The 138,374-nt window shown below is 40.5% G+C and overlaps 1 protein-coding gene across 3 annotated transcripts; it reads left to right on the top strand.

The window, feature by feature from the left end:
- Window positions 1-41,458: 41,458 nt before the first annotated feature.
- Window positions 41,459-82,698, top strand: MFSD1 (major facilitator superfamily domain containing 1). Of its 3 annotated transcripts, XM_038416644.2 has the most exons (17): window positions 41,513-41,817; window positions 48,159-48,211; window positions 51,513-51,625; window positions 55,228-55,270; window positions 56,584-56,651; window positions 57,683-57,791; window positions 59,039-59,141; window positions 60,168-60,266; window positions 61,272-61,383; window positions 62,329-62,385; window positions 63,285-63,441; window positions 66,224-66,321; window positions 67,116-67,228; window positions 67,996-68,043; window positions 69,321-69,381; window positions 73,786-73,895; window positions 74,162-75,326. In XM_038416644.2, exons 1-16 carry the CDS (start codon window positions 41,667-41,669, stop codon window positions 73,823-73,825), a joined length of 1,425 nt encoding a protein of 474 aa, XP_038272572.1. In that variant the 5' UTR covers window positions 41,513-41,666; the 3' UTR covers window positions 73,826-73,895; window positions 74,162-75,326. The 3 variants fall into 3 exon arrangements, with proteins under 3 accessions (XP_038272573.1, XP_038272572.1, XP_043347992.1); XM_038416645.2 differs by lacking the exons at window positions 73,786-73,895; window positions 74,162-75,326 and adding an exon at window positions 72,710-73,600 and having other exon boundaries at window positions 41,459-41,817; XM_043492057.1 differs by lacking the exons at window positions 67,116-67,228; window positions 67,996-68,043; window positions 69,321-69,381; window positions 73,786-73,895; window positions 74,162-75,326 and adding exons at window positions 66,635-66,980; window positions 78,491-78,495; window positions 82,682-82,698 and having other exon boundaries at window positions 41,572-41,817; window positions 66,224-66,392.
- Window positions 82,699-138,374: the final 55,676 nt, after the last annotated feature.

The raw sequence follows: 138,374 nt of genomic DNA, 5'->3' as shown, positions 1-138,374 counted from the left end.
TTTCGTGAGCTACAGCTCACTTCATCGGATGCATGAAGTGAGCTGTAGCTCACGAAAGCTTATGCTCTAATAAATTGTTAGTCTCTAAGGTGCCACAAGTACTCCTTTTCTTTTTGCGAATACAGACTAACACGGCTGCTACTCTGAAACCTGACATTAACAAGGAAAGCCTGTGTCTTAATGTGGGCTCAAAACATTTCTGATCGGAGGGTTTTCTGATCAATCTTTATCTGTGGTCCATGGAATGACACTATGTCTGAACATGTTTTACAAACTCTCCCAAAAGCAAAATAGCCATATAAATAAGAAGAAAACTAAGAAAGAAGAAGTGGGGCCGTTAAACACTGAGGATGGAGTGGAGGCTAAAGATAATCTAGGCATGGCCCAATATCTAAACAAATACTTTGCCTCAGTCTTTAATAAGGCTAAAGAGGATCTTAGGGATAATGGTAGCATGACAAATGGGAATGAGGATATGGAGGTAGATATTACCATATCTGAGGTAGAAGCGAAACTCAAACAGCTTAATGGGACTAAATCGGGGGGGCCCAGATAATCTTCATCCAAGAATATTAAAGGAATTGGCACCTGAAATTGCAAGCCCATTAGCAAGAATTTTTAATGAATCTGTAAACTCAGGAGTTGTACCGAATGATTGGAGAATTGCTAATATAGTTCCTTTTTTTAAGAAAGGAAAAAAAAGTGATCGGGGTAACTACAGGCCAGTTAGTTTGACATCTGTAGTATGCAAGGTCCTGGAAAAAATTTTGAAGGAGAAATTAGTTAAGGACATTGAAGTCAATGGTAAATGGGACAAAATACAACATGGTTTTACAAAAGGTAGATCGTGCCAAACCAACCTGATCTCCTTCTTTGAGAAAGTAACAGATTTTTTAGACAAAGGAAACGCAGTGGATCTAATTTACCTAGATTTCAGTAAGGCGTTTGATACCGTGCCACATGGGGAATTATTAGTTAAATTGGAAAAGATGGGGATCAATATGAACATCAAAAGGTGGATAAGGAATTGGTTAAAGGGGAGACTACAACGGGTCCTACTGAAAGACGAACTGTCAGGCTGGAGGGAGGTTACCAGTGGAGTTCCTCAGGGATCGGTTTTGGGACCAATCTTATTTAATCTTTTTATTACTGACCTTGGCACAAAAAGTGGGAGTGTGCAAATAAAGTTTGCAGATGATACAAAGCTGGGAGGTATTGCCAATTCAGAGAAGAATCGGAATATTATACAGGAGGATCTGGATGACCTTGTAAACTGGAGTAATAGTAATAGGATGAAATTTAATAGTAAGAAGTGTAAGGTTATGCATTTAGGGATTAATAACAAGAATTTTAGTTAGAAGCTGGGGACGCATCAATTAGAAGTAACGGAAGAGGAGAAGGACGTTGGAGTATTGGTTGATCATAGGATGGCTATGAGCTGCCAATGTGATATGGCTGTGAAAAAAGCTAATGCGGTTTTGGGATGCATCAGGAGAGGTATTTCCAGTAGGGATAAGGAGGTTTTAGTACCGTTATACAAGGCACTGGTGAGACCTCACCTGGAATACTGTGTGCAGTTTTGGTCTCCCATGTTTTAAAAAGAAGAATTCAAACTGGAGCAGGTACAGAGAAGGGCTACTAGGATGATCCGAGGAATGGAAAACTTGTCTTATGAAAGGTTTCAGAGTAGCAGCCGTGTTAGTCTGTATTCGCAAAAAGAAAAGGAGTACTTGTGGCACCTTAGAGACTAACAAATTTATTAGAGCATAAGCTTTTGTGTAGCTCACGAAAGCTTATGCTCAAATAAATTTGTTAGTCTCTAAGGTGCCACAAGTACTCCTTTTCTTTTTGTCTTATGAAAGGAGACTTAAGGAGCGTGGCTTGTTTAGCCTAACTAAAAGAAGGATGAGGGGAGATATGATTGCTCTCTATAAATATATCAGAGGGATAAATACAGAAGAGGGAGAGGAATTATTTAAGCTGAGCACCAATGTGGACACAAGAACAAATGGGTATAAACTGGCCACCAGGAAGTTTAGACTTGAAATTAGACGAAGGTTTCTAACCATCAGCGGAATGAAGTTTTGGAATAGCCTTCCAAGGGAAGCAGTGGGGGCAAAAGATCTATCTGGCTTTAAGATTAAACTCGATAAGTTTATGGAGGAGATGGTATGATGGGATAATGTAATTTTGGTAATTAATTGATCTTTAAATATTCATGGTAAATAGGCCTAATCCCCTGAGATGGGATATTAGATGAGTGGGATCTGAGTTACCCAGGAAAGAATTTTCTGTAGTATCTGGCTGGTGAATCTTGCCCATATGCTCAGGGTTTAGCTGATCGCCATATTTGGGGTCGGGGAGGAATTTTCCTCCAGGGCAGATTGGAAGAGGCCCTGGAGGTTTTTCACCTTCCTCCGTAGCATGGGGCACGGGTCACTTGAGGGAGGATTCTCTGCTTCTTGAGGTCTTTAAACCATGATTTGAGGACTTCAATAGCTCAGACATAGGTGAGGTTTTTCATAGGAGTGGGTGGGTGAGATTCTGTGGCCTGCATTGTGCAGGAGGTCGGACTAGATGATCAGAATGGTCCCTTCTGACCTTAGTATCTATGAATCTAATAAAAAAGCCATTTTCCATTTCTTTTTTGGCTCTTCTGCTCTCATGTTTACATCACTCAATGGCAACGAGCTTCAGCTGTATATTAACTTCTCTTTTGCTTTTAAAAGTTCAACAGAATCAGAATGTCTACAATGAACTGAAGTTTTGCAGGAAATGTTTCTTCTTTCTACCCCTCCGCCCCCCAATCACATCAGTGTCACCCCTTCTCATGTTGACAGGTTTCAGAGGGGTAGCCGTGTTAGTCTGTATCAGGAAAAACAACGAGGAGTCCTTGTGGAACCCTAGAGACTAACAAATTTACTTGGGCATAAGCTTTTGTGGGCTAGAACCCACTTCATCGGATTCAGGGTGGCAGAGTTTTCATGGTGTTTATTACTACAATGAAATCTACCTTGTGGAAAAATCTTGGCATATAAGTATTCACATTCCAAATAGGCTTGGGCTTAATCAGTACTTGGATGAGAGACCACCAGAGAAGTTGTTGCAAGAAGTGTTACTTGGCATTTTCCTGAGTATGGAGGCAACCTCCCTGCATGTGCCAGGGCTCATTATGCTTACTGAGAGGTAGTTTTTGAGGTAAAATGTATATTTGAGGTCTGGATTGTTTGCAGTTGTTATTTTTTAGTAAGCAAGATCTACAAGATGGTAATTAGGCCTGTATTTCGTATGGCTCTGAATGCTGGGCACATGAGGAAAAGAAGGGTGCAGATCTTGAATACAGTGAAAACGAAAATGTTAAGATAGATGCTTGGAGTTACAGGGATGGACCACATTCAGAATGAACAAATTAGAGGAAGTATGAAAATAGTACCAATTACAGAAAAGATGTGAAAAGAAGATTGAAAGAATATGTAGGAAACAGTGTGTTACTCTCTACTTCTAAGGTTAAGAGAAGAGTTAGAAGACCCAAAGGTAGCTGGATGGATGTCATACAAAAAAATCTGATTAACTTCTGACTTTCCAAGGAACTGCTTCAAGACAGACTGAAATGGAGAAGAGGGACTCAAAAGAGCCAAGCCCATACAGATAGGACTAAGACTAGAAGAAGACAGCTCTTGGTAGTGGCATTATCCCTACATCCTGCCCAAATTTCAGTATGGGGAATTCCAGTTTTCCATTACCTTCTTGGTATATTGTGCTTATTATATAGTGTTGCTATATATGGAGGTTAACTGCTTCACCATAGTGAATGAAATGATCAATGGGTATATCAAGAGCCTGGTCCTACTCCAACTAAAGTTAATGGCAAGACTCGCAATGCCTTAAGTGAGTTTAGGATCTGGCCTCAATATGTAATATCTTTAGGGATGAAAGGTGCTATGTCAATATGATTTATATTGACAACAGTCTAATATATGTTGATGTATTAACTGCAGTGAATGCTGTACTTAAAATTTATAACTCCATGATTTCACCCACTCAAAACTTTCTGGAGGGCTTTTCTTTGTGTCTGAAATTTTCCATGCTTGATTGTGGCCCAAAGGTGAAAAAAATCTCCATGAAGATTTAAGAAAAATCCATTTAGCCATTTTAAATTTATGTGAGACTGAAAAAAATAGCTCTCTTTCCAGTATAAGAAGTTATTGCCATACAGTTTTTGATGCAGTTAGCTCAAACTAAAGCTGAATTCTGAAACTTAGCATGTAAATAGTCTTCAATGAGATGTACTTCCAAGGCCAAATGTGAAGAACAGCAGTTAGAGAATGAGTTCCCAATAATGGAAAGCCCTAAGAGCCTTCAATTTCCTCTTGAATCCTCCTGCTCCCACCCACACACATGTCCCTTGCAAAACCTGTATCCCCCTCCCAATATCTCTAATCATCCCCACTCTCTAATCTACCAGCTCCATACTCTGTGAGTCTATGCAGTAAGATGATAAGATTTTCAAAATAAAAAAAACTACAATATTTTCTGGCAACATTTTTAGGGCCGTGAAGTGTTCTGACAAAAGATTAAAGTACATTTTTTTTATTATGTGCACGCTGATGTCACTACTCCCAGCTTCTGCCTTGACAGAGACATTTCCTACAGCAGAGGATTTTTCCCAGTAATTTAGTGTTCTGACTGAGTTTATCATGGAACACTGATTAGGTGTAGTTAATACTCATTTTGTGAATAGCAGTATCACTGATGGTATCTACACTCATTTGATTTTTCTCTTCATGTTTTTGGACAGTGAGACTAAATATTAGTCTTTTTCCTCTTAAAAATAATAAATCAGTTGAAACTGTAACTGTTCTAATTGTTGTGCTATTCTAGCAAGAGCAAATTAGTGTGGAATTGTTTTCAAAAGTACTTTGGCAAGAGCTTAGGCACAATTTTAAGTGAGAAACAGAAATTCAACACAATCTCATGTTCACTTGCGTTCTGCATTGCCATATTTTTGAAGAATTTAATTAAAAAGTTAAACATGGGTCCTAACTTTTTTAAGCTTTACCAAATGAGGCAATCAGCATTGTCTGAATACTAAAATGGCTGAATACTAGTTGTGCCCTTTTCCCACATAAAGCTTGAGCCTGTGTAAGTTGCAGGTGTAGTATTGCACATATCATACAAATGCAAGATAAAAAGTGATGATGGGCAAGAAAGAGAGAGCAATGGAGCGAATCCTGCATTTATGGGAGCAAACTACTTTTTTGTCTTGGAGTAGAGTAAGGCCAAAGAAGAAAATATCTAGCACTGAAGGAGGAGGTGGATTATTTTTAAACCAATGTCTCCTCATTCAGCTATTTGCCACCCATAGCTAACCATTCTGCACCCTGAGTACATACCAGGAACGGAACAGGCAGGCAGGAGGTTTGAGAACTACTATTGCCTACTGCAGAAGACAACAGTTTTAACCTTACATCACTTACACATAGCTTTCAATCCCCCTTGAGGTGGACTCAACAACTTTATTGTGCCGTTGCAACCTTCAGCTGAAGTGCATCCTTGGTTTTTTGTCTTTTGTTTAAAAACAAAACAAAACAAAAAAAACCCCTAATTCTGCAACTGTGTTGTTGTATGCACAAGGGTCTGCCCATGCAAAGCCAGTTGTAGATTGGGGACAAATTCATAGATTCCAGGCCAGAATGGATCATTGTGATCATCTAGTCTGACCGCCTGTGTAACACAGCTCATAGAACTTCCCCAACATACTCTTAGAGTAGATCTTTTAGAAAAACATCCAATCTTGATTTAAAAATTGTCAGTGATGGAGAATGCACCACGAACCTTGGTAAATTGTTCCAGTTGTTCATTGCTTTCATCGTTAAGAATTTATGCCTCAACTTCCAGTCATTGGATTGTGTTATTCCTTTCTCTGTTAGACTGAAGAGCCCATTATTAAATCAAGTCAATCCTTAACCTTCTCTTTGTAGAACTAAGTAGACTGATCTTCTTAAATCGCACCAGTGCCAATATAGAGGTAAAATAACCTCTTTACTCCTCCTCAAGATTCCCCTGCTTATGCATGCCAGGATTGCACTAGATCTTTTGGCCACAGTGTCACATTGGGATCTCATGTTCAGCTGATTCTCCACCACACACGCCCAAATCTTTCAGTCACTGCTCCCCAGGATTGAGTCTCCCATCCTGTCAATATGACCTATCTCCTTTGCTCCCAGATGTATACATTTATCAGGACCGGCTCCAGGCACCAGCTTTCTAAGTAGGTGCTTGGGGCGGCATTCAGAATGGGGCAGCAGTCCATGTCCGACGGTGGCAATTTGGCGGCAGCTCAGCTGCTCTTCCCACCGTGGCGGCTTTTGGGCTCTTCCGGGCACGGCGGCAATTCAGCAGCTAGTACTTGGGGCGGCAAAGCTGGAAGAGCTGCCCCTGACGTTTACATTTAGCTGTATTAAAATTCATACTGCTTGCTTGTCCCCAATTTATCAAGTCATACTGATCATGCTGAATCATGAATCAATTTATTATTTACCACTTGCCCAATTTTTGTGTCATCTGAAGACTGTCAGTCGTGAGTTTCTGTTTTCTTTCAGGTCATTTGATAAAAATGTTAAATAGTGTAGGACCAAGAACTAATCCCTGAAGGACCCCACTGGAACCATGCCCACTTGATGATGATTCCTCATTTATGATTACATTTTGAGACCTATCAGTTAGCTAATTTTTAATCCATCTAATGTATACTATGTTAATTTTATACATTCTAGCTTTTTAATCAAAATGTCATGAGATACCTAGTCAAAGTATGTTATGTCATCACTATTACCTTTATCAACCATATTTGTAGTCTTAACAAAAAGGATATCAAATTAATTTGATAGGCTCTATTGCCATAAACCCATGTTGATTTGCATTGATTTACATTACCCTCCTTAAATTCTTTATTAATCGAGTCACATATCAGCAGCTCCATTATCTTGCCCAGGATCAAAGTCAGACTGATGGGCCTATAATTACTTGGGTCATCCCATTTACCCCTTTTAAAAATAGGCAAAACATTAGTTTTCTTTCAGTCTTCTGAAACTTCCGCAGTGCTTTAAGACTTATTGAAAATCAACATTCATTGGCCAGTGCATTCCTAAGCAAGCTCTTTTAAAATTCTTGGATGCAAGTTATCTGGACCTGCTGATTTAAAAATGTTTAACTTTAGTAGCTGTTCTTTGACATCCTCATGAAATACTAGTGGAATGGAAAGAGTGGTATTACCACCATATGATGAAACTATATAATCTGTCCGCCCACCCCATTACAGAACAGAATTTTTTATTGAACACTTCCGCCTTTTCTGCATTATTATTGATAATTCTACCTTTTCTATCTAGTAATGAACCAGTACCATAGTCAGGATTCTTTTACTTGCTAATATATTTTTAAAACTCCTTTTTTTTGTTGTTAACTTCGCTGGCCATAGATTTCTCTTAGTGTTCCTTTGCTTCCCTTATCATTTTTCTATAACTCTGAAATTCTGATTTATATTCATTTATGTCAACTTCCCCTTTATTCCATTTATTATATGTATATTTTTGTTTGTTTTTTATAGCTGCCTTCACTTCCCTGCTAATCCAGATAGTTTATCACGAAAGCTTATGCTCTAATAAATTTGTTAGTCTCTAAGGTGCCACAAGTACTCCTTTTCTTTTTGCGAATACAGACTAACACGGCTGCTACTCTGAAACCTGTGATTATGCAAGGCACTGAATTTAGCCGTATAGAGTGGAAATCTGTCAACTTCATGAAAAAACTCGCACAGATACAGACAGACATCATCTTCCTCTCCAAATGCAAACAGATGGAAGGCATCCGATGAAGTGAGCTGTAGCTCACGAAAGCTTATGCTCTAATAAATTTGTTAGTCTCTAAGGTGCCACAAGTACTCCTTTTCTTTTTACTGTAAGGAGAGTGATCACTTAAGATAAGCCATCACCAACAGCAGGGGGGGGAAAGGAGGAAAACCTTCCATGGTGACAAGCAGGTAGGCTAATTCCAGCAGTTAACAAGAATATCAGAGGAACAGTGGGGGGAGGGGTGGGGGGGAGAAATAACATGGGGAAATAGTTTTACTTTGTGTAATGACTCGTCCATTCCCAGTCTCTATTCAAGCCTAAATTAATTGTATCCAGTTTGCAAATTAATTCCAATTCAGCAGTCTCTCGTTGGAGTCTGTTTTTGAAGCTTTTTTGTTGAAGGATAGCCACTCTTAGGTCTGTGATCGAGTGACCAGAGAGATTGAAGTGTTCTCCAACTGGTTTTTGAATGTAAGAATTCTTGACGTCTGATTTGTGTCCATTCATTCTTTTACGTAGAGACTGTCCAGTTTGGCCAATGTACATGGCAGAGGGGCATTGCTGGCACATGATGGCATATATCACATTGGTAGATGCGCAGGTGAACGAGCCTCTGATAGTGTGGCTGATGTGATTAGGCCCTATGATGGTATCCCCTGAATAGATATGTGGACAGAGTTGGCAACGGGCTTTGTTGCAAGGATAGGTTCCTGGGTTAGTGGTTCTGTTGTGTGGTGTGTGGTTGCTGGTGAGTATTTGCTTCAGATTGGGGGGCTGTCTGTAAGCAAGGACTGGTCTGTCTCCCAAGATCTGAGAGAGCGATGGCTCGTCCTTCAGGATAGGTTGTAGATCCTTGATGATGCGTTGGAGAGGTTTTAATTGGGGGCTGAAGGTGATGGCTAGTGGCGTTCTGTTGTTTTCTTTGTTGGTCCTGTCCTGTAGTAGGTGACTTCTGGGTACTCTTCTGGCTCTGTCAATCTGTTTCTTCACTTCAGCAGGTGGGTATTGTAGTTGTAGGAATGCATGATAGAGATCTTGTAGGTGTTTGTCTCTGTCTGAGGGTTTGGAGCAAATGCGGTTATATCGTAGCGCTTGGCTGTAGACAATGGATCGAGTGGTATGATCTGGATGAAAGCTAGAGGCATGTAGGTAGGAATAGCGGTCAGTAGGTTTCCGATATAGGGTGGTGTTTATGTGACCATCGCTTATTAGCACCGTAGTGTCCAGGAAGTGGATCTCTTGTGTGGACTGGTCCAGGCTGAGGTTGATGGTGGGATGGAAATTGTTGAAATCATGGTGGAATTCCTCAAGAGCTTCTTTTCCATGGGTCCAGATGATGAAGATGTCATCAATGTAGCGCAAGTAGAGTAGGGGCATTAGGGGACGAGAGCTGAGGAAGCGTTGTTCTAAGTCAGCCATAAAAATGTTGGCATACTGTGGGCCATGCGGGTACCCATCGCAGTGCCGCTGATGTGAAGGTATACATTGTCACCAAATGTGAAATAGTTATGGGTCAGGACAAAGTCACAAAGTTCTGCCACCAGGTTAGCCGTGACAGTATCGGGGATACTGTTCCTGACGGCTTGTAGTCCATCTTTGTGTGGAATGTTGGTGTAGAGGGCTTCTACATCCATAGTGGCTAGGATGGTGTTTTTAGGAAGATCACCAATGGACTGTAGTTTCCTCAGGAAATCGGTGGTGTCTCGAAGATAGCTGGGAGTGCTGGTAACGAAGGGCCTGAGGAGGGAGTCTACATAGCCAGACAATCCTGCTGTCAGGGTGCCAATGCCTGAGATGATGGGGCGTCCAGGATTTCCAGGTTTATGGATCTTGGGTAGCAGATAGAATACCCCAGGTCGGGGCTCCAGGTGTGTGTCTGTGCGGATTTGTTCTTGTGCTTTTTCAGGGAGTTTCTTGAGCAAATGCTGTAGTTTCTTTTGGTAACTCTCAGTGGGATCAGAGGGTAATGGCTTGTAGAAAGTGGTGTTGGAGAGCTGCCTAGTAGCCTCTTGTTCATACTCCGACCTATTCATGATGACGACAGCACCTCCTTTGTCAGCCTTTTTGATTATGATGTCAGAGTTGTTTCTGAGGCTGTGGATGGCACTGTGTTCTGCATGGCTGAGGTTATGGGGTAAGCGATGCTGCTTTTCCACAATTTCAGCAGAAGCTTCAAAAACAGACTCCAACAAGAGACTGCTGAATTGGAATTAATTTGCAAACTAGATACAATTAACTTAGGCTTGAATAGAGACTGGGAATGGATGAGTCATTACACAAAGTAAAACTATTTCCCCATGGTATTTCTCCCCCCCCCCACCCCACCCCCCACTGTTCCTCTGATATTCTTGTTAACTGCTGGAATTAGCCTACCTTGCTTGTCACCATGAAAGGTTTTCCTCCTTTCCACCCCCCCCCCCCCGCTGCTGGTGATGGCTTATCTTAAGTGATCACTCTCCTTACAGTGTGTATGATAAACCCATTGTTTCATGTTCTCTGTGTGTGTATATAAATCTCTCCTCTGTTTTTTCCACCAAATGCATCCGATGAAGTGAGCTGTAGCTCACGAAAGCTTATGCTCTAATAAATTTGTTAGTCTCTAAGGTGCCACAAGTACTCCTTTTCTATTTTCCAAGGTGGATTCAAAGAAGAGGAGAAATACTACTAACAAATTTAAAAAGTTAGCCTGTTGCTTACAGTATATGTTACTACTCCCTAATGCCAAACTACATTCTTTCCCCTGTTCCCCAATATAGGCCCCTCATCAACCCACTGGATCTTGGCAATCTCCTAAAGAATACTCAAAACCTTAGCAACATCTCCAAGAACACTCAGGGGTGGATTAAATATTACACAGGTCCGAAGTCCAAGGCTTGCTCCAATACTTTATGTTAAATCTTGGATTAGTGCCAAAATTGCACTGCTTGTCTGAGGGGTAGCAAAATAATAATAATATTTAGCACTTTTATGGTACTTTGCAACCATCTATCTCAAAGTGCTTTTCCAAGAAGGATATTAAATCTATTTTACATGTGGGGAAATGAAGGCACAATTAACTTGCCTAAGGTCACATGCCAGTCAGTAGCACAAAGGTAATGGAACCCAGATCTCCAGACTTCAGAGGCCATTTTAATTTCCACTATCTTGAAACACCAGGGTCAGAAATCACAACTTTGCAAGGATATAGCATTCAGATTTAGACTTACTGATTCATGGGATACTGGGCCTTAAGTAAGATCATTCTGATTACCATCTTGCCTTTGTCCCTCCACATCCTCTTCTTCAGTTCTAACCTGATTTGCACAGCCTGGAATCCCCAGCTTTAAGGTGGTGAAAGTCATTAATCTCTAGCTCCCAACATTCAGGAGACTATCACTGTTAAAACCATTCAATTCAGGGATTCGGGGGTGGGGCAGAAATTGAGAAGTTCATTCTTGTACTTCCATTGTGGTTCCTTCTCTCAGCAATGCCTATGAAATTGCTTAAGACTCAACTAGCTGCTGACTTCATAATCAGCTCTTGTTTCCAAACTCAAGAGAAGCTACAATCCAATTAAGTGAAACAGAGGAAGTAACAATTTTTAAAATCCAGTATTTTTTTCATCTAATTAGACCCATAAAGGTGCATTAAGCATGGAAACTGGAACTGCTTAAGAAGTCAGCAGTAGCATCATGGACTCAACCTTCCCCTTAACTTTGCTAGGAGAGCAAACCACAGCAGAAGTACAATTTTTTTCCTAATGCTTTGCAAAACTATTGACAAGTTTTATATAGTTGGCTTTCAATACACAATACAATATGTTAATAAATGAAGGTCCAATCCAGCAATAGAATCAGGAGGAAAATCAGAAAAAATGTTACTGTTATAACTCAGAATTATGTTAGCCAAGTGCAGATATCTGGCTGTCAGTTCCTTTCCAGTATGATGCGACTGTACAATTGGCTATGAGATTAATTTCCCCCATTTACACTGTATTAGAGTCTTAACAGGAAGGTTGAGGAAGAAGCTGGATGAATTCCATTGAAGGCCTGCAGAAGTTATTAGATCTATAGGAAAAGAAAAGAATCCAGAAGGCCTGAATTTTGGGACATCCCATTCAAAAGCCCAGTCCTGCAAGGTTCTGAGCATCCTAAACTATCGCTGAATCCCATGGGAGTTAAGGTTGTTTGGCATCTTGCAGGACTGGGCCCCGAATAAGAAGACATGACTTCAAGTATTTCATAGCGGGTTCCATGTGTCTTTGTACAATTCAAGGATGCTGGATTGGGGATTTTGGCTTGACTCTATAAAGACAGGATGTATTTAAGATCTAGATCCTGATTCAGACTTCAGTTGAAAGGCTCTGAGAGGGTGTGGAGTAATCACACTGATGTGAAATCCTTGCTATACTGAAGTTAATAGGAGTTTTGCCATTTACTTCAGTGGAGCCAGGATTGCATTCTAGGAGTCTGGGTTTCAAAGCACTTTTAATATTTTCTTGATGTTCCTCCTCCATAGTTTTTCTATTTACTAAACTTTTCTATATCTATATAGTCTTTTCAAACTACTGTTGTGATGGGGCAAGGCCAGATGGCTATAGAAAAGTAGTGGGAGATAGATATATTAGCTCCAGGCTAAATAAATCCCTGGTACGTGAGGTAAGTGAAATGGCAGCTGCTCCAGGTCAATTAAGACACCTGGGGCCAATTAAGAACTTTCCAGAAGGCAGGGAGAAGGCTAGGTTGATTGGGACACCTGAAGCCAACCAGGGGCTGGCTGAAACTAGTTAAAAGCCTCCCAGTCAGTCAGGTGGGTGTGCATGTCAGGAGCTGTGGGAGGAAGTTGTGCTGTTGGAGAGGCTGAATAGTACACACCATATCAGGCACAAGGAAGGAGGCCCTGAGGTAAAGGTGAAGTGGAGCTTGAGGAAGTGAGGGCTGCTGTGAGGGAAGTAGCCCAGGCAATTGTACAGGTCATGTTTCTAAAAGGTCAGTGACCATAACAGATACTTTTAGGGTCCCTGGGCTGGAGCCCGGAGTAGAGGGTGGGCCCGGGCTCCCCCCCCCACACCTTTGCCCCCTGATTAATCACTGAGACTAGGAGACAACAGAGACTGTGCAAGGAAGGATAACTTCTCCTCACCTCCTTTGCTGGCTTATGATGAAAATGGCTCAGTAGACTGACCCTTGTCCCTAGAGAAAGAAGGGTTATGTGGAGGGTCACAGTGAGCCTCTGAGACTAGTGAAATCCGCCAGGAAACGCGGGACCCATGGAGGCAAGGACAGAGCTTTGTCACGCTATATATAGCTAGAAAGCTTTCAAATAATAATAAACTTATTGATCAAGGTTTGTTTCTTTTCTTAGTAGAAGAGTGTACAAGTTGATTGCATAGTTATAGCAAGGGTGTTTTGACATAAATATAACAAAGTATTCTATTACATTTGCAGACAATACAAGGCACAGATACCTTAGCAAAATAATATTTCTATAGTGCAAGCAATAGTTCAATGCAATTCTGTTTTTCTCTATGCCCTAAACACAGAAATAATACTTTGTCCTAACAAAATTTCAGCAGCATTCACTTGAGGCTGAGGGAGGTGAGAAGAAAAAGGGAACAGCAGGAGAAAGCTAAAAGTAAACTTATGACCCCAGATACAGTGATATTCCAGAGCCTCATTACAACATCCAGTCAGGTGCAATGGAAATGCAGCTGCACAGATTCAGTGAAAGCTGCTTGTTTATAAATAAAAAATATGTCACATCAGGATCTTAAACCTTATTAAAACATGTGATCCAATTTTTGTTTTCAAAGACAAAAAATAAATCTAAATGTCACAATACCTTGTGATCATCCATTTTCATACTTTTCTAAGCACACGTAGCTCATGGTCTACCAATTTTAGATTTTTCAATAGAATGAAACAGCTAACTCATTTTAAGTTTGTTGATTTTGTGGGGGGGAGGGATTGAATCCAAAACTCAACTACTGAAAGAAATAGAATTTGTCCTCCAGGACATTTCAAGGTTGAACGGCTCTTGTCTTATATATAAATTTGAAGGAGAGTTTGGGAGATCTGTTGTTTGTAATCTTGCAGCCTTGCAAGTATCTGAACTTCAGCAAACCATTAACACTATGGCACATAATCAAACCTCTGAGTTGGAGAACAGGCTACCAGTTTTCAGCACTTGGTTTAACGTTTTTTTCCAAAACTGCCATGTCTAAAGTATTATTCACCATATGAATCCTCCTCTTCCTGTTTTTCCTAGGTCTACTAATGGGCCTGATTCCAACTGGTTTCTTTTTTTTTTTGGTGTTTGGTTGTGCTAACTTTAGACCCAACCCAAAGTCCACTCTAAAGTCAAAAGAAAGACTCCCATTGACTTCAGTGGGCTTTGGATGAGGCCCTTTTTCTGCTTTTGAATTGTTAATAGCTACTTAACACATTTTCATGGAATATAAATGATCCTGAAACTGATAGCATGCAGGAGCACAGATGTGTCCAGTAAGGACCCCACTGGGGGGCACAGATCTGGATTCATAGCACACTCCCCACCGGTACCTGGCCTGGGCTGGAGAAGCTAATGATCCAACCAGTGGTGGACAAAATTCAGTGATGAATTCTGGTCATGTGCCATCTGAGGTACATTGTGTATACACTCAGAAGAAGGACCCCACTGAAGTTAATGGGGCTCTGGGTGGTGGTGGCAGTTCACCTGTGTGCCATCAATAGCAGGATTAGGGACTAAACCATTTGTTATTAACTAAAATTATGTTTTATATAACTTTTGCCAAGACAAAGCCATGACTTTTCCCATGACAAACAATCAGTCTCGACCATAATCAATTAATGTGTTAATCTGCTTCCACATCATGTTTTACTAACTAAATGGCAGATTTCTGTCCCCTTCTCACTCGCTTCGTTTTAATGTTCTTTAATTTATTTCATTTCCATATATCTCATTTCATGAGGTCTTATTTTATTTTCTCTTTTCTACATTGTTTGTATTAAGAAAATGATTTTTCCACCAGTGCCTGTCATGAACTGTTAGATAATTCCTGTGAAGAAATGCTTAGTGAGGAGAAAGTCCTCAGGGCTCTTTGACGAGCATCCAGCCATCTCTTTCTTGGATCAATAATAGTCTGCCTCCATAGTCCTAAACTATTGATTAGTGTCAAAACTGTTTCAAGTCTCTCATTTTGATTTATGGCATTTGCCTCATTCCTAACACACACTATTTCAGGCATGAGCAAAATCAGCTTTGCTTTTCCTACCGTAAATTGCAGCCCTGTACTCACAAAAATGTGAAGTTTCTTCTTAGAATCCAAATGGTTAGCACAAACAAATGCAGTTTATTAAAACATATATAAATAAAATATGTAACCATGTAATCTCAGGCAAAAGCTATCTAGTCCAGTGAGATTTGGTGTAGTTTATATAAGCAAGGGTGTACATGGAAAATAGCTCACTTAAAAATATTTGTATTTGTCAATACAGCTTTTGAAAGTTAGTAAATGATATCTGGCTAGGAAGAGCAGTCATACAAATAAAATAGTGGCATTTCCATTTCTTTTTGTGTGAAACTTGCCTCTCTATTTTATTTTATTCCCAAAACCCCAAAGCAGATTAATTTAAACAAACAGTCACAGATCAGAGAATTGCTAGTCAAATTTCAGAAGCAGCTGACAGAAGGGAGTCACTGCAGATTCTGTGCTTGGAGGTAGCAGGACTTGATGAGGGATGTGTTTGATCCCTCTATGGGTTAGTTATTGATTGGTTGGTTGCGTGTTCTCTGTGTATGGGCTGAGTAACTGAGCCATGGGCCCCTAAATAAGCACGGTACCCTGCTAAAGGCCACAAGGCTCTAACCTTGGGAGCTTCGGTTAGTGCCTTGCTAAAGCCTGTGAGGCTCTAACCCTTGAACTTGTGATGCTATTTGAAGCCTCTGAGTGGTGAGGAGACAGAGTTGAGTAGAGCAAAGAAGGCAAGACTTAGTTTAAAAAGTCACTTGCTAGGCAAACTTGAGAGCCACAAACAAGAGGCAGCCAATAGGAGAGTTTCAGAGGGAGTTCAGACAGGGAGTGCGAGTGATTTTCCTTCCATGTTCAGCACTACATGTGATATCAAGATGCCAGCAATAGAACACTGGTGGTGACTTGCAATGGTTGTACCATGTTCTCCTTCCTGCCTAATGTCAGAAGGGATTCCCTGTGCACTGAGTGCAAATTGGTGACTGTACTGGAGGAAAAGATTCTTGCACTGGAGGGGCAAGTGGAGATGCTACTGAGAATCGGAGAAGCTGAGGAAGAAAGCTTTCCTAGAAAGCCAGATTCAGGAAACACCAGTACCTGAGGAAAAATGGAGCTGGCTGCCAAGGAACTGGAGAGGGAGGAGGCCTGGCAGTTCATAAGCAGCAGATACAAGAGGGTCACGGTGGCATTCTACACAGCTGGAGACAGATGAGGACAGGCAGGCTGTGGCCACTAGCAAGAAGAGAAGCAAGAAGAATTCCACATAGCTAGAAGTTTCAAAGCAAAACCAGATCCTCAGCATGGAAACTATGAAAGATACCTCTCAAGATCCAGTAGGTCCAAAGAAATGGAGAGATGCATGTGAATGGCAGCTTGGTCCAACTGTAAGTAAATCAAGCTTGCCCTCAAAAAGTTCTCTCACCATCCAAGAAAGACAGATGATCTGTGTTGGAGATTCAATACTCAGAAGAATCAAAAGAACATTCTTCAAGGGACAAGCGGACAACAGGACAGTGTGCTGCCTTCCCAGAGCAAAGACACATGACATCACTCTAAGACTGGACAGGCTTCTGAAGTTAATGGGCAAGGATCCATTGGTGATGATTCACAAGATATCTCACAGATAACAGATGACTTCAGGGAACTCAGAAGTATGCTGAAGTAGAAAGTTCAAGAGATCTTCTCTGAAATACTTCCTGTCCCATGAGCAAAGGAAGACAGAAGGCAGAAGATTCTGGAAGTGACAAGGTAAACTAAAGGGCAAAGGGTTTCATTTTTGTGAAACATTGGTCCACCTTCTGTGGGGAGAGAGGGCTGTATAGTTTGGATGGCCTCCACCTCAGCAGAAGGGAAGCCAATCTCCATGGGGACACACTGGCTAGAGTAGTCAGGAGGGCATTAAACTAATAGAAAAAAGGGAGGGGGAAAAAAGCAGAACGATATGAGCACTCAGCATAAAATCGAGACGTTGAGAATAAAATTAATCAAGGAACCAAAGGACATGAAAAGAAGAGATTCTTGAATTGTCTATCCACCATGTGTCTGTCTATGAATGGGCACAAATCAGATGTCAAGAATTATAACATTCAAAAACCAGTTGGAGAACACTTCAATCTCTCTGGTCACTCGATCACAGACCTAAGAGTGGCTATCCTTCAACAAAAAAGCTTCAAAAACAGACTCCAACGAGAGACTGCTGAATTGGAATTAATTTGCAAACTGGATACAATTAACTTAGGCTTGAATAGAGACTGGGAATGGATGAGTCATTACACAAAGTAAAACTATTTCCCCATGAAGAAAAGGAGTACTTGTGGCACCTTAGAGACTAACAAATTTATTAGAGCATAAGCTTTCGTGAGCTACAGCTCACTTCATCGGATGCATTTGGTGGAAAAAACAGAGGAGAGATTTATATACACACACACACACACACACACACACACACAGAGAACATGAAACAATGGGAACAAATTTCCCCATTTTATTTATAATTTATTTATAATTTATTTATAATTTATAATTTATTCCCCAAATTATTTCCCCATGGTATTTCTCCCCCCCCACCCCACCCCCCACTGTTCCTCTGATATTCTTGTTAACTGCTGGAATTAGCCTACCTTGCTTGTCACCATGAAAGGTTTTCCTCCTTTCCCCCCCCCTCCCCGCTGCTGGTGATGGCTTATCTTAAGTGATCACTCTCCTTACAGTGTGTATGATAAACCCATTGTTTCATGTTCTCTGTGTGTGTATATAAATCTCTCCTCTGTTTTTTCCACCAAATGCATCCGATGAAGTGAGCTGTAGCTCACGAAAGCTTATGCTCTAATAAATTTGTTAGTCTCTAAGGTGCCACAAGTACTCCTTTTCTTTTTGCGAATACAGACTAACACAGCTGCTACTCTGAAACCTTGGAAAATCTCAGTGTTCTTTTCACTTTTGATTTGGTTTAGCAAGGCCATTGCACTTTCAATGTCCCAGAAGCTGCACTTTATTTGGCCCATATTTGATCCTTAGTTTGGCAGCATAAGGTAAAGAAGCTTATGAATGAAAAGCAGCTCCCACTGTTTTGTTTGTATGCTTGGGACTACATCTGGGAAGATGAGAATTGTATGACTCTCTTATTATAATTTCTTTTGTTTGTGATCCAGGGAAAAAAGATCTTCGTTTGCCCCTTATATCCACAATGTAGATGATTGCTCTGCCAGGCTGTGTGCCAGTAACAGATTTTCCCTGCCTGTATTTGGGAATGTGCTATGCATAGAAGGTCCATTTTTGAATACCATCTCCCTCCTCTGGAGATTTAGTAGCCATGATTTGAAGACTGGAGTCTTCCTGTTTAGCCATCTTTGCTATCCATAAGTTCTCAAATTATTAATCCTGACTTGGTTTTTTAAGTGTTTCAATTTTGCATGAGCTCTGGATTTGGTTTTGCTGTCAAATTTTTCACAGCTGTAGTCAAGACCTGTTTGCAAGGTCAGTTGCAGTCTTTAGGATAGTAGTGCCAACTAACATCATGCTCAGGCATTCACTCATTGCTGATCTAGAGAAAATCACATACCTAATTTGATTTTATAGAAGGTATCCCCTTCCTGTGAAGGTATATCAAGGCAAATATAGATGAGTGGTACAGAATATAAAACTTGTTCAGGAAGAACATTTCATGCTATACCAATATCTTGACAGCTTGCTTGAAAAACCTGTGCTCAGGTGAAGCATAGACAGTGGGAGAGAAATTGTGACAAGTATATACGGTATGGGAAAGTTCCCTCTGTTCCATCTTCTGAATCACTGACAGTTTTTCCAACCTGGGTGTTCCTTGGAGAGTCCCCAATCCAAACTCTGATCACATGTGTCACTACTTATTTCCCAGCCCCAGGAGGTATGGCTGCAGGCCAAAACCCTGTGCAATTTTGGGGTTTTTTTTAGTGTCATTATTTGTTTCTTTTTATTTCCTTGAAGGACAATTACTGTACACATCCTTACGTCATGCACATTCTTATGGAGTTGTGAAAGGACTGTATAAACTGCAGTATTTCCTCCCCCTCCCTGACCTTGAAGGAACCATGTACGGCAGGTTATTGGGCTACACTTTAGAATCAGTGGGTGAAATTCTGTGGCCTGTCTTATGTCGGTCAGAATAGATTGTCATAGTAGATTGATAGATATTAAAGCCAGAAGAAACCATCATTCTAAAAATCATAACACTTCATTTTTTTTGTCAGTGAATTTAGCAGTTAAGGATCAACTTTCCCACTTATGGTATAGATGCAGTAACAATAGGAATTACATGTAGAATGGTGCAGAAAATGTCACTCACCAATTTTTTTCTGGTTTCAGAGTAGCAGCCGTGTTAGTCTGTATTCGCAAAAAGAAAAGGAGTACTTGTGGCACCTTAGAGACTAACAAATTTATTAGAGCATAAGCTTTCGTGAGCTACAGCTCACTTCATCGGATGCATTTGGTGGAAAAAACAGAGGAGAGATTTATATACACACACACAGAGAACATGAAACAATGGGTTTATCATACACACTGTAAGGAGAGGTTTCAGAGTAGCAGCCGTGTTAGTCTGTATTCGCAAAAAGAAAAGGAGTACCGGTGGCACCTTAGAGACTAACAAATTTATTAGAGCATAAGCTTTCGTGAGCTACAGCTCACTTCATCGGATGCATTTGGTGGAAAAAACCTTTTTTTACTTTGTTTTACTTTGTGTAATGACTCATCCATTCCCAGTCTCTATTCAAGCCTAAGTTAATTGTATCCAGTTTGCGCATTCAAAAACCAGTTGGAGAACACTTCAATCTCTCTGGTCACTCGATCACAGACCTAAGAGTGGCTATCCTTCAACAAAAAAGCTTCAAAAACAGACTCCAACGAGAGACTGCTGAATTGGAATTAATTTGCAAACTGGATACAATTAACTTAGGCTTGAATAGAGACTGGGAATGGATGAGTCATTACACAAAGTAAAACTATTTCCCCATGGTATTTCTCCCTCCCACCCCACCCCCCACTGTTCCTCTGATATTCTTGTTAACTGCTGGAATTAGCCTACCTGCTTGTCACCATGAAAGGTTTTCCTCCTTCCCCCCCCTGCTGTTGGTGATGGCTTATCTTAAGTGATCACTCTCCTTACAGTGTGTATGATAAACCCATTGTTTCATGTTCTCTGTGTGTGTGTGTATATAAATCTCTCCTCTTTTTTTCCACCAAATGCATCCGATGAAGTGAGCTGTAGCTCACGAAAGCTTATGCTCTAATAAATTTGTTAGTCTCTAAGGTGCCACAAGTACTCCTTTTCTTTTTGCAATTTTTTTCTGTACCAAAACAGCTCAAATCCTCGCTTCTATCTTCTTCATGGAGTTATTTTATCCTTTTCACTTATGGTCATTAAATGCTTCTGCCAGTACAAAAAAACCCCAAACCTTTTTAAACAAACTTGGGCTTAGTCAGAATCTTAATTTTTGGTTTTGTATTTAGACTGTAAGGTCCCTAGAGGAGCACCCTTCATTTTACACACTTTCAGTAAGGTACCAGTCATATGTTTCGACATAGTATAAGTAGTAGTAATGAGCAGTGCACTGGGAAAACTTTGGGCATCTGGGTGTTTGTGGAAAATATCCACAAGTATACAAAGTTGTACGTTTGCTGAAAAAGAGTGCTCTTGTGGTTAGTCTTAGTAGCATTTTTTTTATACAAGGTATTTACAGCACTGGAAGCATATAAAATAGTTTTTAGTTTTGCTTGTGGGACAGACTGGTCAGTAAAACAACAGTAGAACAGTGCTAGAAGAACTAAACATCATGGTGCCACATATCTATGTAACAGCATGTAAGGTCACAGGGCCCTGCAGTTGTTTCTGTTGATGCATCCAGTCAAACTGAATGCCATTACAGTAGCTCCAGCTCAGAAGCAGAAATGCAGCCAGGAGAGTTAGGGGCAAGACCGGAAGGGTCCTGCAAGGACAATTCCTACAAACAGACAAGTGCAGGAGACGGGTTAGGCTGAGGTGTATGTTTTATTTTGTTGTTATTTAAGGCAAACCCTAGGAAGTAGTTAAGTTTGGGATAGATCCAGTGTATGTGTACTGTGTTAGGAGTACCTTCTGCTTACAACCAAATTTGCAGAAGCATTCTCAAAGGGTCACCTCATTATCGAGTGGTTTTAGTATTCTGTTGTAGATTTCACAAAACCGAATGAGTGACATCCACTTCATCTGCATAAAGTTTGAGTAACTGGGCTCTAGAAAGTGAAATGTATGATAACCAAGTCTGGAACTAGTGCAGCCCCCTCCCTCAGGCCACTATTCCAGCCTTAGCCTATGGGATGCAGTAGAGGTAACAACCCCTCTTTCTCCCTTGCATTGTGTAGTTTGATCCCAAGGCCTTTCCCTGGGCTGGTCCATTCCCATTGCAGCCCTATCTCTAAAAGTGACCATATATTTGGTTTTACTGGGACAGGCCAGGTTTTTCATTCGGTGTCCATGTGCTCTAGGACCTTATTTCAAGACACCTGAGCTGTCCAAGTTTTTCATTTCATCAATCAAAATGTTTTTTTTCATAACTACAAAATGTTGGCACAAGGATACTACTGTACTTATGAGAATTTGCTGATTTCACTGTTTGCCAGGAACAGTGGAATGAGGATTCAATGTGATGGACCGTGTTTGAAATAAAGAGAAGTGTTGAATGAGTGTACGCCTAAGCCCCAGAGGGATCCTCAGACTGGGCGTTCCCCAGCCAATCTCACCTGTGGGCCCAATCCAGTAGGTGTTCTCACAGCATGCACAAAAGGATGATGGTGGTGCCCTCTTTATACCCATTAGCCCAGTAGTTAGGGCATGCTCCTGGGATATGGCTTTTGTGATTCTCTTTCTTAGGCATCTAACTCTCCCTGTGCGCTATATAGGGAGCCTACATTGGGGCTACAGATTCTGGTTGGTGACAGGGCACCTAAAAGTGAGGCACTGCAATGTAGAATCTAAATCCTCTTTGTGGATCTAGCCCTGTGAGGCTAAGCATACCTAAGTCACTTTTCAGAATGAGTCTTAGGGCTTGTCCACATGGAGACTTAGTGCACGACAAGCCAGGCTGTGAACGTACAGCGCAGTAAGTAGCCTGCTGCACACTAAGTCCATAGTTCACACTAAGTTCCATAGTGTATGGCAGGCTAGTGCACTGTACGTTCACACCCCAGTTTGCTGCATGCTAAGGCTACACTGGGGGTGTGATTCCCAGCTCGTGTACACGTGCTCATTCCAGCTCTCATCAAGCTAGTGCACTAAAAACAGTAGTGCTGCTGCAGTAGTATGGGCAGCAGCGAGCCACAGCATACACTAGCTGCCCCAGGTAGAAACCTGCCCAGAACCTGTGGGTAGGTACTTGGGGTGGCTAGCCTGTGATGCCATTTGCCTGCCCATATTACTGCCCATGTTACTGTAGCTACAGTGCTATTTTTAGCCTGCTATTTTTAGCCTGTATGTGTACTCAAGCAAGGAATCACACACCCCGCTCCAACTGTAGACATAACCTAAATCTACATGGGACAAATCTTTAAGCTCCCAGGTGAACTCAAGGAAAGGAAGCTGATGAACATCCTAGTTTTAAGAGTGATACCAAACAAGAACATCCTTTCTTGCTACCGTCCCCCAGCCCCCGCCCCCACTGCAAGCTCTATAGAATTTGCTTTTCTTCTGAAAAATCAGAGCTCCTTCCAGCTTCGAATTACTCACATCTAACGGGATAGCACTATACCTACTATTTGATTGGTGCTCTCAGAGGTAGGTTTATGCCAAATCCAAGATAGATGGCCAAACAAGACAGAAAAATGCTCTGTGGTTATTTAGGTTGTGAGTAACTTTGAGCTGGAAGGAGCTCTGATTTTCTCACAATTTCTCAAGAAAAGCAAATTCTCTAGTGCGTGCAATGGGGGGTAGGGGCAAGAAAGGATGTTCTTATGTGGTATCATTCTCAAAACTAGGATGTTCATCAGCTTCCTTTCCTTGAGTTCACCCTTCTCTTTCACTAGGATGTGAACCTTAAAAGATGCTTGGGGTTCAAGTATCAAACCCTAAGTATAATCAAACGGGTTTGAAATCCACAGCACCATAAGCATCAAACAATACTGCCAAACAGGTGTTATAGTAGCCAGGCAAGGTACTAACAAACTTCAACAGGACTTTATTTTTTAAAGTGGAAACCTCGTTTCCAAGCTCCTGCTGCACCCTCAGTAGCTCTCCCTCAGCCTCTTCAACTCCTCCCCCTATCCTTCCTGTTTTCTGTCCTTTCAGACTCCCAACAGCCAGTGCTCCCAATTCTAATAATTACAAGCAACGTCTAAACACCACAACAGGGTGGCTGGAGAAGGCAAAAAGCCAGAAAATTAAATTCCAGAGTCAATTTATAAATCTCTTATACTTCTCTGCTTACTAGTGAGTATGCCTGGCACCCTCTGTTAGGTTATACATATCTGGCACTTAATTTTATTCCTGTCTTTTATTTCATTGGTAATTTCAAGCCTTCAAATGTCTTGAGGTTGTTGACCTCATTGTAGTTACGTCACCTGCTCAATTCAAAAATGTTTCCATGTAAAAATTTTGCACTGAGAGGTCATCTTTTCTCTTTCACTTCCTGTTAACAAAGGACTTGATATTGCAAATGGTTAATCACGGGCACTCTGCTCGCTACTATGAGCTGTTGTATTAAAGACAGTTGGACTTCTTTTGGTTTGCACAGACAAATCATTAGTCTGCTCTCATTCCAGTGGAACATCAGCACCGAAAGAACACTGCCACATTCTACGGCAGCGAAGTCTGTATTTGCAACAGCAAAGGTCATTTTATACATTTTAAATATAGCTGCTAGCAGATAAATAGAGTAGAGCTGTTACTTATTTAATTTCTTCTAAAATAGATGCAGAAATGCATCTTGACATCACTGCTTTCTAGATGCTGTAGCCATCATCGCAGCCTGTCAGATCCCAACCCTGCTTCCCCACTGCCTTGCCCCTCATGTGTTTATTTACACCTGTGCAACATGGGTTTGAAATGCCGCTGTTCTGACTGGGTAACATTTTACAGATACACTGCACTTACTTTGCACAGGTGTAAATGACTAGAGAAGCTGAAAGGCTGCTCATGGGCCACACTGGTATGTATACGCTGCAGAGAGAAAGGTTCACAAGTTCAAAGTTTAACTTTAATCTTTGTTTCCCTGATGTGATTCATATTTTAAATTTGTTTCACCCTTAACATGACTTTTGGAGAACCCGCAGGTGTAACTGTAGGGAGGTTGCAGGGGACAACAAAGTCTTGTCTCCATTTCTTTAGCTTACATAAATGCTCTTCTACCTCTTAATTGGTACAAGCCAACTCCCACTGAAGTCACTGGAAGTCTTCCCGTAGTTCAGTAGGAGTGTCATTGGGCATTGTGTGTTTTGAATATATTTTCACTTAGTCAAAAATATATGGGTCTATGTCTAGTGGTATGCTGCAATGTTTTGATCCATATGTATTTTGCAATAGTTGCTTTATACAGTCATGAACATGAGGGACTTTTCAAGACACAAACGTAAGGGCTCAATACCAGCCAATGCATACTCGTATACAAAACCAACACTTCTTTGAAGGTACTACTTTGTGTTCCAGAGACTTCGCTTCGTGAAAAACAGCAACTCTTTCTAGCTGTTATGGTTGTGAAGAAAGTATGAGAAATGTAAACCAAGTGTAGCCAAAGCGCAGACATGAATCTGCAGAGAGCCTGGACAATAACTCTGAGAGGTGTGAACTGTCCCATTCATCTCAGTGAGATGACAACCTCGATGCTCAGTTATGACTATTTAAATGTAAGCATTAACTATTTCATTCCTCATGTAAGAAAGGAAAGGGAGGGCCACAGATCTGCACATTTTATTGTGAGTGAGATCTTATTTTGGTGCCCCAAGTGGGTGGTGTTTGGGAGCTGCTACCACTTAGGGCTTGTCTGCATGGGGAAGTTTTACCGTACATTATTAATAGCCCTGTTCTACACTTAAAATGTATATCAATCTAACTGAGCACAGTAGTAATGCTGATCTAACCCATGATGCAAACGCTGCTAGGTTGATGAAAGGATTCTTCTGTTAACTAGCTCCTGCCACTTGGGAAGGTGGATTACCTACATCAGCAGAAAAACCCCTTCCATCAATGTAGGAAGCATCTCCACAACAGAGGGTGCACATGTCTTTAATTTTACTGACACAGTTACAGGACATTTATTCCAATATAAGGAATAAGTAAGATAATAGGACATAAGGTAAACCAAAAAAGGGTACTCTTATACCAGACTGAGAGTGTCCACATGAGGAGTTAGAGTGGTATAACTATGTCAGTTTAAATTTGCAATTTAAATAGCTTTACTGGCATAACTTGCCTCTGCAGCCAAGCCCTTGCTATTTTTTCCTCACTTAACGAGCTAAGCCCAAGAAGTGTAGAAGAGGCCACAGGCATATTCCCAGCTCATTGAGCCAGTGGAGCCAAGCAGTAGTGGATTTAGAGTTAGTGGGGCCCCATGCACAGCTTCATTTTTGCCCCCCACCAAGAAAAAGAACATTCTCTCTTATCTCCCCCGTTTTTCATTCTTTTTTCTTCATCCTTCTCCTATATTATAAGTAATGGGAAGTAAATGAAAATAAAGTGAGGTACCTTGATGGGGCAGGGGTTTGGGGTGCAGGACAGGGTGCGGCGGTGGGGGTCTGGGAGGGAGTTTAGGTGTGGGGTGCAGGCTCTGGGCTGGAGCAGGGGGTCGGGGTATGGGAGGGGGGCAGAGGGGCAGTGCTTACTTCGGGCGGCGCGGCTCCCAAAGCGACCAGCATGCACCACCCCTCTGGCAGTGGCTCCTAGGCAGGGGGAAACAGTAGGTCTCTGCACTTGGCTGCCTGCAGGCACTGCCCCTGCAACTCCCATTGGTTGCAGTTCCCACGGAGTTGGCACTTCCGGGAGCGGTGAGGAGGGAGGGAGGCAGAGCGGGCAGGGAGCTGCCTTAGCCCTGCTCCTGGCACATCTTTGCATACTCCTTAGCAGGAGGGGGGCACCGGGTCTCCGTGTGCTGCCTGGGGTGGGGGGAGAGTACAGAGCCACCTCCCCACCTCGCCAGGGGCATGCAGAGACTTGCCAGCAGCCGGCTACTTCTGGGAGCAGCATGGGACCATTGGCCACGGCATGCAGGCAACCTGCCTGCCTGAGCCCTGCTGCACCGCTGGCTGAGACTCAGGGGCAGGTTGTCAGATGAGATTTGTCCTGCATTTTGGGAGCCCCCCTGTCGTTGGGGGCTTCATGGCCACCGCATGGTTTGTTTCATAGTAAATCTGCTCCTGAAACCAAGTTACATACGATCATATGTTGAATATCTACATAGTCTTTGGTGAGTGGTGTCTGAATTTAGCAGATAACACCACTCCCCTTACCCCATCTGACCCCTGAATGTAAGTCTTTCATAGGCAATGTGAAGAATGTCACTGATTGATTGAACATACAGACTCATATTTTCAATATAGAAAAGTGTGAATGAAAAGCCACTGATGTGGTCAGGCATTAAATTATACAGGATCCACATCCATAAACTTCTCTAACTCAGGCCTTCTCCCCCTCCCCCCACCTCGCCCCAGGTTTACTACAAGAGGGCTGAAATCTCTAGGTCTCATACAAATAATAATAACATAATGTAGTCATTTTTATAGAAGGGTAACATGATGTACATCTAGTCTTAGCACAGTGTTAATGCTGGCTTTAATACACAGCTCTCATGAAAGCAGCACTTTATTACTCAATTACCTCCTTTGTGCACGTCAGTAGCGTTACTTTCATAATATCAGGAAATGCTAGTCTCTCATCACTGTTTGTTCACTTACCCATGTCATAAATATAAAGGGAAGGGTAAACACCTTTAAAATCCCGCCTGGCTGGAGGAAAAATCCTTTATTTATTAACTTTTCCTTTTCAGTAGAAAAACCTGGATATACATCTGGGTTTTTTTCTAATGCTGTAAGTAATATTTACGAATTTATTTGTACTCCTAAACCACAAGGTGATGAACATGAAGATGTAAAAATGCAAAGCACTATAATCTCTAAGGAATGAAATTTTGAAATCAGCTGCTGAGCAGGATGTTTTTAAGGGACATAATATATTTTGTGACTTATTCTACAAGTGATTTTGTTGCATGGTAAGAGAATTTTTCATTTATTCTTTCATGGAAAGCAAAAGTGAAAATTGTATACTGCAAAATTTTAATTCCTCCTCTAACCCTCCTTAATAATTTAGTCTCAATGCTTGTCCCTTATTTAAAGATTGAGCAATATTTTCTATTGTCAATTCTAACCCCTCCTCCAGGTGTATTCACTGCTAGTGTTCATTTCATTGCTCAATAAGGAAACAATTAAACTCTTTTGTCTGAATGTCCAGCCTGTTTCTTCTGTGATTTCCCTGGTGCTCTGATTTTCATGAGGTCACATATTTTAGCATATGAAACCTTTCAAAGGTGCTAGCAAATGTACTCTATTACAAGAAAAGCTTTGTGTTGTATAGTCAGATACGCAAATTGGATACAAGGAGATAACAGCATAGGAATAACTGAAACCAGGTGGCATTGATTTTTTACTCTGTGCTATATTCTGAAAAGTCACAGGCTAACCTGCTAGAATTGTTCAAAATAGTATAAAAATATACAGATGAGGGTAAAGCAGTACATGTAAATTAGTAAGCTCTAGGAATTGATACAAATCTATGTTCTGGGACAGAGGATTTGCTAATGATAAGGGAATAGTATATCTGTAAAATGGGAGCGATAATTCCCTGCCTCACAGGGTGTTGTAATGACAAATTCCATTAATGATTATGGAACACTCAGATATTATAGTGATCAGGGCCACATAAGTATCTTGACAGATAGGATCTCAAGAAGGTTCAGGAGAGCAAGTAAAATTAAGGTAAAGAACTGAAAGAAACTACTGAAGGATGGGTCCTAAGGGCACAGGCATAGTTTGACTTCTATATTTGGGGGGTGGGGAGCTCCAGTCAGGCTAACAGGGCTGCCCGTGGCTTGCAGTTTGTCCCCCCTCCCCGCAAACTATGCCCATGTCTAATGGCGGTGGTGAGCAATAGCACAAAGGTGCAAAGGTACAATGCATAGTAGCTGCAAGGAAAGCAAATAAAATGCTCAGATGTATAAACAAAGGAATTAGTTACAAAGCTCAGGAAATACTGGTGCCACTGAATAAGGCTCTTGTCAGGACTCACATGGAAAACTCTTTTCAGTCCTGCGCTCAATTCTAGGGAAAAAAACCGCATCAGTGTCTTGGAAATACTCCAGAAAAAAGTAACAATAACTTGTGAGTGGAAGGAATGTGTTATGTGAAACTGCTAAATGTGCATAAAATGCTCAGCCATGAGAAAAAAAGAAAAGAAGGTTGAAAGAGAGTTGCTTTTGGTATACAAATAATGAAGGGGGGTAAATACAGCTTTAGAGAGGGAAACCATGAGGACTTAGGTTCTTAGTTAAGGATGGGACAATTCCTTTTGAATTCTTAAAGTATGATAATCAACTCTTGCAGTTACTGAATGGTATTAATAGCCATTCTGTTCTTAAATTAATTTCTATCTGTATACATTATACCTTTACAGTGATGTCAAGGGTTCTGTTGTAAGGCAAGTGATGGTGTCACTGGGCACACAATTTCTTTCATCCATCCGTTTCTATGCTTCCATATGCTTTCATTTAAAAAGAATGAACCGTCTAGGCCTGGTTACAAAGACAGCCTTTAGACTGCTTTCATTTGGTCTTCAGCCAGACTGAGTAAAACAATGGCATTGACAGGGATGCGAATTTCCCTCATTCCCAAGGCATTTAGTCCAAAGAATAGCAGTGTGATGAGGAACTAACCTTTGAGCATGCTTATTCAAAATCAAAATTTCCTTCTTGAGTCAGTAGATTTCATTAGACAGTAAACCTTTCAAAACAATTTTAAATGTTACCAAAATGCTTCTTTTTACAAACTAATTGCCATATAAATGTTTAGATTCAGTGTACACAGTAACATAATGCTATTCAGGGATCCACAGTCCTTTCAATTATTTCCCTATTTACATTTTTGATTCACCAAGGGCTTGCAAAACATTTTTAAAAATTGATCGTTGTTGCCTTATTGTTCTGTGGTTGTACAGCACCTAGCACAACAAGATCTGTGCCTACGGCTCCAAGGCACTATGGGAATACAAATAATAATAAATATGCTATGTACTATTCTACAGAAACATGCATATTTTGGGGAAACATATGTAGATACTAAAGTAGGGTGACCAGATGTCCCAATTTTATAGGGACAGTCCCGATATTTGGGGCTTTTTCTTATATAGGCTCTTATTACCTACCACACCTGTCCTGATTTTTCACACTTGCTGTTTGGTCACCCTATACTAAAGGAAAGAGGTATGTTAAGCAATTGAAGTATGGCCAAGTGATCTGAGCACAGTACCTGGTGCCAGAAATTCTGGATTCTATCTCCAGCTCTGACATTGAGTTATTACAATGGCTCGAGACAGGTGACTTAACCTTTCTGTGCCTTGGTTAAGACACTCATAAAATGGGTATCATAATAACAGGGTTTAAATGGGACTTAAGTGGAGCATATACCTTGTGCTAGCCCTCTGCCTAGGGGAGCATTTAATCCAATGTGCATGAAATGGAGTAGAATGCAGCCACTTTAATCTTCAGTATGGAAATGCAGCCTATAGAGATCGAAGGGCCAGTGTGCAGTCTTTCACCATGACTTGGGCTGCTTTCTTTCTTGGATCATGTTAGGGTTCCGCATACAGCAATTTGAAGCCTTTGTGGATTTCACACTATAGTAAAGTTAAGACAGACTGTGCTGCATTCTAGTACCTCATGGGCTGTATTTCGGCCACCCCTGCTATATAAAAAAAAAAATTGACATATCCTCCAGATCTGGTATATAAAACCACTAATATTTCAGACAGAAGAAGGAAGACACACCACAATGACAGAGCTATATAATAAAGCATTCCTTATTCTAATAGGATGGCTAATAAAGTGTTTGTTTCATTGTATAAAAAGGGGTTTTCATAATGGGGTGTGAATGCAGATAGGATCCAAAGTACAAGAGCCTTTTACCAGAGAAAGTATAATAACAAAAAGCCTAATAAAGGTGATGTGTATTCAATAACATTAAATACAGCCCCTGCCTCAGTGCTATGTTGTCATATTTTGAAACATTTTCACTGGAGACAGTAGTAATTTTTTTTAAAAAACTAAAATGTGAAAGCTAATCATTGATTCACATGAGAATTTACTATCCAGAATGTTCAGTGGACTTGATTGATCAGGGTAAAGCAAAACAGTGAGGCCACAAGCACTAGAATTTTATAGCACCTATAAAGTTCTGTATATAGTTTTTGCTCAATTTTATGCTGTTAAACTAAACATTTGGTATCATATGGCATTTTAAGTGTTTTGATTTATGTTAACACAGCAATTCCATCTGTAATAAACATTCCAAAGTATGGGTTTAAGAGTAATCTACTGTATTTATTTGTGACATAAACACTTACCTGCAATGCATTTGAGAATCATCTTAGATTTAACTCATACTGTACATTAAAGATGATATGCTTCAGACATAACAAGGTCATCCCCAAGGTGAAGACTGTAGTGATAGTTGGGGTGGGAGGAGAGGGAAGCACAAGTAGTATGGCAACAATTTTGGATTTAAAGGTGGACAAATACCCTATATTTCTCCTAATAAATCTAGATAGTATAGTTTCTATATTAAATTATATTATAAAGTGTCTGTGTTCTGTTTAAAACAGTATCATTGCAATGCCACTGAATAATAATCTTAAAAACATGACCATGACAATAGCATAAAAAGTGACAGTTTTGAAATGGATTTAGTCAAATTACATTTATTTCAGGTTTACTCAGGCTCCCTCAAAGACACAAAGAAGAAACAGAAACTCTGTGGATAGATAGCTTTAGTCTCTGCAGTTGTCTACCTTAACCTACATTCACATTAAAATAAAATAAAAAATGTATTGGGAATTAATCTGCATTATATTTTTTGAGTGTCAGTAGGCTGCTTTCTCCCTCCTGCAGTAAAACCTACAGGAGAGGAGATAGGGGAGGAAAATTCCATGAGGATCCCCTCAAGGCGTTTGTCCCCATCATTCTGTCAGATGGACAGGGATCCATGCAGATGCTCTTTGCTCTGTGACAATTAATCATGTTACTAAATCCCTTATCCTAATCTGCCTGGCCACAAATTACCCTCTAGCTCCCCCAAGTGGACGCTCACGAAAGCTTATGCTCTAATAAATTTGTTAGTCTCTAAGGTGCCACAAGTACTCCTTTTCTTTTTGCGAATACAGACTAACACGGCTGCTACTCTGAAAGCTTTTTATGTTGCTTTTGCTATGAAATAGTGCACATAAAATGTGCTTTTAGGAAACAGGAAGTTCCAGTTTTGTCCTCCACATAAACTGTGCCAAATTAATGCCCTTATTCTTAGTTTTCTGAAGCAAAGAAGTTTTTCTGTCTATAAAGTAATAGATAATTTGTAAAGGTATTGTCAAAAGCTATTATTACCATATTATTTCCTCCTTCAGTAGGAAGGAACGAATTCTGGTTAAGGTACTGGATTGTGACTCAGGAGATCTCTATTCAGTCTCGTTTCTGCAAAGATTTCTTTGTGAATTCAAGTAAATCACTTAATCACTCTGGGCCTATCTTCTGTTGGTATGTCACATCCCTTTCTCTCACCTGTTATCGGTCTGATCTATTTAGTTTGTAAATTCTACCAGGCAGCAATTGTTCTCTTACTGTGCTGCTATACAGTACCTGGGACAATGAGACCCCAATCTTAACTGTGACCTTTAAGTATTATACTGCAATTAATTAATTAACAATATATGTGGCCAGAGAAAGCATTATTTATATTGATATATCCTGTTCAGGTGGGTCTTATTAGTGGCAGATGAGGTAAGTTTTCAAAATGCAAAAATGTAAAAAAAAACAAAACAAAAAAAACTATGCCAGTAGCTAACAAATTAACCAGACTTGTAGTAACAATATCTCTCTGTGGACAGAAGCATTTGTGACGGTCTAGTAGAAATATTTCAAACTGATCTTGCTGAAATCCAGCCTCCATTCACAGTTCTTGGTTTTGTCAGTCATCTGCAATAATCCTCAATGGGCAAGTTTTCACTCCTTTTAAATTTGGCAAAGGCACAACCATCAAGGTTATCCATCACAAACTGCTACTTAATTAAAAGACTGCTGAAACAATAGTCAAGAGGACTAGACAGGCATATCAATAATATTTCAACCTACAGAATTTCAGTGGATGAAATTTCAGCCTCTTTGTTGATTCCAGAATTATTTGAAAGCCTATCTCAATTTTCTTGAATGGCTGCTGACCTGGTTAATGAGAGAGACAAGGTAGGTGAGGGAGAGTAATCTGAAAGTGAACATCTTGGTTCACTGTGTACACGGGAAATTCAGCACCTTTAATTGCATCACGCTGAAAAGGTAAAGACTTTGGCATAAGCATTTCTGCCAATATAAAAACAAAATTTTAATTAAATGGCTCTAGCATAACATCTGCGTTTAGTGCCATATAGAGCCCAGTTTACTACTGGTGTAAGAAGAAAGTGAAACTTCAGCGAAGCCAAGAGAGGGGCACCCTCTTACACCAATGGAGAATGTGGCCAAAAGTTGGTCTGTTATAGGTAGTACATTTTGGGAAGCAATCAGCCTTAGTAAAATGGTTATAATACTGAAATGTAATACTTTATTATACACATTGGTACTTTTATTGCTTTTAAATGAGGGCTGTGGGCAAATGTTACATATTCTTTCACTCCGTCAAAGTTTGGTCTTTAATATTTCTCTTTTTCACTGTGTAATTACTGGCAAGAGGAGTAAAGAAAACATTCAAGAAAAAATATTTAAAATTAAAAATCAAATCTGACCTTATGGAGGGAAAGCTTGGCTAACTCCACAGTGAAGGAGAAGTGAATACATTGGGGCAAAGAATTGTTGGCTTCAGATCAAGACAGATAGTATGTAAGCAAGGCAAACCCGTTTGAGGGAGAAATTAAGTTTTGCCTGGGCCTTCTCGGTTGTTAAAAAAAAAAAAAAAAAAAAAAGGAAACAAAAAGAGCTAGTCTTCTGAAGGATTCATTGTTGCTCTGATCGTAATTGTTTTTTTGATAGAAGTCTTTTAAGTCAAAAATCAAGATTTGCTAAATAACAAAATAGTTTGTTTCCAGTTGCATGTATAGGACATAATCTTGTCTTTGTGGAAGCACTAGGAATGCTTAAGATGCTTACATTCATTGATGTACATGGTGCAGGTACGATTTCTGGTACCACAAAATGTGCAGCTATGTACAGAATCAGATATGCCATGCTAACGCTATGAGTGGTACAACAGGAGGAACAGCATTGTTGTTGAAGTGGAAAGAGGGCCAATGATCTTCGTCATGGACAAAGGAACATCAAACTCCTCACACATTCAGCAGATGCTGCCTTTTATTAACTATTATATAGCTTGCTATGCACTGCTGCACCTTTTGGCCATAAAGCTGCGATCTAGCCCACGTTATGTAAATAATAGCATGTACAGAACTGAACAAGTGACTGTATAGCACTTAGGGTCTAATTCTGAACTCACACCTCTGGAAACCAGGAGTAATACCTCCACTGAAGTCCATGATATTACACTGGTATGAAACTGATCGGAATGAGCCCTTCAGTCTTAGATGAAGTTAAGGAGATGGATATTGACTTTATGACAGGTATCTTTCACTATTTCCATCTCTTATTTACTCAAGAATATTAGATTATCAATACAACTCTGAAAAGTTTCAGGAAGTTTTCTTAATGGACACTTACTGTAGTTCTGATTGTCTCCTCAGCGTTGGAATTATTCCAGGACTAGGCTCTAGCATTTCAAGAAGGAATCTCTGGCACAATTCATGATGGAACAGAGAAGACAGAATGAAGGAACCTCAGACATAACCCCAATGGCAAAAGAACCACTAAGTAATGTAGGGCCCATTCCTTAGCTCTGAGAGATGATTCCCAACAGTAGACCTGATTCTGATCTCATTTGCACTAATGTAAATAGGAAGGAACTCTATTGATATCAATGCAGTTAAAACAGTGTAAAGTTGGTATAAGTTAGAGAATAATGAGGTTCAGCAAGCCTCTTCAGAGGAGAGGCTGTGGAATTACTCTTTATTTACCCTGGTGTAATTGAGATCAGGATCTGGCCCTCAGCTTTTAATATTTGCATAAGTCAAAGTGTTTTAAATTTTAGTTCATATTAATTTTAAATCCTGTTCTTAATTCATTGTAACTTAAACTAACTACTGTAAAATTCAGTATCTTCATTGTTACATGCGCTGTTGTTGTAGCTGTGTCGGTTCCAGGATATTAGAGAGACAAGGTGGGTGAGGTAATATTTTTTATGAGATCAACTTTTGGATCTTTTATTGGACCTAAAGAAGAGCACCATGTAAGCTTGAAAGCTTGTCTCTCTCACCTACAGACGGTGGTCCGATAAAAGACATTATCTCACTCTTGTCTCTACAGTAAAATTAACCAATAAGAAGCAAACAATATTATGCATTTATTATTCAACATACTGACTTGTTTTTCTTTATGCTACTCTAGTTCTGGTCTCTAGTCAAGCATATTTAACTGTCATTTTTCAAAAAAGGACAATATACATAAAGACATTTCTGCATGTTTTATCTACATCCTATGTTTTAATTGGCTTTAAATAAATTATTTTCTACTAATTTATGCATTTGCAAAAAATCTATAAAAATTGTAGATAAATATGAGGGAAAATTGAAAAAAATATGTTTGTTTAGTCTGGAGAAAAGAAGACTGAGGGGGGACATGATAATAGTTTTCAAGTACATAAAAGGTGGTTACAAGGAGTAGGGAGGTAAATTGTTCTCATTAACCTCTGAGGATAGGACAAGAAGCAAGGGGCTTAACTGCAGCAAGGACAGTTTAAGCTGGACATTAGGAAAACTTCCTAACTGTCAGGCTAATTAAGCACTGGAATAAATTGCCTACGGAAGTTGTAGAATCTCCGTCACTGGAGATTTTAAAGAGCAGGGCTGCTGATAATACTTAGTCCTGCCTTGAGGGCAGGGGACTGGGCTAGAAGACCTCTTGAGCACAGGCAGTGAGTTATATCTCCATGTGGTGCCTTGGCACCAGCAATATTCTAAGCCCAGGAGCCCAGCTCCCAATATTTGGGGCTGGTATCCCCCATGGCCCCACCTGCCGCCCCCTACCCCCGCGCCTTCTACGAGTGTTCCCCATCCTCCCCTTGCTGCCCCATGCACTGGAGCAGAGCTTCCCTGCCTCTTCCCTGCAGCTCCATGCTGCCTCCCTGCAGCAACTGCTGCCGCAGGTCCTAGTGCCCCCAATCTCGACTGCCAGGGCAGACTGACTCTGAGCCTGCCCTTCCACCTCAGACCCTTCCCTTTTCCGGCGGGACCCTCCACCAGCACAGGGGGCCCCCTGCCCGCACTCACCGCTCCTGCCCCATGCTGGGCAAGGCGGCAGCCCCACCCCTCACCCCCAGTAAGGCTACAGTCGGGGCAACAGCAGGGAAGGAGGCGCACACAGCACGCCCTGGCACCCACGGGAGGCGAGGGAGATTCCTAGACCTGAGAGAGGCCCTAGGAGCACATGCAGTGACAGTGGTGGGGGTGAGTGTGCTGCTGGGGGGGCATGAAAGGGGGGCTCCTCCCCCAGAGCTTGCTGCTGCCAGCAGGGAAAGGGCATGGGGAAATCCTCCTCTCTGGACCCTGTCCCAGAGCAGCCTGCCTGCACCCCAAACTCATCCCCAGCCCTGCCCCACTCTAGAGCCCACACCTCCAGCCACAGCTTTCACCCCCCCACACCCCCTCTACCCTAGCCCTGAGCCCCTCCAACACCCCAAACACCTTATCCCCAGTCCCAGTCAGAGCCCTCATCCCCCTGCACTCCAACCCCCTGCCTTAGCCCTGAGCCTCTCCAACACCACAAACTCATCATTTCCAGTCCCAGCCAGAGCCCTCATCCCCCTGCACTCCAGCCCTCTGCCCCAGCCCTGAGCCGCTCTAATACCCCAACCCCCCAGCCCCAGACAGAGCCCTCACCCCTCACACTCCTACTCTCATCCTGAGCCCCTCCCACACCCCAAACCCCTCACTCCCAGCCTGACAGAGCCCTCACCCCCTACACCCCTACTCTCGCCCTGAGCCCCCCTCACCCCTGCACCCCCTCCCATCCCCAAACTCCCTCCCAGAACCTGTACCTCTCCCTCCACACCCCCTCTCATCCCCAAATTCCCTCCCAGAGCCTGCACCCTGCACTCCAATCCCCTGCCCCAGCCTAGGGCCTGCACCCCAGACCTCATCCCCCACCCAAACTCCCTCCCAGGGCCTTGGGCATGTGGGGGGTGGAGTTTGGGCAGGGGCGGGTTCTGGGCACCACCAAAAATTATACAAACTTGCCCCCTTGCTCTTCCAGTCCTATGATTCTATGATCATTTCTACTGGGCTTTTGCCCTACTTTGTATGCATGTTCTTATAGTCACAGAGTGACATCACTTGGTAAAATAACACCAGTGTCAGCTTTTCTAAAGATAGGACTTGCTAAAACTCAAATGAAGGTGGCAATAGTGGAAAGGTTGGGTATTCTCATGAGGTCTTTTTTTCAAGTGCCCTATAACCATATTCACCAGCTGCCAACATTCTATCCAGGCTAAAAATGTCAACATTATTGCCTGTTTGCTTTTAATCTTTAAGGTATTAAGTGACAAAAAGCACAAGAGCTATGTGTCCTGTTCATATTTTTGGTGGAAACATGCTCCGAGTTGAAGGTTAAGTGACTGTTGTGCATGTATTGAATCCATTACAGGACATTTTGTAAAGATGATAACGTTTAATAAATACAATTTGGTTTTCTGCAAGGAAATAAAATTAAAAAGAAGCTAAAATAATCAGAACCAAATTCTGCATTCATACACCTCTGTTAACACAAGGACTTCAAGAGTATTATTACATGTTGGTCCAGAGACAAAACCGCCTGAAAACTGCCCTAACTATAAACATAAAGGAGTGAAGACTATTAAGCCAGACCTCAACACTAAGAGGTGCCGGTAGCTACTTTTTTTAATGAAAACATTCCTTTTAATTGACTGCTAATGTGAAGCATTAACTATCCACAAACGTGACAGGTTTCAGGGTGCTGTGCTCCATCTTGATCTGAGCAGGAGCTGGAGCACTGAATAGTTCAAGAGCCAATTGTTACCAACTCTAGTGATTTTTATCCTGATTCTCATGATATTTGGTGCTTTTGTTAAAGCCCCAGCTCCTGAGAAGCTCAGCTTTCTTTTTTTAATTTAGCCACTGTTGTTGTCAAGAAAAGTTAAAAAATGTGACTCCTAAAAGGCTCAGAAACCAGGAGGCAAATAAAAAGAACATTATTATTTTTAAAACATCTCATGGCTTTTACGCCAAACTCGTGAGTTTTTGAAGCCTGAACATTGGAGTTAGAAATTCTGTTAAAAGAAAAGGAGTACTTGTGGCACCTTAGAGACTAACAAATTTATTAGAGCATAAGCTTTCGTGAGCTACAGCTCACTTCATCGGATGCATCCGATGAAGTGAGCTGTAGCTCACGAAAGCTTATGCTCTAATAAATTTGTTAGTCTCTAAGGTGCCACAAGTACTCCTTTTCTTTTTGCGAATACAGACTAACACGGCTGCTACTCTGAAACCAGAAATTCTGTTGTCACTTCAAAGGTTGAAGAGTTGACACTTGAGCATAAATTAAATGTTGTGATTTCCTGAATACTACAATATTTTAAAAAATGGACTCTATGCTACAATAGAATGAATCTACAAAGCTATGAAAATAGATCTTGTCAAACTAACTTGATATCTTTTTTGATGAGATTATAAATGTCATTGGTAAAAGCAATAGTGTTGACGTAACAGACTTCTCTAAGACTTTTGACTTGTAACACATGACATTTTGATTAAAAAACTAGAACAATATAAAATTAACATAGCAAACATTAAATGCATTAAAAACAGGTTAACTGATAGATCTCAAAATGTAATTGTAAACATGGAGTTGTCATCAAGAAGGTATGTTTACAAGGGGATTATGGAGAGATTGGTTCTTGGCCCTATACTATTTAATATTTTTATCAATGACCCAGAAGAAAACATAAAATCATCTAATGTTTGCAGCTGACACAAAAATTGGGGGAGTGGTAAATAATGAAAAAGAACAGGTCACTGATTCAGAGCAATCTGGATCCCTTGATAAACCAGCTGAGGCGGAAGCAAACAATATGAGTTTTAATACATTTAAATGTAAATGTATACATCTGGGAACAAAGAATGTGGGCCATACTGAAAGGATGGGAGAGACTATCCCGGGAAGCAGTGACTCTGTAAAAGATTTGGGGGTCGTGGTGGATAATCTGTGGAACATGAGCCCCATTGTGACATGGTGGCCAAAAGAGCTAAGGTGACCCTGGGATGCATAAACAGGAGAATCTCAAATAGGAGCAGAGTGATTATTTTACCTCTAAAAGGAAAGGAGTACTTGTGGCACCTTAGAGACTAACAAATTTATTTGAGCATAAGCTTTCGTGAGCTACAGCTCACTTCATCGGATGCATTCGGTGGAAAATACAGTGGGGAGATTTATATACACACACAGAGAACATGAAACAATGGGTTTTATCATACACACTGTAAGGAGAGTGATCACTTAAGATGAGCCATCACCAGCGGGGCGGGGGGGGGGGAAGGAGGAAAACCTTAACTTAACTGCTGGAAATGGCCCACCTTGCTTGTCTCCATGAAAGGTTTTCCTCCCCCTCCCACCCCGCTGGTGATGGCTCATCTTAAGTGATCACTCTCCTTACTGTGTGTATGATAAAACCCATTGTTTCATGTTCTCTGTGTGTGTATATAAATCTCCCCACTGTATTTTCCACCGAATGCATCCGATGAAGTGAGTTGTAGCTCACGAAAGCTTATGATCAAATAAATTTGTTAGTCTCTAAGGTGTCACAAGTACTCCTTTTCTTTTTGTGAATACAGACTAACACGGCTGCTACTCTGAAACCTATTTTACCTCTGTATCTGGCACTTGTGCAATCGCTGCTGGAATACAATTCAAGAAGGATGTTAATAAATTGGAGAGGGTTCAGATAAGAGCCAAGAAAATGATTAAAGGATTAGAAAACATGCCTTGTAATGATAGACTCAAAGAGCTAAATCTGTTTAGTTTAACAAACAGTAGGTTAAGGGTTGACTTGATTACTATATACAAATATCTTCAGGGGGAACAAATATTTAATAATGGATTTTTCAGTCTAGCACAGAAAGGGATAACATGATCCAATGGTTAGAAGTTGAAGCTAGACAAATTCAGACTGGAAATCAGGTGTACATTTTTAATAGAGTAATTAACCATTGGAACAATTTACCAAGGGTCAGTGATGGAGAATCTACCACAACAATATTTTAATCAAGATTTGATGTTTTTCTAAAACATTTATGGCCTGTGTTGTATGGGAGATCAGACTAGATGATCACAATGGTCTCTTCTGACTCTATGAAAAGTAAGAAAGCGTGCCTGGAAAACACGGGGAAGTTATTTTAAATGTATGCTGCCCTGCAATGTTTTGCTTATGTATCTGTAACTTACAGTAGGATATTTTGCGTGAAAATGAAATGGGCCCATTATTTAGAGTGGCCACACACATGTAGGGCAGGGATAGCTCAGTGGTTTGAACATTGGCCTGCTAAACCCAGGGTTGTGAGTTCAATCCTTGAGGGGGGGCCGTTTAGGGATCTGGGGCAGAAATTGGGGATTGGTCCTGCTTTGACCAGGGAGTTGGACTAGATGACCTCGTGAGGTCCCTTCCAACCCTGATATTCTATGTTCCTGGAATAATGGATATTCCAGTACTTCCAGGAACAGCATGGGCCTGCCATTGCTGGTGTGATCCTGCTCCCAACAGCATGGCCTCATGTGCAAGCACTTTGTGAGATCACACAGCACTGAGGAGGGGACATTTTTAGAAGTGTGCGCCTGACCCCCATTAGTGTGATCTCAAATGCATTGTGAGTTTGAGATCAGCCCTACAGAGCGGAGCAGTGCACTCTTAAAAATTGTGTCCCTTGTCTGATACTAGACAAAACCATGTCCGGTTTTGTCCTAGTAGTAGATGGGGGCCAAAGCACCCAAACAGAGGATGGTCCAGTTCCAAACCTCTCCCTGCTATTGCTGGGTATGAGTCACCTGACATTAGGCAACAAGTAAGAGCTGGCCCTCAAAATACATGCTGGGCAGCCACTGCAGAGCACTCTGCACAGAGCTGGAGGTTATAGGGTTGCCAGGTGTACGATTTTTTACCAGAATACCTGGTCCAAAAGAGACCCTGGTGGCTCTGGTCAGCATCACTGACTGGGCCATTAAAAGTCCGGTTGAGGGCGTAGGGGGGCAGGTGGGCTCCCTGCCTGGCTCCCGGGAAGCGGCCGACATGTTCCTCTGGCTTCGGGGCAGCCACGGGGTCTCTGTGTGCTGCCCCCGTCCTGAGCACTGGCTCTGTAGCTCCCACTGGCTGGGAACCATGGCCAATGGGAGCTGTGGGGGCGGCATCTGCAGGTGGGGGCAGTGCACAGAGCCCCTTGGCTGCCACTCCAGCTAGAAGGACATGTTGCTGCTTCCTGGAAGCCACCTGAGGTAAGTACCACCTGCACCTCAAACCCCCTCCCCAATCTCCAGTCCCAGCCCAGAGACCCCTCCCACACCCAAACGTGCTCCTGGAGCCCACATCCTGCATCTCAACCCCCTGCCCTAGCCCCCTTTTGCATTTCAAACCCCTCATCCCTAGCCCCACCCCAAAGCCTTCATCCCCAGCTGGAGCCCTCCCTCCCCTGCACCCCAACCTGAACCACCCTGAATCCTCATTTCTGGCCCAACCCTGGCACCTGCACCTCAGCCCAGAGTCCGTACCACGGTTGCCAACTTTGGTTGGATGAATTCCTGGCGATTTCATCATATGACATGATCTTTAATTCCTGGAGACGCCAGGACAATCCTGGAGGGTTGGTAACCCTAGTCTGTACCCCCTCCCACACCTCAACCTATTGCCCCAGTCCTGAACCCTCTCCCCCACCCCAAACCCCTGCCCCAGCCCAGTGAAAATGAGCAAGGCTGGGCGAGAGGGCGGGGGCGGGGCCTCGCGGAAGGGACAGCGCCCAGGGCGTTCGCCTGAGCTCAGCGGCGCCACTGCAGGTGACGTAGGCACCTGCGAAGCAGAGCGCTGCCAGGCCGCGCTGCATTGTGGGTCCGCTGGGCCTAAGAGGCGGGCCCCATGGGTCGTCGCCTTTCCCACGTGACAAGCTAGTTGACGGGGATCAGCTGACTGGCTCTCACGTGACCTGGTGCTGCTGGGAGCCTGCTCTGGAAAGCCGGGGCCCCGCCGCGATGGTGGAGCCGGGCGGCGAGGAGGAGCGGCCGCTGCTGGACTCGGCGCAGAATGGCTGTCCCCCGCGCAAGGCGCTGTCGCCCCTGGCCGACCCGCGGCGGCTGGCCCACCGCCTGCTGGTCCTGGCCCTCATGTGCTTCCTGGGCTTCGGTAAGTCCCGCCTGTTGGAGCCGCCCCAGCGGCAGCCAGGCTCGTGCACCCTCCCCCCGCGCCCGTTGCTGGCTGTGCACCCGCCCCCCAGTTCCTTAGAGGCCGGGCTGGGAGCGGGCTCCTCATCCGCCCACGGTTAGGAGGGCGGTAGAGCCTCCGCGCAGGACCCGGCATAGCGTAACTCCACGAGCCTAGCCGCGGCGCTGCTGGGGCGGGGGCTGCCTGCAATATTTCTAACGTGTTGGTGGGAAAAACAAGGCCCGCACCCTCGGGCCCTGTCGCCACAACAGGGTCCTGGGGCCGGGTCCTTGTTATACCCTGGCTTTGTTCTGTCTGCCTTCCTGGGACCAAACCGTGTCCCCGGCTGTAAACATTAAACCTACCGCCCTTCTCTAGCAGCCCTGTCCCGTCTGCACAGGCAGGAGCTAAGCCAAGAGAGGATTAAAAGTCCTTCTGGAGATGAACCGTTACGTTTTATGGCAGGGCTTGTTAAAGTTTTGGAGGCTGATAGGTTTAGCATCTGTTCTTACTACTTCCATCTTAAGTTTTAAAAACTCTTCTACATAAACCTTCCCTCTTGATTTATTTTCTTTCAAATTTGAGATGTAACACTTCCCTGACATGAATTTTGCTGTATAGGCAGGTGCTAAGTTGATTTTCTTTTGGCCTTCCTTATTTTTCACCACACTGTGCCAAAACAAACAAACCCATTATTGATGTAAATGTGTTTTTCTTGAGTTTGAAGGTTCCATACATTCTGAACAAGAAAATCCTGGCTGCATCTGGTCTATTTGCCTGCATGGAAATTATCACTGTACACCACAATCACTGTCTACCTCTCAGTTAGTATAAACCAGGGGTCAGCAACCTTTCAGAAGTGATGTGCTGAGTCTTCATTTATTCACTTTAATTTAAGGTTTCGTGTGCCAGTAATACATTTTAACATTTTTTAGAAGGTTTCTCTCTATAAGTCTATATATATATATTGTATAACTAAACTATTGTCATATGTAAAGTTAACAAGGTTTTTAAAATGTTTAAGAAGCTTCATTTAAAACTAGATTAAAATGCTGCTCTTATGCTGCCAGCCTGGGGTTCTGTTCACCTAGGCCAGCAGCAGGCTGAGTGGGGCCGGCCAGGACCACTGAGCAGCTTAGCCCGCTGCCGGTCTGGGGTTCTGTCCACCAGTTCCTGCCAACCAGGGTCCCGGCTGCTGGCCCCACTCAGCCCACTGTCGGTCTGGGAACCTGGCCCTGCCCACATAGAGTGGGTACCTACCTTCTCCTGGTTCTAGCCCATTCTCTTCCCCTCTCTGCACTGAGCTGAGGGTGGGAATGCACTGAACACAGGGCTGGGGGTGAAGGAGCAGACTGGGGGTTGGGGTGTAGGGTCTGGCCAGGAGCTAGAATGAGGGAGGGGGCTTAAGGTTGGGGCAGGAGGTTTGGGTGTGGAGTGCTTACCAGGGCAGCTCCCATTTGGTGCGAGGGGTGCGGGTGGGAATGTGGGGTGGAGGGAGAGGTTGCAGAAGCTCCCGTTTGGTGCTCAGGGTGGGAATGTGGGGGATGCAAGAGTCAGGGCATGGGGTGTGGGGGGGCTGGGTATGTGTGGGGGGTGCAGGAGTCAGGGCAGGAGGCTACAGGTGTGAGGGGGGTGCCGGGGTCAGGGCTGGGGGCATGTGAGGGGGGTGCCGGGGTTATGGCAGGGGTCTGGAGGTGTGGGTTGGGGTCATGGGGGTGCTCCCAGCCCCATACCCAGAGTGCTCACAGCAGGGGGCTGGAGGGGATATGCCCTGATTCTACTCCCCTTCCCCAAGGCCCCGTCCCCACCTCTTTCCGCCTCCTCCCCGGAACAGCGCTGCTTCTCTCCCTCCCTGCCGCCCATCAGCTGATGGCCCTTATGAGGGGAGAGGAGGAGGGGCAGGAACCCAACATGCTGGTGGAAGAAGCGGGGGAGGGGGGACCTTGCCTGCCCTGCAGCAGCCGACAGAACTAAGCTTCTTCACCCTGCCCCCATGGGGGGAGGGGAGGAGCAGAGCAGAGAAGAGCAGGCAGGATTTTTAATGGCACGCAGCTGCCTGCCGGGGTCCCGGCCGCTGGCCCCGCTCAGCCTGCTGCCGGCCTGGGTTTGGCGTTGGGCTGTGCGGGGCTGGCGGCTGGGACCTAGCGGGCAGCAGCGTGCCATTAAAAATCCGCTCGTGTGCCATCTTTGGCACGCGTGCCATAGGTTGCTGACCCCTGGTATAAACTCTCACAGCTTGTGATAGTGATACGTCTGTCCTCAGAGTTGAGGAGTTTCATTCCAAATGATCAAGGGTTAAAACATTTTTAGATACATGTTAATAATAGTGGTCATTGTGCACTGAACTTGATGCTAACAGTATGAAGAGAGACATTACTTACTTTACTAATTATTTGAGTTACTAAAAGCTTAATTCACTTTTCTCTTTTGTACTTTTATTTTCCTTGCCCAGGTTGGATGGAGTAGTCCCTTTTATTTTTCAGTCTGACTTTCTGGTGCAGTGCTACAATGTTTAAATTGTGAACACTGCACAGGAATATATGAATCTAAACACCATTTCACTAAGAGGTTTTAAAAGTAATTAAAATATTTGCAGTAGGTTATACAGACATTTCACAAAAATAAAACCTGTCAGAAGCATGGACACCTTCAGTTTAAAGAACCACATTTTAATCAAATGCCATTTGATGTGGTTTTTGAATGTTCATTGCTTATTCAGTACAGTTATGAGCAGATTTCTGATAGTAGGAAGGGGCTCCCTTTATCAAAAGAAACATAGCTCCTTTATGAGCACCTGCACTTCTTGTATTTTTGCAGTAACAAACTTTGGGTGTGGTTAGTGTAAATGCAGAACAATAGATGTTCCAGTGGGGCAGTAATGGTTAAGATAAGTGTTTCTCTGTTCAAGGGCCCCATTTATACCTTAATGATGCTGTGGTACAAAACAAATTTAAAAGAAAAACCCTTCCAAAAAGTTGTATCTTGCATTAACATGAAAGAGAACTTGCTTTTATTCACAAGATTAGTTACTATTTAAGTATGTGAATACTTTATATTATCTGCTTAACTTACCTTCTAGCAGTTTGGTAAACAAACTGAAGATGAATGTCAGTGGCTGGATTTTTTTTTTTTTTTTTTTTTAAGTTTAGGAAGACTCTCTTTTTAACTTGCAAGAGTAATAGTTTTAAAGTTGTTAAAATAGCATTGTAAATATACCATTGCTTTTTTATTTGTAAATTTATCACAAACATTTGCAATATTCTTCATTAAGTTCTGAGAGAAATGAACTTGATAGACAGAAATGGAAGCAACTTTTATTATCTGTGAGATGACTTCTTGCAAATGTCATTAAAATGCAGTCCAGTGTGATTGTGCAAAGTGGCTAGATTGTCTCTATTAAGATAGGTTTCAGAGTAGCAGCCCTGTTAGTCTGTATTCGCAAAAAGAAAAGGAGTACTGGTGGCACCTTAGAGACTAACAAATTTATTAGAGCATAAGCTTTCGTGAGCTACAGCTCACTTCATCGGATGCATTTGGTGGAAAAAACAGAGGAGAGATTTATATACACACACAGAGAGAACATGAAACAATGGGTTTATCATACACACTGTAAGGAGAGTGATCACTTAAGATAAGCCATCACCAGCAGCAGGGGGGAGAAAGGAGGAAAACCTTTCATGGTGACAAGCAAGGTAGGCTAATTCCAGCAGTTAACAAGAATATCAAAGGAACAGTGGGGGGTGGGGTGGGAGGGAGAAATACCATGGGGAAATAGTTTTACTTTGTGTAATGACTCATCCATTCCCAGTCTCTATTCAAGCCTAAGTTAATTGTATCCAGTTTGCAAATTAATTCCAATTCAGCAGTCTCTTGTTGGAGTCTGTTTTTGAAGCTTTTTTGTTGAAGTATAGCCACTCTTAGGTCTGTGATCGAGTGACCAGAGAGATTGAAGTGTTCTCCAACTGGTTTCAGGCATTGGCACCCTGACAGCAGGATTGTCTGGCTATGTAGACTCCCTCCTCAGGCCCTTCGTTACCAGCACTCCCAGCTATCTTCGAGACACCACCGATTTCCTGAGGAAACTACAGTCCATTGGTGATCTTCCTAAAAACACCATCCTAGCCACTATGGATGTAGAAGCCCTCTACACCAACATTCCACACAAAGATGGACTACGAGCCGTCAGGAACAGTATCCCTGATACTGTCACGGCTAACCTGGTGGCTGAACTTTGTGACTTTGTCCTGACCCATAACTATTTCACATTTGGTGACAATGTATACCTTCAAATCAGCGGCACTGCGATGGGTACCCGCATGGCCCCACAGTATGCCAACATTTTTATGGCTGACTTAGAACAACGCTTCCTCAGCTCTCGTCCCCTAATGCCCCTACTCTACTTGCGCTACATTGATGACATCTTCATCATCTGGACCCATGGAAAAGAAGCTCTTGAGGAATTCCACCATGATTTCAACAATTTCCATCCCACCATCAACCTCAGCCTGGACCAGTCCACACAAGAGATCCACTTCCTGGACACTACGGTGCTAATAAGCGATGGTCACATAACCACCACCCTATATCGGAAACCTACTGACCGCTATTCCTACCTACATGCCTCTAGCTTTCATCCAGATCATACCACTCGATCCATTGTCTACAGCCAAGCGCTACGATATAACCGCATTTGCTCCAACCCCTCAGACAGAGACAAACACCTACAAGATCTCTATCATGCATTCCTACAACTACAATACCCACCTGCTGATGTGAAGAAACAGATTGACAGAGCCAGAAGAGTACCCAGAAGTCACCTACTACAGGACAGGCCCAACAAAGAAAACAACAGAACGCCACTAGCCATCACCTTCAGCCCCCAACTAAAACCTCTCCAACGCATCATCAAGGATCTACAACCTATCCTGAAGGACGACCCATCGCTCTCACAGATCTTGGGAGACAGGCCAGTCCTTGCTTACAGACAGCCCCCCAATCTGAAGCAAATACTCACCAGCAACCACACACCACACAACAGAACCACTAACCCAGGAACCTATCCTTGCAACAAAGCCCGTTGCCAACTCTGTCCACATATCTATTCAGGGGATACCATCATAGGGCCTAATCACATCAGCCACACTATCAGAGGCTCGTTCACCTGCGCATCTACCAATGTGATATATGCCATCATGTGCCAGCAATGCCCCTCTGCCATGTACATTGGCCAAACTGGACAGTCTCTACGTAAAAGAATGAATGGACACAAATCAGACGTCAAGAATTATAACATTCAAAAACCAGTTGGAGAACACTTCAATCTCTCTGGTCACTCGATCACAGACCTAAGAGTGGCTATACTTCAACAAAAAAGCTTCAAAAACAGACTCCAACGAGAGACTGCTGAATTGGAATTAATTTGCAAACTGGATACAATTAACTTAGGCTTGAATAGAGACTGGGAATGGATGAGTCATTACACAAAGTAAAACTATTTCCCCATGAAGAAAAGGAGTACCGGTGGCACCTTAGAGAGTGGAAATCTGTCTAAATTTGTTAGTCTCTAAGGTGCCACCGGTACTCCTTTTCTTTTTGCGAATACAGACTAACACGGCTGCTACTCTGAAACCTGTGATTATGCAAGGCACTGAATTTAGCCGTATAGAGTGGAAATCTGTCAACTTCATAAAATTTGTTAGTCTCTAAGGTGCCACCGGTACTCCTTTTCTTTTTGCGAATACAGACTAACACGGCTGCTACTCTGAAACCTGTGATTATGCAAGGCACTGAATTTAGCCGTATAGAGTGGAAATCTGTCAACTTCATAAAATTTGTTAGTCTCTAAGGTGCCACCGGTACTCCTTTTCTTTTTGCGAATACAGACTAACACGGCTGCTACTCTGAAACCTATTTCCCCATGGTATTTCTCCCTCCCACCCCACCCCCCACTGTTCCTCTGATATTCTTGTTAACTGCTGGAATTAGCCTACCTTGCTTGTCACCATGAAAGGTTTTCCTCCTTTCTCCCCCCTGCTGCTGGTGATGGCTTATCTTAAGTGATCACTCTCCTTACAGTGTGTATGATAAACCCATTGTTTCATGTTCTCTGTGTGTGTATATAAATCTCTCCTCTGTTTTTTCCACCAAATGCATCCGATGAAGTGAGCTGTAGCTCACGAAAGCTTATGCTCTAATAAATTTGTTAGTCTCTAAGGTGCCACCAGTACTCCTTTTCTTTTTTCTATTAAGATAATCTTAGTTTTGTATTCAGTATTTCTAAATAGTTTATCTAAGCTTATTTAGTATCTTCATTCTCCTTGTAGGTAGCTATTTTTGCTATGACAATCCAGCAGCTCTGCAGACTCAAGTTCAAAGGGTAAGTGGCGAAAATTCCTTACATATAATAACCGACTCTTTTGGGGGAATTGTTTTTAGTAATAAGCTTACTTCTGAATAATCTATCAAGAGAACTTTAACCATGCATGAGTGGAATGGGGAAATCATCCATTTAATTTAGTTAACCAGTGGGTTGACTACTTATCTTTATAACAAGAGCATTGTCAAGTACTGTAGTTTAGGTTTTAAATCTAAAACTACTGTACATGTGCAATACCTGACCTTCCTTATCAAGGTGAGAGCTCATGAACTGGAGTAATACACTCTGTGTACATGCAAATAACTGGATACTCATGAGTGTGACTTTCTTGTGACCCTTCACAATGTTCTCCACATGAGCTGCAACCTGCTTATCTGGAATAGCACATTTGCATGTCCATTTGGCAGCGGTCATTTGCACCTGCCAGCTCCTTCTTATTTAAAAAAGGGGTGGTGGGGAGAAGTAGAACTATGACTGAGACTTTAAGTGCTGATTTTTCCCAAAGGAACCATAACTCTCTGATGCTGCATGTATTAAAGGCATTAAGATGATCTCTACACTACGGACCTTACAGCGGCACAGCTGTATTGTTGCAGCTGCGCTGCTGTAAGGTCTCCTGTGTAGCTGCTCTGTGGCAGCGGGAAAGAGCTCTGCCACCAGCATAATTAAACCACCCCCAACAACTGGTGGTAGCTATCACCTGCTGATATTGTGCTATCCACACAGGTGCTTTTGTTGGTGAAACTTATGTCGCTCAGAGGTGCGTGTTGTTTTTTTTCCTCACACCCCCTAACAAAAAAAACTTTTGCGGACAAACTGCTAGTGTTGACAAAGCCTAAAGCTAGTGTCATATGCCGGAATAACACAAAAATATTGCGTATATTGAAAGTAGCGGAGTTAGAGTTGCTTTGGGAGTCATATTTTTATTCAATGACTTTTTTCTTTTGAAATCTCAACTACTATATAACATTCAAGTGCTTTCTGCATGTAGTTATAGATGATCTTGTGGAATAATGCTGCATAAAATTTACCAGATTCTTCTTTATGTGATTGCAGTAAGCATACAAACAGCCTCTTGCTTTAAAATCAAGGGTGAAAAATGACTGAAATGTCACATTCAGATGGCTCTCTAATTGAAGTTCTCAAACTCTAGAGAAGTAATGACCATCTGAAAATATATTGATTATGTTGCAAGGAAGAAGTTGAGTACATGCAAAAAATCTGGATCATTATTCTGTAACTAGTAATTCTATCTAAGTTCTTATACTATGCTTATCACCTTAGTACCTGATCACCTTCCTGTAGTGTATTAAGCAGTGTGATTAACATCCGTGACCCTTACTCTCACTGAGTAAAAAGAAAAGGAATACTTGTGGCACCTTAGAGACTAACCAATTTATTAGAGCATAAGCTTTTGTGAGCTACAGCTCACTTCATCGGATGAGCTGTAGCTCACGAAAACTTATGCTCTAATAAATTTGTTAGTCTCTAAGGTGCCACAAGTACTCCTTTTCTTTTTGCGAATACAGACTAACACGGCTGCTACTCTGAAACCTCTCACTGAGTAGTATCTGTGCACAAATAATCCCACTCACTTAGTTGGGGCTACTCATGTGGGTAAGTGCTACTCATTACTAGTAAAAATTACATAGTTGGTCTCTTAGTAAACCAAAACCAAGAGGAAATAATTACACTCGTGTAGTTTACTCAAAGACAAATTGGTATGCAAAATCCATTGGTATTTTGCATGTTGAAGGCTCTCCATTTAAACAGTGTTTATATACCTGTCAAAATTTTGCTTATTTCTTGTTATCTTAACCCTAATTTTAACACCGAACCATGTTGTTTTTCAAGAGATTATAGAAATCAGCTTGGAGGTTAGTTTAATTTTAACATTTTGTAAGAATACAGTCCGCATCTAACTGTTTCAGGGTATTTGCCTTTTGTGTTGCTTCACACCATTCTTTTGCATGTCAGCAGTAAGACGTCTCCTCCTCTATATCCAGGCTTCACTTGTGCTTAGGGTTTGGGGTGGGCAAGAGCAGTATGACTGAAATCTTCCAAAAATTGTAGATGTAAAAGCAGTTTTAGGGACAAATCTAAGGGCTTGTCTACACTACTGTTTAAATCAATGTAACTTGCATCGTTCAGGGATGTGAAAAAGCCACCTCTCCAAGCGATGCAAGTTGCATCAACCTAGCTCTGTTGTGGACAATGCTTAAGTCAGGGGGAGACACTGACGTAGCTTCCACCTCTTGTTGAGGTAGAGTAACTAAGCCGATGGGAGAGCACTCAGCATAGCGTGTCTTCACCAGACATGCTACAGGCTGCGCCAATGTAGCGTGGTAGTGTAGACTAGCCCTAAGACTGTGCAGGGGAGGAGGAAGCAGGATTTGGGGATCCCATAGAGAAGGCTTGCATTTGCTGCATCACATGAAGCCGTGCTCTGGGTGGGATCTCCTCTGTGCATCTCTGGAGGCGAAGCAAGGACCTGGGGATTTTTAGCTAAGACTGGAGTACAGTGTCCCCAGGGAAGAGATCCTCTCCACCACCCCTCTCATATTTTACCTATCTTTTCTTTTCCTTGTTTTCTCCTGGATGAGCTCCCCAGCATATGAATGATATATCTGGATTAGAATTTGAACCTCAGGTGGTTTAAAATCTGTCGTTTCAGACTCTGTCTGCGTTGGTTACATTTGCATCACTTTTGGAATGGTTTCTTCACAGCAAGAGCTAGAAACTGGTTTAAAACTAACTCACTTGGGGGGATTTTAACAAGCAAAAAGGGCAGTTAAGGGCCCAACGTTCCCGTTGACTTTCTGTCCTAAGTGTCCTTTTGTGCATTTTAAAAATCTTCCCATTCAAATTCTACAGAAGCTTTATAGGCAAGGCTTACCCTTTGCCCCTGGAAGTTTTCTACTTACCTATGGCAATTGAATTTATCAAGACTTGCTTTTGGATTTCTAAACATCTGGTGACAGTTTCTCTTAAAAGGAAGGCTGCATTTTTAATGTTTTAATTATTAGATGCTGTCTTAGAAATTCTAGAGACTAACAAATTTATTTGAGCATCAGCTTTCATGAGCTACAGTTCACTTCATCGTGAGCTGTGAAAGCTTATGCTCAAATAAATTTGTTAGTCTCTAAGGTGCCACAAGTACTCCTTTTTTTTTTTTTTTTTTTTTTTTGTGAATACAGACTAATACGGCTGCTACTCTGAAACCTGTCTTAGAAATTGTCGCCTGTCACCATAATTAAAGTAGTGCTAACTGACACTTTTTGTAAATTTTGCATATTTTTAGGATATGAAGGTGAACACAGCTACATTCATGGCATTGTATGCCTGGTATTCCTGGCCCAATGTGGTTCTCTGTTTCTTTGGAGGCTTTCTGATAGACAGAGTATTTGGAATAAGGTAAGGATGACAACACTGTCATCTACACTGAAAATGTACATGAGATTTTTCTGGACATGCATCTACCCTTCTAATGATTTGATCCTTCGAAGTGTGACATTCTACCAGCTTTCACTGAGTTTCTTTGAGTGTTTGAATCTGAATAAGCTGCAAAATCTGTTTATAGAAAAACACATTTGTGAAAGAAGGTGAATAATATGTATGATTCATTTTAAAAAAAACCCCTTAAAATCAGGGTGGTTTTTTTACTTATATGCATTAAAAACAACAACCCTGTTTAAAATGAGACTTGAAATTGATAACTTATGGTAAGGCCTACATTTACTATAATACAGCACAATAATTTAAATAAAAATATGCTGCATCAGTGAGCAATCCTCAAATTTTAATGTGTTAAAGGGTAATGTAGCTTTTTAAATTATGTACAAAATCAGGGTAAAATATCTTTATATTTTGAAGTCAATTCAAGGTTTATAAGCATCCCAAAGTCATATACTGAGTGAAGTATTCATATTACAATGGAGTGAATGCTGATATTTTATTCTTTTCATAATGTAAAGTACTTGTAGTTGTGCTGAAAATCTTGTGCCTTAATTAATTTTGGGTTTCAGTATCAAGTGTGGAGAGAGTTCCCCTTGATGTGGACTATTTTATTCAAAGCTGAAAAACTAACTGGAAGATGAAAAAGCAGGAAAGTTTGATTTCCTCCTCCAATCTAGGATTAAAAAAACTAGTTATGGAGAGGATGAGATCTAGTTTTGAGAAGGCAGGCCAGATTTAGGTGCCTACTGGGATTTTCGAAAGTGTCTTAGCTCAGTAAGCACATTTACTTTAGAAATTCTGGTCCATAGTGATCTGAAACGTTCAGTCAATTTGTGAACTACAGCTGATACTTCCATTCTGCTTAGTTACTTTTGGTAAAGTTTGTTGTATATCAGCACATATAAGGTGGCTTCATAAAGTACAAAAATGCATTTTAAAATACACCTTTTAATTGAATTTCAATTTCCATCCAATTGACACAAATACTGAGTGAAATATGGTAATCTAGCAAATCAGAAGTGTGTCATGCCATTTTCCAACATAAAAAAAATGTAAAAATTAAGAATCTGGACAAATGTTAGTTTATGTAACTGCTTAAATAAACGTTTACAGATTTAGTGTATTCTTCAGGCTAACAAAGTACTAAATTTAGTGGAAAGGCTATATTTGTTGCTAATCAATGTGTTTGAATGGTTCATTCTCATTATTTGGTGTAGTCTTCGTTTAGGAAAACAGCTAGGACTATGTGTACACTTGAATCTAGGGATATGATTCCCTGCTCAAGGAGACACATCTGCGCTAGCTCTGATTTAGCTAACATGCTTAAAAATAGATTGTAACTGTGGAGGCACGAGTGGCAGGATGGGCAAGCTGCCCCAAGTATGTACCCATCAGAGACCCTCGGCATGTACTTGATGATGGCTAGCCCTTCCTGTGGCTCATGCTGACATACCTGTGCTCTGTTTTTAGCACACTAGATCAGAGCTAGCACAAATGACTCCTCAGGTTGGAAATTACACCCCAACTCTATATGTAGACATACCCCAGGTACGTATATAAAACAAGAATAACACTTTTAAATCAAGGTTTCCTGCTTGCTGATTTAAGCATGATTTGAATTCAGTGTTTTAAATCAATTCACCTTGATAGGAAATATTTCACAACTTTAGTTTTCTGGTTTGTGTACTAAGTTATACTATATACTTATTTAGTGAGAAACTGTTCCAAAAGTAGGCAGATAGATTCACATATTCAATAAAGGCTTATTTAAAGAGGAGTAGTGTCTTAAAAGCTGTACTTCAAAAATAGTACTGTGGTGTTTTTTTAAACTTCTGTGTATATGAATCTCTCTTGTACATGCAGTAATAGTCTAAGAAAGTCTGCAAGCGGAAAAACTGCATAGAAGCTTTGATTCCTCCAACATCTGAAAAAAATATTAAGTTCCGCACTCACTACAGAGCAAAACTATTAGATTTAGTGGGAATTTTGACTACAAAGTGCTGAATGGCGCTCATACATTGTGGAAAGAATACATTTTCAGTTTTTTAAAAGTACTAACTGAATCACCTTAAAAATGAGGCATATGTGTCCTTTGCTATGATTCTTCCTCTGGGCTTGGGTGCCGACCAACCCCCTTCTCTGCCCCTGCCCTGCCTCTTCTTGCCCAGTTCTGCTCCTCCTCTGAGTGCGCCCTGTCCCCGCTCTTCCCCTCGCCCCACATGCTGTGGAACATGCTGCATGCTGTGGAACAGCTGATTGCAGTGGACAGGTGGTGCTGGGACAGAGGGGCAGGAGTTGATCAGTGGGGCTGCCAGTGGAAAGGAGAAAAGGAGTACTTGCGGCACCTTAGAGACTAACAAATTTATTAGAGCATAAGCTTTCATGAGCTACAGCTCACTTCATCGGATGCATTTGGTGGAAAAAACAGAGGGGAGATTGATATACACACACAGAGAACATGAAACAATGGGTTTATCTTAAACGCTGTAAGGAGAGTGATCACTTAAGATAAGCCATCACCAGCAGCAGGGGGGGGGAAGGAGGAAAACCTTTCATGGTGACAAGCAAGGTAGGCTATTTCCAGCAGTTAACAAGAATATCTGAGGAACGGTGGGGTGGGGTGGGGGGGAGAAATAACATGGGGAAATAATTTTACTTTGTGTAATGACTCATCCAAGTTAATTGTATCCAAATTAATTCCAATTCAGCAGTCTCTCGTTGGAGTCTGTTTTTGTACCCATGGAGTTAGCACCTGTGCTGTAATGTTTCACTGTAATGTTTTCACTGTATTCTAGTTATGTCACTATATTGTTAGAAGGAAGGCAGTGTGACACATAACATGAAGATTAAAGTTACAGGTTTTAAATGAATTGGAAACTGATCATGGTACTTGAAAAACCAGAACATGTGCACTTCTATTTCTCAAATCTGTTAGATACATGTCTGCGGTAATATGAACACCAAACCCAGTACAAAACAAAGGATCAGTTATTGTTTGTAAAATATAATCATAGAATAATAGTCGTAGGACTGGAAGGGACCTCCAGAGATCATCTAGTCCAGTCCCCTCAGTATGTTTACACATAAAATTTTAAAGTTTTGGGGAAGGAAGTATGGCATTTCTAATACAATTAGTGTAACAGATGCATCAGTTTAGCACAAAGAAAGCTTGTATGAAGAGTGCCAGACTTTTTTTTATTAATGATCAGATAAGCAATATTTAGCCAGAGAGAGCTCTGGAATGTCCATGTAATAGGGAGCCTTCTGATGTAAATTCTCCTAACTAGAGCTAGAAGTCCTGAGCCATGCACTGAACATATGTACTCTTCCAAATAACATTTCTGCTTGTCACAGGCAATAGTAGTTTCCTCATCCTGGAGCACATAGTTAGTAACAGGTAGAAAAGAGATCTCTGGGCAGTTTGATTTAAATCTCCAAACCTAAGAACGCTTCAGAAGCACTTCTGTTTTTAATGTGTAGTACTGTTAAATATTTTCAATGTACTCTAATATCTCTGGCTTTATTTTAAAGTTTTAAATATCTCAAATTTTCATTGACAGGTTGGGCACCATAATATTTAGCTCCTTTGTTTGTGTTGGACAGGTAAGTGCAAACAAAAGAGGGCACAACAGGCTGTCTCATGATGTTGAAGGGTTTGCTGAACAAAATGCATAGATGGCATACTTAATCTGTGCTAATTAATACGCATTATGCCCTTCCATAACAGTGTGCATTTCAGATAGAGGGTTGCAGGCAAAAACCTAGCTAGGATTAACAATTGTGGAGTTGCCTTAAGAAACCCATAGAGGTATTTTCTAAGATATACTTGCCTATATTGTTCAAATTAAAATTCCTTATTATTGCAAAGCAGTTGTTTACAGTGTGTATTTGGGGCTGGAGTTGTATAAAGACTTGCTGTTGCCCACATTTCTCCAGGATGGTTATTGTTAGTGCATTCACCTGTGCTTGGTTTTTGAGGTGAATCGTGTGCCTTGTTAACAGTTGTCCTGATTCTTCCCTTCTACCTGAAAGCTGCACGGCCTTAGAACATAGAGCACATCTGGTGCGTATGTTCTGTAGTAGTTCTGATTGCCTTATATAGTGATAAAGTACAGTGCCCTGTAAACATCCTTCCTCCCATGTGGCCTTGCAGTAACTTTTGTCCATCTTCCTGCCGTAAGGGGTAATCGATAACATGGCCAATAATTAAGCTCCTTTAAAGCTAGGGAAAACTATTTCACAGATTTATATTTCATATATTTTTAGTTATGGGAATACTGCATGTACATAAACTGCTGTAGGTTTGGGTACAATTAATCAGGCTTTGCAAACAATATTTTTGTAAGGATTTTGTAGCAGTTTTCAAAGTTATTAGCTTGTTTATATTTATTGAAACTAAAGTAACTAGGTAATGCATTAATCCATGTTCTGTGCATGGTAACATATTAGTGATAGGGACTGACTATAATTAGTAATTATAAAAAAAAAAAAACCCCTTTCCATAGGTTCAAATGTTCATTCACACTTTTGGGTGCCTTCAGCAGCTAGTATGAAGAATACATCTACAAAGAGACTTTCTTTTTAGGTTTTTAAACTTAAATGCTTGAACAGAAATTCATTTTGCATCAGTTAACAACTGGATATTGGTCAATAGGCATTTGATTAAATTTCCTAGGTAGTGTTGTCCATACTTACAAACGTGTGTATTTAATGTGCTAATGAGCGTTTAAGCATTAAAATGTTGCGAAGTTCCATATGTTTGCTAGCTTTCAGGAAAAAAAATCACGACGCAAAAACCAGCTTCTTTGCTTGCGTGGTATGTGATTTGTGTAGTTCGATGTTCCAGAATCATTTTAGTTTAAAGTTGGGTTACTAAAATTTGCTCTGTTTTTTGTTTACATGTTACTATTTTACAGGTGATCTTTGCGATGGGAGCTCTACTTAATGCTTTTTGGCTAATGGAAGCTGGCAGATTTGTATTTGGGTAAGTCTAGGTAAAAGGTCAACATCAGATTATATGCATTTAGAGTCATGGCCACCTTTTTCTGTGTTCTACAAAGTGCCTAGCATACTTAGGTCTTGATATATCTTCAGGGAGGTCTGTGGACGATTGCAATTGCATTCCTAAATTTATTAAAGAAATAGAAATTGGAAACTACTTTCTAATGGTTCAGTGCTGTGTTTAATAAATGTCTTTACTGAATTTAAACAATAACGAAACCATACATAACCAGGAGGCCAAGCAGTCATCTATAAAGATCTGTATAGCACTCTGGTGTTGGTGCTCCTTGTCTCTAGTTGTAAAAGTAACATGTTTTAGCATTTAATACAGTTTAACATGTAAATAATTGCTGTAGTTCCCTCAGGGATGTTGCAGGATCACAAATGAAAAGAGGTGGGCTATAAGATACCTTTATTAAGGTTACAGGTTACAGAGTGGTACCCATGTTAGTCTGTATCAGCAAAAACAACGAGGAGCCCTTGTGGCGCCGTAGAGACTAACATTTATTTGGGCATAAGCTTTCGTGGGCTAGAACCCACTTCATCAGATGCATCTGATGGACAGTATGAAAGTTTGACAATCCATGGCATACTATGGATGAGCAACAATAAACACATACTTTAGTTTTGTGAAATCCTGGCTCTGTTAACTTCAGTCATCACCTGTTGGCTCTTACACTATTCCATCTCAGCTAAGAAGGTGCTGCAGTCACTTACTTCACTTTTGCCTCTGCTTTCTTCACGTTGCTCTTTGCACAACCAAAGGCAATTGTAACCATTTTCATAGACTTCAGATTATTCTTTCCCATTTTTGCTATCATCTTCAAAATGCAAAACCTGTCTTTCCTACATGTTTCTATTATTTATGATTCGTGTTGCATTAGATGTGTGCATGTAAATTCAAGTGAACCTACACTGCACTACACCAACTGAAGTCAATTCATTGTACTGACTTGTTATACCACAACCGGTGTTCAGATTACATTTTTACATATTTCTCTTTTCCCTATTTAGAATTGGTGGGGAATCCTTAGCTGTAGCACAAAATGCCTATGCTGTCAGTTGGTTTAAAGGCAAGGAATTAAACCTCGTGTTTGGATTACAACTTAGCATGGCCAGAATTGTAAGTATGAAGACCTATAACCCTATTTTTATATAATCATATGCTTAAAATTTGACTTTGTACTTCTTGGAAGTAGGAACTGTATGGTAAGGTCAGGATGCACTGGTGGAAAATTGCCAAAATACCATTTACGAAGAATCTCAGAGCATTTTAAACTCTAATGTGGATGTTGTGCATTACAGCTTGCATGATGTAGCCACCAGGACACAGCAGTTTCTTTAGGTGTTAACTGTCAAACTTCTGAAGAGGCCCTGGTATAAACTAATACTGCATACAAAGGCAGGGCAGGAATGTCTGCCTTCTTAAAGGGTGAATTTTTAAAATGTACAACAGACTTTACTGATGCAGCGTACACCATGAGTGTCAACTTGGCTGAATTTTAGCTTGCTTTTTTTTGCATTTAATTTGCAGTATACATCAATTGATTTGGGACCTGAGCTTCTAACTGTGCTTACTCTGCAACATAGCTGTTCAGTATGGAAGCGTTACAGGAGTATTTTATGGACTTTATATAAATATATCTGACCTGCCATCCAACGATGGGCCTGCTATTCATTCTGTTTGGGCTAGGAAATAAGAATTGGCTGTATTAAGAACATAAGAACGGCCATACTGGGTCAGACCAAAGGTCCATCTAGCTCAGTATCCTGTCTTCCAGCTGTGGCCGTTGACGGGTGTCCCAGAGGGAATGAACAGAACAGATAATCCCCGAGTGATCAATTCCCTGTGGCCCATTCCCAACTTCTGGCAAAAAAAAATTCCTTTTTCCTTTTCCAGCCTTCCCTTAACAGATCATTAGAATATCCCTTGTTCTGGGAGGACTGTCTTCTGCTCTAGTTAGACATGTCCTTCTGAAGTCTGCTACTTGGTTTAAAGTATGGGTTAAACAAATCATACATATAACACATAAGCCATTGCAGTGTTTAATGTAGAGTTCATGGTGATATTGCTGCTAGTGCAGAAAGATCTAGTATGGGTTTCTTCTGAAACTTTGTACGTGACTGGATTCTTATCTTTGTAATCTTAAAACTATTCAATTCTTGTACTAGTTGCAATTTTAATTTTATACCTTGGGTGCATAAATCAAGCTTACTTTGTAGATCCATTCTTTTTTAGATGGCTTTTCTTAGACACTGATATTTATTGGGCATTTGGTGAGACTTAAACAGTTTACCTCAGCTGATCCTTTTAAAACTGTAATAGAATTGTAAGCTGCAATATTCTTCATGACGGTCCTTTCTGTCTAGGGGAGCACTGTGAATATGAATATCATGGGATGGATATACTCCAGAGTTCAAGATCATCTGGGCTCTACAGGTCACAGTACACTTGGATTCACACTCATGATAGGTTAGTAAATATTTTTTTAAAAAAGTCATCAATGACACATGTATGAAAATCCTGAATGCTACATGACATAAGCAACATACACTGAACATTTTAAAGAATATGCATGAAAAAGTTAAATGAGTGGTAAGTTATTATGAGTTCTTCAGTTGAAAATTTGCTTGATAGTGTTGAAAATAAACTGTAGTTCATCTGAGAGCAGCAGTATAACTGGCAAGGCAAGTCTTTATGGCCAGCAATAAGTTCAAACTTTAAGCAAAGTCAACGTCTGGGAAGTTATCACATTTGATTGGCAGTTAGTGGTGTATTATGGTGTGTGTAACCAGCAACTGAAATCAAAGTTAATCTTCATTATGGGGATGTATAATGGCCTTCATGTCTTGCATATGCTTGGAAATCATGGGAAGATTTTTAACTTCCACTGAACTATGTGCTTCCCTTGTCCCTCAAAAAAGCAGTATGTCAGAGTTCTTGTATATGTTTGCTCATTTGTACTCTGAAGAGAGAGGAAAATTTCCACTTGGGTGACGTCTCTTTTCCCCCCCACAAAACCAAACCACGGCTATTAAAACATTGCTCCTGCTTACATCTGGGCTTGAGCTTTGCTTCTGATATTCCAAGTACAACTAACCTTTGGTGCAGAATTGTTCACACATTACATTCACTATCCTGTAACTGCTGATTTCTGCGTGTAGTCAAGGAACTATATTTCTAGATAAGTGCAGTTATCTAATCAAATACAGGCACAATTGTACTTTCAACACTTGTTTTTGAAAATGAAAGCTAAAAGATTTTAAGGTGGTGTATGTATAAGGTGGTGTTTAGTAAGCCGAAATACCTTTACATTCTTCAAAGACTTTGAATTAGTCCATTACTTAGTTTTATAATGCCAGCAACTGGTGGTCATAGTATACTCTGCGATTGTTAGACTGGTCTGTTCTGTTTAGAGATGTATGATAAAAACATACATATTCTAAGAGCAAAGTCTTTCTGGAGTTACTACTGTACAGTGAACGTCTCTTCTTCCAGGTGGTGTAACATGTATCTTTTCACTAAGCTGTGCACTAATTCTTGCTTATCTGGACAAGAGAGCAGAAAAAATCCTTTGTAAAGAGCAAAGAAAAACTGGTGAGTGATAACAATAGTTAAAACGCTCAGTTTGCTTAGTATGTTCATCTGTAGTACTATATCAGTTATTTAACGCGTTTATATAACCTGGACTTGTATCTTTCACTCTAGAACAAAATAACTGGAATTTAATTTTAAAGGGTATCTGTCGATTAGTCATATCAGGCTCCCAGTGCTCTGATTTTACCACCTCTCACCCTCTCCTTGCTGCAAAATCCTTGATTTTAATAAAAAACCAAACCTTGCTTCTAGCTGTCATGATTGGAAAACATGAGTGAAAACTGGATGCAATGGCCTCTTCTAGAGCCTACAGAAAATACAGTTCATGCTCCATGTTTTACCCTGAAATCAAGACCATATAAATGTAAGCCGTAGCTGTTTAATAACTGCTTACTATTAATAGAAACATACAGCTAATATGCGTCCTGCAACCTCAAAAGCCTCCTGTGCTCTCTAGGTATAAAGAGTCCAACTTTCTTTTACACAAAAGTGCCAAAGTATACATCTTACCCCAACAATCTGTAGTGATGTGTTGTCTATACAAAAATCTGAGGCATACTGGAAATAATTTTTGTTTTGCTCTGTTCCCATATTTAATCACTTCTTCATAGTTCGGGGTTGCAGCAAAATTTCACTTTTCAATTGACAACTTCTTTATTTAAAAAGAAATCTTTGCAGATGTTCCACTCTGCTGCTCCAGACTGTCTCTGACTCTAGAGACTGTGCTGCAGAGTTTATGTCCAGCTTGCCATGGAATACATTGGATTTTGGTCTTCAGTTTTGGCAATTCTATAGCATTAAGATAGGATCAAGAAAATGCTGGTTTAAACTTGTCATTAGCTCCTTCTTGCACAATATATGATACAGTGAGACTATATCGTACAAAATCTAACTACATGAATGCTCAATTCTACAATGCATTATTTAGTTTTATTCAGCATTTAAAAATATTAAACTTGCCTATAGATAACTTGCATTGATCCCAATATTTCTTTCTTTCTGAAGGTGAAGTGATTAAATTAACCGATGTGAAAGACTTCTCGTTGTCCTTGTGGCTCATATTTATAATCTGTGTTTGTTATTATGCGGCTGTGTTTCCTTTCATTGGACTTGGGAAGTAAGTGTCTCTTTTTCCCTAGCTTCCTCCCACCCCCCCGCTTTTTAAAAATGAAATATAAACAGAAGCTGCATCAGAAACATCACTTCCTAACGTACCATACCAGTTTGGCACAAAGTTAATGGACAAAACTACTTGTAGAGACAATGTAAATTTTTAAAGATATATTTAAAATGAAAAATTATTGCTGTTTTATTTTTCAAGAAATCATTAGGAAAAGTTTTTGTAGCAGTTCTGCATGTTAGTCTGCTTTTGATGTCTCTTCAGTGACATTGCTTGTGCCATCTCTTACCGTTTGAGATTGTGATGCAGATTTTCTTATTCGTTGCACTTTCTAGAAAATACACTTTAGGTTTTAGTACTGGTTGAGTTGGCGTAATGTATGTTACATTTGTTACTTAAAACTTGGAATTGGGTTACTTAACTTGCAATTTTAATGCAGCAGGAGCCATGGAAGGCTGCCATTTCGTGTTCGTAACAGTCATGTTAATTGAAGATTTGACTAAGCATCACTAACCATCGGACTTCTCCACACTAAGATAGTTGTCTGGCTTTTCCATTTTGCTTATGCATCCTCTCCAAAAGGTCCTGCTTTGGCTGGTCTAATACAGTGGCTTGGTCCTTCCTGTCCCATCACTAGGTTAGCCACCCGTGAGTTGTGCTTTTGATGACTGACTGACTTCTGATGTAGAAGAAAACATTTTTAGAATCTTCCATCATAGAAATCCATCTCCTAAATACCTTTGATACTGCATATAGAATTTCTTTGTTCTCTGTAAGATTAAATTTTCTGTAACATGCATTCTTATGTTTGTCAAAAACTGTTCTTTAAAGAAACTTAGTAAATATGATTTTTTCCTATTTTCACTGTCAAATTTAAGCTAACACGGTAACATTTTAAATGGGTAAAAATATTCTAAAACTCATCTATGGATTTTACTTTAGGGTTTTCTTCATTGAGAAATTCAAATTTTCTTCTCAAGAAGCAAGTGCAATTAACAGGTACTCCTGCAAATTTACTTGATTAAAGGATTTTATGTAAGAGCATGTCAGTCACTATGGTCTGTTAGTCTAGGGAGAGAGTCTTTCTCAAAAATCTTGTCTTCAGACATATTTGTGTTGTGTTTGTATGATTAATGCATTCCCGGGGGTATGGGTAGGCTATTTTATCAAGGAGCATCAGTCCCTCCCTTGTGGGAAGTCCAAACTATAGAACTGAATCATGGGACTTTGTTTAGACAAGGAAAGATCTGCCTTGTGTCAGCTGTTAGAGGAGTCATGTACTTAGAAGCACTCCTTTTCCCAGCGGAGCTTATTAAGGTAGGCTAATTATGCTTTGTAGCTATATAGTACTCGGCAATCAACTAACTAAAATATAATAACAAATCTGTGAGGTAGACTGAGGAAACAGAGAGGGTGAATGAGTTGCTCAACATCATACAAGTGACTGTTAGTGTCAGACACAGAATCCATCGCTTGTAAATCATTCCTGTGTACTAACCAGTAGACCACACCGCTGGCTACCTAGGCATCTTGGTCTCTGGGATGATGCCCTTCTGACGTCTACAAATGGCTAATTGCCTTTCTGTAATATAAGTGGGCTAGATTTTCTTCTCTTGAGGCTGATCCCTGAATTGTCAGGTGGTAAACACTAAATTTGCCCCCCCTTCTCCTCCACAACTACCAGATACTAATTATGCTGCTTTGATATTTATTTATTGGAGATGGAATGTATTTGTTATGCCTTCAAACATCCCAGAACAATTCAAGCGTGGGGCTCCACAGTGAGGGAATTTGGTGTTGTAAATAGTGATGCTTCATGATGGAAAGACAGAATTTGCCTTGTGGTTTAAAATGTAGACTAAATGTGTTTTCAAATTCTCTTTATCACTTCTTTGTAGCATTGTATATATCATATCAGCACCCATGTCCCCTGTCTTTGGATTCCTGGTGGATAAACTTGGAAGAAATATTATTTGGGTTATGTTTGCTGTAGTGGCAACCCTTGCTTCTCACATTATGTTGGCCTTTACTTTCTGGAACCCTTGGATTGCTATGGTAATTCTTGCTGGTAACAATGACTTTAATTGTGTACATATGTAATCTTATCCGACAGCCATATGATAAATTGTATTTATCATGCTCTTTTGACCATATTGCTGGCACTGCGCCCACTAGTCCACCACTATAGAGATAGAGAATAATGCATGGCTTAGAGAAAGCTAATCGGGCACTCCTGTTTACTCTCTTTGAATACAAGAATAGGGAACGCTACATGAAACGGAAATTACAAGTGAAGTTAGGGAATATTTTACACAACATGATTATCTGCTTGAAGTTATGGCTATGTCTACACTACCACGGTAAGTTGATCTAAGTTAGGCTACATTAGCTACATGAATAACGTAGCTGGAGTCGATGTAGTTTAGGTAATCTTATTGCGGCGTCTACATCGTGTTGAGTTGATGGGAGACAGTCTTCTGTTGACTTATCTTACTCATCTCATTCCCGGTGGAGAACTAGAGTTGACCAGAGAGCGCTCTGCTGTAGATTTAGTGGGTCTTAACTAGACCTGCTAAATTGATCCCCGGTGCATCAATCACAGTAGCATCGCTCTCTCAGTAGTATAGCCATAGACAGTTTAATGGGACTTTAAAACCAGATTAGACACTCGTGGCTAATGAGCACCCCAGTTACATTAGTTAAGCAAACTTTTATAAAGAGTATAAGCCTTTATGCTTCAGGATACAAGCCAACCACTGGCGGTGGGGGAGGTTAGCAGGACACCTCCCCTATTGGTAAATCTTTCTAGAACTGTTAACTCTAATCCATTAGAGTAATTCCTGTGCTCCTTTGGAATCTGGTAGAGGGCAGAGGGTGGGTTGTAAGACTGCAATTCTGCAGCCACCTCCTCCTACTTACAAACAGCTGGCGGCTATAGGAAAAAGCTCCCAGGCTCTGAGGCTTTCCACAGTCTGTCCCTGGAATATACTTGCATTTTCCTTTGGTATTTGCCACTGGTAAATGAGATACTGGGCTGGATGTAACGCTATTGCCAAAAAAACAAAACAAAAAACAAAAAAGCAAACAACATTCTGGGATAAAGAAAAGAAGTACTTGTGGCACCTTAGAGACTAACAAATTTATTAGAGCATAAGCTTTCATGAGCTACAGCTCACTTAGCTCACGAAAGCTTATGCTCTAATAAATTTGTTAGTCTCTAAGGTGCCACAAGTACTCCTTTTCTTTTTGCGAATACGGACTAACACGGCTGCTACTCTGAAAACTAACATTCTGGGATGTATTGGCAGGAGTGTCGTAAGCAAGACACGAGAAGTAATTCTTCCGCACTACTCTGTGCTGATTAGGCCTCAACTGGAGTATTGTGTCCGGTTCTGGGCACCACGCTTCAGGAAGGATGTGGGCAAATTGGAGAGAGCTCAGAGAAGAGCAACGAAAATGATTAAAGGTCTAGAAAACATGACCTATGAGGGAAGACTGAAAAAATTGGGTTTGTTTAGTCTGGAAAAGAGAGGACTGAGAGAGGACGTAACAATTTGCAAGTATGAGAAGGAAGAAAAATTGTTTTTCTTAACCTCCGAGGATAGGACAAGAAGCAATGGGCTTAAATTGCAGCAAGGGAGATTTAGTTAGACATTAGGAAAAACTTCCTATCTGTCAGGGTGGTTAAGCACTGGAATAAATTGCATAGGGAGGTTGTGGAATATCCATCATTGGAGACTTTTAAGAGCAGGTTAGACAAACACCTGTCAGGAATGGTCTAGATAATTAGTCCTGCCACAAGTGCAGGGGACTGGACCAGATGACCTCTTGAGGTCCCTTTCAGTTCTGTGATTCTGTGATCGGCTGTTTTCTGTTCTGGCAGTTGTGTACAAATACCTGAGACACCTAAACAGCTTCACACATCCATTTTATTGACTTGGGCATGTGTGTGTGTCGGAAAACCTCTACTTTCTGTCCATACCACCTTCCCAAGACATACTACTTGAGGCCCCAAAAAGTCAACCCTAAAGCACTGACAGACTGAAGATCAATACCTAACAACCCATCAGGGCTAGCAGTGTGTCTTCCTGCTTTCCAGTGTGACACAGTACTTGTTTTGATAGCATTACAATTTTAAGGTCTGACAGGTATGTGCTGAAAAGCTATTTCATCTAACTTGGATATCATTAAAACATAATTAAAATGTTCACTCCTCCAAAGGCCTGTACAGTGGACTTTTACTAAGGCACCTGGCTTTCCAGGTGGTAGGAGAGGGAAGAGTTTTTGTAATTCTTTTCTTATTGGTATGAAGATGGTCTAAAAGCTTCCTATAAAATGTGGCATATGTGGTGATGGTATAAAGGTTTCATTGATGCTTGATTGTACTGTTCAGAAACCCATGGGTTTTTTAATGTTAATTCCCCAATTGGGAGCTTCCACTATGAGTTGTTGAAGATCCCTACAATGGTACCAGGTTATCCCTAATCATACCTGGTACAATTTAACTACTCAGCTTGGATTTTTTTAATAAATTGGCTTTTCTATGTGTATTATATTCACGTATTTAAACTTTTTTTCCTAATTGGCTTGTTCTGCTTATGCAAAGCTCATCCAGAAGCTTGTTGCCAAAACACCACTTCTTGGCTTATGCTCATATCTTTGAGTTATGGCACTTCTGTTGAGGAAACTGATGACAGAAATGTCATTTTTTTTATTAAAATCTACACCAAGTACTACATTTGAGTACTTAGAGTTAGTTGTATTTAACACCAGCCTCTCTCTCTCGTGTACATATATATATTTTAGAATATATTTATTCTAATCTTGTTTTCAACAGTGTATGTTAGGAGTAGCCTATTCACTGCTTGCCTGTGCTTTGTGGCCAATGGTAGCTTTTGTGGTTCCGGAACATCAGCTGGGAACTGCTTATGGCTTGTAAGTATTCATATATTTGTCTCCCGGGGAGGTCTACAGCGGGTACTTCCAAATACAGAAGAACCATTTAAATTTTCAAAAAGAAAAGGAGTACCCGTGGCACCTTAGAGACTAACAAATTTATTAGAGCATAAGCTTTCGTGAGCTACAGCTCACTTCATCGGATGCATTTCGAAATGCATCCGATGAAGTGAGCTGTAGCTCACGAAAGCTTATGCTCTAATAAATTTTTGTCTCTAAGGTGCCACAGGTACTCCTTTTCTTTTTGCGAATACAGACTAACATGGCTGCTACTCTGAAACCTGTCATTTAAATTTTGAGTATCTTATTCCAGAATGGTTGCTAATATGTTCGTTGCAATGAAATTATCTTATAAAATTACTGAAGCTAGAAACAGTCCTCAAATTCTTCAAGATACGCTTGTTTTGATATCAAACAAATCTAATGTTTTCATTCTTCTGAAATTACCGTCCCCAAAATAGCTTTTGCTTTTCACATTTAAAGGATTACTGGCAGAATTAACGGGTCACAAATGTAGAACTTGATTCTGTCCTCAGATTTGTGGGTGCAGTTTGTACAATCTGAAAATGTACTTGTTGCATATCTGCCTCTGTATGCCTTGATGCAACTTGTGACCGTGTAGAGTCTTTCTTGTAGCTGTATTTTTTATAAATGCAAATAAGGAAACTCTAGGTACTCTTCATACCTTAAGCATGTTGGCTTCTTTAAAAATAATAAAAAAAAAAAATTCCTCATGGAATGTGGATAACAAGATTGTTTACCCTGTGTTTTAGTATGCAGTCTATTCAAAATCTGGGTCTGGCAATTATTGCCATAGCAGCTGGAACGATACTGGATTCTCGAGGATATCTGTTTCTAGAAGTCTTCTTCAGCGCTTGTATTTGCTGTAAGTACGCTACTGTGGGAACTTATGGCTCCTGAATATAGGGGAGCTCACATGACATTTTTTCTTTAATACTCAGTGTGTTTGTAGCCACGTCAGTGAATGTTTTCTGTTGTGTAGATTGATACTTGGGTGCTTGTTTTATAAACTGATGTTGAAAGTAATTAATTCTCACTGGAGTATTGATCATTTACTCTCAAGTGGACTTTATATTGGGTACTGAAGAAATTTTTGAGGGGGAAAATGAGGTCAGATGGATATTAAGTATAGTCAGAACCTTTGTAAAAGGGGATCTTCAGGGAAATATTTTTTTTCCATGTTAAGTGACCATTTTCCTGATCTTGCTTAAACGTTCTAGGTGGAGTTTTCAAAGTGGCAAAAAGAAAAGGAGTACCCGTGGCACCTTAGAGACTAACAAATTTATTTATTATGCATTTGGAATGCATTTGGATGAAGTGAGCTGTAGCTCACGAAAGCTTATGCTCTAATAAATTTGTTAGTCTCTAAGGTGCCACGGGTACTCCTTTTCTTTTTGCGAATACAGACTAACACGGCTGCTACTCTGAAACTTTTCAAAGTGACTAAGTGAGTTAGGAGCATAAGTCAATAGGACATGCTCCTAACTCACTTAGCTGATTTTTAAACCCCAACTTCTGTCAACACTGCTACCTAAAAGATTTGACTGTTGCTTAATTGCATTTTAGGGTAAGAGTTGGTTTTCTTTCCCTGACAGTAACCTTGCTGACTATAATTCTCTTCTGCTTTTCTAGTGTCAATAATAGCTGTAGTCATGCTATATTTTGTGAATCACCTTACTGGTAAGTGCATGTTTATATTGTCTCTTTACATATTTTCTCGGTTCTGTTTGAGTCAGTAATTTTAGTTACAACAATGATCTAAATTTTTCCTCTGTAACTAGTATTACACAGGGTGGTAGAAGCTGTTCTGGCTCAACTCTGTAGATTAAAAATTTTACCCTCTTAATGGAGGGTAATGGAAATGTTTCTAAATCACCTTAATATAAAAGTTTTCTTTGCCAATTACTATCAAAATTCCCTCAACCTTTGCAATATGCTGAATACTCCCAATATCCTGGGGTAATCAGGGGATTCAGTTCAAAGGATAGTTCGAACTTGAGCACTAGTTTTAACACGGCTGGTACTTAATATTGTTTGAACAACCTTAGTAAAGGAATACAGTACAGCTGCACATGGATATCTGATTTGGTCATTTATACTAGTGTTTTGAGTAAGACACTGCCCATTTTCCTATCCCTGTTCGGAAAAATTTCAGATTGCTTTTGTCGACCTCCTAGTAACTGTTGAAGTGCTCTGTGTTCGCATATGTAAAAGTTGCATTGGCTCTTCCGAAAGCAAATTATCTTAATTCCCCCTTGATTGTTTTTGTACATCTAATTGTATTTTCAACATTGGGATCAGATAACGATAGAGCCGGAGAAAAGCTGCTACATTCAGTCCATTTTGTTACTAATATTGGATTATTTCTATCAAGGACATGCTAGCATTTTATCCTGTATACGTGTAAATGCCCCAAGCTGTGCAGGGCTTACACCACTTTCCTTGGTTCAAAATATTTTTCACTCAAGAAAGCTGTTCCTGATGTTCAGTCTAAAACTTCACTTTTTCTTTACTACATGCTGTTAACCCTAGCCCTATCATCCTAAATTCCTCTCCTTCTTGGGTGATTATCCTTTTAAATTTTTATTCCTATCATATTATAGCTTAGGTGAGGTGATAGCTAAATAATTAAGTATTTTCTTCTACCACTTATCAATCTTCTCTGAACTTAGCTTGTTACTTAGAACTGAATTCACTCTAATAAACTCTAGACCAATAGCTCTTGCTCTGACGTCTGTTTGTTTATGCAGCCTAGAAATGCATTGACTTTTAGCTGCCATATCGAATTGTAGTCTTCTGTCAATTTGCTGTCTTGTCTTATCCCAAGGTCTCTCAATATTATTAATTTCATATGTATATTGACTTTCATTTTCTCAAGTTAGAGATGTTTCTAGTTGAGTATATCATATAAAGACACATTTCAGAAGTTCCTAAATAAATATAACTTCTGTTTGTAGGAGGTGATCTTAACTGGTCTGCAAAGAAAAGGGAAAAACTGCAAAAGCTAGCTGCGGCTGAGTAAGTATATAAAGCTGAGAATTAGTGTCCTTTTAAAAGCTTTATTAACTTGGAAATCTTCTTTTTATTATTTTTATTTTTTTTTTAAACATGCACATAATATATTGCAAAATAAATTGACTACAAAAGTGTGGTTAAGGGGAAATAGTGCCAAAAGTATAGAATCAGGTATGGCATTGAACTATCAAGAATGAATGAGGCAAGAATAACTTTTCACAACTTCATTCTGCAAAAAGTTGAAGCCAACTGTGAAGATGCTCAGCACCTATGAAAAAGAGGCCATCTACTGGTAACTGAAGTTGAGTGTCAAAAACTTGCACTGTAGTGAGTGCTGGTGTTCTCCTTTTAAAATACACAACTGTTTGCAGTTGTCTATTTGAGAGACGGGGTGGGAATATCTTTTATTGGACCAACTCCTGTTGGTGAAGGACAAGCTTTCAAGTTACACAGAGCTGATCTTCAGTCAAAATTTAGTCTGCTGTGTGGCTCATGGCTTTCTCCTCTCTGAATCACGTGCTCCTGCCTCCTCTGATTGAATAAAGCAAAAGCTGTCTCTGTCTACTGCCCAGGCATCATATCTTGCTGGTCCTAACTCTTGAAAACATACCTTTATATTAAAGAAGAAAACACAGAGTTCCTTCCAGCTGAATGAAAGTTCTGAAGCCTGGCCTCCACTAGGAAATTATCTTTTGTATAAGTACATCGTTCAGGGATGTGAAAAAAACCCCCCTGTGTGATGCAGCTAAACTGGCTTAACCCCCAGAGAATATTCCTGTTGACCTAGCTACTGCTTATTGGCGAGCTAGAGCAGCAATACCACCAGGAGAACACTTACATTGGCATAGGTCGTGTTTCCACTGAAATGAGTGTAGACAAGCCCAAGTATATTTTAAAAAAACCTATTAGCACTGCTCACTTCTGAACTAAAATGGATTGCTGGTGACCTTTTTATGTAGGTGTGACTAGCTAAGAAAAGATAAGAAGCATGTTGTCATTATTCTTTAGTCAGGCTTTTGAATAATGGCATTCTTTTTTTAATTGCCATTGCAAAGTAAAATATAGAGCAGAGTATATCTGGGACCACTTACGAGTCAAGTAAGATCTGGGTTTAATATCAGAAGCAAGACAAATGAAGACTCTGTTTTTTGTGGTTTTTTTTTAAATAGAATCTTAAAGTTAGGCTTCTAATAGGTGCCTAAATATGGCTTTAGAAGCCTAATAATTTGAGTGCTGAGCACTGACAGCTTCCACTACCTTTCAGGTTACTGAAGAGTTGAACTTAAGGGTCCTATTTCTGAAAATCTTGGCTTTTAGTTGTGAATGGGAAGCTATCAAAACATTTCTGTAATTCGTATCCATTCTTATCTAGTGCAATGGACATTGAAAAGTCTCCTGCTTCTAGTTATTAGAAGAAAAAGTGGGCATAACTGAACACACACAAGTTTTAAATGTTTGCATGTCCATCAGCTGCTTCCTTGCCTCCTGTCAAGACCCAGTGTTTATTTCAAGTTTATTTTGACTGTCATTGACATGTGGGTTATATGGAAGGTAACTTCCCTAACTTAAGGATTTAGACCGAAGGTATGTCTACACACAAACAGCTACAGCTGCACTGCAGCAGCAGCCCCATGGTAATGCTTCAGTGAAGACAGTACTGATGCCAATGGGAGACTCTATCCTGTCAGTGTAGGTACTTCAGCTCCCCAAGAGGCAGTAGCTAGGTCGACAGGTGACTTCTCCCATCGACCTAGCACTGTCTACACCACAGGCTTAACTGTATCTCTCGGGTGTGGATTTTTCACACACTTGAGCAACGTAGTTATATTGACCTAATGTCCTGGTGTAGACTAGGACTCAGTAGTGTGTGACCAAAAGGGCATTAACAACAGTACAGTGAAGGTGAAGTTGAACTTTGATATATAACATAAACTTGTTTAGGATTTTATTCTACAAATGTAGAAATCCAGCATGGCTGGAAAATACAACCCACTTGTAAACTCCCTCCCACCCACCAACCCCCCCCCCCCCCCAAAAAAAGGAAGACACAAAAAAAAGCTGCCTAGTTTTAGATAGTTTTTTCCTAAAAACTTATAATTATGTCCTTCTAAATAGGACACTAGACTAAGACTAAAATCTCCTTGAGTTCAATTCCTGGCTCAATCACAGACTTCCTATGTAATCTTGAACAAGTTCCTCAGCTATGAAATGGGGTGGTTAATACCCCCTTATCTCAGGGGTGTTGTGAGGATAAAATCTAGTAATGACTAAGGTGTTCAGATGATATGGAGATGACTATAGGAGTAGATATAATTGGCTTTAGGGTCAGGCCCTTTTTTGAAGCAGACACTTAAAGGATGGGACAGTTATAAAGCTCTAAGGTCCATTTTTTCCGGGTTTTTTTCCACAGATAATTTATCTTAATTAAACATTGTGAAATGTTTTTAATGTGTTCTGTATTAATATGTTTTAATGTCATGATAAACTAGTCAACAGAATTCTAAGTTAGCTAAGTATTATGACTACTTCATTCAGATAACTTACAAGTGAACCAGATGAATATTTTTATTTGATTCATGTCTTGTTGTGAACAGTAAAACACCTTTACCCTCTCAGTGCTGCTGCTTAGGTATCTAGTTGTATGTTACAGACATTAACTTACAATAAATTGTCTTCTGCCTGAACTACAGTGCTTTTGTGCGTGTAAGTGCTAAAATGTGAGGTACTAAACTTGCATATGTAATCTGTCTGTAGTGAATTGCAAATAGACACTTTTTTACTGCAGTGGCTACAGAACTAAATTTAGCTTTTCTGTAAAGTGCTAGAATATTTCTGTATATATTGTCTATATAAAAACACTTTTACAACATCTTACACATGCATGACTTCAAAATGAAATCTCCCAACCAAAACCATCTCTCCCACAATGGCTGGTGGTGGTGGTTTCATACTGGCATGTGGCAAACTTGGGTCGGGTCTAAGATCCCACTTCAGCAACGTAACTTGTTCAAACTTGATGAAAACTTGGTTCCAAAAGATCTAGTACATGAGCTAACAGTTGGTGACCAAGATGTGAAGCTGCTTTTGGGTGGTAAAGGAGCAGTAGAAGAGGCTGTGTAAGGCTCTTGTCAGGATGTGGAGCACATTCCGTCACCAGAAGCAGATACACATTTTTACTTGACTTGCCAATTTTTCTGGTCAATGCAAGATGTGTGCAGTGTTTCCAATATATAATTCAAAAGTATAACATTTTGTGTTTGATAAAGCACCCTGAATGTCAGGGTTCCTTGTAGCATGTTTTTAATAATTCTCACTACAATGTTTTTTGCAGAAAAGAAATTTGACTAGCAAATATCATCCAGAAGTGGGGAGCATTTGATCAGCAACTTAACAACTTGAAGAATTACAGTGTATTTAGAGCTCTATGCTTAGCACTGGACAATACAGTTGATTGGAAAACATACTAACATGCCGAGGATTTTACAGTAAACTATTTTATGATGACACAATATTTGGTAGCTATTAAACTGTTACAAAGCATACATCTTTCTCAGAGCATTACACTGTGTTGGGTCATAGCGTTTTAAACTGAACTGAAGTTTCGTGTAATTGCAAAACGTTTCCTTTTCAACTTGAAGCAAACATTCTTGCAATATAAACTAGATCAAGTGTCTCACTTACAGGAGCAGCACTTTAGTATCTTTTGGTTGGTGTCAAGAGTTTTTGCCTAATAATGGTTTTAAGCAATTATTTGACTTGTATTTTGTGTGCTGAAAAGATCATTGCCTTCCCAAACTTGTTAACGAGTCTCTGTTAATGTGGGTTTTGTCACATTCTTCATGCAAAACCCTATCATATGTAGCGGTAAAACACGGTTCAGTCTTCCAAGACTTCTTTACCCTTTATGGAAAGGGCTTAAGTTGAAAATAAGTGGGAGTTGGGAGCTGTCTCTAACAAGTACTGTATGGCCAAATACTGAATCTTTAATCTGTGATAAAACCAAATCCTGATTGCTATTAACTCTGTAAGACTGCTGAACAGTCTCTTTAGTACTTTTTTTGTCACTTCTCTTTTTTGTGCTATCAACTTAATATATTTTAAGGGATCAAATCTTGTTTAACTGATAAAGGCATAGTCTGAATTTTGTTTAAAATGTGAGTTAGCATGTTGTAACTTTCCAATAAAGTTCTAAATGCTAAATTAAAAAAAAAATTGCAGAAAATAGTCTTTTTTCTTGAATATCAAGTTAGCGTGACTTGCCACATGTTTGTCTCTTAGCTTTTTGTTAACCTGCAGTTTTACACCTGTAAACATTATAAACTGTTAATTTTACTTCTAGTAACTATCAGATTAACAAAAGAGATTCTTGTTTGCACATCTCTTAATTTAATCCATTTTGTTTTACAGAGCAGAAAAACGAGAAACTCAGACGTCAAAAGAAAGATGACTTGGTCAAATTACAGCCAAAGAATGACTTTAGTTTAAGAAATAGGTATCTCTCCAAACTAGGAGCTCAGGTATTAGTAGCAAATTAGTTTTTCCCTACAGACAACAGGGCAATAATAAATACATAAATAAATAAAAATCTACATAGCAGTATATTGGTTTTTATAAAGGAGCTAAATTTATCCTACGGCTATTAGAAATGAATCTCGCCTACAATTTAAAAAAATAAAAACCAAACTGAAGGGATAGAATCAATAGTTTTAACTTGAAAAGACAGATAAGGTGAAGAATAGTTATCAATAAGATTCATCATTCTTTCAAACTTACTTTTTTGCAGCTGCCTGATAATTACTCTTCCTACTTATCTGCATTGGCACACAGAAGTGTGCTGAAATAGCATCACTCTGCACAAGTTTGTCAAGAGATGGAAGTGCTCTGAAGTTTATACAGAGAGAAACTTGCTCCTACTAGTCAAGAACTTCACCTAGAACAAAAGCAGAATAATGCACCATGTTCTATATTTGAATCCTCATGCTGTCATCAGGAACCACCTTACCTTAAAAAACGTAGTGTCAATAAGTGGCTCCTATTGTAATGTGAAACATTGATTTGAAGCATTAGGTGAGGTTTGACTTCTGTGTGCCATACAAAACCAAATATGAAACTTAAAAGCCTTGGGAAACAACAACCTGTTGGCCATTCTACATATTCTTGATGTAGGCATTAGTCTGGTCAGACTACATTTTTATGGTGGACATCCTTGTTAACTTCCTGCAATAACTCAGTTTTACTTTCTTTCTCTATGGAAAATCTAACAATAGAAATGACTGCCTTTTTAAATTCTGTCAAATCGAGATTTTTTTTTAACAAAAACTTGGCTGTTTTATTTAAAAAACAAACAAACACAGTATATTCATTAAAGCCAGACTTGGAAATTGCACGAGTACATGGTAATGGTGTTTAATCAAAGCTGAGCTATTTTCCTGTGGAAATGACACTTGATCCAGTTTTTATAACTATCAAATCGTTAACTGTAAAATATAACTTTCAATCAGTGTAATATTTATACAGATATAGTGTGGAGTATCTACTAGTTTTAAATGTTATCTGCAATGAGAAGAATGGCTTTAGGACCAACTTTATCCCAAAGATGTGTGGGCTCCCATGCTTGCAATGTAAGCAGAACTGGACTCTAAAATCTCATACAACATGTATATTTCTTACTAAGTGGACAGTAGAAAACTAAAAATTTTGACTGAATTTTCAGTCTTTTAAAGTGTGGTCGTAATCTGAGCTAAATTATTATACTCTGACCTTTTATTGCTTAAAATTTATCTTAACTGCACAGGAAAGCCAGTATTTTTTTTTGAATAGGTGTTACCCGAACAGTTATATGAATTGAATAAATCGGAAATAACTTGAGGAATGTTGACATTTATACCTGGAGCTCGTGGTTCTGTTAAGAATTTTGTATATGCAAATACACTTTTTTTTTTTTTTTTTGGAAGTGAGTTACTTTTCTATGACCTGTTCAGTATTGTACAAACTTTATCAAAGATAGTATTCTGAATTGTGTAGAACTGCCATAGTCTGCCCTCATGATGTCTATCGAGGAAGATTTTTTTCCACCAAATGCATCCGATGAAGTGAGCTGTAGCTCACGAAAGCTTATACTCAGATAAATTTGTTAGTCTCTAAGGTGCCACAAGAACTCCTTTTCTTTTTGCGAATACAGACTAACACGGCTGCTACTCTGAAACTAGTACAAAACTTGCTGCTTTTATGTGTTACTGTTGAAGATTGCATTTACACATGGTAGTGCTAAACCTTTTTTGTTTTTTTACTGTGCTGTATTCAGGAAGAAAGCAGCATCAACTATCCGTGGATGGATTATGTACAGCTGATTTGCTTATACACTTTGATGCTGAACTTTTTTTAGTAAATAAAACTAAATGGGTAAGGCCTCTTGGCTCTTTGGTTTTTTTTTTTTTTTTTATGCTTAATTGCTTTTTAAGCAGTGTTGTATAGTGTTCAATGCACATGACTTCTCCAGAGGAAGTGGAGTTCTGCAGCTGGTAGTCGAGGAGGGTAGAGCTGTGTTCTCCCTCTAAAGAAAGAAGCAAGGCATTCTTGTCTTGACCCTTTGTATGCACGCACACACACACCCCCAATCTCAGGCTCTCTGCTATCCATGGCAGTACTGTACTGGTAGAGCATGGGCCAAGAAATAATTTCACAAGTGACATGGTAATTTGTACAAATATGTATGTTAATATTGGCATCCTGTCCAAGTTCCCTGTGGTCTTAAACATTTGCTGTATTTAAAGGGTGGGTGAACAGATCAGTATGCAGAGGCCTTACTTCTCATGGGGTATCTCTACAGTGCAATCTGGTGTGACTGCAGCTAGGGTAAGCACACCCATGTTAGCTATTATCTAGGCTAAAAATAACAAAATAGCAGGCTTCAGCCTCAGCTGCACCAGCTCCCTGGATGCTTCATCACGTTGCTAGCTTGTGCTGAAGCCCAGGCCACTGGGTCTTAACTGTTATGCTCGTTAGATTAAAGCTAGTACAGGTGTGCTGACCTAAGATGCAGTCATACCTTTGATTGTTGTGTGGACATACCCATAGAGTGCTCTCATGCACTAGGTAATGTTGCCTCAACTCAAAACTCCAGCTTTCCTATTTCTGTTCTCAGTTCAATGGCTTTTTCTGACCTTCCTATATCACTTTATTATGGAGCATTAGTGCATATGGCTTCTGTATCCCCCTCATTCAACAGTGGTAAACACTGTTCGGGGTTTAGTATAGAGACCTCAGCCTGCTTAGTACCATGACAAGCACAGCATTAAACATCCTTTTAACTTTTTATTCAGGTAAATAATAAAGACATTATTAGGGAGGAAAAGACCTTCAAAATAATTTTCATTTTAATATCTCTTGTTTCCTTCAGGTGGAGAGGTGTGTGTAGTGGGTTTTTTCTTTTCTTTTTTTTTTTTTTTTAAAGAGAAAAAAATCCTTGTTTGACAGTCTCTTAAATGGTAGTAACTATCCTTTTTGTGGAAAAAGTAAAGTCAGTTGAGATAGGCTGGAACTGTTAAAGTCCACTCCCAGTTCCTAGAAGACAAAACAAGACATACAAAAAGAGGGAGAGAAAACAGCAAAGAGAGTGAATGCAGTTTGTCTCTGATCATCACTCTCGGTGCTGAAAAATGTAGGCACAGCACTCAATCTTACCAGCCACTTTGAGACCAGAGACATTCTATGTGACTCTAGGGCATTGCACTTTGCTGCGCTTCTGGTCAAAGGCTTACAGCAGTGTTGCAGACTAGGATGGCTAAGCCAAACTCATAAGAGGGATTGCAAAGAAGAAATAAACTGGGGAAGGAAGAGGACAGTGGGTGGTGTGTGCCAGTCTGACATCCCAGTTGGCATTCAGGATTGAGGTGGTGATGTCACCTGGGTCCCTCTGGTCTGGGCGGGATCTCAGGATCAGGATGGAGAAAGGTCCAGGAGGTGGTAGGGGTGGTGGTAACTGCCATGATGGTAAAGTTTACTCCTTCCCTGTTTTTCAGTCAGCCAGTGTAGCAGTACCCTGCTTTCTCCCTCCAAAGTCTCTTTGAGGACCCCAAAAAGACAAGCTATACAGCCCATCGCAAACTACTCACATTTTTTGTCCAACAATTAGGCCTTCCTTGTTTACCAGGCATGACCTTAACATAGTCCTTGAAATTATATCAGTAGACCTTTACATTTGGACTAATTCAGTCTTTCCATCTTTTTTGCATCTTGTCCCATGAACATTTTGTTATAGGTTATTGTGACATCTCATTCACATTCACTCACTTTTTACATCTGAGTTCACAATTTGGCTAATTTTGTAGGACCAGTTATCACAACACACCTCACATGCTGGCCGGAGCATGAGTGCTTCAACCTTTCGTATGTGCTTGTTCCAGACATTTGATGTCTTTGTCAGCAAAGGCATTCATATTCCCTCTCTCAAGGTGGGCATAGTCCAGCAGCTGCAACAAATGAATGGGCTATGGCCCCTTGCCACTGAGCTGACTGTAGTGATTCTTCAAGTGCTGTTGGGGTGTACTTTGGCAGTATTTGTATCTATCTAGTTTAAAATTCCTTGGAATGATTTGTTTCTTTTCGTTGGGGATAGGGGACTGTTGTGATCATCTAGTCTAATCTCCTGTATAAACCAGCCAGAGGACTTTCCTGAATTACTTCCTGTTTGAACTAGAGCTGAAAGGTTTTGTATAAATGAAAACAGTTGTACATATTTGCTTTAGAGTTTGTTCTCTTAAGAGCAAAGGCTATGCTAGTGGCATGTAACTGTTCACAGAAATTCTTTTACGTGTACTAAGGCTTTTTAATACCTGGACTTCCCTCATAGCTGCAGTGCTGCACTAGAAGAGGTATTATCAGTGAAGAGGCACACTTGTTTACAATGCCTATGCAAGGCTTTATAGAAGAGCTAACATGATAAAGAAATAACTTACTAAATACATGTTTTACAATGTTCTTTACTATTTCCCAAAACAGTCTTTGTTGCTGTTGCATAATGCAAGTTTAATTCAAACAAAATAACAGGTGAGCCACAATTTCTAATATAAGTGTTATAAAAGTCTCCTCTCCTACTTTTTTTTCTTCTTAGGACAGGTCAGATTGTACAGCTCTTCCCTATTACTCCTGGTGTCCAACCTGATTTTTCTAGGTGCAACTCTTCCTTCCTTTTTGATAAAAGGGGCCCTACTTCCCACTGTGGGATTTTCTGTTGTCCTTTCTTCCTTAATTGCTTTTATCATTAGATACAGGTTAGAATATTGCCATAGCCTCTTATCTGATTTCTAAGTAGTTTATAAATATTTAAAAATTAAGTGTCTTCACCACTAGGAGATAGCGGAATATTACTCCCTATGTTACAGATGCGTAAGCAAACTTATGTGCTAAATTGGGAGGAATTTTCAGATTTGCTGAGTTCCAGTTCCCTCTGTGCTCATCTCTAAACTTCTTCCTAATTAGTAATATTACTAATCATAATCCAACTGAGACTATATGCTGTACTCCATTGTGTGGGATAAGAGTGTCAATGCATGACAAAGGCCAATCCCAGGCTTTACTGAATAATTTATATAGTGTACCATGTAAACAACATTTTAAAAAAAATGTCCAACATGATTTAGACTAATATTCTGTCCATATTTAAACATAGTATATTTCTAAAATATGAAAACAATTTCAAACATTCAAATAATATTGAGTTGCTGGCTCCCTAGGAAAGCTGGGAAATCAAACCTCAGCCTGGCAGGCTAATCTGCCCTTATCTTGTATTTTTCTCGAATGTTTCAGACTTTGTGGTGCTCTTAAAGTAGAAGAGTCTGTCGGCAGTTATATATAAGCATTGGTCAGTAAGCATAATGCTGTGTGAGGGTAAAGAGTGCTATTGAAAATGCTTGCCATTTGCTGAGAATTAGAAGCCTTTATTCACAAAAGGAATAACAGTGAAGACTTATTTACATTTAACCCTGTACTTTAGCCTTGAAGTGTGCTTCTAGCAGTAAGAATCTATTTCAACTGCCAGGCCCCTTCAATCATTGGCCTCTATGGAAAATGTCAAGAGTGGTGATTTTATTTCATAGCGACATCATCTACCAGGAGCTGGACTGAGACCAACTCACTTGAACCACTAAATGGCTGTCAGATAGTGGTGACTCCAGGCAGCTTCCAACCTGGTCTCAAACATATTGGAGATTAAAGGCTCTATATCTAGGGTGACCAGATGGCAAATATGAAAAATTGGGACAGGGGTGGGGGGTAATTAGTGCCTATATTAAAAAAAAAAAAAAAAAAAGCCCCAAATATCGGGACTGTCCCTATAAAAGCGGGACATCTGGTTACCCTATCCATATCCCATTCCTGATCCTGAGTCATTCAGTTCCTAAACACTGGAGAAAAAGGTATAGTAACATCTTTAACTATTTACTTATTCAATAGCTCAATCCAGACACTCATAGTCTAATGTAGTTGGTCTCATAATTACAGAACACCGCTTGATCTTCGCTTCCAATTCCATGAGGAATGTAAGAATGCATACAATTCCCCCAGAGAGTTCTTCTCCAAGTAGGCACACTTCAAAAGCTGTTTATTGGATAGGTGTTTTAGTAAATGTTGGGGGAGGGGTGTTGATAGAGAAGAGGATATGGATAGGTTTTTTTTTTTTTTTTTTTTTTTTTTTTTAGTAATTGACTCACTGGTTGAGTAACTTGCTCAAATTAAATGTTTGTGTTTCAGTTCTGCTGGCCATATTATTCTGTTTTAACATTGGGTCAGGTGAATAGGTGTCTTTATTTTTAAAAATTACTTAAATCTAAACTACGGGAAACTATAAATAATGTTAAAATTCAAACTGATGATAGCCTTGCGTAATTGTTGTTCTCTGTCTGGTGGGACACTTTCTGTTCCATAGTGGATGTGCTGTTTCAAGTCAAACGTACAATTAGGAGTTGTATCTGTTGTGGGATGAAAAGTCTGTCATGAGATATGGAATGCCATATGTTATGGGTGCTACTGGCTAATGAAATCTTACTGCAATATGCCTATTTGCTTTCTCTCCCATCTGTGATGGACAAACAGGATGTTGGGCTGAGGGCACTGTACAAGCTTATCAGTTTTTATTTCCCGCTAAGGATCCCTATAAGGGTTTCATCGTATCAGGCACTGTCCAAATGAATAAAATATCACTGTCACAGAGAGCTCACAATCTAACTCTTAGCCAAGCTTCAAGCTTTTCTTGGTGACTTGGTTATTGCATAGAGCTGTCTTTGCAATGGGACATTGAAGAGTTTGGAAACAAGACTTTAATTGCTGCATGTGCTGTACAGTGTATGTCACTAACTTGCAATTATATGCAACTTCAATATATAAAATGTGTTTATATTTCTAATTTTCTCTTTTTAGGGTAAGTGCTTTTCAGGGACAACATCCAACTGGAAATAGATCAACAATCTCTGGCTGAGACATTGGCCAGATTTTTGGCCTAATATAATCAAATCCATGGTGCTCTATAGAGCAGTGAGTCTCAACATTTTCCAGACTACTGTAGCCCTTTCAGGAGTCTGATTTGTCTTGTGTACACCAAGTTTCACCTCACTTAAAAACTATTTGTTTACAAAATCAGACAAATTTAAGTATCATAGTATATGGTTACTGAAAAATTGCTTGCTTTCTCATTTTGTCTCTTGAATTTTAATGTGTATTGACTGCACTAGGCTTTTTATGTAGCCTGTTGTAAAACTAGGCAAATATCTAAATGACTTGATGTACCCCTTGGAAAATCTGTGTACCTCCAGGGGGTACACATACCCCTTGTTGAGAACCACTGCTGTAGAGCTCCTGTGCTTTCTGCCTATTCATCCAACTATGTGACACTTTTTTAAGTTGGTAGCACTCCAGTGGCTGCTGGAATTTTTTTTTTTTTAAAGGCTAACAATTGCTCTTACAGAACTGTAGTAATGTAGGGCTGGAGGGGACCTCAAGAGGTCATCTATTCTTCTCCCCGTCGCCCCCAACGTGCTGAAGCAGGATCCAAGTATAATTAGATCATCCTTGACCGGTGTTTATCTGAGCTGTTCTTAAAAATTCCAGTGACAGATTCCACAGCCTCCCTACATAATCTGTTCTGGTGCTTAACTATCCTATAGTGCTTTTCATCTCAAAACTCTTGTGTATCAAGATTCTAATGAAAGAACATTGAAAAAATTAAAATGTTAAATAATGAAAATCTACTAGATTAACCAGTATCTTCTCTGAAAAGATGGCCATTCTCACTCTATAGTAGTAGGTCCAGTCACTGATGAAACAGCAATGGGAATTCCTGAAAATGGCTTTGGAAATGTAGTGTATATTAAGAAGCTTTAAAATTGTATGAACTGGTATGTGACAAATGACTGGAAGCTCTACCTCCTCTTGACTTCAATGTGAGTCTTTCTCAGCTATACTTATTCCTCTCCATATGTATGTATAGTTTTCCCTTTCCATTGGGAAAAGAATAGTGAGTAGTGGGGAGCTGGGGTTTGTTTCTTTTTGGAGGAGGTGCAGTTTTATTTCTCAACTGCTGCTGCTGTTGCTTGACATGAAATGCTAACAACTTGCCTTCTGGTCCTTCGTAAAATATTTAGTCTTCACTCCTAGCCTCTCTTTACCAAAGCTTGTCACAGCATTAGGGGAATTGCCATTATACAGTATCTCTTTTATTGGTGCAGCTGAGTCTTTTACAGATCCTCTCAAAGGCATGCATGCAATAATTTTAACTGCTACAGTCTCTCTTCATTGGAGTAAATCTGCCATGAAGGGAAGTTCTCAGAGATCACTTTCCTCAGGCTTCATTCCACAGCAAGGGGAGGAGTCTCCCTGGGTGCCACTGACTCCTTACCCTTCACTATAGGCCTAGGAAGGCTGCCTCCGTTGCAGAATGTGTCTGACTGTGTTGGTTTGGCCAGAAAGAAAATACATGAGTGGGGAAAAGCAACTGTTAAGGCCCACCAGCGGCCTCCAAATCTTGTAAAATAAGGTAGCTCCTTGTAAGAGACTGCAGGCAGTCAGCTTTCCGATGGACCCGGACGTAAAGGTAGATGGTACGAGTGATATGGAAAGGAACTAAGCAAACTGCAAAAAGCCTGCAGACTAGCAGGATGGCCCGGATTGATTTAGCCTGGGCAGCGCTGCTTGTGAGGTTGGTATTACCAGTGCTTTGAATCAAGCTTCTGATGATCAAACAGTAGCAGATTAAGATAAGAAAAGGACAGAGGAAATCGGACATGGTTAGTATCATACCATAGAGTTAAAGGTTTCAGAGTAACAGCCATGTTAGTCTGTATTCGCAAAAAGAAAAGGAGTACTTGTGGCACTTTAGAGACTAACAAATTTATTTGAGCATAAGCTTTCATGAGCTATAGCTCACTTCATCGGATGCATTCAGTGGAAAATACAGTGGGGAGATTTATATACACAGAGAACATGAAACAATGGGTGTTACCATACACACGGTAAGGAGAGTGATCACTTAAGATGAGCTATTACCAGCAGGAGGGGGATGGAGGGAGGAAGAAAACCTTTTGTAGTGATGACCAAGGTGGGCCATTTCCAGCAGTTGACAAGAATGTTTGAGGAACAGTGGGGGGTGGGGGTGGGGAATAACGTGGAAATAGTTTTACTTTGTGTAATGACCCGTCCACTCGCAGTCTCTATTCAAGCCTAAGTTAATTGTAACAAATTGTAATTGTAATTGTAATTTGTAATTGCAAATTAATGCCAATTCAGCAGTCTCTCGTTGGAGTCTGTTTTGAAGTTTTTGGTTTTTTTTGTTGAAGAATAGCCACTATTCACAATAGGTAATAGTTGCTGAAATTATCAGGGCTAGTCAGATCATAGCAGACTGTAGGGTTATTGATGAAGCCGGTGTGAGCATAGATCAAGCTGGGCAAGAGCTGAAGGAGTACCAGTAGCCAGGATATAGCAATGCCAATGATGGCTAGTCTTCTGGTCTTATAAGTCAGTGACCGGATGGAGTAGCAAATCCCCAGAAAGCAGTGGACACTTATGCAAGTCAGCAGCAAGATGCTGCCGTACAGATTGTTGTAAAATAAGAAACGTACCATTTTGCAGAGCAGCTCTCCGAAGAGCCAGATGTCCTCCATGGCATAATTGATGATGAGCAGGGGCAGAGAGAGGATGTAGAGCAGATCAGCCACAGCTAGGTTCACCAGGTAGATGATGGTGCAGGTCCATTCCTTGGTGTGGCAGCAGCACAGCCACCACATGGCACCATTTAGGAGAAGTCCCAGCACAAACACAACACTGTATGCAAAGGGGAATAAGATGCGCTTATAGCTCTCTTCTAGGGGGCACAGGGCTTCTTCCATTGCATTATTCACAGTTTTGTTCAGCATCTTCATGGTAGATGCAGCCTCAGTCACCACTCACTGCTTTGCTGTGGCTTTAAAACCACGTCCTTTCCCTGCCAGAAACAGAAACAAGTGTACACAATCACAATTGCTACCCTTGTCTCTTGCCATCTCAGAACCGCCTCAGGATCTTCATTACTGTTTGTAAAGTGCCCAGAATATGTAAGAAACTATGGAAATGATACATATTCTCTTTATTACTTGAGTTCAAAGTAAGAAGCAACTGCTGCAAAATAAGCTTGCAAGACACGTGCAGACACTACTAGTATTTGGTCAAGACAATTAAATAAAACTTGCAACAAATCTAGACATTGAAACAACAAGCAAACGCTGAAGAAAGGGGCTTCTTTTTGGACATTGCGCATGAGTTGAGGATCTACTTACAAGCACCTCTGCTTCTCAGAGTCCATGTAGTATAGTTCGCTACAGTGCTAGTCACAAAACTCTTCTGAGGGCAAGAGGAGTCCTTTTCTTTCTGTAGAGATGGGAATTCTTTACACTGAAGCCATACTTTATGCTGAAGCTTCTTTATGCTGAAGCCATACTTGGGACTGGAGTGCACCCAGGTGGTGGCGTTATCTGGTGACTGTGCCCTGCTGCAATACGTTACAATGGAACTGTTACGGGGGAAGCACAGATTTTGCATAGAGTGCTGCTTGCAATTTCTGATTTGTGTTTGGTTTAGTATTATAGGTAGTTTATTTGAAATAGGAGGCAAATTTTCAGCCTAAGCATAACAGCTTGACATAGAAAGAAAACAACGCTGATTGATAGCCACAGGTGGAAGTGGTTACTAATGTAGAAATAGATCCAAAGAGCTGAGGGATGGATAGGGTTTCATTATGGTTTGGAAATATATGTAGGATATAATTGTTCTTGTACCAAAAGGTTGGAAAGAGACTTATTCCTACTTTCCAGTTTCTTCATGGTCAATCTTCTTTGAAAATATTCAAGATTAATTAGGAAAATTAAGAAAACTTTTAATGTTTTATATCCAATTTAGCATTAGCTATGGAATATCATAAAACAGCAAAAATTCCAATGATCCAGGAAACATGCATACAATCCTCTTAATTTGAATTGATCCAAAGCAGAGAGATGATAAAAATGAAATATTATCTTTTAATTCCTCTAAAGTTTAGGCTAAAGCTCATTCAGTTTCCAGTACTGATCAGCAAGGCCAAAATTATCCTTCTCCTTGCAGTGGTAGTTTGTGTTTCAATGCGTGAACAGTATGGTTTGTTGCTAGTGTGCACAATGTACACTATATGTGATATACACTAATTCTGTAAGTCTGGGATGTTGGTTTTGGGGGGCTGAATGTTCCACATAGGTCCTGGCACTGTACCGGGCTCAGCAAAGTGACACATTTAAAGTCTGCAGGTATTTGTATTAGAGCTGTGCTAAATTCAGCACTTTCTCTTGAAAGTTCTGTGCAACCATTTTATATGATTTCAGTGTGTGTGGGTTTTATCATAGATATTGGCAAAACATCTACAGATCCATTTTCTTGTCTTTGCCAGCTGAGCCATACAATCCTTTTATCAAACGTAGAGTAGGAACCTTAGGGTTAGGGTTCTTAGGTTTTGCTCTCTTTCATTAAAAATCCTACCTAGTTTATCTAAGCTCTGTGTTTACACAAGGAACACAATCATTTTGGGGTATAGCCATTAGCAAAACCATGTAAGCAATTGCTGTCACAATGGCAACATCTTTTAGTTGTGTGTTTGTACAGCTAATAGCACAATGGAGTCCCTCTCCAGGACTGGACTCAGAAGTGCTACCACAATACAAACAATAATAATCTACCTCCCTGACATCCCAGACAAACATATTGTCTCCTTCCGGTCTGTTCAAATTATAGCCACCAAGGCATCTTCCTTTCCCATTCATGTAATCATGTTGCTCCCCTCTTTGAATCCCTCTACTAGATCCTCATCTGCTATAGTATCAAATTTAAGTTTCTTGTCACCACCTTAAAAATTCTATACAACTCTGCCCCTTCCTACTTCTACTTCTTTAGTGAGTTTCAAGTTGCCTCCGTATGCCTTCCACTCTGCTAGTGTTCTACTCGTGCCCTCTTTTGCCTATTTGTCAGCTTCTCATTCTGTCTCCTCTGAGAACTATTTTATGTATCATATTGACCTCCCGGAGCTCATCTACAAAGCCCCACCCTGTACATATTCAAATCCCTCTTAATGAATCACTTCTGCCATCTTCCCACAGCAAATTTAGCCAACTTTAAATAAGTCCCTCTTTGTTGCTCCTCTTCTCCTAACTTCTCTCTGCCTGTTTGACTGTCCTTAGACTGTAAATTCTCAAGGTAGGGACTGTTCTCTCTTGAATGGCTAGAAAGTAGCTAGTACATATAGGTGCAACCATGTGTAATAATATAAATGTGTCTTTGGTTGATAATTTTTAGATACCAAAATAATAACTTGCCAATAAAGATGTTACAATATTTGCTTTAAGACTGGCATTGTTACTTTGTTCCACTTAACACCGTAATAAGGAGACGGCAGCACAATGAAGAGAATTGGAAATCAATATTTACTTTTCAGCTTTTGAGATATGCACTGAGTCTTCTCTAACTTGTTTTCTTTAATCTAAGTGACAAAATGTGTTTACAACCTCAACTTTCATTTATCAGGCCAACATTTTTCTCTGATCACTTCCAATATTCCATCCACTGAGACATAATTTTGAATGATAAAGAATTTCCCTGCTACTATCCCTAACATAAAATATAAACAGACCAGTAATTAGACATATGATATAACAGATGGAGTTTGCCCATTTCATAAGGCAGTTGATACTGAGTCTGTTTCTAGACTAGCAGATTTAATTATAATGGAAGATCTCAGAGAGACAGGTTATTCTAATGTATACCAATGTGTTCTATGACTTACCAGCCACCGGATGTCACTGATGGCCCATTAATATACAGAAAATAGTTTTTCTGCATTAATGACAGAATTCTTACTGGAATCTATAACAGTTACATTTTCTAAAGCTGTAGTTGCTGCAATGGATGAAGGCTCCATGTACTTAAACAGTGTAATTTTTTTTACATGTTATCAGAAGTGGGGTCCTGAAGTCTCAATACTAGCACCAATAATATTCAACAGCTGTGGGTTTTTAATTCTTCTGAGGCAAAGAAAATAAAGGGGGGACAATAAACCAACTAAACTTCTTCTGCTTCTGAGCTTGTTTAGTATTTTAGTGATGTGAAAATTTAAATAGGTTCTGACTGTAATTTCCAGGCCCAGGACACAGGCTTGAAAGTTAGATGGCTCCAGAAATAATTACAACTGACTCACTTCAATAAAGCACAAAGATGCATGTAAAATACAATACTTGCTATTAATCATGTTGCATATAAAATATTTTCTAACTTCTCATTTACTATTTGCTATCTTACTCTACTTCACTAAAAATACCCAGCTAAGGGACAATGGATGATACCAAAGAACTCCTGAGAATGGTTTGATCTCTTTTAGCATGAATAGCAGTATTTCCTACTGCTTTCTGTTTCATTGTCAATTTTGTTAATAGTGTTGCTTCACAGCGGGAGAATGTGTTCAGGCCTGTACTGAACTTCATGTTCAACCAGGTATTAGAACTGTTGATTAATCGCAGTTAACTTAAGCAATTAACTCAAAAAATTAATTGCACAGATAAACAATAGAATATGAATTGAAATTTATTAAATATTTTGATTTTCTACATTTGTAAATATTCATTTTCAATTACAACACAGAATAAAAAGTACAGTGCTTCCTTTATATTTATTTTTATTACAAATATTTGCACTGTAAAAATGATAAAATAGTATTTTTCAGTTCACCTCATACAAGTACTGTAGTGCAATCTCTTTATCATGAAAGCTCAACTTACAAATGTAGATTTTTTTTTTAGTTACATAACTGCACTCAAAAATAAAACAAATATAAAACTTTAGAGTCTAAAAGTCCACTCAGGCAGCCTGATAAACAAGAGAACCTCACGATATCATCCTTGCGAAGAAGCTGGCTGATGTTTACACCAGCCACGCGTTCAGTAACAAGGGAAAAAATCATTGAAAATTCCCATGTAAATATTGTTAGTGACATTCATTATGTGGTTTAATTCTAATGTACAGACCCATCCCGGTACCAGTAGACACTCAAACTCCCGCAGGTTTCATTCAGCAGGAACTTTATTTGCAAAATGATAGCAGGAAGCAGCCCTTCCAAATCTGAAATGAAAGTAAGTTTGGACCAGATCCTGTAGCTATTCTACACATGGGACTCTCACTGAAGTCAGTAGGAGTTCTGGTAGGGAGCATTCCACAGAATCCAGGACCTTTTGTCATCAAGCCTGACAGGTTTACATGTGCAATACTTGCAAATATGCCCTGAACTTGGAAGGATTCAAAAGCACCAAATATTTTTGAGATAATAGACTAAGTGTTTACTTTCACTTAAAAGATTTAATCCTGCAGATAACGGTTGTGAGACTAATATTTAGCCATCAGCAGGGCAGCTGAGCATGGAGCTTAATTACTTCCCCTTACTGGAGCATATGTCAGAGTAGGGGAGCAGGCTGGCAATAACACTGTGCTTTGCATACATCAGGAGGCATTGACTACTTGGCTGTGTTTCTTAAAACTTCTTTCAGCTGCTGGTGGTATTGAGTCCAAATTGTTGAATGATGATGCGTAACAATTAAGGGCCCACACCAGTGAAGTCAGTGAGCAGGACTGTAAATCAATGGCTGCTGAGGGCACTTACAACTTATCAGATCAGCCTCTACACCCTACCCCAACCTTTTCCTAAATGGAATTATCAGTTTGGTAAGTGATTCTTGTTTGTCTGAAAACCCCCAACTTATGTTTATTTTTGGAGTAAGCAGAAATGTTACTATCTGAACCAATGATAGTATTGCTAATCAAATATTGAACAAGTGCTCATTCAAACAAACTGAAGTACATAAAAAGTAAGTGCTATGGGTACCATTTGTTAAGAGTATATTACATAAAGGTGTCCTCTATTTCTTTACAGCTGTGAAGAGACAGTATGGTCTTTCACAATAATGTAAATTAAATGAATCCATCCTATGGGCATAGATGCATTAACACTGAAATACAGAAGATGTGAAAGGTCTTTTCCAAGTTGTCTTTAAATTTAGAGTTTATCAAGGCAATAATTTATTAAACTTTCTGCTACTTAAACTGAACGGTGTTTTTGCCCTTTAGTTTAAGATTAACTGTAATTTTTCACTTTCAGTGTAGTGCCAATAGAAATTTATATTAAGTAAAGGAGGGCTGAAAAAAAGAGCTTATTTCCAGTCTTGATAAGCAAGAATTAGTGAGAATAGATTCTGATGTCATGATCTGTGAAACTTGTCAGAAATGATATATTTGAGAGGCAGAGTGAAATATGAAGAAAAGACAGGGGATTGTAGAGTTTAATTTAAATACAAGGCTTATACTTTGATTATTGATTATTTTTATGCCAATAAATTCTGACAAACACACTGACCTATTCATATTATTTATTATTATTATTATTAGGTGACTACAGAAAAAAATCTCATTGTTAGTACAGATATATAATGCTCTGTTTCATTGAAGGAAACCTCTTGAAAATTTGGTCAAAAGTTAACCTCTTTCTTCCCACTCATTGTGAATGTATTTTTAAGGGAGTTCATAGTATTCAAAATGAACAACAGAGGTGATCTTTTCTTGGCTGTGAGCCATATATCCGAAAGTTATCAAAGGATTTTAAAAAAAGAAAAGGAGTACTTGTGGCACCTTAGAGACTAACAAATTTATTAGAGCATAAGCTTTCGTGAGCTACAGCTCACTTCATCGATGTGAGCTGTAGCTCACGAAAGCTTATGCTCTAATAAATTTGTTAGTCTCTAAGGTGCCACAAGTACTCCTTTTCTTTTTGCGAATACAGACTAACATGGCTGCTACTCTGGAAACAAAGGATTTTAAGTGTTATAGCATACCATGAATAGGCTAGCTCATCATAAAGTTAATTGTCAGGCAAAAATCTTCATTAAAATGGTTCAGGCTGAGACACCATATTAGTAACATATGAGTAAATATTTCACGAATGTTACAGTAAGCGTCCCCCCCCCCCAAAATCCAAAATCCCACAGCTATTAAAAACCAGGATATTTGAAGTTAACATTAACTTTCAAGAAATCCAAACATTTGAGTGTGTTCAGGATTCATAATTAAGGAATCTCATCTCTTCTAACTCTGCCCTTTTAGTAATTCCAACTTCCCTATTTCATAACGTATTTTTTTTTTGTTTCAAAAGCTTTTTGCCAAGCTTGTGAACGTCTTCTATTCAACTCAACAGCATTTCTGTGTTTGTCTGTCTGTATTTACATAACATAACTTTTGAATATTGAATTTGATCAATTCCAAAATTTCAGGAAATGTTCTACACATCAATGTCTGTATCCCTATTGATTTTGGGGAAAATTGGAAAACTGAAAGAGGAGAAAATGGGAGACATATGAAGCCTCTTCCAGCTGTTTAGAACAGCCACAACTTCATGCTCCTCTGCACATGTTTTGATCAAACTGATTGATGGCATCCATTAACAATACTTCTATCTCATCTCTGCCTACTCTCCCTACAGAGTTTAACGTATTGATACCATGAATGATTCTTCTCCCAGATAGAATGGGGCACACAGAACTCCTGGCAGAAGGGGAGACTGGGGTGGGAGACCCTGGTAATGGTGGGGCGGGGGGGGGATACAAAGCCCCTGGCATTAGGGGAATGGGACACACAGAACTCCCATCAATGGAAAGATTCAGAGGAGTTGCAGGGAGCCTCTGAAATACAGGTGAATGGGATAGGGGTGCGTTACATGGGGAGTGTATAGTGGGGAACTGGAATGTACAATAAATTCATCTTATACAAGCTACAAAGTGTGCAACCCCTAACTTTACAGTTTTTAAGAAATCCACATCTTACCAATTACATTTTGATTAACCAATATACTTATACAACTTTGCAAGCAGAGCATGGAAAATGTGTGTCACTGAGCACTGGTTTGTAATTGGTTTCATGTCTCTACTGGAGAGCAAGCTGGTTTGAGTGAGTCTTCTGTTGACCGATAGCATCATAGAAGTGGAGTACCTCCTCCAAGGTTCTGAACACCCTTGGCACATCTAAGGACTTGGCAAAAGTCCGATTGATTTCAATGGGGTAAGAATATCCCCTTGCACCTCCTTAACAAGTGAAAGGGAATAATTCCTTTTATTGTGCTATTTGTCCATTAAGGATTTGAAAAGAAGCTTTTTTCCCCCTGTATATCTTGTGACACTAAGGCAGCTGGAGCCTCCTATGGCTCATGGGGTGCAGAAAAGTCCCAAAATAAGCCTCACATATTGATCAGTTCAGTTACCCATGTTACTCTCAGCTGCATTCTAGTTTTTGAGGTAACTTTATAGGCTGAAAGGATGGATAAAGGAATCTGAGTTTCCAAGGGCAGAGGTAAAGTACTTTGCTGACTTTCAAATATTTAATTCTTGCAAATTTAATCCCTTAATTCTGAATGTCATGGCTTTTTAGTAATTGTGTTTTTCCCCATCACAGCATCCATGTAACATATTTTACTGGTAAAATACTGAGAGATACTCTCAACCTTACCTTAACAAAGTATTTAGTCTGGGAATTTCCTTAGGATTTTAAGAGTTTTAATGTGTGCCTGGTCTTTGCTTTGTTTTTGCTTGTCTGCTTTTTCTTTATTTTCTGCTCCAAGTTTTGGGTGGTGTCACTTTTGAAGTTAGCTGTTCCTGTACTTAGTGTTGCATGCTCAACTCAGGTTGGCTCCAGCCATTAGGAAAGTGATGAAAATTTTGCCAAAAATAGGATTGCACCTCTTCCTTCCCACTCTTCTTTGGATGCCTATTTAACCTGTAGATGCCAATCCATTTCCCACCCAGCTTTTTGGCTGTCTTCCCACATGCTAGCTTTCCTTTTCCTCCTAATTGTCTGTATCTTCTCTCCTCCCATCCAAAGTAGGGCTCCATTAAAAGTGCGTGGCAGTGTTCAGCTGACTCTGCTAGACTGTGGGCCTCAGTATTAATGTATCACAGACGTTTGAGCTTGACTGTGCACACTGGAGCATGTGGAAATGAATGGTGATGCCAAGGACCAAGAGGCTGCTGGACCCCATAAGACATTTCTAATGTGGTGGTGAGAACCAGCACTGGTGCGAGGAGGTCACAGTGGTAGAAAGATGTCAACAAACATGAGAAAAATAGGAGCTGACAGAGATCAGAAGGAATAGTTTTTTCTTAACTGATCCCCTCTAAGACAACCTGCACTAATTTAATTGTTTCCACATTTTTATTTTTCTTCTCTCCATTCTCCTCATCTCTTCCTTCTGTAGCCCAGGCATCTTTCCTAATAAATTATTCCATAAACTTAATACAGATTTATGGAAATGGATGTGGCTTACTGTTTAGTGCAATGGGTTGAGAAGCAGGGTTCCTACTGCTGGGTTCTATTCTTGATACTGCTGATGAGTCACTGTTTGTTTCACCTTGGACAGGTCACTTAAACCAAAGTTTTCCAAAGTGGCCATTTAATTTTTAGTTTCTTAGATTTTGTATGCCCATCTTGAGACATCGGGGCTTGACTTATTGAAGTACTGAGCACCTACTATTGTAGTTGATATACTTGGGAGTTACAGGTGCTCAGCAGCACCTATGAAAAATCAGTGCTAGGTATCTCAAATTGGGCACCCAGAACTAGTGGACATTTTAAAGAAATGTTAGCCTTAACTTCTTATTGTTTCAATTTACTCATCTTCAAAATGGGGATAGTGATAATCATGAGAATATAGAGTACCACATGTAGTGCTCATGTTTGTAAGTTGATTTGAGGTTCTCAGATGAAGGGTGCTATATATATGCAAATTATTTACCTTTGTGTGAGAGAGTTTTTTCTAAGGACCTTATTTTCTCCTATTTTTTTCCACTGTTACCTTATTTGGGCTAAAGATAATGAAGAATTTATTCATGGTGTTAACTTAATTATTGTCTTTGGAAGCAAATGTTGCTACAGTGAATATCCTTTTGAAATCCATCATCTGAATAATGCCCAATAAAGTTACTAAATGGACTCAAAATGAACCACATTGACTTGATGTCTTGTCTAGCAAAGAATGTGCTTTCTTTCCAGTGGCAAAAGAAGCTTTAAATCTATTATCCGTTGCTTTAATATGGGCTAAAAATGTACGGCTTTTCCATTCCAAGATAGAAATTGTTTGGGTTTAAAGTAATGCAACATTTAGAAAGTTGAGTGAATTTATATTAAAACTGCCTTACCTATGAAATCGGCAGTTTACTGGGAAAATTTTTTAGTTTCACCTTGAGTAGATCAGCTAAGATATTTTTCATCAGTAACCAAAATGAGTGCATAGAGTTGCAAGGCTATAAGGTATGAATGAAAGTGCCTTCATAAATTTTACATGCCTGACACAAAGGTAATACATTTTTCATACAAGATATTCTCTTTGGAGTAAAGTATGCCCTGTAGAGGTAATTAAAGAAAATCAATATATGATGGTGGACTGTAATTTGACTTCAGAACACATTCCCCAAAGCCTTAGCAATGCATTTCTATTGGCTTGATCCCTACTACTTATGGCTAATATAAATATTCTCTTTATTTTTGATAGTGGTTCAATATTGTCTAATATCTGCATTTTTTTTCTTGTCCTGGGTTGGGGGTTATGACCAACATTCTTTCTGTTAGTAGTCTGAAACCCAATCTTATTACTTCATACTTAGCTTGCTGGAACTACAAGGATGCCAACATTGTTTTCCATGCTGAGGGCCACTCTGCCACTTCCATACCTCTTCAGTGTCCAAAAGTCTGTTCAGAGTGAGCTCTGGCTCAGTAAGCACCTGATACAAAGCCCACTGAAGTCCACTGAAAGACTCCCATTGATTGGTTCAGGAACAGACCTAGAACTCCAAAACTTGATGGAAGAACACTGTTGCATAATTTGCCTCTTGATCAAAGTTCTCAAACTCTCTTGTGACTGCTAGTTAGTAAAATCTGGCATAAAAGTCAGTGTCTCACTTGGGTCTTGTCTTGGAACTTGCCTGAAGACAAATGTTTCAGACCCCAATTTTTTTTTCTTTTTTTAAGAGAAGTGGTCAGTAAAAACAAAGACCACTTGGAAAAAGCCATTAATCTCTAACACATGCATTGTTGGGTAGTGAATCATAAATGCCATTTTCCCTCACACACTGTTCAGCAGAAATGTAACCTGTCTTTCTAGGCTTCCAGGGCAAATGCACTCAACAAATTGCTAAATCTACTCATCATTTCTTCCATTGCTGAACAACTGTTCCAGCCTTGTGGATGTGAAATTGTAGGACTTTAAATAGTGTGTTTGAGTTTTGATTTTTTTAAAATTTGTTTTTATAAATACTCTAAAATAATTGTAATCTTATATCATATTATTTTTTTCCAAGGTACAAAAGTGTTTCAAGAAAACCATAAGAAAATGTACTTTTTTCCATTGAGTGCAAAATCTGAAATTAAATACTGATTATACTTGATTTACAGAAGGGGAAAATCATTATTCCAGTTACTTTTTAAATAGCTTACTGGGTTTGGAAAGAGTATCTATATTAATAGTAGATTGGACATCATTACATATTAATGGGGTCCATCTGATTTAATGACATTATTTCTGGCAATTAGCCTTTCCAGAAGTGTATTATGTATGACCACTACGTTTTCCCCACTATTGAGTAGCAGAATGTGGATTAGTCCCAATGAGAGAGTCTGCATGTCAACATAATAGGATCTTGCATCATTTTAATGGTGAGTTATGGACTGACAAAAAGGATATTTGGACCCAATAACTTTCTGACAACTATAGGAGACATAAATGAAAGTACATATTGTCATTAAGCTGTTAGAGAAGCAGATCTCACCAGATGCCATTATGCTGCATGAATCTTTTTCTGTGAATTTTTTTGTAATTACAATTTTTTTCTAGCTTCAATAACACTTATATATAAAATTGATCCAATTGAATTCTAACACTGAATATTACAGTTAATATTTACTTGCAAGAGTCACTTTGGGATGCCTAATTTGTTCTCAAGAACAAGGTTTTCCGCTTAGACTGCAAAATGTTGCAATAAAAATCTATGATTGAGGTTTATTATCAGTTTGAATGGCTTAGCTGTGTGGACCCAAGTTATAAATTAGAGCACCCCTAGTTGTGAGCGGCCACTAGCAATCTTTCTAAGTGCTACCAGTTTTTAATGAAATCACATATTTAAGTCTTTACACTATCAACTTTTGAGGTTTATTGAAACTGTGTTTAAAATAATGATCCACGAGGTGTCAAATGTATTGGATGTGTTCAGGAATTACTTAGCCAAACATCCAATAGGAGAAAACTTTGAAATACTGTAGAGTTAAAAGTTATATCTTGATTCCTATAAAAAAATTGAAATTAGGTCTGCAAACTCAAGAAAGAAGCCATTTAGTTGAGACTAAAGTTGACTTACTCTCCTTGGTATGGCAGCTTCTTAATGTTTTGGGTTTTCTTTAGTTGCTCACTATAATAGGATGATCTGACCCTTTGTGTCAGGAGCAACCAACCCTGTTCAAAGGCAGACCCCTTTAAGAACAAGTGTGTGGGCCTGGTAGAGGAAATTCAGACCCAGTTGAGAAGGAGCCAAGTGATTACAATAAAGGGCTGAAGGAAATTAATTGAAGAGAGGGGTACCAGGGCCTGGGAGATGCCTTTGAGCCTCCTGCACCCTATCTTGGTCAGGGGAATAGTTTTGTTTGGGTGTAATTTAGTGAGTTTTTTGTTTTAAAGAATAAACAGTTCCCTGAAGGAAGGGACTGAAGAATCAGGGTGTGGTCTTTAATCGTTCCTGTGCTGGGGAAACAAACAGGCCAGCAGCCTATATGTGGTGGAAAATGTAGGTAAGTAATTGGACCTGGAACTGAGGGAAAATTGAAGCAGCTACAGAAAAATCAGTGGCATATGTGATAGTTGGTGGGGGTTTGTGTAGTGCCCCACCACTGACCCCACTGGGTTTTTTTTTTTAAATTATTATTATGAAGGAAAAAGATGGAGGATTTTTGTTGTTGTTGTTGTTGTTGTCTACTGGCAGAACAGCAGCAACCGACCAAGGCAGTTCTCCTGCAGAGTCAACAGAAGCCTCAGCAGGTGCAGCTTGCCAGTCGTCAGCAGTGGGAGGAGCCCCAGCAATAGGAATGGCTACTGAAAAGCCTAAAGAAGTGGACTCGGGGGAATCTTATTGGACCTGGACAGGGTCCTTAGGGAAGAAGTTAGGCTCATCATCTGGCCCCTGAGTTCTTCCTCTATGCTTTTAAGTGGGCGACCACTGCAGTAAGTCAGGAAGGATCAACTTGGGTGGCACCATGTCTGACAGGAGAGGTCCAAGCAATGTAACGAGCCTGGCAACAAGCAGTCTGGCTCATGTCCTGAGGTAAAAGTTGTGTGGTGCTTTTTGTTAGTGGTTTTTTTTTTTTCTCTTCTTTTAAGCCAGTCGGGGACTGAGTCCGGAGGCATATTATCACTGGTTCTGGGTCAAAATAATTCCACCTAGAAAAGAATGAGAGAAATACCCTAATTGAAATGGTTTTATTTTGTAAACAGAAGTCTTCATTCTTCAATCCTGGAGAACATTTCTGGTGGGAAACATTTGAGAGAAAATATTGATTATTTCTAACACATTTACACTTAATGTTTCTCCAATGCTGAAGATGGCATAAGCTTCTTACAAAATATTTGTCAATATACGTTATACATCTGAAAACAAGCCTTCATATAAATGCCTGATATTGTTATATGAATAGTGAAATGTTTTATGTACAAATATAGCAAGGTCATTTGATGGTAAGCTAAACTAGTTTAAGAGGCAGTATAAGTACAGAATATATCTATTAAGGAGGAATTAATTACTGGTAGTGCACAAGCAAATTCTCAATCAATCCAGGAAGACCCCGGCCTCCCAAAAAATAATCATAGATTCATAGATACTAAGGTCAGAAGGGACCATTCTGATCATCTAGTCCGACCTCCTGCACAGCGCAGGCCACAGAATCTCACCCACCTACTCCTATAAAAAACCTCACCCATGTCTGAGCTATTGAAGTCCTTAAATCATGGTTTAAAGACTTCAAGGAGCAGAGAAGCCTCCCTCAAGTCACCCATGCCCCATGCTACAGAGGAAGGCGAAAAACCTCCAGGGCCTCTCCAATCTGCCCTGGAGGAAAATTCCTTCCCGACCCCAAATATGGCAATCAGCTAAACCCTGAGCATATGGGCAAGATTCACCAGCCAGATACTACAGAAAATTCTTTCCTAGGTAACTCAGATCCCATCCATCCAATGTCCCATCTCAGGGGATTAGTCCTATTTACCCTGAATATTTAAAGATCAATTACTTACCAAAATCCCATTATCCCATCATACCATCTCCTCCATAAACTTATCAAGTAGAATCTTAAAACCAGATAGATATTTTGCCCCCACTGCTTCCCTTGGAAGGCTATTCCAAAACTTCACTCCTCTGATGGTTAAAAACCTTCGTCTGATTTCAAGTCTAAACTTCCTGGTGGCCAGTTTATACCCATTTGTTCTTGTGTCCACATTGGTGCTGAGCTGAAATAATTCCTCTCCCTCTCCTGTATTTATCCCTCCGATATATTTATAGGGAGCAATCATATCTCCCCTCAACCTTCTTTTAGTTAGGCTAAACAAGCCAAGCTCCTTAAGTCTCCTTTCATAAGACAAGTTTTCCATTCCTCGGATCATCCTAGTAGCCCTTCTCTGTACCTGCTCCAGTTTGAATTCATCCTTTTTAAACATGGGAGACCAGAACTGCACACAGTATTCTAGGTGAGGTCTCACCAGTGCCTTGTATAATGGTACTAAAACCTCCTTATCCCTACTGGAAATGCCTCTCCTGATGCATCCCAAAACCACATTAGCTTTTTTCACAGCCATATCACATTGGCAGCTCATAGTCATCCTACGATCAACCAATACTCCAACGTCCTTCTCCTCTTCTGTTACTTCTAATTGATGCGTCTCCGACTTATAACTAAACTTCTTGTTATTAATCCCTAAATGCATAACCTTACACTTCTCACTATTAAATTTCATCCTATTACTATTACTCCAGTTTACAAGGTCATCCAGATCCTCCTGTATAATATCCCGATCCTTCTCCGAATTGGCAATACCTCCCAGCTTTGTATCATCTGCAAACTTTATTAGCGCACTCCCACTTTTTGTGCCAAGGTCAGTAATAAAAATATTAAACAAGATTGGTCCCAAAACCGATCCTTGAGGAACTCCACTGGTAACCTCCCTCCAACCTGACAGTTCGCCTTTCAGTAGGACCCGTTGCAGTCTCCCCTTTAACCAATTCCTTATCCACCTTTTGATGTTCATATTGATCCCCATCTTCTCCAATTTAACTAATAATTCCCCATGTGGCACGGTATCAAATGCCTTACTGAAATCTAGGTAAATTAGATCCACTGCATTTCCTTTATCTAAAAAATCTTACTTTTTCAAAAAAGGAGATTAGGTTGGTTTGGCACGATCTATCTTTTGTAAAACCATGTTGTATTTTGTCCCATTTACCATTGACTTCAATGTCCTTAACTAATTTCTCCTTCAAAATTTTTTCCAGGACCTTGCATACTACAGATGTCAAACTAACTGGCCTGTAGTTACCCGGATCACTTTTTTTTCCTTTCTTAAAAATAGGAACTATATTAGCAATTCTCCAATCATTCGGTACTACTCCTGAGTAGTAGAGTCAACAACTGAAACCAAAGGCTTTCTAAAAGTAATTTAATTTTAAAAGACTGTTTTGAGAACTAAAATCCCCAATAATTTGGGGAAATAATATATTTTGGTCTTAACTTACCAAAAGAAAAGCAACTGCAAGAGGTGGTTCACTCCCAAAGGTGTAAACCCTGTTCAAGCTCTCCACTGAGAGACATACAGACAAGATTATAATGGAATTTACCACTTGTATTCTGTCGTTTTGTGTTTTTTGTTTAGCTTTTTCTTTTCCTTTTTTATAATAAACTAGTCATGGTTAATAGTAGTGGTTATTTTGCTTGGTCTTGTTATGGTGCCCTCTAAGGTAGGTGACGAGCCCCTGTGACTAAATACTGGGGAAGACACCCCTAAGGTGTTAGTGAGAGAAACAATTAGTGAGAGCTGGCCTATGATTTCTTGTTTCTCTAAACTAAATATTGTAGTAATTTTAGAATAAATTACTTGGCATCCAACAACTTAAAACAACCCCTTTCAACATCACAGGAGCCAGCATTTCAGCCCTATTATATACCAGTGTTAGGTTCAGATTCTGATCACAGGTAATCTTGCAAATATATTACTGCATTTCCATTTAGTTAATAAAGATGCAACCAGCTACTTTAAAAGGCACAGTATAAAGTGATATCACAGAAAAGGAATGCTGAAAATTATCTGGCATGCAGATTAAAAAAAGATAATGATTTTGCTCTAAAACTATTTGAAAATAATCAAAGAATATCTAAGGTTCAATAGCATTCAGTATCCCATTAGGTAGTAGGATGAAAGTTACATTTAGTAACTTGCTATGAGAATTCAAATTTCAGTGAAATCTTAACTGTATGACCATTAATCGCAAATACTGTTTTGTAGCATCAAAAACAAACCATTGTCTTTCTGTGTCCAGGGCATTCTTTGTGTTTAAAAAATAATTCATTTCATTCAAGGCAGATTTTTTTTAATAAAAAAAAAGTAGTCCTTTATCCTTGTAGTTTCACTTATTCTTCTGACTAAGCAGTTCAGTTCAAAAGAATTTATGCTGCATAGTCATTTTAGAAAAAACATCATTAGTAGTACTGATTCCAGTCTATTACTGCTGCACAGTTGGTGGGTTAGTTTCAAATCCATGTTCTTCCCCTGCATCAGATGGTAGGATAGTCTTTCCTATGCATAGGGAAGGTGTGTGTTTTACAGAAGTAATAAAATAATTATAGTGCTTTACAAGCATTGATTGACAATCTCACAACACCCTTGTGTGATAGGTTTGGTATGTATTATTCCCATTTTTTGCCAATGCCACGAAGAGGTTAAATGACTTTCCCAAAGTCACTGATGTCATAAGTACAATTAAAACCCAGACTGTCTGTCTCCCAGTCTTGTTCTCCAACTGCTAGGTGACACTGCATGCAGTGTACACTGTCTTTCTAGCATCTGCTAGGATAGTGCCATGGAATAAAGAAATTCTTGGTGTAATCTTAATGGGTTTACATGCAGGACAAAATTGACCCTTTATGCAGGTGTCAAACCTCTTCACTTTTTTTTTTCTCTGTATGATAAAATGAGCAACTAAATGAAAACACTCAACTAAACCATAAAACTAGAGTATGTATCGCAGATCTTCAGTTAGCAACTGCCCTTCATTAGCAGCTTGTACCTTCATCATGTAGTTTTTAATAGAAACTGTCATCATTAGTAGAAGTCATTTTTAAGTAGTTGTACCTTTTTCTCTGCAAATCCTGGGGGGAACATAATTAAATTTCATAAAAACTTGTTGAATTTGTAACTCCTCAGTGTGGTAATGTTAAATATAACAATAGAAACTCAAAAGTCTCTGTGAGCAGCTCCACTGTAATCCATGAAACTTCTACTTAGCTGCCACCTAACTCTGTAGGAGGTTAAACTCACTCTGCGTCTAACTTTCTATGGCAAAAGTTCTCTAGGTGCCTAAGTTTTAGGTATGGGCACTTCTGCTTCCCTCTAGGGTCCTGGATACCTATCTCCCACCTAAGCCCCAGAACAATTCATGAAAGATGGACATTCAGCCACTTAAATCATGGGCGGGACCTCACCCAGAAGCTGCCTCTGAGCACAAGATGGGGTCCCATTCAAAATTTTACATTCTCTCTCAGTCCCAATGACTGTTTAAGTATTTATCCAAAGAGGAAAGTCACTGGGCCCGAGAAAGCGAGAGAGAATGATTCTGTAGCTTACCAGTTAAGGCTCCCTGCGGGAGGTGGGAGACTCTGGGTCTGGTACCCCTGCTCCAGCCAGTCTTTCATTATTTATTTGTAGTAGAGCAGCTTTAACAGGAGAGACGGAGGGAGTCCCATATCAGAATAGCCCATAGCTCAAGTATTCTTCTGAGAAAGGGAATTGAGCCTGGGTCTCCCACATCCTAAGCATGTGCTGTAACCAATGGCTTAAAAGTTATAATGTGGGCACTACCACCATCTACTGTTTCTGCTTGTTTTGCATGGAGCTACTGCTTCCTTTCCTTTTTTTGTGTGGAGCATGGCAGGCACCTAACTCATTCCCCTAAGAAGTGGCTAAGCTGCACGACTCAAGGCAGCAAGTTCCCATTTGTGGCTTACTAGTAGAGATATGGGCTTCCTTATCTCCATGAGAGGGACAGGGCTTAGCATACACTTCTCTTGTCTGGATCTCCCATTGGCTAGCTGAGGCAGCTCCATACCTACATGCTGGCTTTCGTAGTTTGCATCTTAAGGCACCTATTGCTCCCTATTCACTGCATGGGGCATGTGGGTGCCTAACTGGGCTTTGTAGATCACAATATTGTTCCTGTGATGATTTTTTTTCTAGGTGCTTAAAAGGTGCCATGACACTGTGTTGCAACACTTAAGTCTCTTTGTGGATCCCATCGTTAGCTCCCACACCCCTAGCCTCCTGACCAGATGTGCATTCCTTTAATCCTAGTGAGACACATGCATTCACAGAGTGGCTCTTTCTCTTTCTGGTGGCTGGACCACATAGCTCAAGGCTGTAGCAGACTCAAACTTGTAACGGGCAGAGTCCTGAGGTTGGTCCGTGCTGCTGACTACCCACTCGTATGCAAGGAAAAGGACTAAAAACTTCCCTTTTGGGGAAAAAAATAAAGCTGAGATTCTCCTTTACATTTCTAGTTTCCCCATAGCCGTTTGGAAGAGAGGTGGTGGTGGCCAGAGGGTGGCTCTGAATGAAAGGGGGAAAATGAGACGTACTGAACTATTTTCTCTAACTTGTGGTCCAAGGACCTGCTCATGCTTCCACTGAAGTCAATGTGAACCTTTCCATTTACCTTGCTGTGCTTTGGATCATGCCTTCAGAATCTTTGTCCACCTATAGCCCTCTACTGACCTTTCTGTGCTGAGAGTTTTTAGCAACCTCTGACTAGATGCCACCGCTTTATCTATGACAGACAACATTGTGGGCTGTATCTTTGCAATGAAGTTGCTGCCTTTTAAACAATTGCTATAGGCTTTGCATTCTGAACAGCTATACTGAATTAATAACATTAAAAATATTTTATGGGTGCATTCCAAAAGCAATATACACTTTCTTCCAGGTTACGTCAGAATGAAATAAAATACCAAAATTAACCTAATAAATTACAGTAATTGTGCCTGGTAGCATGCAGTAATTTAAATGAGATTAATTTAACAGTCTTTAAATATGAATAAATAAACATTCATGAATTGAGAATTGCATTCTACTTCTGAATGAATATTAACTGCTGCACATAAACCTAGTGTTACATAGAGCAAAAATAGATCTATGTAGATCTATGTAGAAACAGGAAGTTAACTAACATAGCAAGTTGTTTTATAGAACCCAGTTGAATATTTTGCCTATTAAAGTTGCATCAGAATGCCATTGAAGTCAAGGGCAAGACTCCCATTAATTCACCAGGATAAGGGCCAGGCTCTAGCCTGGTATCTGTACTGGGGCATCTGATATCCTCTGTTCACTAGAAAGTTTGCATTGCTGACTTGTTGGTTCAGCTATGTTAGAAAACAACCATCAAGTGATCTAATCAGAACATGATGGAAACCTCTACAAAGAAAGAATGGAGAGAGAATGATAGCCATTATTGTGCCATTTGAATAATCTGCTGAGCTAGTAGAACACTTCATTAGTATCACCCCATTGTACAGAAGGCTCTCCATGCAACATGTCTGCATATTTATTGAATATTTCTATCATATACCTTTTGAGTATAATATCTCTTTATAATCTCCACCTCTGAGAAAAAATGGAGAAAGTGAATAAGGAGAAGTTATTTACTTGTTCCCATAACATAAGAATTAAGGGCTATCAAATGGAATTAATGGGCTGCAGGCTTAAAACAAATAAAAGGAAGTTCTTCGCACAGCGCACAGGCAACCTGTGGAACTCCTTGCCTGAGGAGGTTGTGAAGGCAAGGACTATAACAGGGTTTAAAAGAGAACCAGATAAATTCATGGAGGCTAAGTCCATTAATGGCCATTAGGCAGGATGGGTAAGAAATCATGTCCCTAGCCTATGTTTGTCAGAGGGTGGAGACTGATGGCAGGAGAGAGAGATCACTTGATTATTACCTGTTAGGTTCACTCTTTCTGTGGCACCTGGCATTGGCCACTGTTGGTAGACAGGATACTGGGCTGGATGGACCTTTGGTCTGACCCAGTATGGCCATTCTTATGTTCTTATCTTTCTGAGCAAAATCCCCTCCAAGTGAGAAGAGGACATTTAGGGCAGTAGTGCTCAACTCTTGCTACTAGCATGGGAGTTTAAAACATGCAGGGATATCTCCATTGGATTTACACAGTAGAAGATGTAATGCAAGAAACGGGACAGGCTAAGTTATTTTGCCATATTTTGAACCCACTTGAAATGTTGGTTTCAAAGGGCAACTCACCCTCTAACATTTATTCGGTTTGCTGTCAGGTAAGAGGGAACTGTGGTAAAAGGATTGGAGGACAGCAGAGGGAAAATATAATGGAGGTAATATGATGAAAATGGAGTAGAGTGTTATGGATTGGGCTGAATATAGAACCCTTTTGCACAAGTTTCTGCATTGGTTTTGTTTGCCACTGGATGCAATTCATGGAATTGGGGGGGAGGGGTCTTTAAATACCTGTATGGGCTAAGAAAGGGGTTCTCAACCTTTTTCTTTCTGAGGCCCCGGAACATGCTATTAAAAACTCCCTGGCCCAGGAGTTTTTCTGCATATAAAAGCCGGGACTGGTGTTAGGTGGTAGCAAGCAGGGAAGCGGTGATCAAGTGGGGAGGGCAGTTGGTTTACAGGGAAGTAGAGTGAACCAAGGGTGTGGGTTTTCATCAAGAAGAAACCAACAGAACTGTCACACCGTAGCCTGGCCAGTCATGAAACTGGTTTTGAAAGCTTCTCTGATGCGCAGTGTGCCCTGCTATGCTCTTCTAATTGCCTTAGTGTCTGGCTGCGCGTAATCAGCAGGCAGGCAATTTGTCTCAACCTCCCACACCACCATAAATGTCTTCCCCTTTACTCTCACAGTTATTGTGGAGCATACAACAAGCAGCAATAACAATGGGAATATTGGTTTCGCTGAGGTCTAACTGCGTCAGTAAACTCCGCCAATGCGCTTTTAAACGTCCAAATGCACCTTTTACCACCATTCTGCACTTGCTCAGCCTATAGTTGAACAGCTCCTGACTACTGTCCAGGCTGCCTGTGTATGGCTTCATGAGCCATGGCATTAAGGGGTAGGCTGAGTCCCCAAGGATAACTATAGGCATTTCAACATCCCCAACAGTTATTTTCTGGTCTGGGAGGTTTTTCATAGGAGTGGGTGGGTAAGATTCTGTGGCCTGCATTATGCAGGAGGTCAGACTAGATGATCAGAATGGTCCCTTCTGACCTTGGTATCTATGAATTGCCTGGGATCCCATGCTACAGGGGGCAGTGTGAAGCTAAGTTGCTCAGGCTTGGCTTCAACCCTGGGTGGTGGGGCTTGTGGCCCTGGGCTGCAGTCTTGCATAGCGGGACTTCGGCTTTCTGCCTGGGGCCCTAGCGAGTCTAACACTGGCTATGCTTGGTGGACTTCCTGAAATCTGCTTGTGTACCCCAGACCTCTGGTTGAGAATCACTGATCTAAGATGTTACATAAAGTCATGGGGTAAAGAGTAAGAGGCAAGATGTCTCAGAAGGGCTTTCTTTGTACTAATTTAATACCCCTCTCCATTGTCAGGCTCTCAGGTGAGGGTGAATCAGTGTGAATCACTCCCTTTTGCATTCTGTCAGCATATGAGTCTAGGGAACATTCAAGACAAGATGGAAAACACATATATTGTGTTTATCATTTGATTAACGGGTTTATTGTGTTTGTAATTTGCTTTTTCTGTGTAAACCACCTAGGGTATATGCCACAGCCAGATATGTTACAGGAAATAGGAAAATAATAAATATAGTTATCCACTTGGCACTTCCTGACTCCCTGAGGCACTACTGAAGGGGCGGGGGGGGGGGATAATTGCATTGTTAAAGATAAAATTTCATACTGAAGTTTAGATTGGTGGAAGGTGGGAAATTCTGATTGTGATAGTAGACTGCTTAATGGAAAAAGTGACCCACTTGTTGAAATTGGTGGATAAAACTGGAAGACTATGCAGTGTATATATGCTGTGAAGAAAGTCCAGACCAGGCATATTACAGTTTCTCTCAGACCACATTGAGAAAATAACTATCTTTGCATCTGATTTTAAACAGGAAAACATTGTAGAAAGTTAAATGAAAATCAGACACTGTAGGAAGTAAAGAGAGACCAAACCTGTTAGCATAGGCGCCGACTCCGTGGGTGCACCAGGGCTGGCGCACCCCGGGGAAAAAATAGTGGGTGCTGAGCTTCCACCAGCAACCATGCTGATCAGCTCTTCCCTCCTCCCACTTGTCAATGGGCCATGCCAATCAGCGCCTGCCGTGGATCAGGTGTTTAGCTGTGTGCAGGAAGTGCTGAGGGGAGGAGTGAGGGCAGGGAGCACGGGAGTAGGAAGAGGCATGGTGGGGCCTTGGGAGTGGGGGTGGGGCCTGGGTAATGCAGGGGTTGAGGACCCCTGGGGAAAGTGGAATGATGGCACATATGCCTGTTAGGCAGTGCCACAAAATACTCTAGATTTTTCTTAGCCATAGACAGATTAACAGCTGCTGAAGGCCTTTGGCTTCTGTTTAAAGCTTATTTGAACTTTTAATGTGGAAGTGTGTTTTGGTTTTTTCAACCATTACAGTATGTCTGAGAGATACACATATTATACTTCAAGGTATTTGAAGGCTGCTGGTATCTTTATCCTAAAGGAGATTTCTTCAGGGTTTAAAGAGAGAGAGAGAGATGAAATGTCTCACATACTTTACTGTGTCAATGCAATCATTTATCTCAAGCTAAATATGAGTGAGAAGACTCTGCTTATTAATGAAACTATACAAGAAATGGGCATTTATTTATAACATACACAAAAGGTGGAGAGACTGAAATGAAAGGCTGAGCAATATAAGGGAAGACATTACTCATCTTTCTGCGGTCTGCGTGCTTGCAGACTTGGGGAATGATATTTATATTGATCCAGTGAAGATGGTAGGAGGGACAAATAAACTGTTTCTGTGTAGCGAATAAAGCAATTCACTTTGAGGTATTTTGTGGCCAGAAGGGTCAGTTTTTTAGGGACTAACTGAAATTACTTCTGCTCTTTGAGTGGAGAAAGAAGAGTTGGTAACTCATGAACATTAGTCTCTCAGCTCTTTTACAGATTCCCTTTGGTCCAAGTCACTCAATCTGATCCAAAGTCTATTGAGTCTCTCCATTGAATTTAATGGGTCTTGCATCAGACCCTCAGGCCACAATTGTCAAACTGTTGTAGCAGGAGCTGGAATTGCAACGTCTTCAGGGAGGGTTGTGGGGTAAATACATGTTCCGGAAGACTCATTATAACATGGGGGAAGCAGAGGTCCCACCTGGCATACCCTCTTCTGAAGACAGAAGATTAAGTAAATGAAATAAATGGCTAGTCTAAGTCTAGTTTCTAGTGGCCAAATGTCCACATTGTGGTTGGCTCTATCTAGCAGCCTAGGTTACTGGCTGTCTTAAGTGTCATGGAAACAGACCTTCTCATGTTTAAAGATGAGCTCTACTTTCAGGTTCGACAGACATTGGAATTCCACTTTGTATGGAAACTTGTACTGTACCTCTGCCCATGCTGCACCTCTTCTGTAGGAAAAGAGAGGCCTTCATAATCCAGGGCTGCTAGTCTAACACCTGTAACAAGCATTACTAGTTAATTACAATGTTAAAGATAATTCCCTGTTTGCCCAAAATCATCAGTAACTCGTAAATTCCTTTCCAGCTTTCACCTACATTTTAAATACCAATGAGCTGTCAGCCCAATTTATTGTAAAATTCATGTAGCCTCCTAACTTCACTTCACTTCATGCTGTTCTGTCTCTGGGAGTTAGAATTGAACAAATAAAGCAAAATACATTCAGTGAATATTCCAGTTTTTAAACAAGTTTGCTTGATTATGTGCACATCTTTTGTGTTTGCTTCCTGAAAATGTTCTAGTGAACAAGCTTTCCTGGGGTAAATAATTCCAAAGTGTAAACTGAAGCTGGAATATTCAAATATCAGAAAGCAACTTTGAATTTTACAACTAGCTAATAGCATGTAATTTAAATTGCTGACTTTTGCACTAGAATTAGTTATTGTGTAAATCAAACAGTGAAAAGGACGAGGACCATATGATTAGGTAGCTAACCAATATAGTCTGAATATCCAATTTTGAATATTCATAGTTTACATGAAGTTTATTATCTGAAGGCTAGGAATTAATCAAAGAAAATTGTGAATAGTTCTAAACACATACATTTGGGAATTTTGAAATTGTTAGTTTATTCATTGCTGAGTTTGAATTACTCACCCACTTTTACTAGATATCAGAAATACCTTGAGAAACCAAAGATGCACTCAGGATTTCTGACTATGCTGATAACTCACTTAAATTGTAAACTCCTTGAGGAAGGGACCGTCTTTTTGTATGGGACCGAGCACAATAGGGGCTTGGTCCATGAATGGGGTAGTTGGTTCTACCACAATACATAGTAAGGTGACAAAAGGACCAGGTAGAATACATGCCATTTAGTCTTCTACCTAAATCCTTCAGTGGTTTAATCAGTGTGCAAACAAATGATTGAGTCTAACATTGAATCTAACCATCTACAAAAACCCTACAGAATTTTTGCCAGGAGATAAATTAACTAAAAACAATTAACAAGTATCGTCCACCCAATGGCTTTTGTGACAAGGCTAACGTTTCATTGTGAGGGGAAGAAATCAGTGATATGAGTTTGTGGAGCTAAGGCATAGACAATGGCTCATTTGACTTCAGAGAGGAATAAGACTAGGAATCTACAAAACTACTTCACAGCATGGCAAGGAAAGATTTCCCAGACACTAAACTGGAAAAAAAAAATGTGGAATTGCAGAGAGGAGCAAAGAGCAAGGACCACCTCCAGTCAGACACAATATTGTCATGCTCAGAGGCAACATATGTGGATTGCAATAATTGATAAAGGAACTCGGGCATGAAAGTTAGAAAATGGGACTGAAAATGAACTTGAACAAACAAAGGTAACACTCAATAAGCAGCAATAAACATCTTCTTTGAGTACATGTCCCTGTGGGTGCTTCATCATAGGATGTGCTCGTGCCCATATGCTCTCAATGGGAGAATGCAAAGAATTATCCGGGGGTCTGCACTGTACAGAGCAGCACCTCATGCTTCTATAGAGGGAATAAAAAGATGAGGACCTGCCACCGCTCAGTTCCTTCTCAGTCACCCAGACTTGAGATGAAGCAATTGTGTGTTCGCTGCTCTCCACTTCCTGCCTTTCTTAACATAGCAACTCATTGTTTGTTTATTTGTTCTTTATTTTGTTTAATTACTATATTTCTCTTCTAGTTTCAGCACAATTTTGTTTGGAAAGAGGGTTACTCCCCGCCTCCTTTCTTTTTCTTTAGAACTCTTGGTTTTGGTCCGTTAGCACTCTGCCTGAAGACTCCAGGATTTAAGCCCTGACAAACTTGCCACATGTCTTTCCCCTGTATCGACAGGTATTCAAACTGCCTTGGAAACACCCACATCCTGTCCAAGTGTAAGGTCTGTACGGGCTTTAAAGGCAGGTCTTGAAAAGACAGAAGCTAGAATGCAGTTCCTTCTAATGGAATACTCACTATCCCCAGCAGGATCTGCTTATTCCCCTGTACGTCGGCCTCAATATTCCAGGCCACTCTGGTGCCTGTTGCAGCTCCACCAGCACCTTCAGAAGTTAGGACATCTAAGAAGAAGTTGCCTCTCTCTCTCACTCCAGGGAAACAAGAAACCCCATAAATCCCTCAAGGGGTATAGCAGAGGTTCTCTCTGATTCTGGTACCTAGCGACCAGTACTGCACAAGAAGCAGTGTGCAGAAAAATCTTCTAAGATCCAGGAGCCTCTGCACTCCTAGGTGGACATCTTAAATATCATCAACCCTCAGGGGATAATCACCCTCACAATCAATCAGACTCTGTTATCACCTGCTTGCACTGTCTGGGAAACATCTGCCACTATTCAGCCTGCTTATAAGTGGACAGATGAAAAACTGTACATTCTGGCTAAAGGAATGGAGCATTTCTTTTCCCTCCCAGTTCTGCATGAAAGAGACTAACAAACTCACTCCGAATCCTCTCTTTATGATAAGAAGTCCAAATGTTTAGACCTCCTGGGTAGAAAAAGCTACTCCTTGAGTGCCCTCCAATTTCAGGTGGCAATTTACCAAGTCCTGTTGGCAAAATATGATTAACACTTATTCCAAGGTCACACATTTTATTGACCATCTGCCACAGGACAAGAGGGAATATTTTCAGGCCCTCATTTTGGAGGGTCAGTTGATAGCAAAAACTTCCCTCCAGGCTGCCCTCAATACTGCCACCATGGATGCAGTTATGAGGAGAGCATCATGGCTCTGATCTTCTGGTCTCCCAAAGGAGGTGCAGAATATGGTTGAAGACTTTCCCTTTGAAGGGTCAAGCCCTTCAGTGCTGACATGGATGCCTTCCTCCACATCCTGAAGGACTCAAGGTTAACCTTACAGTTCCTGGGAATTTATTTCTCTGCAACAGAGATGATTTAGTAGGTTCCAAATGTGTCAGTGCTCTAGACTGTTTCAGTAGCATCCAACATAGACTTTCAGACATCAGAGAAGAGGACCTTCCCCTTCTACAACATCATCATCTGCACCTCCCTCTAAGAAACAGCTTTGACATCTTGGTCAAGGGTCTTGAGCAACCTATTTTCTGAGATCCTGCACTGCACAATTCTGTCCACTTCCTCCCTGCCTGGGAACATGTGTCAAATTGATCTTGGAAGTGAGCGATGTGGGTTATTCCATCTACTTTCATATTATTCCCCTTTTCCCTGCCCCTCTTCAGGGACTCTTTCATAAAGAGCTCTTAAAATAAGTCTCTCCTCCTCTTGGGGGTGATTTGAATTGGTTCCCCCAGAGCTCATTTGGAAAAAAGGTTCTATTCCAACTATTTCCTATGTCCCAAGAGGTGCGGAGTATGGAGACCTATCCCTTATCTCAGAAACCTAACACCTATATCCTTTGCAGCAGTTCAGGATAGTGATGCTAGCCACTGTAATCCCATCCCTAGATCTGGGACCTGCTTTGTCCCCTTTGACCTCAAGACACCTGCTTTCATGTAGCTATCCACCCATCAGGCAAACAGTTTCCTACATTTCATAATTGGCTCAGAAGACTACCAGTACTGAGTCCTTCCCTTCAGGCATTCTGTGGCCTTGAGAGTCTTTGCAAAACTTCTCTCACCATTGATGACACATTTATATCAATTACAGTATTCCCATCCCTGGACAACTGGCTCCTTAGGGATTAATCCGCTCTAGAAGCCCAGTAGGCAATCTCCAGGACTGTAGCCCTATTTCAGTCCCTGAGCCTGCTGCATCAATTGGAAGTCTACTTTGATCCCAGTCCAAAGAACAGACTTCATTGGAACCACTCCCTAACCACTAAAGCTTATCTCCCCAAGAAGACATTTTCCACCCTGTCTAATCTAAGCACAACAAAAACAAGCACTCAGACAACTGCAAGGACACATCTGGCCACAAGCCTACCTCCATATTCATCACACTTTATGCAAGACTGCATCTCGGGTGCCTTCATATGTGGCTAGGGGCTGTTTATACCCCAAATAGACACAATTTCTCCAAACGCATCACAGTACCGTACCTCAACGTTCTGGTCTCTCTTAAGTGGTGGAAAGACCCACTGAAGGTCTGTGAGAATGATATGGGGAGATGTGAAAATGGCAAAGATCCTCACTACAGATGCTTGTCTTTTGGGATGGGGGTCTCCCTTCTACAGGGCTACAGTCTAGGGCAAGTAGCCTTCATAGGGGGTCACAATTCACATCAACATCCTGGAGCTGAGAGCAGTGCTTAACATTTTCCTTCACGTCATACAAAGCCAGTTTGTCAAGGTAATACTGGACAACAGGGCATCAATATATTATATCACCCAGCAAGGTAGAACAAGATACTAGGCTGTATGCATAGAATCACTAAAAGTGCGGAACTAATTTATTTCCTATCAGTTAGAAATCTCAGCAGTTTATCTACCAGGCCTCCACAATATCACTGCAGACTCCCTGAGCCAGAGCTTCCATCTGGACCATGAATGGGAGCTTGTCAATTCTTTCTTCCACAGCATTCACCATACCTGGGGTATTCCAGAAGCAAACTTCTTTGCTGCCCCAAACAACATGAAATGTCTTCTTTTCTTCTCCCAGGGAGGCGTTGCAGTAATTTAGATGGAATGTATGGGCCCAAGTGTTAACATAACTCTGTCATTGTCCAACATTAAAAAGTGTTAAACGTCCAAGGTTGGTATACAGAGAATGCAGCCTGCTTAATACCATGGAAAAAACACCATTAAAAATCCTTTTCTTAAAGATACAGAAAAGAAGGAAAAACAGTTAAAGCATTTGAAATGCTAAGTATTAAATAAGGCTTTCATTTTAACAGCCCTTGTTTCCTTTCTCTTTACCTGCAGAGGTTCTTAAAAGGATGCCCCTCCCCTTGTTTGACAGTATATTGGATGGTATTAAAGATGGTAATAACTGTCGTCCTGGGTAAAAGAAATTAGTTGAAATGAGCTGGAGGAGCTGCTGCTGTTCAATCCCATTTCAGATTTGGTGCTGGTTGGGATTCAGCTAGGCTGATAGGTGTGGCGATGTCATCTGCATCCCTCTCTCTGGCCTCATCTGGTTAGAATATCTCATGATTAAGGAAGAAGAACCCTAATCCTAAGGTCTCAGGAGATGGTGGGGGTGGCAGCCATAATGATGAAGCTTGTTCCAGTAGCCTCCCTCTGTTCTATCATCTTTTCTTCCCAAAGTCTCTTTCTTTAAGGACCCAAAAATGGAGTGATGGGAAGAATAGTCCATCCCCATGTTATTTTGTCCCCCCAATTAGGCCTCATATCTGATATACCAGGGGTTCTCAAACTGGGGGTTGGGACCCTTAAGGGGGTTGTGAGGTTATGTTGGGGGTTGTGAGCTGTCAGCTTCCACCCCAAACTCCACTTGGCCTCCAGCATTTATAATGGTGTTTAAATTTATAAAAAAGCGCTTTTTAATTCAAAAGCGGGGGTTGCACTTGGAGGCTTGCTATGTGAAAGGTATCACCAGTACAAAAGTTTGAGAATCACTGTGATACACCAATATTGGTTTATTAATTTTTGATTCCACATCTTTTCTTTTTACCAAGAATGATTTCTACATAGTTCTCTAATTATATCATTAGGCCTCTTTTTGTTTAGATTCAGTGTTTGTCTCTTTTCATACCTTTTCCCATCAACATGTGTTGTTATGACATCCTAGGAACTTTCACATATTTCTTACAGTTGTGCTCACAATTAAACTAAATTTGGCTTAATTTAATCAGAGGCTACAGCCACAACTCATTAGGAGATACCCTGAAAATACCAGGGCCCCGTACCTTGCTGTATGCTTACCTGCTTCTACCTCTAATTCTCAAGACCTTACTTGAACTGCATCAGGAAAGAAGAAAAGTTAATCTTTGTAGTGCTTTCCTGGCCAAGGCAACTGTGGTTCTCAAGCCTCCTCCTCTCTGTGGCAACATCTCTATGCTTTCCAATCAAGAAGGCTCATGTTAAAGAACTCTGGGACCCTGATTTATGCCAACTCCTCCTCATTGAACCTCAGAGCATGGTTCCTAGATGTTAAGCATGGGGCTACCCTGTTTGGACAAGGTTCAATCAGTTCTCCTATCTAGCAGGAAAGCTAGTACTCACAAAACTTCAGAAGTGGAAATGCTTCCACTCCTGGTGTTCTCTTCAGTCTTCTCAACCATCAGAAGTTCTGCTTTCCAAGATCCTAGACTACTTGTTGGATTTAAAGACACAATCTATCAATGTCCTAAGCCAGAATGCATTGGCCACTATCACAGCATTCCACTTGTCCATTGATAGCTTCTCAATTTTTGCCCACTGTGCTACAGGCCAGATTTTTAAGGGCTTTCACAACTTGTTTCTCCCAGTATGGAACCCAACCCTACAACTGGACTTTAATTTGGTTCTCAGTGCCCTGAGGAAAACCCCCTTTGAATCAGTGGCTGCCTGTTCTCTCCTCTACCTTTCCCTCAAGGCTTCATTCCTTATAGCCATCACTTCAGCTAAACAAATGGGAGAGCTCGGTGCTCTCATGGCAGAGTCAGACCAGCCATTTACTACCTTCTATAGATATAAGGTTATACTCCATCCTCATCCTTGCTTCCTCTCTATGGAATACCGTATTAATCAAGACCTTCATTTACCAGTGTTCTACCCAAAGCCTCATGCTTCCAGAGAGGAAACCAGCCTACATACTATAAATGTCAGAAGGGCTCTCACCTTCAACCTTGACAGGACTAAAGACCTTCAAGGCCCCTCCTAGATTATTTGTATCATTTGCAGAGATAATGAAGAGATAACCAACTTTCCCTCAAAGATTGTTGCAGTGGGTTTCGGGTTGTATTTTCACCTGTTGTGAACCTGCTGGAATAGACCTCCTCTGAGAGTAGAAGTATGCTCTACTAGAGCTCTGTCCACATCCATAGCTCTATTGACATACTCTCTGGTTATATTGTAGTGGTAGGTGTTCAGCAGAATTCACAGAATCTGACTGGGGCCTCAACGTGAATGCTCCTGCTACAGCTACACTAACATTGGCACTGTCTGGGATCTCAGTCTATAACATCAAGAACCAACTGTGCGCCAATCCAGCCAAAATGCAAATGACTCTCTTCCATCTTTGGAATTATGCGGCCAATAGCATACTCAATATCTACAATGAGGTACAACTTGCCCACTTCTGGAATTCTTGCTACCTTGGAGTGATGCTAGAACTGTACTCTCTCCTTCAAGTCACATGTGGAAAAGGCAAAATTAGCTCTCAAAACAACATACTGTTAGGACTTGAATCCAGGACTGCTAGACAACTAACATCCCCACACTGCTACTCAGTGGCAGCTTAACCTGGCCACTTTCTGCTATTCACAATCTTAGGGACAGTAGTGTTAGTGATCCTTGATTGGCTCTTTGGCCCTATATAAGCCTGGGGCATACCAGAAAGTGTCCAGGCAACAATGTGAACCCCTACCTAGCTGCCATGACCTCCTTGCTTCCTTGTTGCTGAATTGCCACTGACTTTGGCTCTGACTTGGATTCTGACTCCCCATTAATCCCTGGAATCCCAACATAGACCCCTTTACCAAGTATTGACCCTCATCCCAATTTCTGATTCTGTCTCTGTCTTTGATTTGTGGCTTAGCACCTGACTCTGACTCCGGCTTGATGCTCATCTTGACTCTTGACCCTGATACTGATTCCTGGCTTCAGTTCCAGGGTCCCAAGCTACTACCACTAATCATGCTTATCTTCACCCAGGATTCTGACACATACTCCGAAAGCTTGCAGATTCAAAATGGGGAACCAACCCAACAATACTAAGAGGCACCACATTTTGTACATTGTTATTCAATGGCCAAGTACATATGTCTGGTGGGGGAAGTTTTGGTTCATGCAAAGAAGCTGGACCCTGTGCTGCTACATCACAGAATGTCTAAAACAAACATGAACAGCCTTTATGTAGTTGCTGGAATCGCTCCACCCAAAGTCAGGAGAATGGTCACAAACAAAATGGCATGATTATGAAAGGTTACAGATACCAGACCTCTAATCACCGAAAAGCTTCCTAGCTGCAACAAAACTGCTTAAAACATCGCTGACAGCTACATGACTTGAAATGTGGCACACATGGTCCAAAATACTGAGGACATCCAAATGCACATTGATGTTGCCAACAGCCTTCCCACGGGTGGAGAAGGATTGATCAACTTGGCGATGTTTAAATCTCTGAACAAGAATTGCCAGGTCAAAAGTCAATATGCAGAAGTGGGGCTATTCCAGCGACTCAGACACATGACTGTGGTGAATCACAAACCGTGGAACATCAGTTGGTCTGCCAGCTCCTGAAGAAAGCTTGCACCATGGAATATCTTGCCAGGGCTATAGAGTGCCAAACATTAGAAAAACCTATGAGTGCAGTGGAAAGACACAAGAAGAAGTTCTACTGAAAGATGTTGCCCTAACAGAAATTTGCAGGACTGCAACTTGATCTTCCATTCATGCCTTTGTCAAGCATTACACCCTCTTCCAGGGTTGATACTGGCTTTGGTAATACAGTCCTCCAAACTGTGTTTGGACTTGCCTTTTCAGTGCCAACCTTCTTGCTGAATTACTGCTTGGGAGTCTCCTATGGTGGAGCACCCATAGGGACATGTACTTGAAGGAGAGGTTACTTGAGTTCTTAAAGTTGTTTTGTCCCTAAGGCTGCTCCACCTCCCATCCTCCTTCCCCATAGCTATGGAGGCTCTACTTCACGTTTGAGAAGAACCGAGTGGTGGTGGGTCTGCACCTGCTTATATGTCCTTGATTAGGAACATGAGGCGCTGCTCTGTGCAGGCATGGGCTTTGTGTGCTCTGGTTGAGTGAGCACGGGAGTGCGCACATCCAGTGATGGAGCATCCACAGGGACAAAACATCTTGAAGAAATCAAATTACTTAAGGTAAGCAACCTCTCCTTTCCAAGCCCTCTAGGAACTGACTTCCCCTCCCCGCACTCAAGTATTGTACTGCTGTAGTGATTCTGACTGACGAGATTGTGATAGGAAATGCAGTGTCAGAAAGCAGAAATATTTTCCTTGTAGAAAATAGAATAATTCAGTATCTATCTTAGGTGTGCTGATTTTTTTTTAAAAATCTGTAGTTGGTATTTGTTTTTAGTTATAAAAAGGGAAACTTGAAAAATTTTCATTTATTTTCTGGTGCAGTATAGGGCATAAGTGCCATCAAATGAATATTATAGGTCAATTTTATCACTTTTACAGTATCAAAGTGTTCCAGGCAATCTACAGGTCACATAAAGGTTCCCACTTCAGAGGTTTCTCAGTATCTTATATCAACACTCTGTTTCCTGTTCTACTCACATATGTTTAATTCCTCTCAGGCTCTTCAGGATCAGCCACAATTTATCACAGTGGCAACTAAACAAAGAAATCATAAAAATTTCCTTGGTAACTGAATTATTGTTACATCAGTATTTTTAGTTTACATTTGCTAGACACATAGTCACTACAGACAGATTCGTTGCTTATTGCTCAGCATGTCTGCTTGGTAGTGAGAACATCTGTCTAAATTGATTTGACTCCTGTTTATCTGCCACAAAACGCTAAAATCACATAATTTATAGGCACAGTCCTGTATTCAGTGTGCCTGATTCATTCCATGGGTTCCAGTAGAGAAACAGGGATCCTGCATGGGTTTTACTAGCTCAAACACACGACAAGCATAGTCCGGGGGCAGGAGCGGGGGTTAGGGCTGGAGCTGGTATTTGCTGCCCCCAAAGTGAACATAGTTGGATGGAGAGGAGATGAATCAGGCAAGGCAGAGGTTGATCTGTGCTCACTGGAGTTAATAGCAAAGTTTCCATTGACATTAGTGCATCTCACAGGTGGCCTCTGTAAGTGGAGCCACAGCCAAAGTTGAGAGCAGAAGCCTTGCAAGTATCATCACCCACCTTTAGAGGGGAATTCTGCCTGGGAGGGACGCAGCTGTCCACTTGGGCACACGGTTACAAATTGTACAGTGACTTCAGTGGGACTTTTGCGTGCCTTAGGAATACCAAATCAGACTCTGCTTGTTGTCCCAAACAGGAAATGCTTAATTTATGCTAGGACTGAGCTCTGGCATCTCTAGCCTTGGCAGTTCATAGCCCTGGCACTTCTGAGCTTGTTGCATCAGTTATGAAAGGAAAAAAATTGCTTGAGCCCTGGCACCTCTTTCACTACAGACTAAGCACTGCAAACAGATTTAACTTTCACAGGAATTTTTGGATAATTTAAAGTGAATGACTGATTGGCAAATGCCTGCTGCTTTAATTAATATATAACCAGTAATAAACGATTGAAGATTTGGGAGATGGTGGGAATTTGTTTGTGCAGAGCTTTCATGTTTCTTTTTGAACCTTTTTTTTTTTTTGTAAAAGGTATTGAGCTCATATTACTCACGAGGAAACAAAAAGGTTTTTAAAGGTTAGAGTTCAGACCAATCACCACAGCAGCCTCATGTTCCTTACAGCTTTCTACATTGATGTCTATAAATATAAAAGCAAGGAAGAAGGGAAAGACACAAAAAGTATTTTATGAGCCTGAAGGGTGGGTGGGTGTGTGTTTTACACGCCTCTCTAAAAGGGGCTTCATTATGATTCAGTATTTGTTTAACAAAGTCTACATTTTATTTAAAAAAGAACATAGTTAAAGTTCAAACTTTGCTTCCGTTTGCAAAGATAACAGCACTTCAACCATTTAGAGCTGTAATGATTATGAAGTAAGCTACTCTAAACACAGAAACTGTAACTGATAATGTTTAGAATTCACTGAACTTAACTCATTTTTATCCATGCTTTTCTGGAAATGCTCTCAATCTGATGGCTTACGTAATACGCTTGTGGACCTGTTATCATGGAAAAGTAACAGAAGTCTGCTAACTGCAGAACACGATATAATACTGACCAAGATCATAATGCAACAAAACGGATTAATGCCATAAGGCCAGAAATCATACACTGGCATTTTTAATTTCCCAGAGCACAGCAGCAGTCCTGCTCCTTTCTCTGGTGCACGGAGGGCTAAGGATTTACTACCAGTGGAGTTTGTTTGTGAGTGCTTGAAGCAAACAGCTGTGACTGAGCTGCTTGTGGTGGGTTCAGCATGCTGAATTACTGAGTTATCGCTCAGAAAACAGCAATGAAATACAATCTGTCTCATTTGAACCTGACCTCTACAAGAGATCATTTAAATTTCAGAAATCTACATGTTTGTGGGGTGGTATAAATGAGAATTTAAGCAGTTGCAATCTGATGTAGCTGGACGATTTCAGTAGCATTTTCATGGAGACACGTTACTGAAGATTTCAAGCAGGTATTTCATGCACTTCATTTTTTCCTATAAAGGGTGCTAAACGTTACAAGCCAGCGTCTCTTGAGAAGGGGCTCCTTTGCTTCCCCACTAGCAGCAAGTCCAGCAAGTTCCAAGTTTTATCATTATCCTCTGCCACCCTTTTCTTTTCTAAAGTACAATCCCCTTAAGCACAATGGATTCACCCCTGGTGTAAATAGTGAATAACTTTGTCACTTAAGGAAGGAAGTTGCATGTGCTAATGCTAAGGTTGAACTTGGCCCACAGTTTGGTGTTATCACATCAGACCTTAGCCAGGAAAACTGAGGAAACTGCTTACTTGGAATCCAAAGTCAATGCCGCTGCCGTTAACTGGGCTCTAATTTTTCCTAAAGAATGGATTGAAAAAGCCCCACGGCTTCTGTTACCTGCGAACCAGGTGACTTATGTAACTCATCTACATGGCATGAATGTCTAATTCCAATATCCTTTAGCAGCTTGCCTGCTTTCCTTTGCTCTTTGAAGATGTGTGGCTTGCAGTTGGCTTTAAATCCAGATTTCCATGGGGCCAGTGATATGTTGCTCCTGCTACATCATCTGCAGGATAGTCTGACTGCACAATTAAAAACTTGATCCAATGCACTAGCAAATTAAATGGAGATAAATGCAACAACTAAACGGGACTATAATCTTTGGTATATTATGTATGCAAAGTCTGTAGGCAGAATTTAGGAAAGTACGGTTTATTAAAGAAACAGGTAGCTGTTCATTATCAAACAGCATTGCACTTATTTATTCACTGTATCTCTTGGAAAGCTCGGAAGTGCCCTCAGAGACTGTTTTACACCACCTGACCATTCTTCTAATCGTGGAGATTTCTTCTTGTTAGGAAAATGTAATTAAACTGTAGCTCTTGAAGGGAGAAGGCAGGTTGGGTGAAGGAGCACAGATATTCTGCTTAAGCAAATGTGGTCTGAGACAGCTGCCTGCACAGATTAAACACAGCCTGAATGGGAGGTACAGGCAGAGGAAAGTGCCAGGTATTGGCAATTGACACCAATGCTTTCTTTGGAAAGGTACCCTGTGCATGGATGCCAGGTCTGTATAATTTTTGGTGGTGCCCAGAACGGGTCCAAGCAGAGCCGTCCCATCCATAGGATGGACCAGGACAACTGCCCCAGGCCCAGCGCTTCAGGGGGATGCAGGGGGGCCTGACGCCGGCAGTAGTGAGTGACCTGGCCACAGCCCATCTTGACGGCTCCCAGCATCACTCGGAGGGGGCAGAAGCCGGAAAGAGGCGGGGCAGGGGTTTGGGAGAAGAGGTGGAATGTGGGCGGGGAGGGGGTGAAGCAGGGGTGGGCTGGGGCTGGGTCGCTCACTGCTGCTGGCACCAGGCCCCCTGCTAACCCCTCAGGCTGCCCTGGACCCTGTGTCCCCCTGAAGCGAGGGGCCCCCCAAAGCATGGTAAGCTCAAATACTGGTGGAGCCAGGCCCACGTTCCTAAATATTGGTGGAGCACAGGCACCACAGGCGCATATAACTTGCTGCCTGTGACCTTGTGTACAATACTCATGCCTGTTACTGGCTGTCAGTAGTTGTGCGAGAATAGATAGTCTTGTCCTTAGCCTTCAGGCTGAAGAGAACCTCACAGCAGGTTAGATGTAGAACTCCCCATAGCAATATTCTGGCTGCCTCTTCATGTATAAATCTATTGCGTTTGGTGGAAGAGGCCCCTTACACTTCTCCTCATTCTGAAGCACATGGGCAAGGATGGTCACAGTAAACTTTTGTGTCAAAAGCAATTTCTTGCACTGTAATGCTTTTGTTTCACTAAGAATGTCATACTACTCTGCACTTGTGTGAGTGTTGTGACAATAGTGAAGTTACAACCCCTAGATGCCCTCCTCTCTGTGTTCATGATTGCCTTTTTACTAAATAAGCTTCTGTAAATGCTCAACTATCCTACAATCCCAGGTCACTGACATGTAGATGAACAATAAATAACTAAATATCCTTGGCTATTTGTCTAATGCTTACCTTGCAGATGACAGAGAGGGCTTCCATCTTTCCTGCTTCTTTGAACTCTTGAATCATGTCCTTGATATGATTAATGTGCAGAACATGTCCGTAAAAATAAAATCTCACCCCAGTGCCATAGCAGAAGCAGATGATTTGTTGTGCTTTTAGCTAGTCCTACACTGTGTATACTGTACATTGTGACACTCCCTTTTTGGATCCTTCAGTTTTTTATGATAAAAAAAAGTCCCTTAGGAAATGAGGAAACCCTCTGTATTGGTTAAGTCTAATGATTTTGTTTCCTCCTAAATAGCCAAGAAGGCAACTCTTAGGTCTCGGGTATCTGGCATTCAGGAGCTACCCTGTGCCTCATGATGGGCACAAAGCCTAAACCTGTAGCTACCGGAGAATTCCGCTGCTCTGTGTCACTACCCTCTGGTTGAAGGTGTAGGGGGCATGGGTGGAGAAAAGGAAACATGGCCCAGTGCATTATGTTATGGCCTGATGCATTATGTTGGGGACAAAACCAGCCTCCCAGCTGGTCACCAGAGTCAGGAGGGCACAAAGCTGGCTGCTCCAAACTGGGCCAGTAGGCTCTTGGCTGTACTAGATAATTGGACTCTTTGTTTCTATTTAGTTGTTCATTATTTTAAATACGGCAAAACTTGCTTTAAGGTTTAAGGAGTGGGTCAATAGGACAAACAGTCAGAGCCACTGAATAAAGTTAAGCTCCACAACTGAGATGTTCACCTGTGTTAAGAAATGAATGTCAGGCCCCTAAGTTCTTTTCACGGTTCAGACATGTTTACCTTTTGGGCAGAAAGTCAGAGTGGAAGATTACAGCTCAAAAAGTAAAAGTTACGAATAACTGCAAACAGAAACCACTGCAACCTTAACTCTAGCAGTCACTGCAGATCCAGCTATAATGAATCACTTGCACATGAAGGATGATTAACTAGAAAGCGTTAACTGGCAAAATTATATAAATTTAGATAAATTCTAGTATCCTTGTACTCTAAACTATTAACTGCTAAATTCATCATATCTAAAAAGAAGAGAGGAAAAATACATTTAAAGTTTATATATTTCTTTACAGTTAATCGTTTCCTGTGGTTATCAGATGTATTGCATGTGATTTAGTGCAGTGATTGATACATTTTTTTTTCTTTATCGGTATAAGTAAACAAAGTGGTACTTCCAGTCATTTTAGTTATAAATATAAACAGAAGTAATCAAGATTTTGTCCATTAGGTTGCAGTTTTTCAAGGGCTGAACACCTAGCTGATGGAATATATTTGATCCTCATGCTTAGTAGGCTGAATTCTGATGACCCACTATATATATATATATAAATTGCATTTAGATTATTATTCACAACCCCTGCTGTTTGATAGGCAGACTTGTATTTCACTTGTGAATTTCATTTATAACTATAAAAAGAAAAGGAGTACTTGTGGCACCTTAGACTAAAATTTATTTGAGCATAAGCTTTCATGAGCTACAGCTCACTTCATCACTGGATGCATTCAGTGATGAAGTGAGCTGTAGCTCATGAAAACTTATGCTCAAATAAATTTGTTAGTCTAAGGTGCCCCAAGTACTCCTTTTCTTTTTATTTATAACTATGGCTCTTCTAAATACTGGTATTTTGTCCTTAGGGAAATCACCATAGTAACACTGCACAGAAGTACAGTATAAACAGTATTTTAATCTAACTCTGTAGCAATTTGCAGGTCTTGCTAATAATCCTCATTTTTTGTCCAATTGTCTTGCTGTAGCTCTGTCCAGTAAAGTCCTTTAAAAGTTTTCTATATTCTGCACTGATCAGGCTCACCCCTCTGATTCACATGTACAAATTTTACCCAACTGAGGGAGCAATTGACAATTTGCCACAAGCCCAGGGGCTTCACTAATTTGCATGAAATTGAGTGGATTGCAGCCACCTTCATCTTTAATATACTGGGACTGGAGCAGTGGAGAGGACTCTGGAAGTGGGTGGGTAAAGCAGGCATGTAAAGGTGCGCTCAGAACAAGGGTGTAGCAAGACCCTCTAGAACCCTGGAGCAAGAATAGGCTAGGGGCCCCCTTCCTGATTCTGAAACCTAAAATTTTGCTTACCTTCATCTGGGAAATCAAACTGTTTTGTTTTATCTATGAACACAAGAACATAATATGCAGGCTATATACACAGAGAAGTTCTTCTGAAACATTTATACAAAACTTATTTAAAATTGTTTTCTAGCCTTTTGGTTGGAAAATATATCAAGCTATTTTAAGAGTGAATGTAACCTTAACATCACAAAGTTAAACGTTAGAGTCAGGAAATTCAAAGTGTAAAGCTTCTGCAGCAATGATCCCAGTCATGTAGCACATTCATAGCACTTTATATTCTTTTCTCACTCTGAAATCTTTTTTTGCTGTTTTTTTTTTCAAAACCATACACTCATAGGTAACGTTGTTGAAAAGCTTATAAAATGCATGTTAATCTTTCTTCAAGTTTTCTTTTAACACCATTTTAGAGTAAGATAGAATTTTAAGTCTAGTGTATTTTTTTTCACCACGAAAAGCATAAATAAAGCCAAATCGAATGTTCAGTACCCTTCACTTTTTTTTTTCCTTGCTGGAAATTCCATGAGATTCCAAGTGAATATCTCCTATGTAGAACAAGCAGGGAGGTGCTTGATAGTTTTGGGGAGCTCATCATTATAAACTGATGCAGTTGACAAAGAAGCAAAGGCAGAACAGGAGGAAGAACCTCAAAACTATTTCACAGCAATAGTTCATGCTCATACTCCAGCAGAGTCAACATAGGATATGCTAAACCAACTCCACCTGTCCTGAGGAACTTCCATAGGAGTGCAAGTTCTATCTATCCTATAAACAGGCCTGGGCAAAGATGCGGGGTTCTGTAAGTGCAGGGTTTGTAAACTGAGCCCTCTTCGTTTGTTTGAAGCATGTAACAGCAAACCAACTGCGGAGAGTTTACTTGCTGTGAAGGGTCTTCGCTGTGTTGGGAGCCTTTTGGTAAAATTGGATCTAGTCGTATTTTAGTCTTAATCCATCTCTGCCCACATTCATAAATGCAAAACCCCAAACACACCTTTGTTTTCAGGGAGGTTCACACAGACCTAGCTGCAAATGCATTAGTTGTTATGCAGCTCCTTTGTGAGTGGAGGAGTGGGAGGTGGAGTGGGTGGGCTTGAGGTGCGAAGGAATTTTGGTGTGATTGTAAATATGTTGAGATTCTTCACAATCCAAACGCATAATCTTAAGGTTCAAAGGCGCTGCCTAATGAACTATATCAACACATAATACAGTTCAAAGTGACCAAGGAAATCTCCACTATGGAAAGTAACAGGATCTGCTATTCAGATGTCTATAAGCTGATGCTGTACCAATAACGTTTCATACGCAGCAGGTAGTATGAGGTTTGATCAATTTTATATGTTACAGAACTGTGGTTCCTTGACTTCATTAATCATTAAAGCACAGTCAACTGCATTATACAAAATGAGTGAAAGGTTTTTGTGCAGTAATGCCTTTAATAAGTTAAACTCTATGAACCTGGAAATAGGTAAGTCTCACAGGCCCATGTTTAAAGGAGAAATAATTTGTGTGTGATTTTTGGCATGCAATTTCACCCTTGCTGGTCCAGAAACTCATTATAAGGTAACAGTGATTGCTAATCAAGATTTCTAGGTTCCATTCTTTTTCGGATAAGACTTCTCAGTACTAATCATCTTCAGATGATATCAGCATGTATCATGTCTTGCCATAAGTGATAACACATTATACAATGTTCTATAGCTCTGTTAAATATAAATGAATAGCAGTAAATCATCCAGAACAATTTCAAACTTGTTTTAGATTCTCCAGTTACAGGAGATTCTTTATGGCCTGGCAAGCATTTCAGCCTGGATCTGTCTTAGTTCAAAAGTTGATAATGTTAAAGTCGGGTTTCCTGTGACTAGAAGTATCAAGGTGCCTTCCTTAGCAGAATAACAACACCATACACCCAATTTCTGACCATCCATCCTTTAATAAATATATCAATAAGTACTTAAAAGATCCTGCTAAAGTCCTCCTTGCCCTCTGGACCTGATCCCACCCCACCGGTGAGGTCACCTTCAGAAGGTGATAGTTGGAGACTGCTTCTGAGAGTTGCTACTCTGCTGCAGTTGGTCCTGCCCTACTAGTTGTGTCGTTTCCAAGCGAGGGTGGTGAGAGAGCTTGCTTTTGGCTTTCCTCTGTGTTTTGTTTTTGTTCTTGTTTTAAGCAGTATTGTTGCTTTTAAGTCTTGGGTTTTTTATATAATATTTTTAAATCCTTGGGAGATTAATGATTTTGGGTAAGACTGTCTATGTATTGAATTTCCCCTCTTGTTTCCCCCTCACTTATTGAAGGGAGAGCGGATATATAATTTGCTTTATCCTTTTAAGAAACGTGAGAGCTTTTAGGATGATATTTGAATTGGTGGTTTTTAGTTTTTCTTCTTGCTGGCACTTCTCAGCAAAGGTACTTCCTCAGGTAATATGGGCCTGACAAAATCTGATGCTGGGATAACTAGATGAATCTTTTGGATCCACAGTGAGCAAGGTTGTGGAGGAGAACTCTGCTATAGGTTACCTTCACAGGTCTTATCCTCCCCCTCAAACAAATCTAACCTACCCACTGCACTTAATTCATCTATCTCCAACAGGGAAGGGAATATATTAAATTGGAGCAAAACAGTGGATCAGAACTTGATGCCATTTTACCTTTGATTAAAAAAAATTGGTTTCAGAGTAGCAGCCGTGTTAGTCTGTATTCGCAAAAAGAAAAGGAGTACTTGTGGCACCTTAGAGACTAACAAATTTATTAGAGCATAAGCTTTCGTGAGCTACAGCTCACTTCATCGGATGCATTTGGTGGAAAAAACAGAGGAGAGATTTATATACACACACACAGAGAACATGAAACAATGGGTTTATCATACACACTGTAAGGAGAGTGATCACTTAAGATAAGCCATCACCAACAGCAGAGGGGGGGGGAAAGGAGGAAAACCTTTCATGGTGACAAGCAGGTAGGCTAATTCCAGCAGTTAACAAGAATATCAGAGGAACAGTGGGGGGTGGGGTGGGAGGGAGAAATACCATGGGGAAATAGTTTTACTTTGTGTAATGACTCATCCATTCCCAGTCTCTATTCAAGCCTAAGTTAATTGTATCCAGTTTGCAAATTAATTCCAATTCAGCAGTCTCTCGTTGGAGTCTGTTTTTGAAGCTTTTTTGTTGAAGTATAGCCACTCTTAGGTCTGTGATCGAGTGACCAGAGAGATTGATGATGAAGTGAGCTGTAGCTCACAAAAGCTTATGCTCTAATAAATTTGTTAGTCTCTAAGGTGCCACAAGTACTCCTTTTCTTTTTGCGAATACAGACTAACACGGCTGCTACTCTGAAACCTGTGATTATGCAAGGCACTGAATTTAGCCGTATAGAGTAGAAATCTGTCAACTTCATGAAAAAACTCGCACAGATACAGACAGACATCATCTTCCTCTCCAAATGCAAACAGATGGACATCATACCGAAAGGACTGAAGGTAAAAAATCCATTACAATCTACATACCACACAGACTATGCTGACAGCTTGTGCCACACACTCTCAAGGAAACTGCGGAACCACCTGATCAACATCCTCTACAGCAAACAGGGAAAGATTAAGAATGAGCTCTCAAAACTGGATACTCTCATAAAGAACCAACCTTCCAGACAAACTTCCTCGTGGCTGGACTTTACAAAAACTAGACAAGCCATTTACAAAACACACTTTGATTCTCTACAAAAGAAAAAGGACACTAAGCTATCTAAACTACTATATGCCACAAGGGGCCACAACAATGGTTCCCGTAACCCACCCAGCAATATTGTTAATCTATCCAACTATACTCTTAGCCCAGCGGAAGAATCTGTCCTATCTCGGGGCCTCTCCTTTTGCCCCTCCACCCCCACGAACATGATACAGTTCTGTGGTGACCTAGAATCCTATTTTCGACGTCTCAGACTCAAGGAATATTTCCAACACACCTCTGACCAACATATTAACCCACAGAGACCTTCCTGCCAACACTACAAAAAGAAGGATTCTGGGTGGACTCCTCCTGAAGGTCGAAACAGCAGCCTGGATTTCTACATAGACTGCTTCCGCCGACGTGCACGAGCTGAAATTGTGGAAAAGCAGCATCGCTTACCCCATAACCTCAGCCATGCAGAACACAGTGCCATCCACAGCCTCAGAAACAACTCTGACAACATAATCAAAAAGGCTGACAAAGGAGGTGCTGTCGTCATCATGAATAGGTCGGAGTATGAACAAGAGGCTACTAGGCAGCTCTCCAACACCACTTTCTACAAGCCATTACCCTCTGATCCCACTGAGAGTTACCAAAAGAAACTACAGCATTTGCTCAAGAAACTCCCTGAAAAAGCACAAGAACAAATCCGCACAGACACACCCCTGGAGCCCCGACCTGGGGTATTCTATCTGCTACCCAAGATCCATAAACCTGGAAATCCTGGACGCCCCATCATCTCAGGCATTGGCACCCTGACAGCAGGATTGTCTGGCTATGTAGACTCCCTCCTCAGGCCCTTCGTTACCAGCACTCCCAGCTATCTTCGAGACACCACCGATTTCCTGAGGAAACTACAGTCCATTGGTGATCTTCCTAAAAACACCATCCTAGCCACTATGGATGTAGAAGCCCTCTACACCAACATTCCACACAAAGATGGACTACAAGCCGTCAGGAACAGTATCCCCGATACTGTCACGGCTAACCTGGTGGCAGAACTTTGTGACTTTGTCCTCACCCATAACTATTTCACATTTGGTGACAATGTATACCTTCAAATCAGCGGCACCGCGATGGGTACCCGCATGGCCCCACAGTATGCCAACATTTTTATGGCTGACTTAGAACAACGCTTCCTCAGCTCTCGTCCCCTAATGCCCCTACTCTACTTGCGCTACATTGATGACATCTTCATCATCTGGACCCATGGAAAAGAAGCTCTTGAGGAATTCCACCATGATTTCAACAATTTCCATCCCACCATCAACCTCAGCCTGGACCAGTCCACACAAGAGATCCACTTCCTGGACACTACGGTGCTAATAAGCGATGGTCACATAACCACCACTCTATATCGGAAACCTACTGACCGCTATTCCTACCTACATGCCTCTAGCTTTCATCCAGATCATACCACTCGATCCATTGTCTACAGCCAAGCGCTACGATATAACCGCATTTGCTCCAACCCCTCAGACAGAGACAAACACCTACAAGATCTCTATCATGCATTCCTACAACTACAATACCCACCTGCTGAAGTGAAGAAACAGATTGACAGAGCCAGAAGAGTACCCAGAAGTCACCTACTACAGGACAGGCCCAACAAAGAAAACAACAGAACGCCACTAGCCATCACCTTCAGCCCCCAACTAAAACCTCTCCAACGCATCATCAAGGATCTACAACCTATCCTGAAGGACGAGCCATCGCTCTCTCAGATCTTGGGAGACAGACCAGTCCTTGCTTACAGACAGCCCCCCAATCTGAAGCTAATACTCACCACACAACAGAACCACTAACCCAGGAACCTATCCTTGCAACAAAGCCCGTTGCCAACTCTGTCCACATATCTATTCAGGGGATACCATCATAGGGCCTAATCACATCAGCCACACTATCAGAGGCTCGTTCACCTGCGCATCTACCAATGTGATATATGCCATCATGTGCCAGCAATGCCCCTCTGCCATGTACATTGGCCAAACTGGACAGTCTCTACGTAAAAGAATGAATGGATACAAATCAGACGTCAAGAATTATAACATTCAAAAACCAGTTGGAGAACACTTCAATCTCTCTGGTCACTCGATCACAGACCTAAGAGTGGCTATACTTCAACAAAAAAGCTTCAAAAACAGACTCCAACGAGAGACTGCTGAATTGGAATTAATTTGCAAACTGGATACAATTAACTTAGGCTTGAATAGAGACTGGGAATGGATGAGTCATTACACAAAGTAAAACTATTTCCCCATGGTATTTCTCCCTCCCACTCCACCCCCCACTGTTCCTCTGATATTCTTGTTAACTGCTGGAATTAGCCTACCTGCTTGTCACCATGAAAGATTTTCCTCCTTTTCCCCCCCTGCTGTTGGTGATGGCTTATCTTAAGTGATCACTCTCCTTACAGTGTGTATGATAAACCCATTGTTTCATGTTCTCTGTGTGTGTGTATATAAATCTCTCCTCTGTTTTTTCCACCAAATGCATCCGATGAAGTGAGCTGTAGCTCACGAAAGCTTATGCTCTAATAAATTTGTTAGTCTCTAAGGTGCCACAAGTACTCCTTTTCTTTTTAAAAAAAATTGTAATCTGTAATATAAATTGGGAAGCACCATACAAACCTTTAAAGAATAAAAGTGGAATTTAAACTGGCTTATAATGTGTAGAAGAGCCTTTTCCTATACAATGATTCATGACAATGTTACTCTCCAAAAGTGGTGTCACACCAGGAAAACAGGTCTAGTATTTTGTTTGTTGCATTTAAAGGAAGGGCCCAAAGAAAAAATTATTGTTGCTCTAATTATTTTTGTCCCTATTCAGAAAAGTATATTTGCATGTGCATAACTTCGAAGCACATGAGTAGTCACTTAGATTTCAATGAGACTATTCACAAGCTTAAATTGATGTATATTTCTTAAATATCTTGCTAAATGCGGGGCCTTAATTACCAAAAACCATAATGTGAAAATTGACCCTTCTTTTAACTGTTGACAAAGCTCTTTTGTTTACTGCCATCTATACCGATTAAGGAAAAGAAGGATCCATAGATGGAGTGGGCTTTTTTGGGGCGTGCTTTGTTTCTCTGTTTGTAAGTGACAGGTAGCTCTGATTTTCCCCCCCCCTTTTTAAATTTAAAGGACAATGTTTTTGGGTCCTTAAACTTTTTAATGTCCCTGGTCTGGCCAGGGAAATATAAATTAGACAGAGATGCAAAAATCTCATAAAACTGAGTGTATTACAGCAGTTTTTCTCTGTCAAATTATGAGTAATAGACATTAAAAATTTTTTTTTTTTTGCTCATTTTGATGAGGTCAGACACTTTCATACTTCAAAGTGCATTTTGTTGGCATCTGTGGAATAAACTGATGGACAGTATGAGAAAAGAGATCTTACTAAAAGTCTCATCTTATGTTGGGTCTTGTATGGAACTGTATAGGGTCCAATACCTTTATGTCTGGACATTAGTTGCTAAGACTTAATATCTAATTGCTTGTCTGGATAATGTGGTGTCAATAACTTGGTTTGTTTGGGAAGTCATGTGAGTGTTCCCTCTGCTTGATTTCTGTTTAATTCATTGTGGGCTAGATTGTAAACTTCTTGCTTAAGCTGTTGGAAAGTTACTCAGAAGAATAGTCCCATTGAAGTCAGTGGAACTGCTCATATGAGTAAGGGTTTCACAAGCTGGGCCTGTTTTCTCTTCATTTAATTTTGAGATTAATTATTATAAATAAAATGCAACGTGTGAACTGAATTATACAGTATATCTAAATGTCCGTGTACTTGTGCATTGCCTCTGATGAAATGGACATTTACTATTGTTCATCTTAATGCTTTTTAATTCTTTGCCAGAAGAATATACAATATTTATATGTTTTGCTCTAGTGCACAGAGTATATATTTTTAATAGGCTTGTCTCTTAAACGGGTTTTAGAACTTTTAGAGTTCCACTGTTTGTTGTTCATGATGATTTTTATCCTGAATGCATTTCCTTTTTTTTCAGGTTCCTTGAGCAACTAAATATTAGCAAAGTCTATCCAGGCAACACTATTGAAACGGAAAGATATAGCTTAATATGTATCCAAAATGGGGTTTAAATAGCCTGCAGAAAAAAACATACAAAGTGTGACTGCACTTACAGTGACCTTCAATGAAATTACATTTCTGCAGCTATGAATGAGCTTCCATAAATATCCAGGCTATGTAGGCTATATATATTTTTAACTTCTAATGAAATGGCTCATATACTATAAATATTCTGAGTGAGTCCATTTAGTATGATTAAATATGAAAAATGGCATTTAAATAAAGCTTCACTTGTTACACAGACTGACAAAAGCCAGAAAAGTTAAAGTAAGGTTTTGAAACTTCAGCTTACACAAAAGATACAAGACCAATTTTGTTCTGTTCAATAGGGTGCAAACCCAACTGAAGTCAATGGGAGTTGTGCCCAGGTGTGAGAGACACTTTGGCCCATTAGAATGAGGGGGACAGAATGTTAGCCTTAGCTTTGATATGTCCTGCCTTCTGACTTGGTCTGTGTCAAAATTAAGCCCAAAATGGCTCCCATGCTCACTGGCCTATGGATTCCCAAGTTAGTAAGGTTAGTAATGCATTTTAAACAAATGTTTGCTCCTCGTATGCAAAATAGGATCCCAAACAGGCAGCTGTCTATATAGTTACATCTCATTTAATAAAAATTTATTCCTTATCTCACCAAAAAGAAAAGGAATACTTGTGGCACCTTAGAGACTAACAAATTTATTAGAGCATAAGCTTTCGTGAGCTACAGCTCACTTCATCGGAAAGCTTATGCTCTAATAAATTTGTTAGTCTCTAAGGTGCCACAAGTACTCCTTTTCTTTTTGCGAATACAGACTAACACGGCTGCTACTCTGAAACTTATCTCACCAGTGGATTATAATGGAATTGCCTCTTTAGTATGAGTGTATTATTATAACACTCCCAAACAGTGGGATTAACATGTTACAAAGTGGTCAATACAATACCATTTGTGTTTCACATAGTGTCTCTCTGACAACTGATATGAAAGTTCTAAAGAATATACAGAACAAATACAATACAGTTCATTAAAATGCAGTGGAGGTCAGGACTTTCAGAAGGAGAGAAACTGCAGAGTGTAATTTAGGTAAAATGTGCTTTACTTGAAGATAAAATCATAGGTCTAATCAGAATCCCATGCATGCAGAGGTTTTTGTCACATTGTAATCAGAGTAAAATATCCTGATAGACTTGTGTTGCCAAGCTATGGCATGTGTTTTTTTTATTTTTATTTTTTAGTCTATTGTCTCGCACTACTTGGCTTTAAATTCCACAACTGTTTTAAACATAAAGGGAGAGAAATGGAATGAGATCCACTAGTGTAGTAGCTTTTTGTTCAATGCCATTTAGGCACTGCCCTGAGTAGGGGTTTTGTGGATCTGCAATCCCTGAACAGTACTAATTGTATTACAGAAACACCTAGACCTGACCAACCAAAATTGGTGGCTCCAAGATCCTACATGATATACATACATATGGTAAGAGACCAGTCCCTTCCCTGAAGAGCTTGCAATCTAGGGGTGGGATTTTCAAAAGCACTTCATCTTGGCTCACTCTGCTCCCATTGTAGTCAATGGGAGTTAAATCATTGACTTTAGTGGGAGCAGAGTTAGGTTGACACTGAGTATTTTTCAAAATATCAAAACTGTCTCTTAGTACATGCTAGTATCATAGTAAATTGACAGTCCATCTAAGTGAAGTCTGGCCCATGGTCCTATTATGACATTAGCTATCTTAAGGTTTGCCACCCATCACTGCGGTATCTGAATCCCAGGTCCACAAAAATATTTAGGCTTCTGGCTTCCATTGGAGTAAAGTGTCTTCCATGTAAAATGGTTTGGCAATAGTGAAGTTCCTAGTGAAATTCATGGAATCTCTGGCTCTTCTCCTTTTGTGTAGAAACTCTGCTTGGGATAAGGTTTATGTCTGGGTTTCTTTGGTTTTTTTGGGGGGAAGTACGGGTTAGTTGATGTGGTGAATGTCAATCTGGTTAGGATGGAAAAACTTCATCAAAAACTTAGGTTGTGCATTGTTTCTTAAAGATAGATTCTAGACTTGCCTAATTTCCTTTGGATGTTTGATCCCTAACTGGATTTTTTATTTATTTATTTATTTATTACTGAGAATGCTTTGTCTCAGATCTCATGCTTTTTGTTTTGGCCTGTCAAAGTGTCTTATGATCTTGAACTGTTTTTCTTTTCAACTTCGCTACTAGTTTTTTAAATGCCTTTTCTCTTCAAATCAAGTGCTTGAACTCAACAAGGCTTTGCAAATAATGCAGGATGAATTGCTTGCCTGATCTACACTTAAAAAACATTTTTTTAGTTTTCATACTTTTTCTCCTGTGGAAAGTTAGTTTGAGATGTCACTCTTCCATGTGAATGTTAAAGGCAAAACCAGTGCACTCACCTGTGTCAGAATTAGGGCTGTCAAGTAATTAAAAAATTAATAGTGATTAATCACACAATTAAAAAATTAAATGCGATTAATTGCACTGTAAAAAAATAAAATACCATTTATTTAAAGATTTTTGGATGTTTTCTACATTTCCAAATATATTTATTTCAATTATAACACAGAATACAAAGTGTATGGTGCTCACTTTATATTCATTTTTGATTACAAGTATTTGCACTGTAAAAAAAAATAGTATTTTTCAATTCATGATAGATTGCCACTACAGTACTTGTATTAGGTGAAAGTTGAACTGACAAATGTAGAATTATGTAAAAAAAAAAAACCCCAAAAAACCAAACAGGATTCAAAAATAGAACTATGTAAAACTTTAGAGCCTGCAAGTCCACTCAGTCGTCCTACTTGTTCAGCTAATCACTCAGACAAAGAAGTTTATCTCCTGCAAATGTAATGCTACCTGCTTCTTGTTTACAATATCACCTGAAAGTGAGCACAGGCGTTTCCATGGCATTGTTGTAGCCAACATCGCAAGATATTTAAGTGCCAGATGTGCTAAAGATTCGTATGTCCCTTCATGCTTCAACCACCATTCCAGAGGACATGAGTCCATTCTGATGATGGGTTCTGTTTGATAACAATCCAAAGCAGTGTGGACCGACCATGTTCATTTTCATTATCTGAGTCAGATGCCACCAGTAGAAGGTTGATTTTTGTTTTTGGTGGTTCAGGTTCTGTAGTTTCCACATCAGTGTTGCTCTTTTAAGACTTCTGAAAGACTTCTGAAAGCTTGCTGCACACCCAATCCCAATCAGATTTTGGAAAGCACTTCAAATTCTTAAACCTTGGGTCGAGTGTTGTCGCTATCTTTAGAAATCTCACATTGGTACCTTCTTTGCATTTTGTCAAATCTGCAGTGAAAGAGTTCTTAAAATGAACAACGTGCTGAGACTGCTAAAACATGACATATATGGCAGAATGTGAGTAAAACAGAGCAGGAGACGTACAATTTTCCCCCAAAGAGTTCAGTCACAAATTTAATTAATGCATTTTTTTAATGAGTCATCAGCATGGAAGCGCGTCCTCAGGAATGGTGGCCAAAGCATGAAGGGATATATGAATGTTAGCATATCTGGCACTTAAATACCTTGTGATGCCAGCTATAAAAGTGCCATGCAAATGCCTGTTCTTAATTTCTGGTGACATTGTAAATAAGAAGAGGGCAGCATTATCTCCTGTAAATGTAAACAAACTAGTTTGTCTTAGCGATTGGCTGACCAAGAAGTAGGACTGAGTGGACTTGTAGGCTCTGAAGTTTTACAGTGTGTTTTTTAGTGCAGTTATGTAACAAAAAAAAATTCTACATTTGTAAGTTGCACCTCCACGACAAAGAGATTGCACCACAGTACTTGTATGAGGTGAATTGAAAAATACTATTTTTTGTTTCATTTTTTACAGTGCTAATATTTGTAATAAAAAATATACACTTTGATTTCAATTACAACACAGAATAAAAGATATGAAAATGTAGAAAAACATCCAACATATTTAATTTCAATTGGTATTCTATTTAACAATGCGATTAAAACTGTGATTAATTGTGATTAATTTTTTTGAGTTAATCGTGTGAATTAACTCTGATTAATCAACAGCACTAGTAAGAATCCGTGAAGCTTGGGACATCTGATATTCCTGCGTCACCACTAGGAGGCTATGCAGAGCCACATCCAAGGAGCATTGTGGAAATTAGGTGCCAGAAGAAGTTCGATCCAAAGATTCCAGACCGACAACACCCTAAAGCCTTCTGATGGGCCATGCTCACTATTCAATCACGGAGGGTACCCCAGGAACTTGCGTAAGCAACCATGAAGACATATAGCTTATTTGTTAGTCTCTAAGGTGCCACAAGTACTCCTTTTTCTTTTTGTGAATACAGACTAACATGGCTGCTACTCTGAAACCTGTCATATAGCTTGCTGTGACTCCAGACCTCACCTTGCTTTCTGATCTCCAGTCTTCCCTCCAGCCTGACTGACCCTGAATTTTGCCTCCTGATCCCAGCGTGCTAACTACTTCCAGTCTCTGACTCTGGCCTGACTCTTGCCTATTAATCTGGGCTTTCGTGATCATTTTGCTCCCTACTCACTGACTTGTGGACACCAGCCCAGCTGTGACCAGTAGGCCAGACTGTCTGTTTTACAATGTGTGAAGCTCCCACACCTCACAGTTTTCAGAGTAGCAGCCGTGTTAGTCTGTATTCGCAAAAAGAAAAGGAGTACTTGTGGCACCTTAGAGACTAACAAATTTATTAGAGCATAAGCTTTCGTGAGCTACAGCTCACTTCATCGGATGCATTCCGATGAAGTGAGCTGTAGCTCACGAAAGCTTATGCTCTAATAAATTTGTTAGTCTCTAAGGTGCCACAAGTACTCCTTTTCTTTTTACACCTCACAGTGTGCTCTATTAGCAGCCACCAGAACCAAAGTGAAAATCACACATAAACCAACAAGTTTGTGTTAAAATGTTCTAAATCTAAACCATGAATTTCATCTCCCATCCAGCTTACCTTTATCTCCTCCTCCACTTTCTCTTCCACAATTCCCGTCAGCACAAATCAATCCCAATCCAAGCTCTAATAGCAGCAACAGCTGCTCAGAGGGCTATTGAAGAAGGTGTTGGCAAAGTGGCTACTTATTTTCCCCTCAGTTCCCTGTTCTAGTATGAGTAGCAAGAAACATCAAATCTCTACTTTACCCATGCTAGGCTGCCTGACAGGAATGATGGCTGTCTGTTCAAGGTTTAGCCAGGTGTATGCCAATGTATATAACTCTCAATTTCTTGGGGACAATGCTTCTCAGAGCATTTTCACTAGGATGGTGTTTTGGTTCCTTGTCAAGCCTTTTACTAAGACAATGCTAGACCTTGCTGTCTAACTTGGGGGTGGGCAAACTTTTTGGCCCGAGAGCCATACCTGGGTGGGGAAATTGCATGCAGGGTCATGAATGTAGGGCTGGGGCAGGGGATTGGGGTGTGGGAGGGGGTGCAGTGTGCAGCAGGAGGCTCAGGGCAGGGGGTTGGGGGCTCAAGGCAGGGGGTGCAGGAGGGGTGTGGGGTGCAGCAGGGGGCTCAGGGCACCGGTTCAGGGTGTGGGCTCTGGCCCTGCATCACTTACCTTGAGCGGCTCTGGAGTGGCAGCAGGGCTAAGGCAGGCTCCCTACCTGCCCTGGCCCCACATCGCTCCTGGAAGCGGCCGGCACCAGGTCCCTGTGGCCCCTCGGGAAGGGGTCACAGAGGGCTCTGTGCGCTGCCCTCACCTGCAGGCACCGCCCCCCGCAGCTCCCATTGGCCACAGTTCCCCATTCCTGGCTAATGGGAGCTATGGGGGGCAGTGCCTGCAGGCGAGAGAAGCACATGGAGCCCTCTCCCCCACCCCCGGGGGCCATAGGGATGGGTGCCAGCCATTTACGGGAGCGGTGCTGGGCGAGGGCAGGTAGGGAGCCTGCCCTAGCCCCACTGCGCCACGGGAGTGGCAATCCCTCAGGCTGGATCAAAAGCCCTGAGGGGCCAGATTCAGCCCACGGGCTGTAGTTTACCCTCTCCTGGTCTAACTGCATCAACTGTATTATGCATCCTGTTGTGTGAAATATGCTGTCTGTCTTGGGAACTACTGAAAGCAGTGGTAGGGGAGTAGACAATGGACTGTCCAGTCAGTATAAACTTCAAAGTGATATACAGTTATACATGATAGGAGTAGAAATAATATTTTGGATTTGTATAAAAAGAAAAGGAGGACTTGTGGAAGCTTGGAGACTAACAAATTTATTTGAGCATAAGCTTTCGTGAGCTACAGCTCACTTATGCTCAAATAAATTTGTTAGTCTCTAAGCTGCCACAAGTCCTCCTTTTCTTTTTGCGGATACAGACTGACATGGCTGCTACTCTGAAACCTGGATTTATACAGTGTCTGTCACCCAGAGATCTCAAACTATTTTTACAGACACTGATGAATTAACTCTCACAACACTCCTGTAGGGTTATAAATCTTTTTACCTAAATGGATACTAAAGCACTAAGAAATTCCTTCTAGAGGAATAGAACCTAGATCTCTCACATCTTATTCCTAGTCTTTAGCCATAAGCCTACGCTATTTCTTAATATTGACCCTGCTGCCATCCCTATCACTCAAATCCCTGCCCCATTATGGCAGCCGGAAAAATAAATAGATGCATTATTTCTTCCTAATAAAGCTCCTGCCAGAAGAGTATGCACTATAAAGTCGATCCTGAGATTCTCTGAGACCGGTGCCCAGTGCAAGACGCGAGTAACAACTAGTGACAGCAAATAGCAGTATTTTCCTGCTGTCTGTTTGGTGGTGTTGTGTTAGCAATCATAACTTTCTTAATTAGTCATTGAGAACAAGGACTGTTTGTCAGTCTTGAAATAACATAGTCTTAAAAATCAGAAATTTGCAAGATCTATGTGCAAGTGGGAAGGCTGCAGTTTTTTAGGACACTGGTTTAAAGGGACATACACTAAGAGGAAAAAATTAGGTAGCAAGAATGCAGGCGATATGCATTCTAATTTGTTGGATTTTTTGGTTTATAACAATGAATTCTTGCAATCAAAAATCCATATAAAGAAGTGTCACTTTGTTTTCATGCTAAATCCGAGCAGAGATTATTCACTGACTATGTCTCATTCATTATATTGCAAAACCAAGGAGATGTTTGGAGATACTTGTCACACTGAAAATAAGTTACTGGCAGTTACCATCTTTCATGCCTGCAAGATACTTGTAGCACATCTTACTCAGTGAGATAAACCCATCACTTGTTCTATTCAGGTATGAAAGTCTCAATACATACAAAGGTATAGTTTATCTTTGCAAATTATGTCTAAAAGTGTGCCAACAAAATCACTGTTTATGAAGAAAGATCTTAAGGATTTACAGAACATGTTAAATCTAAAACATTCAAAAATGGGGACAGCATCTTAGGGGAGATCACCAGACAAATTTTCTCTGCATAACTAACCCTGGATTTGACATTCAAATGTGAGTGATCATGCTATCATAAAAGAGCTCTGCACTCAATCTTAAACTACCCTTAGAATACAATGGAGTATTTTTTGTTAGTGAATTCTGTGTCAGGTTTCTCGGAACAGTAATCCTGCTAGGAGATCAGCTAGCATGGACCTCTACACTTATGTGAAGTTATGTTGAATTCAACGGAACTCTATATTGATGTAAAAGTACACGCTAGGGTGTGGGATTGGGGATTCAGATTATAATCCACAGTTCCTGTACCAAGGCTTTTTATCACTGGAAATGCTGGAACTGGTAACTGAGGGTATGGTAGGCCCATATCCAGGCTCGTGTGCAAGCATCCATGCATTAGCTAAATCTGCTGTCCAGAGTTCACACTGCAGAGCCACATATCTGTTACCCCATGTAGCTGTGTCCATGCTGGCATGTAGCTAAGTGTTTTGTGCTTGGATTTCTGGGTGCATATCCCATGGTCCTGAGTGCCGTCACCACTTCAAACCGCATTAGTAACTGGTTTGTGGTATATTGTGGGAGAATTTATCTTTCCTTCCGAAACTTCTGCGTGGGTCTGCTTTGAGCCTGTCACATCCTAAATATCTTTCTTTTTCCTGAGGTACTTACAGCTGTGAACATTCCAACCCAGGCACAAGCTGTGGATCCATTTGATCAGCTGCTTATGTTTATGGGTGAATGGTTTATGCAGAAGAGCAGACGTTTGGTGAGATGCTAAATGGTATTTTGAGAAATATTTTGAGAAAACCTTTC

The sequence above is a fragment of the Dermochelys coriacea genome, chromosome 9, assembly GCF_009764565.3.
Source record: "Dermochelys coriacea isolate rDerCor1 chromosome 9, rDerCor1.pri.v4, whole genome shotgun sequence".
NCBI lineage: Eukaryota > Metazoa > Chordata > Testudines > Dermochelyidae > Dermochelys > Dermochelys coriacea.
This window is presented reverse-complemented; position numbering and strand designations above follow the sequence as displayed.

Excerpts from the sequence above, each read along its gene's own strand:
- MFSD1 (XM_038416644.2), top strand. The coding sequence starts at position 41,667 with ATGGTGGAGCCGGGCGGCGAGGAGGAGCGGCCGCTGCTGGACTCGGCG. Across the intron at positions 56,652-57,682 it reads GCTGGCAGATTTGTATTTGG|AATTGGTGGGGAATCCTTAG; the intron begins GTAAGTCTAGGT and ends TTCCCTATTTAG. Across the intron at positions 66,322-67,115 it reads CTGGGAACTGCTTATGGCTT|TATGCAGTCTATTCAAAATC; the intron begins GTAAGTATTCAT and ends CCTGTGTTTTAG.